Below are 101,055 nucleotides of genomic sequence, written 5' to 3' on the forward strand. Positions count from 1 at the left end.
TGAATCGATGGGCAGAGCCCAGCAGCCTCCCCAAGGTCAGCTTTGGCCTTCACACGCTGGCAGAGGCTGCTGGTGGGTGCTCTCCCTGCCCCAGGGCCTCTCAGAGCATCACTTGGCTTCACTCACCACCTTCTTCACCTCATTTCCATCTTCCTTTTAAAACTCCGGCTACAGGCTCCTGTCTGCAGGGTGATGTAACCTGAGTGACTCCCAGGCTGGCATGCTGCAGGGAAGATTAATGGGCACTGTCTTGTCAATAAATCCATAAAGACCCCGAACGCAGTGATGAACGTGCAGAAGGTAAAGGCAATGGTTAATATCTTCCAAATAGGCCCCAGAGCCTTTGAGTGCAGGCAAAGAGGAAAGCACTGGTGACCCTTGTTAATCTTTTCACTGGCTCCAGCAACTATTGGCACCTTTCGCTGGCCAGAAATTTGCAAGTCTTTGGGGAGCAATGATTCCACAGTCGGGGTCTCTTTGAGAGAGGAAAAAATTCCCTTTGCTCCTAAAATGGGACCATTCTTCCAAATGAAAATTGACATTTTGGTTTGAACTTCATGACCTCCAGTAATCACACTAATGGCCTTAGCTGGCTGGCTGGGAGGGAGCTGGCTGTAGCCAGGACTGATGGGACCTGTATGGATCGTTGGAAATGGGAGATGAGGATGGCAGAGGCTGCTAATGCTGGGCTCTAACTGGCCAAGGCGCTGCAGGGGATTTCTGACCTGCTCTGGAGACTTTGAACTGCAGCAGGTTTGATCTTGGTTATTGACAGGGTGGTCACTGAGTGCTCTGAGCCATCCATCCATCCGCACCCCTGTCCATCCATCCATTCGGAGCTGGCAGAGGGCAGTTCCCGTGCTCTCCACAGCTCCCAGCCTTTCTCAGGCACTGCCCCTGGGGCTCCAGGACCAGCAGCACTGGAGAGGGGCTCCCTGCCAGCCCCTCAGGCCCAGGCTCCCAGTCCAGCTGGGCACAATTGTCCAGGAGCAGCTCCAGGATCCTGGTTCCCAGGGCAGAGCTGGAGTCAGGTTTCCCTTTGCCCCCTCTGCAAACACACAGTGAGCAAAGGTCCCCCCTGTTCCCTCTCTTCCTCACATGAAAATCCCCATTTCCCATTTGTTATCCACCTGCACCTTGGTAGCTGAGGTTGGGAACTGACTGTAACTAAGAATGCAAGAGGCTCCTTCTATTTTATTTTTTTTTTTAATATCTCATTTAGCAGGTTAATATTCCATGTTATTTTAGGCTGTTTGTTCTATACATCTGCCACCCAAGCCTGTACAGATGTTTTAGGATTCTTTAATCCTGACAAAGGACTTAGCGTTAAGGAAAAATGGGTTACATAAAGATCCTTATCTCCTTAAGAAATAAAGCATGTTTTTGGCATATTGTGTACAAAACAAGACTAAAATAGAGACAGAACATTCTGGGGCCACTTACCAGATGTCCAGGTTGGGAGATGTGGGTCTGGTTTGCCTGCAGTTTTCCTGTCTGGCTCCTGAACAAGAGTTACAGCCTGGGATGGGCTCTGGGATCCATCTGGGATGAGAGAAAAGGGGTATGAATTTGTGGGAGACAAAAGTGCCAGCTTGGTGTGGAACAGGGAATTCCTGAGTTATTGTAACTTCCCACTAAAGCAGCCTCCTGGATTAGATGGCAGGAGTTTTGCTTGGGAGAACACTTTTCCCAGGACACCAGCTCAGGCTGATGCTCTGCCCATGGCAGGACCAAGCCAAAAACCTCTCCCAGCTGGAGCTCTTGGAGTTTGCAGGCTCGTGTACAGTATTTCATCCCATAAAATTGACACAGTTCTCACATTTTTGTGACTCTGGTGATTGATCCGGCCCCTGTAAATTACAAAAAGGAGTCGCAATCCTCTAGGGTCTGAAGCAGAATATCAAAAGAGCATGGGCTCACGCTGCCTTAATTAAAACTTCATTTAATTAAAAACCTTCAGAGCTTTATTAGACTCAGTAATTGATTTAATTTTCTTGTGGAATTCTATTACAAAACACTTCCAGCACATTGGCTTTGGGATCTCCAGCACCATCCTCCTCCCTGAGCAGCACCTCTGCCCTCTCCAAGGGACAGATCCCACGTTTCTTGGCCCAGCAGATCTGAGAGTCTCCTGGGACATTCCTGCTCAGAGGGAATGATGTCCTGGCTGGAACAGGCAGCACTCACAGCTCTCCCTTGTCAGAGGAGTTTCTCTGTCCCTCGGCTGGCAGAGCAGCCAAGCTGATCTCTCCTTCCAGAAGGAGTTGAGGGGTAGCTGCATGTGAGATTTGTGCTCTCAAACACAGTCTGATCTCTCTGAGGTGATAGAAAACCCTCTGGCTTCTCCCTAGGGCTGAGCCTTCTTTGGCACCTGGGATTCACCGTGGTTTTTGCAAACAGGGGGAAGGCAGGAAAACCTGGTCCCCATCACAAGAGATTTTGCAGCAATTCCCAAAGGGGAGGGTGCCCTGTGCCACCCTGTGCCACCCACACAGGCTGGCACTGGCCTTCCTGCATTCCTTTTTGCTCCCAGCTCTGCTCTTCACTTGCTGCCTCAGAGCAAAGTGGGTGTCTCTGTGCTAGGAACGAGCTGCCACATTTCCCCCAGCCCAGGCTGCATCTCTGTGCCAGGAAGGATTGGCAGGAGGGAGAGCTCTGGGAATTGCCCCAACACCTCCTCCCCAGCCAGCTGGCAGTGGATACTCTGGAGAGATGATGGGTGTTAAAGCCTTTCTGGTCAGGACACAGGGAATCAAACAGTAAAATAAGAATAATAAAAAGAAAACTCGCCACCACACAATGATTGTCTGATCTATATCTATTTCACAACATCCAGAATTAATACGATACAGGAGTTAAAGCAACCATGGCAACTGAATGCAGAAAGGGCTGTCCTTGTAAATAAATGAATTCATAAATAACTCACAAGTGCTGATATAAAAAGTCATGGGAATCTAATGCAATGCTAATGCAATTCAAGCCTTCCCTTTTTTCCATGCAGAATTAGAATATTGGGTGCGCCTGGCTTTGCTCCGTGCTACAAGTGTCATTCTTAAGATAATAGAACTTGCTAATTGTACCAGGAGCCAGGCTGTGATTGATGAGGGCTTTGGGTTTTTGTCTCCTTCATGTTCTTCCGAGCAAAATGTTGTACCAGTAAGTTACAGGCTGGAAGTGAATTACAGAAAGTTAGGGAGCAAGGAGCAGGATTCATCCTGCCAGAGACACTCCAGCAAAATACATCCCTTGGGTGACCCTCAGTGTGGCATTTTTGGAAGAAATTATGTCAGCTCTTCTCCCTGTGCTTCCTGTGGTTATAATATATTTATATAATATTATTGGTGGAGGGGCAATTTTGCCATGGAGATCCACATAAGGAGAGGGGCAGTGCTGTGATCTACACCAAAATCAGTTTTATTTCCTTGCAATGATTTCCCCCAGTTTGAAAAACGTTCTTGATAAATTTGAAGACAGTTTTGTCTTATAAACACTTTGTTCCTTTTTCTTGGTAATTTTTATTGATGCGGACTTTACTACTGTTTGATGCTAGAAAGGCATTTTCTCCTTTATACTACACAGTCTATGCATAATCAGTGTCAAAAACACTCTGAAAAGCTTTTGAACACCAGAAGTTTCTCTCAAGCTGTCAGCAAAACATTTTTCCAGGCTGCAGCCAAACCCCTCCTCAGACCTCTCAGATTGCCAGTGCCCATTGCCCTGGGAGCACAGTGACAACATCCCACCCAGCAAAAGAGACAAAGGGTGCGGTTTGCTCACAGAAACGTGAGAGTTTGGTTTATCCCCCCAAAAACAGAGGTGGACAAGGCTCAGGGGCCGCAGTGGAGGATGGAGCATCCATCCCAGAGGATGCAGGAGGTTCCCGCTGCTGGTCCTTCCCGCAGGCACCGCTCCATCCCGCAGCTTTGATGTATCAGGGCGAACGGGCACGACAAGAGGGGGACATACCTGCTTCACACCGAGGGAGCCTCGGGGGAGAGGTTTCGCCCTGAATTCGAGCCTTCCGACGTGTCGGAGTTGGTTTTCCCCGCTCCCCGCCGTTCCCTGCCGGCTGCGGCGCGGCAGCCGCAGCATCCCTGGGGCAGGAGCACCGCCACGCGGGATGCGGCCGCAGGCACAGCCCGGCTCGCCCCGCCGCGGGGACCCTCGGGGGCTGCGGGGACCCTCGGGGGCTGCGGGGACCCTCGTGGGCTGCGGGGACCCCGGGGGGCTGCCCACGCCCCGGCCATCGCGGCTGACCCTTGCCCCACGCGGGAGATGCTGCCCGGAGAGTTTGGGGTTCAGGGATGCTCATCTGTTTTCCCTATTGGTTTTGAAAAAATAATAATTTTAAAAAGAGCTCTTAGAGCTCTTAAAATTAGATTATTAGAGATGTATTTAGAGCGCCCCATCAAAAAGCACAGGGTGTTTTGGGTTTCTGGCCCCATGGACCCTCTCGTGCTGACAGCAATTGTGGTTAATCCCAGGCAGTGAGGATTTGACAAAAAACTGATGCTCTGGAACAAAGCCTAAGAAACACTAGAAAATTCAGCTTTCCATTGATCCCACCAAGCTGAATGCTGTCCCTAAATCTGACACTTGGCCAATGCCCAGGGTAGGTGAGTTCATTGATTCAGAGCTTGGGCACAAACCCCTTTGCCAAGCCAAGGTTTGTCTCTGCTCTCTCCTGTCAGCCAGCACTGTGGGTGACACCAGAGGAGGTTGCTATGGCTAAAATCACCCCAGAGCTGACAGATTTCACCCACACTGGTGGATCCTGAAGGGTCTATGCAATGAGTTTAACAGGACCCATCTGCACATGACATGATTGAGATATAGTATTGATGAATGCAAAATCAAGGAACTGAGATTCCCAGAGAAAAGCTGTTCCTTTGACCTGAAGTATCACACTTAGAGAAGCACTTAGCAGAGCCAGAGGGTTTGGGAGGCTTTCTCAGCCATCCCACCAAAGCTCAGCTCCACAAGGTAGGGATGGATTGGGTTTTACTGCCTCCTGCTTAAATTAGACCCAGCCTACAAAGGAACAGAAGGCAATAATGACACTTCTCCTCGAGAGTTTTCTGCATAATAAGCAGTTTCTGACATCAGCCAGATCAGGACACGCCAACATGATGCAGCAACAAGCTTTGGCAGGAATTCTGTGCCTGGCAAAGCATCCGATTCTATTTTCATTTGTTTTAGAGACAGTTACTCACTCACCATATGTGTGCAGCTGCCTCCTGCTCCAGCCCCTGCAGGTCAGCAGGAATCTTTCCATGACTCCAGCATCTTTAAAATAACCACCTTCCCATCTTCCAGAGGTGGAGGGAACAGCCAGCCCAGTGAGGCTCTGTCTTTTGGGGTAAAGTGTCCCTGCTACAGGACAACATAAATTTTTTACGTGCATCCACCTTTTTGTGGGTTCACTGGGACCTCACCCACACTGACACCAAACTTTCCCTCCCTGTCCTGATTTCTGCAGCAGGGAGGGAGCAGTTTGCTGGGGCAGAGGGGAGGCAGGCAGCCCCCAGCCCCAGGAGCATCCTCTGGTTTGTTTTTAGAGCAGCAGAGGCTGGCAGCAGCAGGTTATTCTGCCCAAAATCAGCCTGAGGTGTCACGTAGATGGAACACATCAAACATTACTGTCTCGCCGAGCCTCACACCAATCATTTATTTCTTTAGAAACTGCAGACTGCTCTAGTTTTATATTTCGCAAGTCACCTGTAAAATATACATCCATAAAACTCTTCCAGGAGGAGGATTCCTGCGGGGACACGGCAGCCTGGCCTGGCTGAGCTCCACAGCCTGACCATCTGTGCTGGCTCTGCTGCTCCCCAGCCTGCAGGGAGCTCAGTGCAGACCCTGCTGCTCTGTACATCCCTCACCGCCTCGGGATGCAAAGCCGCCAAACTGTTGGAACTCAAAATGTCCCTCAGACATTTTTAGAGGTTCCAGGCCTTGGTCAGAAGCATTTTAGGCCCTGGCAGGCAGCTGCAAACAGCTGTGATTTTGAGTTTGAGCCATGGAATGAGTTACCAACTTTGGAGGTGGAACAAGCAGTCACAAAGGGTTAGATAGTATAGTAAAAGTAGTTACAAAACAGAGGGTAAATTTTTTTAGTATTGTACAGGGGGATTTTAACACTTGTACTGGGGGGTTTTTACTTTGTACATGGGGGTCAGAAGTTCTAAGATGGAGGGAAGTGGGCTGATCCTGTTCTTCCTCCTTCTTTTTCCTTGCCTCCATGTTCTTGGTGATGTTGGCACTCACAGATTGGTTTAGAGTAGGAAAGCACTTGGTAATATAGGTAGTAGGTATTGGGGGGAAACTATAAACATGTAATACGTAATATATCATATAAAAGACAGCAGCAGCCCTGGGCAGGGGAGGGAAGAAGACAGCAGACAGAGAGGATGTCAGGGTGTGTGTGTGCCTCTGCCTGGGCTCTGAGCAAACCACAGCAGCCCGAGAAGAAAATCTTTTAGATAACTCACAATAAACTGCCTTGAGACCAAACAGCAAGAGCCTGCACAGTTTTTCTTTGGAAGCATGGGTTGGAGGAGGAATTTCTCCACCAAATGGGACCCCAGAATAAGTCTGGGGTTCTCACACCAAACCCCAAATAACACCCCAAAACTCTGCAGCCCTGGGGAGCTGGGAGAGCCAGGAGCTCAGAGCGCTGCTCCAGGGCTGCACCCGGGGCTTGCAGGGCTGAGAACTGGGAATTAGTTCCACTTTCTGCTAAAAATGCCTTTTTATTTGGTTAGTCTAACAGGCTGCATTATTATTTACCACATGTGAATCTCCTCAAACTGATTAGAGCTGGCATTTCCAGCCATGAGATGAGATCTGGAAAAAGGTAATAAGGAAAAATTATTTCACAAGATTTTGCACTTTAGATTTGCAGGGAGGATCAATTAAATTTAAAATTTAAGGGCCAGACTCAACCCTAAATCTCCTTTATGAAAAAGGAAATAGTTAATTCCCTTATTTGTTTTAATTCTTGCTCAGCAAAACCCAAGGAAGTTTAAGATACTGCTGGTTTTGAGTGGTGCTTTTGGATATGACTGGAAGGCAGCAGTGAATGCTTGAAAAACATCCTGTTAACACTTTACTATCTTTAAACCCTGAAGAATTATGGATGTCTACGTGGCTATGGAATTGCTGGGGAAGTAACTGTTTCTGGATCACCCAAGGAAACTTGTTAACTATTTTCCTGGATATTTTCTTGAGTATATGGATTTTTATTTACTGATTTCTGCCAGGGACCAAATGGTGCTGAGTGCCAGACATTTATAAAGCACAATCTCTATTTCAAATAAAAAGTGGCCAAAATGGTCAGTTAGGCTGTGGAAAGCCTATTTTTCAGAGATAGAGAGAAGGAGAGAAGAGGAGAGTCTTGCAATGAGTTCATTCCCCCAGCAGCTAAGTGGACATTGTTATTTTTTGTAAAACGGGTGTGGAAAGGTTAAGGACCAAATATGGATGTGATTTTTTCTGTGGTTCAGGTATTTTATAGGGTTGAATACACCTTAAAGCCTCCTTCACATGAACCTGTAAATGAGAACCTCTCCATAAAACCTTGCTTACGCCTGCAGAAGTGTAATGTTTAGCTCTCCACGAGTAATAGTATTGAAAGCTTTCCTGGGCAGGGGTCAGGCCTATTTTATTGTAAGTGCAGATCCATTCAAAGTGCAAAAGGACTGAGCTAAAGGACATCTCGATATTACAGTGCTGTTCCTCCAGCTCCAGCCTAAACGACCTGAGCAGGGCTGGGGGTCGTTGCCCCAGGGAAAGATCAAACTCACAAAATGACTCAAAAATGGGGAGGGGGCAGCTCTGCAGGTTTGATTCCTCTGCTCATCTCGGGCTGAAATGAGATATTGACTCCATGGGCTAACATTGGAGCCATTCATCCACACGAGACGGGTGTCTGCTGGCAAAAATTCCCCTCCAAATGGGAAGAAAAAGATGTTTCCATTATAAAATGATTGTGACCACTCAGCTGCAGTATTTTGCCCTCAGCCTCAAATGCATTTCTTGCATTCCTGCATCAGCACACCACCTTAGCGGCCCTTCACGTGCAGCACCACAGCAATTCATCATTACCCAGTCTCCAAATTATTCTAGTGTTGATTAAATTAGTAAATGCAATCACAATCTGAAGCAAGTTAATTGAGAGAATTTATTTGGCCCTGACAGTTTTATGCATGTTTGATTAAGTATTATAAGGTTTGTTTTTGATTTTGCATAATTTAACTTTAAATCCTGCACGGGGTGGGGGAGGGAGCATCAACTATTAATGACCAAAATAAACCCTTTTAAGACACATATATTTATGATTTATTTCTAAAGGCAGTATCTTCCAGATTTTTTTTGTTCTGTTGCCAAAGTGACGAATATGTTTAAAGCAATATTTTGAGCCGTCCGCTTCTCGCTATAAATCTTGCGAAATGTGCACAATTCATTAAAAGTTTTGAAAGAAGTACAAGTTAGCATTTATATTGCAACAAGTGACATATAAATGTGTATGTTTGTCTTCAGAGCGGGCCATAAAACATCCGAGGCCTCGCCGGCCGCGCTGACGGGGACTGATGGCCCGCTCTCGGGGCCGATGATGAGTTTCATCACAAATCTTCGATGCTGTCAGCACAAAACTGTTCAATCAACAGGAATATGAGTTGTGTCTTTAGTAAAATTAGCACGGGGAAGAAATACAGCCCTGAGGGCTGTGGGCGGGTTCCCTGCGGGCTCTGCTTGGAGCCTTCCTTTGGGATCTGAGCTCTCTGAATGTCAAAGCTTCCATCGCTGCCTGACCCCGGGGCACCTCCTTCTTTATGGAGCATTTCAGCAGCAGAGAGGTCAGAACGTGCCAGGCAGAAAACTGAACGGGGCTCTGCTGAATTTTGTCACAGAATCAGGGAATGGTTTGGGTTGGAAGGGACTTCAAACCTCATCTCATTCCATCCCTTGCCAGGGGCAGGGATGCCTTCCATGAGATCTTGAGCTGAAGGTCACCTTGACCTAAAAAATGAGAAGGACCAGCCTTGGCAGTGGTGCACACCTGGTTTTGGGTTGTGGGGTCACTCACTGGAACTCCCTGGGGTTTTCTGGAGGGTAGGAAAGACCTTTCCCACCCAGGAGGACGCCAGGAGCCCCCACTGCCACTCTGCCATTCAGCAGCACCCTCGTGATTCCCCGAGGCAAGACTGGAAATGCAAAGTACCTCCATCATTTTATTATTTGAGCTGAAATTCCCATCTCTGGGTTATGGCTCCAGTCCCAAAGAAAGGCAGAGGGAAATAAATGGAATGTGGGTGGTTCTCCTGCTGATCCAAGTCACCAAACAGCTGTTCCCAGTTCCAAGCTACTGGGGAAATTCATCAGCTCTGCACATCCCCTCCTCCCTCCCACAGTGTGAAAAATACCTATTTTAGGATTGGCTTTTTGTAAATATTACAATGAATATTAGATGTGTAATGTTAGAAAGTTTTGCTGTATTAATTATCTTAAGTAGTGTGTTAAATATATTTTTAAGTTATAACACAATGTTAAAATAGAAACTGTGCTATGTAAGCTACTTTTCAACTAGCTCAAGAAAGAGATGAGATAAGCAAGAAACTCGTCACACAGAGATAACAGCAACAGGGCAGATGAAGAGTCACAGCAGAAAAGGAAAACATTCTTCCACCTTCTCTCCATCTTTATGGAGTATTAAGGGGAAGAAGTTGACAAAAACCAGAAAAGTTCTTAATTTGCAAGAATTAATTATTTTTATTATTATTTTTAATTATTAATTTATTATCATTTATGCACCATGTATGATATCTGTGAATATGCAACAGGCTGTTGCTTTTAAGGGTTATTCTTTTGTTCACAAGGCATGCTTTTGGCAGCTCAGTGCCCAAGAACATCCTGATGTCTGTAATTATTTGCTTTTTATTATCTTGTAATTGTCCTAACTCTAGATTTTTATTACTCTAATTGTATTACTATTTTTATAACCATTTTATTAGTATTAAATTTTTAAAAATTCTAAAAACAAGTGATTGGCATTTTTCACACACAGGAGGGGCGTGGAGGACATGGAGATGCCAATTTCCCAGGAGAACTCCCCAGAATTCCCTTAACCAGTGTGAAAAACGCCAATCACTCGGCTTTTAAAATTTTAAAAAATTAATAATAATAAAGACTGTAAACTCTGGGTAACCCCGCTGTAACCCCCAGTGTGACCTCTGTGTAACCCCAGTGTGACCTCCAGTGGAAACCCTGTGTAACCCTGCTGTAACCTTGGCATAACCCCGGTGTGACCTCTGTGTAACCCCGGTGTAACCCCGGTGTGACCTCTGGTGGAACCTCTGTGTAACCCCTGTGTAACCCTGCTGTAACCTCGGCATAACCCTGGTGTAATGGCAGTGTAACGTCTGGGTAATCCCGGTGTGACCCCCGGTGTAACCTCTGTGTAACCCCTGTGTAACCCCGCTGTAACCCTGGTGTGACCCCTGCTGTAACTTCTGTGTAACCCCAGTATAACCCCGCTGTAACCTCTGTATAACCCCGGTGTAACCCCGCTGTGACCAGGCCCCGCCGCTCCCCCGTTGCCAGGGTAACGCGTCCCCCCACTTCCGGCGCGGCGCGATGACGCCATTCCCGCGCGCCGCCGCTCCCCGCCCGCCGCCGCCGCCGGAACCGGAGCAACCGGGGCCGCCCCCGCACATGCGCAGAGCGGGCGCCCGGCGGCCCGGGCCTCGCTCCGCCCGGGCCCGGCGCCGCCATGGGCACCACGGTGAGTGCGGGGCGCGGCCCGGCGCGGCCGTGGGCGCCGCGGGGAGTGCGGGGCTCGGCCCGGCGGCCACGGGGCTCGGGCCTCACCCTGCGGCGGCGGGAGCTCCGCCCCGGGGCGCGGCGGTGCGGCGGCGCTCGGGCACTGCCGCCGGGCCTGGAGATCCCCGTTCCCGGGGCGAGCCGCGGCCGTGCGGGGCCGCCGGGGGAGGCCAGGCCGAGCTCCCTGCCGGGGTCGGGGCGGTGTGGGAGGAGCCGGTGTTCCCGCCCCTCCCGGTGCTCCCCCCGGCTTTAGCCTTTCTTTGGCATCGTCCCGAACGTCGTGCGGCTCCTCCCGGAGCGCTCGGGGCCCGCCGGGGAGTCCCGGCAGCCCCGGCAGGTCCGGGTGGGCGCGGAGGTTTCCGCTCCTCGCTCCCCGCTTTAACGGAGAGGCAGTGAGAACGCGGAACGGGAATTTATTGGAATTTATTGGAATTTATTGGCGTTTGAACGCCCTGGTGCTGGCGGTGCCTCCAGCTGGAATCCTCGCAGCTCTGGGGTGATGCCCCCAAAAGACCCAGTTGGCCTCCAAAATTACAGAGTGGGTTTTGTCCAAACCTGCAAAATACAGATTGGAGGATAATAACAGAATCAAGTTTTGGGGTGGAAGGGATTTAAAAACTCGCCCCATCCCACCCCCTCCATGGGCAGGGACACCTTCCACTGGCCCAGGCTGCTCCAAGCCCTGTCCAGCCTGGATTTGGGCACATCCAGGGCCTATGGAGGATTTGCTATTCCACATTCACTTTGGAAAGTCTGTGCTCCCTGCTTCGTGTTTCATGTAAAATCTGTGGCAGGAGAAGGTGACCAGAAGTTGGTTGGGATTTTCTGTCCTGGCATTGAGTAGCAGCTCCCTGGTTGTTCCCAGCATGGAATCCATACATTGCTGAGTGCTGGCTTCTTTTTAGAGTCGTCATGGGCTTAAAAATTCATGCTTGAGGAGAGGCCTCAATTGTGAGCATTTTAATGCACAAAATGAGCAAATTGGACATTATTGTGTTGTTTTTTTCTTTTAGATCAGCTCCTGTACAGAGAGTTGTGAGTTTATGAAGCACCTCAGCAGTTTCTGTCACTCTTCCTAGAAGGTGGCACGGGAAAACTTCACTCTTTTGTTCCAAGAATTCAGTGGCATCCCAGAACGCCGGCGACCTGCTGAGTTGGATGGCAGCACCCCTAAAATGTAATAATTCAGAGTTTATTTTGTCCTCCCAATGCTCCAGTGTTGATAGTTGAGTTCATCCAAAGAGCATGAACCCACCAAAGGCTGTTTGTTCCCATGGTGGGCGCAGCAACTGTTCAAGGGTTTGCTGGCAAACTTGGTGAAGGAAGTTGCAGGGAGAGGCTGCCTTGCCAGGAATGGAATGCTCTGACTCCCCAGCATGGGATTTTTTGACCTGTCTTGCTTTAGTCCTCCAAAAATATCTCTGGGAGCAAACTCTGCGCAGTTCATGTGGGAGGTGTGTGGGGTCACATGCTCCAGAGCTGGGTTGGGTTTAGGTTCAGTGTCTGAGCAATTCCTGTGCCTTGCAAAAGCCACATTTCTAGCTGGCATTTCCTGGCTCCAGACAGGAAACAGGGCAAGAGGCACCTAAAATTATGAAATTATGAGGGTGTCTGTGATGCTTGAGGAGAACCCTTGGTTTCCTAAATTCCTTAAATCATCATTTAGCCCTTACTCCTTTTTGGTAGTCCCTGATCCATGTAGAGCCAACTCTGCCTCAAATTTCTGTAAGGGCAAAAAGGATTTGGAACATGGAGCTGAGCAAGAGAAATCAGAACTGGAATTTCCATTTCCATGGAATTTGAGGCAGGAAGCAGGCAGAGACTTCCCTACTGATACACATTGAATCAGAGCAGGATTTTGATATCAAAAATCCTTTAGCTTTATCATTTGCTCTGTGGTTAGTTCTGTTAGTAATGAAACTAAAGAATTCTTGAAGTAACTCTTGAATTAATTTTAATTTTCAGAGCAGTCAGATTTTTGGTTCAACAAAGGAAGGATCTGCCTGGATCTGAACACTTGGGTGTGTGAGGGGTCTGGGGAAGTCCCCGTTGTTTTCCAGCTTTATCTGATGAGTGCATTGTCATTTCATAATTCCCGGAATTTGGCACATCAGAAGCCTGGGGTGAAGCAGAGAGCAGCTCAGAGGCTCCTGCTCATCACTCACAGGACAACAATGGGTGTGTGGAAGGATGTTAAGATTATAAATCCTAAACACTGCAGAAGATCAAGATAATGTCACTTATCTCTGCAGGTCCCCAAGGGGAGAAATAAACTGGTGGGTGCCTTTGAAAGGCTGCCTGGCCTTGCCTTGCAGTGACAGTGAGAGCACAAGGCTGGCTGAGCCAGGGGAGGTGCATCCTGTGGAGTGTGAAAAACATGATTGCCTCATTGTTCTTCCAAGACCTTCCATTATTTTCAGTTTGTTTATTTGGTGAAGCTTTGCCAAGTTTGGAAATGAGCACAAATCTGGAATCCACTTGCGAAAGTACTCAGAGAACTTTTTTTTTTGTCTTTTAAAGGAAATGTGACCCCATACAAACACATACATTAATATTCCTGCTCTCACATGAATATTATCGCTCAGGTGGGTGGGCTCTTGAGGGTGGCTGTTAGATTAGGAAAGATTTATGAATTAGCCAGGATAATTTCAGACCAAACCTCTTTGCTGCATTTACACTGGATAAAGTTTATAACAGGCTGTTGCTGGCTGGGGAATTTATTTGGAACCTGGCATGGAAATTAAGTGTATTTATGTGGGGAATAAGAAACAAAGAGGCAAAACAAAGATGTTTTAAGGAAAGAAGTTGATGTTTGGGAGGCAGTTGTAAGGGAGCGCTGATATTGAAATCAGCTGGGATAAGTTGCTGTATTCAGCAGCTTCAGGAGAAGTGAAGTTTTCTATTGTCTGTGATATTTAGAGAAAGTTTCTTGTGTCAGTGTTGTTTCCCAGCACCAAACCCACTGTACCTCCCCACAGGTGTCTCCAGCACAGGGTTAGCCGTGCCAGGCCAGCTGCGTGGTACTGCCATCTGATGTGTGCCCAGTGAGCTGGGGTGGGCCTGTATTCAGCAGCTTCAGGAGAAGTGAAGCTTTCTATTGTCATTTAGAGGAAATTTCTCTTGTTGGTGTTATTTCCCAGCACCAAACCAACCTGCTCACTGTGCTCCCCGCAGGTGTGTCCCTCGGCGGCTGCCCAGCGCTGTGTGGTGCTGCCCTCTGATGTGTGCCCAGTGGCCGGTGGGCTGGGGCGAGCCTGTATTCAGCAGCTTCAGGAGCAGTGAAGCTTTCTATTGCCTGTGATATTTAGAGGAAATTTCTCTTGGTATTATTTCCCAGCACCAAACCAACCTGCTCATGTGCCTCCCCACAGGTGTCTCCAGCACAGGGTTAGCCGTGCCCGGCTGGCTGCGTGGTACTGCCATCTGATATGTGCCCAGTGAGCTGGGGCGGGCCTGTATTCAGCAGCTTCAGGAGAAGTGAAGCTTTCTATTGTCCTTTAGAGGAAATTTCTCTTGTTGGTGTTATTTCCCAGCACCAAACCAACCTGCTCACTGTGCTCCCCGCAGGTGTGTCCGTCGGCAGCCGCCCAGCGCGGGGATAGCTGTGCCCGGCCGGCTGCGTGGCGCTGCCATCTGATATGTGCCCAGTGAGCTGGGGAGGGTCTGTATTCAGCAGCTTCAGAAGAAATTAAGCTTTCTATTGTCTGTGATATTTAGAGGAAATTTCTCTTGTTGGTGTTATTTCCCAGCACCAAACCAACCTGCTCACTGTGCTCCCCGCAGGTGCGTCCGTCGGCGGCCGCCCAGCGCGGGGATAGCCGTGCCCGGCCGGCTGCGTGGCGCTGCCATCTGATATGTGCCCGGCGGCCGGCGGCCTGGGGCGGGCTGCGCGGGGCCGGGCCCGATGCCGGTGATCCCCATTCCCCGGCGGGTGCGCTCGTTCCACGGCCCGCACACCACCTGCCTGCACTCGGCCTGCGGCCCCGTGCGCACCACGCACCTGGTGCGCACCAAGTACAACAACTTCGACATCTATCTCAAATCGCGATGGATGTACGGCTTCATCCGCTTCCTGCTCTACTTCAGCTGCAGCCTCTTCACCTCCATCCTCTGGGTGGCTCTCTCGATCTTGTTTTGCCTTCAGTACCTCGGCATCCGCATCTTCCTGCGCTTCCAGTACAAACTCTCCATCATCCTGCTCTTGCTGGGGCGGAGGCGGGTGGACTTCAGCCTCATGAATGAACTGCTCATCTACGGGATTCATGTGACCATGCTGCTGGTGGGGGGGCTGGGCTGGTGTTTCATGGTCTTTGTGGATATGTAAATAAAACCAAGCGCATGTGGGATCAGGAGGTGATTTTTCTTCTAGCCCTGAAATGTGTCAATATCCTCAATATCCTCTTCTTTTTTTTTTTTTTTAATATAAATTAATTTATTTCTCAGTGGTAATTTTTGTGCATAAATTAACGTGCTTGTCTCTGGAATTTGTATCTGTTTGAAGGTGGAGGTGCCATTTTGATTATCAAAGTGCAATACTTGACTGGGTGTTTTATTCTTTGCACAGTGCAAGTTAGTGTAAGTTTCTTTTAATTAAGAGCTGATTTTGCTGCTGTTCCTGTATTCATGTGGCCATGAAAAAGGCAATGATTTATCTGGAGGACAGAAGCCAAATAATTTTGCACTCCACACTCTTAACTCATCTTCACCATTTTCCTAAAAATGTTCCTTAATGTCTCAGACATGTAATAACTATCTTTCTTGTAGGTTTTTCATATTCCTAGTAAGAATGTGGGCCCAAAAATCAGCAGACTGTAGGGCTTTGGGATTTTTTTCCCCTTTTATTTTTGGATTTATGCAAGACATACATTTGCCCCGCTCTCCTGTTTCATCCACTTTAAGGTGATTATGTAGCTTTGAGTGGCTTTGTCCTTTTCAGACATTTAGTGCTGAGTAATTGAGTCTTTCCCTACCAGCACAAATCCACGGGAGGGATGGGAGCAGGGCTTGCTATCATGTGCTCCTGAAATTCCCAGTCATGGCAAATCTGTTCTCATTTTGCAGTGATTAAGGGGGACCCATTGCAGTGATCCTCAGTGTTGAGATGCTGGCGTTTGGTTCTGCTTTTCCCTGAATTGATTAATTCCAGAGATTCTTCTGTCTCACGGAGCACAACGAGGTGAGACTTACCTAGGAGAGATTGGAAGCAGAGTGCAGTCTGAGCTGGCAATAACTGCTCCCTGAAATGACACAAATTGTTCTACCTCTGCAGCAGGAGAGGGAGGGTCACTGCAGAGTGTTGCCAACAGCTCAAAAAAACAGTTGAATTTTAAGCTCAGTTCCATTGGTCTTGATCTAAGATGTCACTGTGCAGTCAGTTAAGTAACTATTTATGGAGCCCAGAAGCTGGCCTAAAGTTTATTTTTATTCTGCTTTTGTTTGTTTGTTTTGCCTTATGATGGAATATTGCCTTTTCCCCTGCATTCTTTAAGGAACTGTTTGAAAAAAAGTTGGTAAAAATTATGCAGAACCTTTTCCCCTCCCTCCACGAAATCTTTGGGGTCAATCATAGGGTAATAAGCAAGAGTGAAATTATGTAACTGGTTTTTTATCATCTCCTTGGTCAGAGCTATGAGTTCCCAGTTGCACACAGGGAAAGATCCTTCCCATTTCAGCTTGTGAGTGGTGCAGTCTTCTGCTGACATACTTTGATTTGGAGGCTTGTGGATACAAAATAGAGAAACTTCTGTGTGGAGCCCAAAGCTGAAGCACTCCCCAAAATTCTCTCATTATGCAGTGTTACAGATAATACAGCTGAACAGCAGAACTGAATAAATAATGGCCACGGTGGTGTGAACTTTAGATTAGCCCCAAGAGAGGCAAAGACTCTTTCTGCAGCAAAGATGTAGCATCAGCATCTGTCACAAACTGGTGTCTGGAACTTTCCTCCCAGCAGAGAGCTCCCCAGAGCCTTTTCTGGGATTGTTCTGTGGACCCCAGAAGCTGAGTGGCCTGTGGGTGTGAGCTCCAGCTCGCTGTGTGTGCACAGAGCTCCCAGTGATGCCCAGCCCGGTGCAGCTGCCAGCCCGGAGCTCTGCAGGCTGGGGAGGCTCTCAGAGAGGCTGTGCTGCAGAATTCCTGCAGAAAACCTGTCACAGCCCCTGGCAAACAGCCCTGGAGTGGGCTGGGAGAGCAGCTGGCATCCTCCTTGGGTGCTGGGACCTGGTTTCACACTGAACTTCAGCGCTCCTTGGCTAAAAGGGTGATTTGTGGTGAGTTGTGGTCCCCTGCCTGCCTGGTCCTCTGCGATGGACACACTCAACTGCTTGGCCAAACCTGGGCTGGTTTGAGGAGATAAAGGCCTGGGCTGTCGGCAGGTGCTGAACTCCTCTGGTTTCAGGGTGTTCTTTGAAAACCCCCACAGGAACAGGGTGACACGGCCGGCTTTGATGTGTGTGAGCCCGTGAAGCCAGCAGCCATCATGCGATTAACACATGAATAGCAGGTGGTTCTCCCAGCGCTAATTTGGTCAAGGAACAAAGGAGCTTGTGGGTACGAGGAGTCTCACAACCTTTTTCATCACTTGTAATTTGACTGCGAGCCAACTGCTTTATGCCATAAATATGACAGCCCGAGTGAACCTTTTTTGAGCTGTCCCTGCTGAGCAGCTGCTGGGATGGGGGATCTGCCCTGGAGCTGGAGCCTCACAAGGTCACTCCTGGGGGCTGAGAGACCCTTGCCAAGGGCAGATGTGGGTAAGTGAGTGATGCTGAGCAAAACCTCGTGTTCACAGAGCATTAAAATCTCATCTTGGGAGCCTCGGGTCGTTGTCACGTCCTTGGTGAGCAGGAGATTGTGCCTCACTTTTGCACCTTCCTTCAATAAAGGCCGCTCAGATTTCCACTGGCCCTGTGTTCTCAGGAAGAAGGACGTGTCCTCGTTAAATCACAAAAAATAACCTGTGCCAAATGCCCAGATGTTCCTCCAGAGAGGCCCTGGGGCTGAGCTGATTTAGCTCAGTGACTCTCCCAGCATCTTCTCCAAAGGTGGCCAAGTACCTGCGCTGAGAACGCCCTGAGGGTCAGGTCTCCTGTGCAAAGAGTTAGACTATCCCAACATTAAGTGATTGAGGTGCCGTGATGTTCAAAAATCTCTGATTTTTGGTCATTACCAGCACTTGGGCACCTTGGTGGTGTGATCCTACCAGCACGTTGGGGAAGTGAAATCCCTGTGAAGTCACACTGGCAAGGAAGAGGAATTAATTGTCAAATTATTTGTTTTATGATGTAATAATTTAGACAATTTAGCTCTACCTGAGTGGAGCAATATTTGGCACTTTTCCTCTTCAAAGCCTTTTCCAACTGGAGCTAATTAAACCTCACAACATCCCCAGGAGGTTGCAGAGTAAGTAAGATCTTGGGAATGGTTCAGAATGTAAATTCATTTGTTTTAATCTTTTTTAAAAAAAGCTTTCAGGATTATTTTGCCAAAGTATTTCTTTCTTGCAGAATTGAGATTCCAAAACTTTCTTAGAAGCTGAAATGGAGCCAAGCCACAACTGAAGGAGGGAGAAAGAGGCAGACTAAATGTTGTATTAAGTTTATGCAAAGAATAAGTTGAGCTTTTCCCCGCCCTTAATTTCATTGAAAACCTGGCATTATTAATAAAGGGGCACACAAAACATTGTAGAATACAAGTAAGGAAACAGGGCAAGTTGAACTTTTTTCTTTTCAAGGGTGGTTTGTAATGATATTTGCCAGAAATATTTCATGTTGAGCAGCTTCTTGCAAACTGTGCCTCACTGAGGAATTTCATGTTCTTTTGGATATTTCACTCTGTCCAAATTCAGTGCTGGGAGGAATGGATCAGGCTCCAAAATATATTAAGTCTATTAAAGATATAAATGGCTTTAACTCTAAAATTACTGCAATTGCCATTTCATCATTCCTTCATGCAGATCCCATCTTGAACAGCGAGAGCAGATGGTTTGTTTGGATTGTTCCTTTCTTTCCATGTCTGCTCTTTAAACATTGCTATTCTACATCGTGGGTTAAAAACACCCTTAAGACTAATTAGGAAAAATATTAGAAATACTGATTTGGGAGAGTGTGTCCATTGCTGAGCTGTTCCAAACCCTTTGGAGAATGAGTTTAGCTGGCTCCAGAGCTTTGGAAGTGTTTGGGTGCCAGGGGGATCCCCGAGGAGCCGTGCGGTGGCGAAGCCACCCTGGGCCTGTTGTTCAGCCTGGGAATGTTGGAAGGAGACTGAAGTGTTGGAGTTTCACCTCGTTAACTCTTCAGAACATGGCACCAGCTGGTGTTTTGGGTGCCTGTAAGATTCGGTATGAAACATGCCACCTACATTAAACTTGGGTTGTTAACATGTTGGTGGATGGGCTGGAAAGCAAAAGGAAGAATTTCCTCTTCTCGTGGTGGCATGGGTGTGATGTGGGGATGCCCTGGTGGTGGGATGGCAGGGGGGGAGCACAGCTTAGGCTGAAGGTTGGACTTGATCTTGGAGGTCTTTTCCAAAATGAATCACTTTGTGATTCTCCAAAACACGGCAGTGCAGGGTAGAGGGGCCAAGTTTTATCCCAGATTATAGCTGCAAGTCTCAAAAAGTCACTGGGAACAGACTGGAGAAGAAACCAGCCCCTCACCTGCCTGAAGGCTCACTGCAGTTCTTCCCAGGGTTCTCCTACATCACTGGCTTGTTTTCCCTCCCTCCTGGGGAGGTAGGAGACAGTCTTTACTCCCAGTTGTGGAGAACAGCACAGCACATTTCCCTTCAGGAACAGCTTTGGCTGTTCTGGAGCCTCCAGCACACACAGATAGAACGCTGTTCCAGCAAACGCATTGCTGGAAAATATGAAGCCTTGTTATCTTTCTGAGTTTTTATTTAGCCAAACAAGGTTTCCATAGCTCCTGGACAGCCCTGCTGCTGGGGGAAAGAAAAAAAAAATCCACCCTGTCATTTCTTCACCTGCCAACTCTCTGCACTAATTTTGTCTCCCTGCTTCAAAGCACTCGTCGTGCCCAGAAAATGTCAGTTCAAAGAGAAGTTTTGTCCAGTAATGAGCCAGTGAAAATTGTTCAGTGTGAGATCTCCTTGTGCAGCTCTCAGAGCTGTGCTGAGGTGGCAGCAGAGCCGGGCACTGGGGTCTGCTCTGAGCTCTCTGCTCTCGGGGGGCTGCAGTCAGGGCTGGTGTTCCACAGGAGCAGCTTTAAGGTAACAGATGAAAGGAGCATCCCTGCTCTTCCTGCATCTTCCCAAGTGATAAATTCATCTGCTGAGAGGAAAAAAACCCCACCCCATCCTTTGCACAAGGGCTGTAGGAACTGGACACTTCTCCCTGCTGATGCCTGTGGGGCTCTGCAGAGCCTCTTCCCCCGCTGACCTCAGCCCCAAAACGTGGGACGTTGCCTGGGCTGGGGAAGTGTGTGAAAGGGAGCTGCTCCTGCCAGGGCTCAGCCTTGTGACAGGCTGCAAGGGTCACATCTGACCTTGGATGCACAAGACTAGAAAATCAGAGCTTCAAATGCAGCCAAAAGCCAGCCTTCCCTGCAAGGAAAACACTGTATGTAACACCAAGAGACAAATACCAAAGTCCTTAGCTGGTTCTTGAAAGAAAGAAATAAATCTCCCATTGGCCCTGGTGAGAGTTTTGCCTGAGTAAGGACATCCAGATTATGCATGCTAATTAAATGAACGACCCATCCCTTCAGAGTCTGCTCTCTGCTGGGAATTCCCCTCTGAGTAACTTGCTCCCAGTGAGGAAAGGAGTTGCATGAAAAATTTCCCAGATGGTGAATCTGTTAGAGAAAATCACAATCTGTTTGTGCCTTTTTCAAACAAAAAAGAGCACAGGAGACGCTGCAGAATAAATTTGTTGTTGCAAACCATTTGCTCAGTAATGGGGAGAATTTAGATGGGCAAAGAGATTTTTTTTTTTTTTTTGTCTTCCAGAGGAGTCTTATCTGCCTGCCTCGAAAAATGAACCACGGTTCAAAAAAATAAATCCCAGCGATGTATATTTGAAAAGCCCAACGTGGTTACTTTAATGCTGCTGCCTGTTGGTTTGTTCTGACATCAAGGGTGTGTGAAGCTGCCAGGGGACAGCGGCCTCGGCCATGCAAAGCTCCCGGGGAACAATTGCTGCTGTGTGTGACACAAAGGGGCTTTTTCCCAGCGCCGTGTCCCGCCGGGTGCCCTGCCAGCATCCCCGGGCACAGGGACCCACGCAGCCCTGGGCACAGGGACCCACACAGCCCTGGCAGCATCCCCGGGCACAGGGACCCACGCAGCCCTGGCAACATCCCTGGGCACAGGGACCCACTCAGCCCTGGCAACATCCCTGGGCACAGGGACCCACGCAGCCCTGGGCACAGGGACCCACACAGCCCTGCCAGCATCCCTGGGCACAGGGACCCACTCAGCCCTGGGCACAGGGACCCACACAGCCCTGGGCACAGGGACCCACTCAGCCCTGGGCACAGGGACCCACACAGCCCCTCCAGCATCCCTGGGCACAGGGACCCACGCAGCCCCGCTGGCTCTGACCCAAAACCACCCCCGGGCAGTGATGGAGTGATGGGGCAGGGGCAGCTGGGCTGTGGAGCCAGCAGGAGCAGCAGAAGGGAGAGTGTGGGGTGCCAGGCTGTGCCCCAGGGGCTGTGGGTCCCTGCAGCCCCCCTGGAAGGGACAAGGTGCAGGGAAGGGACTGGCACTGGGGAAGGCTCAGCTCTGTCACAGCATCCCTGCCTGCACTCTGCCTCTGCTGCCCCACTGGTGTTGCCTGGCCACGTTTCAGTTCCAATCTGAATTTCATAAAAAGCTCCGAGCCAAGAAAAATCCTTCCAAGTTTGTCTTCTTTTTTTTTTTTTTCTCTTTTTTTTTCTCGTTTAAACTTCAAATGAGCACTGCTTAATAGTTTCTTGGAAAGGCGTTTGCTTGCAGTTCTGTGCAATGTAGGCACTGTTACTTCCTTCTTTTCCATGTGAGGCTGACTGCAAACTGTCTGGTGGCAAACATGAAACCAGCGTTGTGCAACGGGGATGGGGATGAGGGGAGGGAGGCGGGGAGCAGCGCAGGCTGGAATTTTCAATGTGGAGCTTTCCCAGCAAAACTGATGGGGAATTCTTGCGCATACATTGCTTTAATCAGCCCTTTTAATAACAGCAGAAGTGCTGGGAATTACATAACCACGCGCTGTCTGGGTTTTGCTGGGTTGTTGAGAGATTTCTGTGCCTTCAGGACTCGCTGAGCCTCAAGGACTGAGGGTCCAGCACGAGCAGAGTTCTGTGCTCCAGCCTTGCCTTGCAAACCGGGCTGCTAGTGCTGATTTTGCCAACAAATTTCCTATTTACTGTTCACCAGAGCATCAGTTGTGACAAATAGACAGAAGAAGGCAGCATTTCACTGGAAGCATTTTATGTACTGATTAAGACACTGTACAAAGAGCTCCTCTGGGTACACGGGGAGTCTGGGCTGCAAAGTCGCTATTGCAGCGTTTGGGGGGGTCAAAAATCATCCAAATTGATGCATTTCTGGCTGCCCAGAGCCAGGGGAGTGCCCCGACTGCTCTCTGCAAGAGCAGAGGGGTGGCTTCCACAGAGATTGATTGCTCGAGTTGTGCCCCTGCTCACACGTTGTGAATGCCCTCGGAAAGGGCTGGATGCAGAGAAAATGCAGGATAATTCTTCTGATCAGTAACGACATGATAACGATGTGCTACAATAAGGACAGGAAAATTTCATGCTTCAAGGAATGTGGCTGCTTCCAGAGAGGGCAGGAGGGGGCTGGCAGGAAGGGGCAATGAATGGTGGACATGCAGGGAGGGGCTGGAGGATTTTTGGTCTCTTCCTTTAAAGCATCAAGCACCAAAGAAGCAAGAACCAAGACCTGAACCTCTGGTTGTAACTCTGTGTAAATGCCTAATTCTGCTGCAATCAGTGGCAAACTCTCAGTGCTTCCAGCAAGGTCAGGGTTTCACCTTGTTTCCTCTCAAACAAACCTGCTTCTTCTTGGGGAAATAAATAAACCAGCTGAAAGCAAAGCCTGGAAGGTCAAGTTGCAACACTCAAACCTACAGAAGATGTACATTGTTTGTGTCCTGTGTCACACAAGAAATATGAGGCCAGACCCTGAATTCCCTCATTTCAGGTCGCTGCTGGGGGATTTTCCCCAGGCTGACTCTGCTGTAATTCCTGGGTTGTGCTCCTTCCTGCCTGGTGCAAGGGAGGAAGGTGAATTTGAACGGTTGAATTCAGCCCAGGTGTAAAAGCTGCACCTCCCTGGGGGTCCAAAAACCCCCAGCATGATAGGAGAGTGGTTTGGAGAAACACCCCAGCCCTGAAGGCCCTGCTGGGCCAAGGCCCCCAGCACCCACGGCTTGAGCCCCACACGGGGGACAGGGTGCAGTGAGGCCACTGAGGACAGAGATGGGCAGTGAGCAGCTTTGTTCAGGAAGAATTTCTTCACAGAAAGGGTTGGAAGAGGCTGCCCAGGGGGGTGATGGTGTGTGCACCCCTGCAGGTGACCAGGGAAGGGCTGGAGGTGTCCAAGGAAGGGCTGGAGGTGCCCAGGAAGAACTGGAGGTGCCCAGGGAAGGACTGGAGGTGCCCAGGGAGGGACTGGAGGTGCCCAGGGAAGGACTGGAGGTGCCCAGGGAGGGGCTGGAGGTGCCCAGGGAAGGACTGGAGGTGCCCAGGGAGGGGCTGGAGGTGGCACTCAGTGCTCTGGGCTGGGTGACAAGGTGAGGATCAGTCTCAGGTTGGCCTCGGTGGTCTGGGAGGGCTTTCCCAGCCTCAGTGCTCCTGGGATTCTGTCATTCTGTTCACAGCATGGCCATGACCTTGAACATCTTTTCCATCCTTCCAGCGCATGATTCGGGGGAGAAAGCAGGGACGGGGGCGGCGGCACAAGCGTCGAAACGTTTGTTCAGCAATTGCTGCAAAAAGAAAAACTTGCTTCAATCCGCAGAGATGCCAACTGAATTTTTGTTTTGTTTTGGTGCTTTGGAGGCGAGCCAGGAGCGGGATGTTGTGAAGTCTTCGGCAGCTACTGCCTGCTTGTTCCATACCAAGCATAACTCCGGCTGTATTTTTATCGGCAAACTCGGTCCCACGCGCGGGGATGAGCGAACGGAGCCGGGGCTGCTCCCGGGGCACCACCGGGCACAGCGCGGCCCCGCCTGCACCCGCAGATGCCCTGCGAAGGTTTTCCCCCTTCCCTGCCAGATCCAGGAGGAACAGCGGGTTGGGAAGGGGGAGAAAAAGCCACTCTGTTCCTACCATGTCCCCATTCTGTGGTCTCAGCGCCGGTCCCCGCTGCGGCTCCGCTGGCTGGCCGGGAATTTCGGGGATCGCTCTTTGCATCTCAGGCTGGGATTTGTGCTTTGTCAGCAGAGTTGCCCGTCCTCCCCTTGCACAATAGATCGCTGCTGGGTATAAATAGCCCTCGGTGCTGTCACCTCGGCGATGCTCTGATTTATCCCTGCGCCCAGAGGATGCTTCAGGTGCGCGCTGCCCCCGGGACCGAAGCGCGTTTAATAAACGCCTGCTAAAGAGGCTGGAAGCGCTGGCACTCCAAAATCGGGCTTTTAGCGTTTTACAAAGCCGGGATGGCACGAGGGGGAGAGCCGAGGCTGCTGTCGCTGTTTGAGCGCTACAACTGTTGCCTTCACAAAGGATCAGTGCTCAGAACGGGGAGACATCTTAAGAATGTCTGACAAATCTATGTGCGTTCGGGGACCACGGCCTGGCAGCCGTGATCTGCTGAAGGGAATGGAACATGACAGAGCCCCACGGGGGGATTGAGGCGATGCTTTACCTGCCTCCTGCCAGCCCCCGGCATCTCTGGGCTGGCACAGAGGGGCAGGGGGAATGGGGGCTCTCTGCTGTCCCTCTGTCTCTTTGTCCAGCGTCACGTCTCGCTCTCATCGCTGTTCTCCACCTCACAGCCCCAGCATTGCCTGGGATCAGCGAGTGTGATCAAGATATGATTGATCTCAGAGCACTGCAGGATCCCAGCGCCAGTGACAGGAGATCTGTGGGGACATCTGACCAGGTGGCCCAGTCCATCCCTCGGCCCTTTGCCTTGCCTGCGCCCTGGCTGCCCCTTTGTTCCCAAAAAAAGCCCCCGAGGTGACTATGGATGCCTTTTTAAATGCTCATCGTCACATTATCCATCAGATACATATTTACAATCATTCATTAAATTAGGATGTACGTTTCATTCTTCTTTCTTAGAATATTAATGCCTACTCCTGGCTGAAATGCCATATGAATATTCATTAAAAAATCAATCAATTCCTTTGCCAGGAATGATGTCATTTGAGCAATAACTGAAGCAGTAATCGAGCATGCTATGAAAAAACGATGAATGCCATCAGATCTAATGTTTATTGAAGCCCGTGCGGGTAAATCACAGCAGGTTTTTTCCCATGCTTTTGTTGCAGTCACTGGTGCTCCAGCTCCTCCTGCCTGGTGCCAGGAGCCCAGTCCAGCCCCAGCAGGAGTAGGAGCACCTCGGAACAGGTGGGGGACACCCCACAGGGATGGATGGGCCTGGGGGCTGGGCAGGACATCACATCCCTGCCCAGCTCCTCGTGAAGAGCAGCGTAGAAATTTGTCTTATGGGAAACAAAAGCTTCTAAAATAGTTGAGGGAAACCTGGATAATTAACCAGCTGAAGGCTTCTTTCCAGTAGATCTTCGGCTGGCAAAGCTCTGTCCCTCTCTTGGAGTGTTGTCCTGGGTGGGCTGAAGCAGTGGCTTTTCTCGGGGTGCCCTCTCTGCTTTAAAGGTGCAGCTACCAGGGCAAACACAGAATAAAGAGGAACAATACGCTTCAGGGGGGATCATTACTACTCTAAATTTTCTCAGACCAAGACTCTCTCAACAATAGCAAAGGAGCTGTGCCAACGCACAGGCCCTGCTGCAGCTCCTGTGATAAGATCACACTCGAGTTCTCTGGGAAATATGAAGAGATTTGGCTTCACTTCAGCACCGAGTCACTCGATCCCTCACACTAAAAACCCAAACTCTCTTGTGGCCAGCAGCAATATTTCAGGAGACATCTGCGCTGCTCCATGCCCCGCCTGGTCCAGTGGCAGTGGCAGGACAGGAGCCCAGCTGTGCTGGGTTTGCTGTCCTTGTGCTGCCCTGGGCAAGGAGAGCCCTGCCCCTGCGTGTCTGCCCCTTTCAGCGGGGCCAGAGCCGCTCCCTGCCGGGGACACCGGATCCCAGCTCCCGGCAGAGCAGCAGCAGCAGCAGCAGGAGGAGGAGGAGGAGGAGGAGGAGCAGGAGCCAAGGTTACCCGCTCCCACCCCCAGCACTGCAGCACCGACTCGTGAATCAGGCTCTGACAGCGCTGACTTGCTGCATCAGTCACATCACAGACACTTCAACCCAAAATATTCCTCTACAGAAAGGAAGGGGAAACACAGACCGATTATGCCAGTCTCATTTACATGCTTAGCTCAGAAAAATCAAATGCCTGACTCTGTCTCTGGCAGTTTCACGCTCTCATCGAGGGTATCATCAGCAGAGCAGACTCGTGGCCACCTCCTCCCCTTTCCCCCTGGTCAGAGTTACTTGCCCTGCAAGGGTGACCTGAGCATCTTGATTTAAAGGCATCCTGCTTGTGTTCCTGAGCATCTTGATTTAAAGGCATCCTGCTTGTGTTCCTGAGCACCTACATCAGGAACAGTGAGGGCTGTGAGAGGATCTGCAGGGAACCTGAGCACCATTTATTGTCTCAGCAGTCAACTGAGTGGTCAGCTTTAAATGAATTAAAATACGAACCAAGAAAGACTAGGGAAAAGTGATGGTTGATCACTTTCTCTGATCAAAAACGTGATCAGAGAAATGAACCACACTCTGTGAGAAGCCTGAGAGAGTCTGCAGGGAGTTTGGGCTGAGATACATCATGAAGTATTGCTCCACATCCCCAAATTCCCCAGGCTGGGCCCCTCCACATTACAGGGGTGCCCAGGGAGCAGCTTTACCTCCTCTGCCAGACCCAAAAGAGAAGCTCCTTCCCAATTTTCCAAACTCTTTGAAGCAAACCCCGACTCGCTGCAGCAGGAGCGAGTCCCTTGGAGAGAAAGTCTCCCAGGGCTCTTGGATCCGGCAGTAATGGGATGTCTGCTCCCACAGCCAAGTGTCAGATGGTTCATGTGGGGAGCAGAAATCATGGGCAGAGCTCAGGGGGAGAGCAGGCAGCCAGAGCAAGGCTGGTGGTGTCCTGTGAATTGCGCCAGCTCGACTTAAATACCATTTCTGAGCTTTGGAGGCAATTAAACATCAACGCCAATTACCAGACGAGGTTCCATCCGCCAGCACGTCGAGTCTTTAAGATGAAGGCAGACACTTTTAGGGAAATTTATTTTAATGCTGCTCCTGGGAAAACAGTCTGCAGGCTGTGTGCAGGGAGGTCAGAGGCTCCCAGGCCAGCAGCCTCAGCTGGGCCAGGCTGTGAGTACCCGCCACCAATTAACACAGGCAGAAAATGCCCCCCCTGGGCTGGGCTCTCTCTTCTCCCGTTTGCACAGGCACCACAGCATTATGTAATAAATAATTACTAAAGCAGGCCAATGATACATGGTTTTCTCTTGTTGTCCTGGTCACACCTCGGGGACCCAGCTGGAAGCAAGCAGTGCCTTGCGTTTCTGAGCAATTCTCCCGGCAGGATCTGAAGGATTTCTCTATTTACTAACAAGTAAAGCCTTTTTACACACAGCCTTTTGCCAGTTTGGTCAGGACAATGCAGCTGCCTTGGAGACATCTCATTTCTGTTTGTTTTAACTTATTCCTAATCATTTTAATGTAAATCAAATAAGCCTGGCTGGAGTCACAATAATCCACATCTACACCGTGTCAGCTGCGTGGCACAGGGCGGTGCTCGAGCCTTGGGTAGAAGCTTCATGTGAAGAACTCAGAGGTTTATTTATACTATTCATAAAAAATAACAACTTTAATTTCACCCCATCCCTGGAAGTGTCCAGTGCCAGGCTGGAAAGGGCTTGGAGCAGCCTGGGATGGTGGAAGGTGTCACTGCCTTGGATTGGGATGGTCTTTAAGGTCCCTTCCATGCCATTCTGGGATTCTATGAACATCTGATCACATCCCATCACCCCACGAGTGACCCCATTGTGCTGACGTGGCAGAGCCTGCCAGCAGAGCTTCCCTCTCCTGGCTGCCAGCACAGGAGTTGGAGTGGATGGAGGGCTGGGAGAGCTGGAGCCATCACACCCCTTTCAGGGCTGGAAAGGAGAAAACCCCACTGAGAAAAAATGACAGAGCTGAACAGCCACCAAAGACAACAAACAAAAGTCTTTCTTGGGTAAGGAATCATCCCCCCGGGGGCTGTGGCTTTGTCTGGGCAAAGATTTCAGGGGCTTGTCCCAAAATGTGGTGTTAGCACCTCATCCCTCCTCCCGTGTGTGACACTGGAGGCTGTCCCAGCTGCAGTGGCAATGGCTCTTGTCACCAGAGGGCTGCGTGGCAGAGACCTCGCAGGCTCAGGGCCGGGTTCAGAGGGCTCCAACACCATCAAAATGCCAATTCTGAGCCCCAAGCCTCCCAGGGGAGCTCTGAGGGCTGACATGAAAACATTGCCGGGCTGGAATGAGACCCCCTGTGACCCAGGAGAGATTTACTGCAGCAGGGTTAGAGCTTTCCCAGTGAAATGCTCCCTGATGGGAGCAGAGAGAAATCCTGGAGCGGGAGGAGATGGAACCACCACGACACAGGAGGCAGGGCCAGCAGCAGAAGAAGTCCCAGCACACGTTGCCATCAACTCTCAATCTCTGTTTTCCAGGTGTCAGAGCTGCCTTCAGCCCCGATTTGAGCTTTGTGCTGACGGGGGTGGCCTGGGCAGCCGCTGCTCTCCATGGCCAGAGCCTCTGCCCTGCTGGCTGCCACAAATCCCCGAGGAACCGGCTGCCCCCTCACCCACGGGGCTGTCCTTTGGTTTTGGGGATTGTCTGTCTCTGTTCCTGCAGGAGGGAGCACAGCAAGCAGAACTCATCACCTGGCAAAGCTCACAGGGCGAGGAGAAGGCAGCTCCCTCTGGCGTGGCTAAGTAAACACAGAAACGAGGGGTTCTGGTACATTTTGGGTTGTTTGCCACCGTTCTCGGTGTTATGCCAATCCCAGTGAGCCTCGCTGGGCTGTAACAGAGCCGGTGTCCTCTCCTCCCTCCAGGAATACAAATTGTGCTGCAGTGGTGGCTAAGTGGGACATCAGAGAGAAGGTTTTGGAGATTCTCTCCACCTTCCACAAAGCCTTGTGGTTCACAGCCCAGCACAAATATTGGTCACGCCTTGGGCTGGGGAGATAAAACTTATGCTACCTACAAAGCAAACTACAAAAATTCTTCCTAATGTGACACCTTTGCAAAATTCTCTGAAGGATTGCTGCAGGATAAGGGATCTCCTGGCAGACTCCTGAGTTTTTCAGGTCTTCCAGCACCCCTTCCAGCCCTGTGGGTGCTCAGGGTGATCCCCACCACCACGAAGTGCTGGGAACCAGCCAGGGGCATTCCCACCCCAGCACCTCTGGGGACAGGAAGATTAGAAAGATCTTTTTGCTTTCCAAAGTTGGCTGGAAAGTCATGTCCCTGCACAAAATAAATCAGAGATTGGTGCAGAGATTGATGCTTTGCCATGGGCTGCTCCCCAGCCAGGCTGGCTCCCTCACCCAGACATCCAGAAATACACCTGGAAATCAAGCTGCAAAGTGTATTTTAGCCACCTTCAGTGGTCTTAGAGCCCAGAATTTGGAGAAGGAACAAAATCCTTAAAGCTTTGCAGTGAACATCAAAAGTTCAGCTGAAGAGCTGCAGCCAGAAAGGGTTAAAGGGACGTGGGATGCTGCAGGATTGTTTCTTCTGCTTCACTAAACCACTGTTCAGATGGAAAAAAAAAAAAAGTTAGCTGTTCTCCTGCAAGAATGTAAATGTTGGGTATTTTATCAAGTGATTTCTTCAGCCCTCAAGCCATTCTTCAATTTGAAATGCTAGATTGAAAAAAACGCAGGCAAGAGAGAGAGAGAAAGAAAGAAAATATTTCCGCAGCCCAAGAACACTTTGCAGACATTATGGAAAATGTTGCCTGGTTTGTTTCCTCTACTCACTGAACCAATCTTTCGCATTAAAATCAGCAGAGTAGTAAATAAACATGTTTTCTCTAGCCCCGGAGCCATTCCGAGACATCAAATGGTACTTAAGAAATGTTTCTTTCTCCATCACAGAACATTTTTCAAATGTCCATGGCTGAAGGGAGGGAGGATGCTCCCGGACTGGAGCATTAACAGGCTCTGCTTCTCTCAAAGCTGGGGAGGCCCTGGGCCAGCTGGGATCTCCTCTGCTGGTGGAGCACTGCAGGAGGAGCAGGAGTTCTCCAGCTCTGCAGCTGGAACGTGGCTGCAAGTTCTGAGAGGAGGAGCAGGAGTTCTCCAGCTCTGCAGCCGGAATGTGGCTGCAAGTTCTGAGAGGAGGAGCAGGAGTTCTCCAGCTCTGCAGCCGGAATGTGGCTGCAAGTTCTGAGAGGAGGAGCAGGAGTTCTCCAGCTCTGCAGCTGGAATGTGGCTGCAAGTTCTGAGAGGAGGAGCAGGAGTTCTCCAGCTCTGCAGCTGGAATGTGGCTGTAAGTTCTGAGACCCTCAGGGAGGTGCTGGGGGTGTCCAAGCCCCAAATCCCCGCGCTGAGCCAGGGCAGGGAGCAGCTCCGTGCAGCAGCCTGGGGCCACACGAGTGCCCCGAGCTGTGTCCCCACGTCCCCTGTGATACAGGGATGTGCTGATGTGTCCCCACATCCCCTGTGAGACAGGGACACGCTCATGTGTCCCCACATCCCCTGTGAGACAGGGATGTGCAGATGTGTCCCCACGTCCTCTGTGACACAGGGACACGCTGATGTGGCTGTGGTGCTCAGGGAGGGACAGGGGGACAGCGCTGGACATCCCAAAGGGTGTTTGACCCCATGGAGCAATTCTGGGCACCCCGAGGGGTGTTTGCCCCCCTGGGGCAGCTCTGGGCACCCCGAGGGGTGTTTGCCCCCCTGGGGCAGCGCTGTAGCCACAGGAGGTGGTTTTGGGTCATCTCCTGGGCCAGGGAAGTTCTCGCAGGAGATATTTCTCATATTTCACCTCTCCCTGCGCCAGGTGGCTCCAAGCCCTGTCCAACCTGGCCTGGGACACTTCCAGGGATCCAGGGGCATCCCCACCCTCGCAGGGGAGGATTTCTTCCCAAATTCCCACCTAACCCTGCCCCCTCTCAGCTGGAAGCCATCCCCCCTTTGCCCATCTCTCCTTCCAGGTGAGCTGACCTGGAGATGCTTCCATGAGAACGAGGAAGGGGAGTTGGGATCTCACACTGGAAGAGTTCTGCCTCCGAATGCGGCTGGGGACACATTTCTCATGCATCATTTCTAAAAAAAAAAAAACCCGAATTTATCTTGAGCAGAAAAGCAAATGTGTTTGTCCTGACCTGACACTGTTTTTTAAAGTGTCAAGTGCTAATGAAATTCCTCAGCCTTGAGCGGTTCTAGGCATTCAATGCTGATTTTTAAAAAATGGGGATATTTTGCCGCAGCTTTTGAGGCAGCCTGGAAATGATGAATGTTGGGGAGTGTGAGAGCAGAGAAACTTCCAGATCCAAAGAAGTTCTGACAGGATCTCGCATGCAAAGCAGACGGAGAGAGGCTCCTGCTTTAAAGAGGTTTTTTGTTACTCCTTTGAAACTCCTTTAGCAGACGCGGGGCCAACGCTGCGCCCTTTCATCATGCAAATTTGCTGATTTTAATGTTTTGGGCTTAGGGAGGCAACAAAGCAAAGAGATTTTTTAAAAAATTTTTTAAGCTGTAGGGTGAAATTTGGAATGGAAATGTGCCCACAAGGCTGGAGCAGTCCCACGTCAGATTCCTCTGCTTTTTGTGATGCTTTAAAGGCTTTTTCTGCAGAGGAGGGAATGGAAAAGGGGCAGCCCTGGAGCACGGAGCATCTCCCCGTGACATCCAGTCTGAATTCTGAAATACCAGAACTCCCGTGGGTTTTCCTAGGAATGGAAACTCTTTATATAATAATTAAGAAAATCAAGGTAAACATAAATAAACAACAGGAATGTGATTAAATGAAAAATATATTAAATGAAGTGAAAAATAAAAAAGAAAAAAATAAATTTTCAGGTAAAGAAAAAGGGAAATTAATAGGAAATTAAGAAGAAAATAATGAATTAAAAAGAAAAATAAAGTTAGATAAGATATAAACAGACAAAATAAATGGAATTAAGAAACCAAAAGAGCAACCGCAAAAAAGTAATAATATAAAATAAAAGAAAGACTCAAATGAGATTAAATATTAAGCAAAAATAAAATAAAAATAAAAATACAAATAAAAATAAAAATAAAAATAAAAATAAAATAAAAATAAAAATAAAAATAAAAATAAAAATAAAAATTAAAATTAAAATAAAAATTAAAATTAAAATAAAAATAGCCTAAAATAAAAATAAAATAGGGAAAAAATAAGTAAAAATAAAAATAAACCAGAAAATTTTAAAAAATAAAAGAGATTAGAATATAATAAAATGTAAAATAAATAAAATAATATTAAAAGAGAATAGAATGAAATAATACTAGAATAGAATAAAATAAATAATAGAATAAAAATAAAATGAAATTATATTAAAAGAGAAGAGAATAGAATAATATTAGAATAGAATAGAATAGAATAGAATAGAATAGAATAATATTAAAATAGACTAGAATATAATAGAATAAATAGAATAGAATAATATTAGAATAGAATAGAATAATATTAGAATAGAATAATAAAATAAAATAAAATAAAATAAAATAAAATAAAATAAAATAAAATAAAATAAAATAAAATAAAATAAAATAAAATAAAATAAAATAAAATAAAATAAAATAAAGTGAAGGGTAGAGCGCGTTCCGAGGCGCAGGCAGCAGCCGAGCCCCGCGGTTCCGCCCCGCTCGGGCCGTGCCCGCCCCTCCGGGCCCCGGGGCCGGGCGCGGCCGGGGGGTCGCGGTCCGGCGGGTCCCGCCCCCGCGGCTCCTCCCGCGGGTCCCCCGCCGGGGCCGCCCCGCCCGCCCCCGCCCCGCGGGCGGCGCTGGCGGAGCCGCTGCCGGTGCCGGTCCCGCCGGGCCGGTCTGAGCGGCGGCTGCTGGGCGAGGTCAGGGAAAGTCCATGTGAGGAGCGGCTGGAATCACTTCCTGCCGCCGCCCGGCCCCGCCGCGCCAGGCCCAGGGCAGCCTCGGGGGCCGGCGCCCCGCAGGTGAGCGCAGCCCCGGCACGCCGGCCCCGGCCCGGCCCCTCCGCGGCTCCGGCAGCGCCCGGGGCAGCGCCGAGCCCGCGGGGCCCCGGCCGGGCCGGGCCGAGCCGCGCCGGGCCGAGCCGAGCCGCGCCGGGCCGGGGGCACACGCGCATCGCGCCCTCCACCGCGGCCCCGGGGGCTCGGGGGTCCCGGGCGGGGCGGGGAGGGCAGGGGGAGCTGCCGGGGCTCAGCCCCCCGTACCCCGGTGGGAAGCGGGGTTTGGGCTCGGGGGCTCCCGGTGGGAAGCGGGGTTTGGGCTCGGGGGTTCCCGGTGGGAAGGGGGGTTTGGGCTCCGGGGTTCCCGCAGGAAGCGGGGTTTGGGCTCGGGGGTGCCCGGTGGGAAGCGGGGTTTGGGCTCCGGGGCTCCCGGTGGGAAGGGGGGTTTGGGCTCCGGGGTTCCCGCAGGAAGCGGGGTTTGGGCTCCGGGGTTCCCGGTGGGAAGCGGGGTTTGGGCTCGGGGGTTCCCACCGGGAAGCGGGGTTTGGGCTCCGGGGCTCCCGGTGGGAAGCGGGGTTTGGGCTCCGGGGTTCCCGGTGGGAAGCGGGGTTTGGGCTCGGGGGTGCCCGGTGGGAAGCGGGGTTTGGGCTCCGGGGCTCCCGGTGGGAAGCGGGGTTTGGGCTCCGGGGTTCCCGGTGGGAAGCGGGGTTTGGGCTCCGGGGCTCCCGGTGGGAAGCGGGGTTTGGGCTCCGGGGCTCCCGGCGGTGCGGCAGTGCGGGGGTTGGCGGTGCGGGCGGCGGGTCGCGGATCAATGCGGGCGCGGAGTTGGGCTCCGCGGGGAGGGAAAGGCTGCGAAGCGGGAGAGGTTGGAATCCACACCGCGGCCGAACCCCGAGACTGGGGTTTGGGGAGGGACCCCCGAGGCTGGGGCGAGCGGGGTGTGCCCCATCCCGGTGGGACCTCTCTGCCGTGGGGGGCCGGAGCCGCTCCGCTGGTGCGGAAAGTGGGGCCGGGGCTGGGCTGGGGCAGCGCTGCCCTGCCCGCCGCTGTAGTTCAGCGCTCAAGGACTTCTCCCAACATCTTCCCTGCCCTAGCAAAGCCAGCGGTACATCGCGTGCTGCTCCGCCGGCCCGCCCGATGGCGAAGTGCAGGATCACTTCCAGCCAAGTCTCCATTACCCGCCGACTCATTAATTTGAATATTCCCTTTTATTTTTATTTTTTTTTTTCCCCTCTCTCCCCCCTCCTCCTTTCCGGAGGCATTTGCGAGCCTTGTGGGCAGCTTGATGTGCTCGCTGCCTGCCAAGTGTTTGCCTCTCGCCCTGCGTAATTGAGGGGCTGGCGTGCCGGCTCACCTTCTCCAGCTGAAATATTAAACAGCAGGAGAAGCTGGGATCGGTAAACAAGCCGGGATGATTGCTGCTGCTGCTGCTGCTCCGTGGGGACACTGCCACTGGGGTCCTCGGGAGAAGCGGGGCTGCTCCAAAGTGCAGCATCCCAGCACGCCTCCCCCCAAATTTCCTGCCAGATTCACAGCCTGCTCTGAAATTCTGAAAGCTTTTGACTGAAAAGAGCAAAGCCGAGCTGTTCCTTAGGAGCTGACTTGCCGTGGCTTGCCCGGCTGAGGACAGTAAGGTTGTGACCCCAAGGTGAGGATGATGGAGGTGATAATGCTTGGACTTGAAGTAAGTGGCAAGTATAAAAAAATTTAGGGGTCTCATCCTCTCCCTCCTGAGAGTAAATGTCCTTCTGTGGCCGTAACTGCTGTGTTTTGGGGTTTTTCCTCCTCCAGAGGCCTTTTAATTAAGGCTTCACTGGGTAAAAGCTGTCGTATTGGGACAGAGGAGGGTGGGGATGGATTTCTGAAGCTTAAAATTTGTCAAAAAATAAAACTCCCAAGGCGGCTGGAATTACAGAGAGTGGAGTAAAGCTAGGCATCAGGGCAGGAACAGGGGGTCCCACTGGGGCCAGAGGTGTGGTTTGTGTCTTGGTTGGCCTGTGGCTGTTTTTGTATTCCCAAAACCTTGTCCAGAGCTCCCCAAGCTTTTGTCAGAGCCCTCCTTCGTTGTGAGAGATGGGTGCCATTAGCCGGGATGCCTGCGTTGATGCTGGATCACTTTGGAAGTGGTATTTTTGGAGCCCTCTGGCAATATAAAAGCCTTTTAGCTCCCCCAGCCATGACTGTGCTTTCCTGAGGGAGCCTGCTGGAATTGGAGGCAGATTTTGGCTCCTCCTGGCTGGTGCCAGTGGCAGGGCAGCATCCCCACGCTCGAGAGGGGACACGGAGCATCCTCACTGCTTGCAAGTCCAGAAAAGAAAAATCCCTTCTTGAACTTGAGCCTGGCTGGAGCACCCAGGTGAGTCCCTCTGGACTGGGCTTTGGCTCAGATCCCAGCTGGAGGTGTCAGGAGCAGCCAGGCCACTTTGCAGCGTTGCTGGCCAGGGAAGGAGCACCAGCAGGGCTCCTGCCAGAGCCTGATCCACCCGGGGAGCTCTGGGCTGGCTTGGGAGGAAACTCCAGGCTCTGCTTTCCTGGCTGGGGACACAGCCCAGCTCACCTTGGGGTGGAAATATTTATTTCAGGCTGTGTTTTGCACAGCCCGTGGTCCTGGAGGGCTGTGGGGTGGGCAGGGATGGGGACAAACACCATGGAACAACCCAGGAAAGAGTGCTGGGACTCGGCTCCTGCTTTGCTCTGTGTTTAAAAATACTCGAGCCTGACAAAATGGGGTTAGAAGGAGGGTTCAGCCACGGCTTTGAGTCTTTCCAGGTTTTCTGAGCCAGCAGTTTTCAGGTGGGGAAATAGGGTGGGATGTGCTGGGCCAAAGGGAACTGCTCCGAGACAGCTCCAGGGATGCTGAGGAGCAGGGGGGGGCTGCACTTGAGTGGCTTTTTCCCCCCCCCCATCTTTTCTAACCTTTGAGTTTACTTGAATGTAATGAAAGAAACAAAACCCAGGCAGGCAGCTGGAGGAAATTAAAAGGAATTGTGAGTTCCCTGCCATACCTAATGGCCAGAGTGAGCATCGAGCATCGGATCTTGCTGCAATTAGGCTTTAAATCGAGCTGAGCCTGTGTTTGGCATCCACAGAGCAGCTTCCCAGCCCATTTGCTCCTCATCCAGGGAAGTGGCAGTGGATCTGATACCCTCAGCACCCACTGGGATGGGCACACCTACAGGAGGGCGTGTGGGGTTTTTTAAATTTTATTAAATCAAGCCTGTAGAGCAGTTGGGAAATAGGTGAAGCGTGCTTAAAAGAGGGTGAGGCTGTTGGTTTTCTCTACCTGACTTTATTTGCGGAGTGACAGGAATTTTGACAGGCTTTGTGTCTTTTTTAGCAAATCAAGTGTCATGCCAGGTTTGCCTGTGGATGAGATCATTTGCAAAATATGTTTCCCAGCTTGCTTCAGGCATAATTCATTGTGTCAACTGCAATTGCTCATTTGCTAGGAACTGTGATTCATTAGTGGTTTATTTTTTGTTGGGGTTTTGGGGTTTTTTAAGTTCAGCTTGTTTTTAAGCAAATATTTGGAGGCAGAACAGGGATCTGAAAAAAAAAAGAAAACTTAAATCTTACATTCTTTGTAGCCACAAATTCTGCTGTGAAGGGAAAACTTGCTAAAATGCTGTGTTCCCGGGGAGGGAGAGGCAATCCCAGGCGAGCTCCCCGGGCAGGATTGCGCTCGGGTTTGTCATGTGGTTACTCCTAAATGGGGACGGAGGTAATAAAAATCAGACTGCTGGGACAGAGCATGGAGGCAGCGTGTGGAGCTTCCTCCTTCTCCCTGCTGGGAGATTCAGCCCTGTGAAGGATCCCACGGATCCAGGCTGGGCTGGACAGGAGGGATGGGGGATGCTGGTGCTGTTGGGACAGTGGTGATGAGAGGACGGTGACCAAGACCACCTGAAAGCTTGAAAGCTCCTGGCTCAATGGGATAAAATGAGGATAAATAGCCCTTGGCACAGGTTTTGTGCTGTGTGTGTTCCCGGGGCTGTTTGGCCTCAGGCTTTTCAGAGGTCCTCACGTCAGACTTTGCACAGAATTTTGTGTGTCAAGTACATTTCTTGGTGTTTTGTTTCCTATGAAGACAAGTATTTCAGTGCATTTTTTCCCCCCTAGGTGGGTGGATGGGGGGGTGGGGGGCAGGAATTGCAGCCACCAACTACCCTGCACTAGCAAACCAGCCTATGTGGGCTGAATAAATTGATACACTTTTCACCAAAAGATTGATTTTTTTTTTTTCATAAAACATCTAAGTGATTATGAAATGTACATTTAAGCATAAATAACTTGACAGCTTGTTTTTTTTTTTTCACCGTACAACAATTCTCTATAAAGCGCTCTTAAAATGTTTCAGGTTTTTTTTTTTTTTTTTTTCCTTGAGTATTTGCGCATTCTCTCTGGGTTTTCAACTGATAAAAGATTTTTACAAGCCAGAAAAAAATTGGGAAAGGGGGAGAGAGAGCACAGGAACGTGGGGAGTCTGCTGACTTCTGGCGCGCCGGCGCCGTGCCCGGGCCCTGCCAGTTTGCTGCGGAGCCCAGTGCCAGGAGCCAAGGGCAGCAGAGCGTGAGCAGAGGGAGGTGGCTCCATCAGGGTGACCATATATAGTCACTGGGATGAGATTAAACCCTTCACCTCCCCGGTGTCATCCCCACGAAGCCACCGTCAGGATCTGCTCATCATTTGTGAGAGCAGCAGGAGAAAATCCCTCTTTTCCCCCCTGCAGCATCTTGGTGGTGATCAGGGCTCCTCTGGAGGATCAGGGCTCCTCTGGAGGATCTGGATGTGTGGACTGGGGGGACAGCAGCCAGGTGCTGGCTGTTCAGGGGCAGGATTTCAGCAGCACAGCCTGTGCAAGGAGCTGGGGGCTCAGTGGGGCTGAGCTGGAGGTGGAGAAGGGTCCTGGCTGCTCTCCACAGAGCGTTCCTGCCGTGGTATCCACTGGGAAGCATATGGCAGCCTGGGATATATATATACATTTTGTGTGGGGGGACATGTTTTACATGCCAGTTCTCCCTGTCATAGGACAAACATTCACGCTTGGATTTCAGGAAGCATTAGGGAAGCAGGAGAGAGCATCAATGCTTGCAGGGAGGCTGTAGGAGAGGCTGGGCAGTGGTGACAGGGCAGAGGGGTGATAATGTTTTGGCCCTCCTGAGCTTTATGGGGCCGTGCTCCGCAGAGGTTTAACGTGAGACATCAGTGAAGGGTTGGTGTTTTGTGGTGTGCCACGCAGAAGGCAATGGCAAGGTGCCCAAAGGAGATGGGGAGTGGGGATTTATCCATTTGAAGGTGGATAAAAGGATTTGATTTCCAAGGGAAGAGGCAGATGGGGCTTGCTGGGAGACTTCCAGTGGGATGCATGAGCCTGGCTGCCCTGGGGGAGTACAGACCCCTCCTGGCAGAGGCATGGCTGAGTCCTGTGGGGTGAAATTCCCACAAGCAGGAATAACCTCTCTGCATAGGTGCCCCTTCACTGGAAACCTCCCTCAGCACCTCACCAGCTGCAGCAACCTTAAAGGCCTAAACCTGAGTAGGATAATGTGCATTTTGGTTATTCTCTTGTGGCTGGAATCACATCCTCATGGCAAACTTAGGGATTATGATTTCCTAATGGGCATAAGGAGGCTTTGAATCCCTCTGACTGGATCTTCTGCCTTCTAAGAAGTTCTCATGGACAGGGAATGAAAACTTTGTGGTTTTTGCATCACCCTTGCAGCTGCAGCTTGGCCTCAGGGCAGGTGACAGAACCATATCTCTCACTCATTTTACAAACCAAAGTTGTTTAAAACTTCATCTGTCTGCTCCCCAATTATCTGCTCCTTCCGTGCCTCCATTTATCCATGCTAACATCATCAATACATGCCCGTGCTTAATGAAACATTATTGCTTAAGTTTAATTGTCTTCTAATTAAGTAAAATAAAATTTTGCACGGCGGTTGCAACAGCATCTTTCCTGTCTGGGAATTCTGCTGTGTTTAGGTGCCTGAGCCCAAGGAGGGGTGACAGCCACAGTGGTGCCATTCCATGGGGAAGGGGATGGACAACAGCAGCAACCTCCTTCCCTGAACCTGCTGCTCCTTTCTCTCACCCTGGTTAAATTAGATTAATTACCAGCTTTTCTGTTTTGGATAAACCTCTGCATTTGGTAAAGCTGCTGGAGTTGTTGCTTTATGTTTGTTGTTCTTTTTTTCATAAAACTTCTAAGCGATTATGAAACGTACATTTAAGCGTAAGTAACTTGACAGGTTGTTTTTTTTTTCCCCCTGAAAGACACAATGTGGGGTTGTGCTGAGCACCTGGGGAAAGGTGCCACTGTTCAGTGAGGGCATGCAAGTGTAGGGCTGCATTTTTGACTCTTGTCTGAGCACAGTTTCTACTCTTAATGCATCATTAACATGGTTTTCTGCATTTCATTCAGTTCCCATTACAGCACTCAGTTCCTTCTGTTAATTTTGGTATATTGATATTTTTGTTGTCAGCAGTTTTTTTTTTCTTGTTTTTTTTTTTGAAGCATATAAAAACCATTAGTGTGAAAGAAGATTAAAAAGATACATTACAATTAAAATGTTAATGAAATCGGCATCATACAACTTTTGAAACCATTTAGGCATTAATCTTTCTTGGTCTCATGTCCATTAACTCGGGCGATTCTTATTCCACACTGACCCCTGCTGAGAGAGTCGTGCTATAATTGGATTTTAAGAACTGGGGGGAAGAAAAGGAGGGAGAGAGAAAAGCCTTGGAAAAAAGGACAAGTTGGGAAGGTTGCCTTGGCTTTCTGCGTGGTGTTCATGGAAATGAACCCAACAAAACCCAGCCCTGGTTCTCCATCACTCCTCAGGCCGTGTGCTCCCCCAGCCATGCCTGGGAATGTGGGAATGCCGGGGTCAGGGGCTGGGCTGGAGCTCTGGGAAGCTCCAGAAGCTCCAGGCTGGGCTCCTCCTGGGCTCTGGCTGCCACGGTGACCTTGGGCAGGACACGAGCACCAGACTCTGCTTTGGTTGATCCCAGTGTAACGTGAGCAGGGCTGGAGTGGGATGGTGAGAAGCCTTTTTAAGGCCCTGGGAGGAAGGGAATGGGAGAACAGCAAGGAATCGTTTGTCATTATTGCTTCAGCTTTCCCTGGTTCCTCCAAAATAGTATTTCTACATTTTATCTGTTTGGGTCTGGTGTTTTGTTTTGTTTTGTTTTTTTTTAAGAGGCTCTTTTTCAGCTTACACAATATTTGAATTGGGACCAGCCCCCCTCCCCAGGGGAAAGAGGAGGATTGACTAATTCACAGGCTGTGCAGTGAATCCAACATCAGGGCTTCTTGACTCACCACACAGCTCCCAGGATCCGTGCCATGGCTGCATGGGGGCCACGGGCTGTGCTCAGCCACTCCGGCCCATCCAGAACACTCTGTGCTGCTCAGTCCCAGCCTTCTGGACACCTCCAGGGCTGCCCAAGAACCTTCCACCTCCTGTTGGATGTTGGATAGATAGGGAAGGGCAGGTCCTTCAGGGATGAGCATTGTCCCTGCCAGCACGGGAACGGGGTTTGGTGTTTTTGGGAGGGTGGGTGTGCTGCTGTCCAGGCAGTGATGCACCTCAGCACTGGCTGAGCTGGAAGTCAAGGGGATGAGCACATCCCGCCGAGGGAGGAGTGGAAGTACCAGCCCAGCTTGTGTTTATGCTGCAAGCATGAATTTTTATTGAGATATTTTCTTTCAAAAGCAAAAAAAAAAAAGCTGAACAGAACTGTGCACGCCGCAGAGCTCCCAGCCGCTCACGGCCCTGCGAGGCGGGCAGGAGAGGAGGGGTGGCTGCTGCTGGGCTGGCCAGGGAGCCCAGTGGAGCTGAAACATCTGCAGGGCTGGGAGAGCAGGAGAACACTGGGCTGGCAGTGCCCGGGCTGGGCTCATGCCGTGGGCAGCGAGGCGTGAAGCACAGAGCTGCCGCTGGCACCGCATCACAGGGACGGGGCTCCGGGCTGGGAAGTGCTTCCTCGGAGCTCTGGAGTGCCTCTGCACACGCAGCACGGCCTGGGGTTTCATTGTTTTACTCCCTTTTTATGTGGGTTAAAAAAAAAAAAAATTAGGATAATTTATAGTGGTGTTGTTTTGTTGTCGAGGCATCGCGTGAATTTATAACCTGAGAGAATCGGGGATGGGGATCCAAAATTGGGAAATAGTGGCAGGGGTGGGGGAGGCCTTGCCAGAGAGGGATCCGTCCTTGTCCCAGCTCAGCTGCTCAGGTGAACTGGGGCTGTGTTCTGGCACAAGGGGTGGTTTGTGCCTTTTGGGTGAAACCTGCAGCATCTGTGCCAGTCAAGCTAAACATCCTTAGGGGAAGGGAAAATTCTAGGCCCAGGAAGAGGGAGCAAGGAAGAGCAGCCCTGGACATTGCCAGTGAATTTTCTGGCCCAGCACGCAGGTGGGATTTCCAGCAGGGTGAATTTCTGTGCTGCAGGCTGAGTGAGAGGCACACCAGAATCAATATCTCAGTAGTCCAATAAAACCTGTGGGAATTTCATTTCAGCTCATTTCAAGTGATCTAATAACTGGCCTTTGAGATGACTGCTGGGTGTTTGGTTTCTCTGTGTGACTGTAAACATGTAGATGGAGCCCAGGGTAGTGCTCTGGTTGGGCAGTGGGAGCCTCCATCCCGAGGTTTGCTCTGGGCTCAGGCAGTGAGGGCTGGGACTGTGTCACCAGACTGGGGGTTTGGCTCTGGGTGGATTCTAATTCCAGCTTGCAGCACTGATTTAGTGTCCATCACACCTCTGCATTCCCTTGGGAGCCAGTGGGAGCTTCAGCAGAGCAGCTGGAGGTATCCTGAGCCACAGGGTACCTTCATGAATATTTTTGCAATCAAGTTTAGGAAGTTTCCTCATTTACCTTCCCTTTAAATCCCTAACTGGCTGTTGCTTTGTTCATGAGTGCCTTAGGAGAGGTGTATCCTGCAGTAGTTGCTGACTAATCTGCATTTGGCAGGAGAAATGGTGCAGGAGAGAGGATTTAACTCTTTGCAGGGGGACAGGAGGGCAGCACGACTTGGAGGGGGTAGAGAAACCAAGAGAACCTGCAGGCTGTGTGTGTCTGGTCCAGGCTGTCACCCCAGCACAGCTGGGCAGAGCATTGAGTTTCATTTTTTTGCTTGGCCATCATCAAAACACAGAGAACTCTGGTTGCACCTTGGTGATGTCCACAGTGCAAAGTGTTGCAAATAACTTTAAACAAAAATATTCCAGTGGCTTTTACCACTCTTCTGTCAGGTTCTCTAGAGTGACTTTCATGATTCCTTGGTTCTTTTTGACACCTCCCAAGTGGTCTTTTTCCCCCCAAAATCCTGGAAGCACTGTAGATGCAGTTCAATTGCAATGTATTCATGAAGCATCACAGGTGATGCCAAGTGCCAGCCCCAGGGGAGCCGTGCTCCTGCAGCTTCCCCTGGCTGTGCCTGAGGGATTTGTGCTGTTTGGGTGCTTTGGTGTCCACTCCCCGCCCTGCAGCCTGCTCCTGACCTCTCCTGTGTGCCTCAGGAATGTTGTAGGAGACCCAGGGTGCAGCATTAGCCATGGAAATATTTGGTGCAGGCGGTTCCCACACCCTGGTGCCCGCCCTGGCGCACGTGCCAGCGGCTGCCAGTGTGTGCTAGGAGAAGTTTTCCCTCCTGGTGTCCAGGTGATGGCTGTCCAGGTGCCAGGAGGTGGCTTGGGAGCTTAGGAGTTGTGTCTCGGGGGTACCACCCACCAGTGTGGATGGTTGTGTCAGTTTGGGGAGAAAAGGGGGAGATTTGCTGGCAGTTTTTGAAGAAAAAACCAACCTCGCGCTGCTTGCAAACCCATCTGAGGAAGCCTGGGATGAGGTGTAGCAAGGAGCTGCTTGGAACTTGTTTCAGAAGGTATGGAAAAGGGAGATGGGATGGGATGAAGGATTGTTCTCCTGCCCGTTGCTGCATGTAGCTGGACAAACTCTCCAAGTTACCAAGGAATGATCTCATGAGTCTGGGATGGTTTCATACCCAGGGCAGTGCTTGAGCTGCCTCAGCGAGCTCAGACTGACATCCCAGAGGCTCTTTTCTCCTTGCCTGGGCTGCTCAGATCTGGTATTTGAATTTGAGTCTTCACTTTGTAGGTGGGACAAGAACCACCCACCAGGCAGGCTGAATGATGCCCTGTTGTGTGTGTCCCAGGCGTGGGTGGCACTGCACTGTGCGTGCTGCCCACCGTGCTCCTGAGGCTGCCGTGGGCACAGTGGCTCTCTGGGACACACCCTGGTGTTGGCACTGCCCTTGGGAGCACAGCCCACCCCATGGATCCTGCTCCGTGCTTCACCCCAAATCTGAGCCGTGTCATTTGTACGACTGGTCCCAAAGTGTCTCTCTGCTCCTTGTCCCACTCCTGATTCCACCTCCTCCCATCCTGGGAGCCTCCCTCTGTTCCTTGTAGCTCTGGGGAGCTTAGCTCAGGTTTAAACCACTTGCCTGTGGCTGTTAAGCCGTAGTGACATATTAAGTATTTAATATCCAAGTGCATTAACTTCCCACCCACATCCCCCTTTGGAGATGGGCTGAGGGAAATCGCCCACCTGTGACAGGATGCTGCCCAGCAGAGCTGTACAAATGGCTTCCTCCTGGACCTCTGCTTTTCTCTGCTTTTCTCTGTTTTTTTCTGTTTTTCTCTGCTTTTCTCTTTAGTTCCTGCCCCAATCAGCCATCAGCCATGGTGTGAGCGGAGATCCCCTGGATCACCTCATCCCGCAGGGATTTTGGGGAGATCCCTGCCTGCTGTGGGGGGACACCTGGCCTGGTGGGGTTGTCACAGTGCTCCCTCCATCTGTGAGGCAGCTGGGCCAGAGCAGGAACCACCCAGCTGAACCAGTGTCCCCTGCACTGGTGGCAGGCAGGTCGTGCCCTGGCACTGCCACCTGCACCCTCTGCCAGTGTGATTTGGGACAATCTGCCTAAATAGCCACGTCTGCTGCTCTTACAGCTTCATTTCTGAGCCTTTGCTTAACCCCTGCAGCACATCAGAGGCTCTTGTGAAATGTAATGTGCTGGAGCAGCAGCACAGGAAAAAGCTCTGCCTTCTGTGAAGCCAGACTGTTGCAGCGTAATTTGTTTTGTAAGATTTTGAAAGGCGGTGTTGCAATCTGTAACAGTAGAATAGTGGGAAGATGGTCAGGTGGTTCTTGGGACTTCAACAGACAGATTTCATGTCTGTGTGTTTTTGCAACACCTTTCTATAAAGGGAAACATAATTTAAAATATGATTACTTAGTGTTGTAACAGTCTTCTCAAACGTTTTTGCATTATGCAGAGATCATTATCAGAGGCTGATATTAACTTGCAAAGAATATTATGCAAATCATTCTCCTGTTCTTCTAAAAAGAAATTTCCTTCATAATGCAAAGCGTGACAAAAAAAATTGTGCAGAGGCTTTTGGCAAAATTACATTCAGAAGATGTAACAGTTTTTCTGCTTACTAGCACAATCCGTTTCTGCCTTTTGACTGGATTTGCTCAACTCGAGCTGATAAAGGCTGAATTTTAAAAGCAGGGCTGGGGCTGGGGGGGGTGTGTGGTACCTCGTGGGTTCAGGGATGGTCAGGGAGGGTTTTTGTGCTTGGGTTGTTGTCTCAAATCCGCCCTGATGGCGATTACAGCCTCTGATAGTCTCAGCTGAAATGACGTGCTGGTGCCTGGTGTTCGTGGGGTGGGGATGCTCAGCACCACCCCCGGCACGAGCAGCAGCTCCAAGGAGCAGGGCTGGGATGGATTTCACAGGGACAGACTCCCCGGGCGTCCAGGGCCACCAGTTTCAGCCTCTGGGTCACTGGGAGCAGTCAGCCCAACCTGGATGGAGGTTGGACACCGGGGGTGGGAGGGGTGGTCCTGCCCCATGCTGCCTTCACAGGATCACTGAGGCTGGAAAAATCCTCTGGCATCATCGACCTGTGACCCACCCCAACCTTGTCCCCAGCCCAGAGCACCGAGTGCCACGTCCAGGACACCTGCAGGGCATGGGCACTCCCTGGGCAGTGCCTGGCCACCCTTTCCATGGAGAAATTCCTGCAGATCTCCAAGTTGCCCCTTCCCTCTCCTGTCCCTGTTCCCTGGGAGCAGAGCCTGCCCTGGCCTGGCTGCTGCCTCCTGTCAGGAGTTGTAGAGAGCAAAAAAATCTTCCCTGAGCCTCCTTTTCTCCAGCCTTGGCATCTCCCTGGTGTTTCTCCAAGCATCAGCACGTTCCTGGAGGTAATCCTGGCCCAGCTGAAGCCATTGAGGATTTTGCCACTGACTTCATCCCTCCTGTGTGTATTTTTTTTGTGTGTGTTGCAAACTGGTTGTGTCAGTTCAGAGCTGCCCCTTTCTCACACAGAAAGCAGCCCAGGATGGAATTGAGCAGGTTGTTTTTTAGGTATTGGCTGTTCTGCTCTTCTTATGGATTGATTGGCAAAAATAGAGCCTGATAAATATTGTAAATGACTAAAATACTTGCAGGCTGTGCATCACAGTCAGCTTTGGAGAGGCTCATTTGCTCTAGAACCCCGTTTTCCAGGCACTTAACACCATTTTGAGAAAATGAGGTCCTGATTTCTCAATACAAATGGGATTGAGAAAAGTCAGTAATATTCAGACATGTAGATTGAATTACGGCAGCGGGGAGAGTTTTCACCAACACGGGAAATTCTCAGGCTCTCTTTTTGTGTCTGGCTAGAGAACTCGATATTTAAAAATCAACCCAAATTAGATAAATAAGCTGGAAGTCATAGTTAGCATTCGTCGAGCAACTTAGGCTGGATGTTCTGGCACTGCCTGACTCCACCTCTAGCTGCAGGGTTTCCTTGTTATGAACGGGTGAATTCTAATCCTTGTTTATTCCCTGCAGCAGAGCATGGCTTTATCCGGAGTTTTCTGCCCTGAAAAGGAGCCCTGGGTGCAGCAGGGTTGGGGCGGGTGTGATGGGAGTTCCACCCTTCACGCTTCCACCAACACCAAATCCTTCCTTCGGTGACACAGAACTTTTAACACCCCGAAAGTGGCCCCGGGGTGTGGTTGTGACCTGAAAATCAGAGCAGTGAGGGGTTACCTGAGTTGGTTCTGCTTCCCTGGCATCTCCGGGGTCAGGGTGGGAGTGCTGGGGGTCCCTGCTGGACCCCGCTGGGTCAACTGCAGGAAAAAGCTGACTTGTTATTTTTTAAACATTGCAAGGAAGGCTGAATAAAAGTAGGGAGGTGTTTTATTCCGAACAGTGTGGCGGAAAGGAATCTTTTTATCTTCTGGGTTTCTTTGTTTTCGGAATGTTTTGTAGCATGGACTTGTAGCAGAGCGGTGTTAAGCACATTCCTGCAAATCTCTTTCTGGTAGCCTCTGGAAAAGGGTGATGCTGCCAAAATCAAATCAAATATTTAGTTCTAAACTCTTTTTTTTTTTTTTTTTTTTTTTTTTGCTTCAGAGGATGCCTCTTTATGACTTTTTTTTTATTATTATTTTTTAGAAGAGCATTTGCAGTGTTCATTGAGCTCCTTCCAGAGAAACTGTGGGTGCCCCATCCCTGGAAATGTTCAAGGCCAGGCTGGACAGGGTTTAGAGCAGCCTGGGACATGGAAGGTGTCCCTGCCCATGGCAGGGGTGGCACTGGGTGAGCTTTAATGTCCCTTCCAACCAAACTACTCTGGGATTCTGTGACTCCCTTTGTTTTCCCCTTTTTCCCAATTAACCTCATTTTAGGCTGTGAGCATCCACAGTGGTTTTTACCCTCTGCTGCCCTTCTGCAGGTTTCCCATCCCCACCTGCCTCACTCCAGCCGTGCTCTGACCACCAGGCATTAATAAACCCCAAGCAGAGGCCAGCATGATCATCCCTTGCCTGAGTCTGCTGCAGGGAAACTCTTCCCAACAGAGTGAAAATTGCACGTGGTCGTGGAAATTATGGGGCAGGGAAGAAATAGCATTCCAGCCTGGTTTAATTTGTGAGTGCATGTCCTGGAAATAAGGTATAGCAATGCATAGCACAGGTTGTTCTAACGTGGATGTTGGGCTCGCCCTTGTGTGAGCGTGATGCTGCCTCATGATGTGGGAGCAGATATTATAACCTTGAAGAATCTTGTAGGACATAAAAGTTTTAATTAAAAATCCGGCTTGGTTGAGGGTATTTTGGTTTAGTATGAATGTCTTCATTTCTTTTGAAAAAAAAATTAAATGAAACCCTTAGTATTCCTTTTTTTTTTTTCTTTTGATTCCTGCATATTTATTCTTGAAGTTGAAGCATTAGAAAATAATTGAGTAAAACAAAATCCACAAGGCTTCAAATTACCTCTAGCTTAATGTTTTATTTAAAAGGTTTGCTAACTGACATTCTTTATAATGAATTAGGTCACGAGGCTCCGAAGAGTGTTGTCGGTTTTCTTTTTTACATTTAAATTTGAGGCTGCTTCCCTTGAAACTTGGGCTCTGCTGCCAGAGCCGTGCACGGCTGTGACTCCCTGGCTCGGGGAATCTCACTCTAATTATTCTCAATCACACCAGTGCAAATGAATCAAATGAATATATCCATGTTTGGAGGATCGGGGCGGTGTTGTCATGGCAATCTCCGTAAGGTCAGGAGAAACTCATGGATATTGTTCACTGCCTCTCCTGGGAGCCTTCTCCTACCTTTGCAAGACTCTGGGTTTGGGGAGAACTTTGAAGCGTGACCTTGTTGGGGTTTGCTTGGAAGGATTTGCTGTTTCCTGCTCAGGGGAGGGGTGGAGGGCTGGTGGCATCCCAAGTCAGGATGGGACCAGGTTTGTTGTGGAATGTGGGATCCTCCTGAATCCCAGGGGCAGCAGAGGGGTCCTGGGCTTGGTGCTGGTTTGTGGGGCTCAGTGTGCTGGGATGAGCTTGGCTTGGGTTTTGTTGGGAGGGCTTTGCAAAAAAAAAAACAAAACAAAAACCTAAATAATAACAACAACAAAAAAACCCCAAATAATAACAAGAGAAACCAAACAAACTCCAAATAATAACGAAAAAACCCCCAAATAATAGCAACAAAAAAATCCCAAACCCCAAATAATAACAACAAAAAAACCCCAAACCCCAAATAATAACAAGCCCCAAAACAACAACAAAATACTCAACTTTGATTTTCTTTAAGGCCGTGTTGAGTGGTTCAACCTGGTCTAGTGGAAGGTTCCCTGTGCACAGCAGCTCTGATGATTTTACAAATATGTGGTGTGGAAGGACAAAGGAATTCACTAAAATTGGTGTTTTGCAAGTCTTGGTTGAGGCGATCCGTGTAGTTGTGGTTTTATGGTTTTGTATTTCTAAATTCTTTTTGTTTAAAAAAAAAACCAAAAGAAAACATAACCAAAAATAAGTGGTTTTGATAGACAGACATCAAAGCATTTTAATTTGCAACTAAATCCATGTTAAAACTGTAATTATTTTGCTAACCCAAGACATAGATACATATATATAAATATGTGTATACATACACACCCCAATCTCTTTGAGCCTTCAGACAGCTTTAGCACATCCCTGCGCCAGTTTTTTTTCGTGCAGGTTGCTTGGTCTGAAAGATCTGGCATTATTTAATGATTGACACCCAATATTCTACAAAACCACTGAAAACTAAAAGCAAACCTTGCACTTTGGCTGCAGGGGAGCCTGGCTGTGCCCACAGGGCGTCAGGTGAGCCTCTTGCATTAATTGTGTTATCTGCACTTAATTGCTCCTGGTTGCTGAGTCTTTGGAGATGTGGAGCCTCTCTGATCTTGTCCTCTCCCACCCAGCGTGGCAAACAGGTTTCCACAGGGTTTTCCACCTGGCAGCTGTGCCCTGTTGGGCCATCCCTGCCAGGCTTGGCTTGCAGAGCCCTGCCCTGCCCGGGTGTGCCCCTGTCCACGCAGGGCTGGCACCTCTGCCCTGCCACTTGTGTGCCCACCGTGGAGCCGAGTTTTGCTCTAGGACTTGGCACACGGGTTGGATTAGGGGGTTTTAAATTGGAATTTTAGGTTGGCAGGGCTGAAGCCTGGAGATGAGTTGGTGTTGAAACGCTCAACAGAGCACTAAGCAGGTGGAATTTACAATTAAAGACCTATTTGCATTTTAAAATCATTTCGGTTGACCTTCTGGACCACAGGCATTCTCATTGGATGTGGGATATCCATTAACACTTCCAGAGCTCCAGGACTTGCCAAAACCCCTCTGAGCAATTTTACTCTGCTCCATCCTGCCTTGCTGTCCAGAGGGGTGTCAAATTATATTCTAACTTTATCAGTAGTCTTCCTTTTATAGCATTACATATATTTTTGTCTTTTTTTCCCTTTTCCCAGTAAGTTGTATTTCTAACTTAAAGTCTCTCACCAGTTTTGTTTTCAAACCAAAACGCTTGCCCACCCAGCACCTGGAGGAGTGGCCAGTGAGCTGTGAGGGGAAAAACGTGTCTGATAAGGTTAAAAAAGGCACAGGGGAGCCTTTAATGTTGGGAAAACAATTAACTGCAGTTTCTGCAGTATTTAACAGGGTTTCAAACCCCTCTGATTATCCCTGGCGTTGGCTTTTGTCAATCGTTTGGTTGACTAACATGTCCCTTTCAGCTTTGGTGACAATAAAATGTGAGTAAGCAGAAAACTCAAATTTCTGAACGATGGCTCATGGCAATTTCCTAATTTCCTGAGTGAGCACAGGCTTCTTGGCGTTTCATTCCTGTGCCAGAAAGACTATTTGCTCATACAAAGTTCTTCATTGTAATAGGAAAAAATCAATTTGATTACTTTCATGTCAGCATGCATGTCTAATGGCTTAGAAGTTATTGCAGCCATAAAATATACAGTATCATTTCTCTCTCACTCTGAAATTTGACAGGATTAATATAGTCAGCATGAAATCTTAGTCATAAAGTCGACCATAAGTGATGGTAAAATTAGCTGCTGAAATCGTCTGCTTATGGAAAACATCTTCTGTTTTTCCTTCAGGGAAAAAATATCAAGGGGCCGGCGTGTGGATGGGAAGGAAGGGTTTGCTCTGATGGGAAGATGTCCATTTTATTTTATTTTATTTCATTTTATTTCATCTTCATGCAGCTGTGATGTCCCTGGCAGCCCCGAGCGTGGCTTCACCACCCGTTCATCTCTGCTGGTGCTGCTGGTGGGGCTGGGCTTCGTGGAGCTCCCTGCAGGGCCTGGGAAGCATCATCCCCTGCAGGGGCAGGATTTTGGGCTGGAAATCGGGGTTTGAGGTGTGTCCATTGACGCTCTGTGTCCCAGGGCAGGTGTGGAGTGTGCTGTTCTCATGCCTGGAATGGAGTGGGTGCTCTTCCTCCTGGTGCTGCCCGCTGCCCCCTTTTTGGGCACCCGCTGTCCTCCTGGCAGGGTGCCCTTGGGGAGTGGCTGAGCACCTTCAGGGGGGCACAGAGGGAAGCTCTGAGCTGGGATTGAGAAAGCTCTGCCTGAAGTTGAGTTTCCTTCTGCGTGGCTGCCCTGGGAGGCTCAGCAGCCTCACCTTCCTGCTCACCAAACCTGCCCTTGGAAGTGGAGAGCAAGTGCTGGCTTAGGCACATGTGTGATCCTGCACCAACCCAGCCTCTGAACGCCTTATAAATGGTTTTGTTTCATGATGTCTCATTTCAGCTGCATTGGGTAAGGTGCCCATGCTGCTTTTTCTGCTTGTGAAGCTGATTACAGAAAGAATTAAGGAGCTTGCTATCTTTAATAGCAATGAGCTGCTATCTTTAATATCAACTTTAAAATTAAGCCAAGGGAAGGCATCATCTTGCTTATGGACATTAATTACCCATTCCAGAAGGTCCCAGAGCTGGGTTTTATTGCCAGCCCTTGGCCTGCCTGGCTTTGCAAGGGGAAATTTCTCCTGTTCCTTGAGCAAAGACACAAAGTTTTACTCCTCGGGGGGAATCAGGGGTCCCTCACGCTGCATCCGGGTGTTTCAGCTTGGCTGGAAGCTGTGTCCTGCTGGTTTCACAAGTCCTGCCTGCTTTGGCAGCCCCTGGTGAAAAGTTAATATCTGGTCATTGGTTTTTGGCTGCATCTCCAAGGCAACTTCATTCATAGGCAGCTGGGGGTTGATAGCACCCGGACATGCCTGGGTGAGTAACTCCAGCTCCTGTTACATCCCAGAGGAGCTGTTAACTCCTTCAGCCCAGGTGGGAGTGCAGCAGGCAGTGGGCACAGAGCAGGTGGATGCCATAAACGCCCAACATCTGACCTGCTCTGTTTGGTTTCTTTCCCAGTGCCTTTTTCAGTGTAGAGAGAGCGAAAAGCTCGTCGCTGTTTAAGGTTCTTCTCTGTGCAGAAAGGTCTCAGACTAAGTTTGTTTCTCCTGGAATTATTATGCTTCATTATCCTCTGGTTTGGGCAGAACGTTGCCTTTGGGATCTGCACTTACTGCAGAATTTCATTGGGGGAAAAGGAGCTTGGCTACTCACTGCAACACACTCTGAAATGCAGGAAAAATGTAATTTTGCATTTCATGCAGAACCAAGGGAGGATTTTCCTCCGAGGGGCAGGTGATGAGGTGAGACCAGCACGTTCCCAGGTGTGTTCAGGATCCACGAGCCTGTGGGATGGAGGTGTGCAGGTTGAACATGGAGATGCCCTGGTCCCTCACTGGTGTGCCTATTTCTGTGTGAGTTCTCCAGATCCAGATTTACAGCCTCCAGACACTGCTTCGATTCTCACCAGAAGATGTAGGAAGGAGGAAAATGAGCCAAATTCTGGGCTTTTTGCTGTTTGTTTCTCTCACAGCAATGCAGAGAGGTGCTGTTCCAGGAGATGATGACTTGTCCTTAAAATCCACAGCGCTGGCTGGGATGGATCCTGAAGCAGCAGTCCCCAGGAAAGCATCCATCTCCAGGGAGGAATGGGGCTGGGAGAGGGGCAGAACCTGCTCAAACCAGCACCAAGCAAGGCTTGGCTTGAACTTGCTGAGCATTATAAAATCATGGAATGGTTTGGTTTGGAAGAGACCTTAAAGCCTGTCTTGTTCCAACCCTGTTCCAAGGGCAGGGAACCTTGCACTGGACCAGGATTTTGAGTCCATGCTCCCACCCTGGATGTCTGGTGCTCTTTGGAGGCCCTGGTGGGGCATCTCAGCAGGGATGGAGGGTCAGGCTGGCTCTGGGGATAGCTGAGACACACAAAGCTGGCACAAAGCTGGCACCCTGTTGATTTTTTAGTGCATTTTGGGAGATGAGTTATGCTCAGGCACAGAGTGAGCACATGGAGGTGGTGCAGTGGGACAGGGTGCTATGCTACCTGTGGAAGAGGTCATTAGACATGGCACAGATTATCCCAAATACCTGAGGTGCAGTTGGGTCCCCTAAAACCTGGCTGGCCACCCTCCCTGCTCCAGGTGCTGCTCTCCCTTCCTAAGGAAGAAAACCTGCTCTTGGACTCGTATGGAATTGCTATAACTCTCAAATTTTAATAATAGATTACCATTAGTATCAGCCTTATATAATGCACAACTCATTATTGCTTACTCAGAATAATTTTGCAGCCTCCTTATAGAACCTTGGAACTTTATTTGCTGAGTATAAAATATGCAGAAATGCATGAATAGTTTTAAGACTTGGTACCCTAAACTAATACAGTGTGCTGCTTTTTTTTTTTTCCTGCACCATGATTGAAGTCAAATTAACATATTTACCTTCAGTGCTCCCAGGAGTAGCATTAAAAAATTCAAGAGGTGATTCGGAATAGTCTCTGATTTACTGTGTTTAAAGCTGGATTTCATTTCTTAGTAAAACCATGCAAACACTTGACTCCCTTTCAGCTTTCCAGCCTCTTTGCTCCCCGTGCAGGTCCTCGGACTTATCAACAGATGGGAGCAATATTATTACCACTGTGTTCCCAAAAGGAAGCTTTTTATTTTATTTTATTGGTTTTTCAGGTTGGTGGAGAAAGCAGGGGCAGAGAGTCAGGGAGGAAATGATTTCTAACAAATGCACAGAAGTGTAGCTGCTGTTTCAATCTGGAGTAAGAAGGATGCAGTGTGGTTTCTGTCTTTCCTAGGGCAAATCATGGAGCCTGATTTTGGCTCTATGTTCCCATTTTCTCAGGAAAAAAAAAGTTGTATAAAGGCCAGGGTAGGAAGCTGTTGCTTTATTGCCCAGTAATTTGTTTATTCTTACAAATGACACCTGTGCCATCCTGCTGGGCTTTGATTTATCCCTGCAGCTGTAGGGTGCAGCTCCTACAGCTCCAAGGATTTCAGACCCCACAACAAGTCAGGTTCTGGGATGCAAATCCTGCTCCAGGCTGCTCCATCATCATCTCTGTCTTTAAAACATGGAAGTGCTGCAGGAAAACCTTTGACCTTAACCCTTTTCCTGCCCTAGGGAATAAATATTGCAGGGAGAGGGTCTGTGAGAGGAGACTGGCTCCGGTCAGTACCCTCTGAGCAGGACAAATCTGCCTGCTAATTCTCTTTACCATGCACTAGAGATAGTGCAGTGGGTTTTTTCCATGCCTGCTGCTAGATTAGGAAGTTGTTTCAGCAGATGTTGTTTCCTAAGAAAATGGGTTAATGCTTGGTGGTTAGAACGGTGTGGCAAAAAAGCTTATTTGTGTGAGGTTTTGGCTAATTGCCTGGCAAGAGTTACAGAGTGTTGCAGCAAATTTCCTGGATGTCGCAATTGCCATGGCTCTGGTTTAACTGGCCAGAAAGATTTGCAAAATTATACAAATAAATCGAAATATAGAGGCAAAAATCACTGGCTAGTTTGCTGCAAAAAGCTGGAGGGACTTGTGGAGAGGTCTCCAGGTCTGAGCAAGTGGCTGAGGCTTGGGACTGAGTGGATCTTGGGGATTAATAGAATTCCAGAATGATTTTTATTGGAAGGGACTTTAAAGCTCATCCCATTCCATCCCCTGCCATGGCCAGGGACTCTTTCCACTGTCCCAGGCTGCTCCAAGCCCTGTCCAGCCTGGCCTTGAACACTCCCAGGGATGGGGCAGGACTGCTGCCCACTGCTGCCTCAGCTATGGGACTGGTTCCAGCACACTGGTGGAGCTGGGAGCTGCTCTGAGCTGGGATCACAGGCAGGATTTCCATCTGAAGGCAGGGATTTGGTAAATTGGGCCAGGAAGATGCACATCAAGTGTTGCTGTTTCTAAGGGTATCACCACAAAAAGACTTTTACTGCATCAAAGAGCACCACGGTGGTGAACTGGTGGGGCTGGGAGGGACCTGGGGGAATCTCCTGGGAGCTTTGGGATGCTGCAGGGAAGGGTGGCCACTCCTGCCATCCTGTGCCAGGGATAAAACCCCTGTCTGGGCCAGAATTCCCAGAGCCACCCAGGCTGGGGGCTCAGACGTGGGCCAGCGCTGCATCCCCCAGTGCTGCTTAAATCACTGATTCAGTTCTGTCTGAGCAGCAGCCTAAATCAGGAATAAATGGACTTGGCTCCATAAACTTAGCACTTAAATATTTTCCCAGGCAGGAGGAAAAAAAAACCCACCAACATTTGCTTTCCATGCAAAACATATAAATCTTGGAAAAGTTCCCAAAGTTGTGTGTTTAGCTGTTCATATCTATGTGCTTGTAGGAGAGAAGTGGTTATTCCCCAGCATAATTATTTTCCTTTTTTAAAAGGAAGCTGGAATGTTTTATGAGGAAGGCATTTTAAGCCCGTGGTGGGGATGAAGGAGAGTGAGGGGAGAGTGAGGTTGGATGAGGAAAGGAAGCACCTTCCCCTCACTCCCTCCCTGCCAGGACTAACCACAAATGCTGCTTGCTGTGTTTTGGGGCTGTTTCTGCTTGTCTGATGAGTTTTAGTGAAACACGGATCTGGTTGTTGGTTTCTTTTTAACCCTGCCCCAGTACAAGAGCTGTCAGTGGAGTTTATTTAAAGTTAAAATTGTGGATGCTGTCTAAAACTCAGCTCTTCCCTCCTTCCCAAAGCCCTGCAGCAGGTGGATGCTCCTTTATTTCCTGCTCACCCCATGAGAGACCCCTCTGTAATTATTCAGACAGAGATGCAGAGGTAGATTTATTTTGGTATCAAATGACTGTTTCTCAGAAAATCCCCGAGGAGATGCTGAGGAGGCCCTTCCCTGGGGCTGGGATGCTGCACAGCTCCCATTGGCACCTCCCTGGCACTGCGATGGGCACTGGGGATGGAGGAGAGGCTCTGTGCTGACTGTCCTGCCTGCAGCAGGCCAGGTTGGAGATTTTCCAGCACACTGACCCTCCATGAGCACTGTGAACACACGGTGGATAGAAGCTGGGAGATAAACCCACCCAAATCTCCTCCGTGGAGGGAAAAATCCCAATAACCACCCTGCAGCTTCTCCCCACTGCACTCTGGGCCTTGCTGTCACTGCAGTCCCCATTCCAGAGCTGGAAATATTGAATTTATTTGTGTTCTAACACCTCTCTGTTTCATAACAGGAATCACTCCTGGGTTTGGCCGGGAGGCAGCGGAGCTGCTGCGCTCCCTGTAATCCAGGAGTGAATCAAAGCAACTTTTTACAAAACAAGATTCTCTCTCTCTGTTGCAAAAGAGCTTTGGGGAAATCTGGTTTTTGTGGTTAAGGATCTTACTCTTGATGCACAAGGAAAATTATGTGTAGCTTTTATTTGGCCCAAAGGATTCTTACAACATTATCCGTATTTCCTTTAATTTGTGGGATTTCTAGTAAATGGGCTTAAAAATAGGTCTGGGCAAGATGCCAGGGTGCATAAGGAGAGCAGAAAAGCTTTGCAGGCTGTGAGCTGCTCGCTTTCACTTCTCCCTGGGTGCAGGCTGGGGCACGGGGCAGTTGCTCACCTTTTGGGGTTAAATTTAATGATGTCTCTGGAATTCTTTGGAAGTCAATATGGCCGGGAAAAAAAACCTTTTAACTCTTTCTTAGAGCTGATGCAGTGTAATTTCTGAGAAAGGGGCAGGATGGGCTGCAGCACCAGAGGAGGGCAAGAATTGGGGAACTCTGGACTCATTCCCTGATGGGATTCAGGGACTCTGGAAAACCAGTGTACAAGCAGGAGCAGAATACGGCAGTGATAATATGGGATATTTTTTTTCCTTCTTTCCACTTTTCACTTCTTTCAGCCTTTTCTTAAATGGGAGAAATCTCAGGAGGGAGAGGTGCCCAGCTCACTATGGTGGTATTTAACTGATTCCTTCAAAATGAGTCTGTGTTCAATTGGTTTTTAAGTTCAAGTGACTTTAAAATGCCTTTTTCCCTGGGGACAGCCTTCCATTCAGGTGTGGTGGGTTCATGCAGCTGGAGCCCCAGTGGGAAAGTGAAGATAAGTGGGAAAAAATCCCAGTGGCATCCAGCCTTCCTCACTCCAGGGTCCTCTGCCAGGCCAGGGCACCTCATGCCTTCCCAAAGAGTGGGATTTTTGTCCTGCTTTTGTAAAATTCAGTTCATTTTATTTTAATTCCGTCTTTGGGCATACATCTGTAAAACTTTTGAGTCTTGTGGTTGCTGTCTCTGTTGTGAGTAGTTTCTTAGGAGGTGAAGAGGAGGAGAGGAGAGATGGATGAAGATCAGGAAGGTTTTGAGCTTCCTGGGAGGAGCAGCAGTTTGTTGGATCAGTGTGGTGGGCAAGGAGCAGGGTTGGGTTGAGGTTGCAGTGCTCTTGAACTAAAAATGTGCATTTTCACATGGTGTTGGTGATGGGCTTTTGTAAAATGAAGAGGATTTCCATTTACACTTTCCATAAAATCAAGAGAATTTTACAGTGCCTGATGCAGAAGCATCAGGGAAATTATTTGAGCCACTGTCAGGAATGTGCTAATAACACTTTTTATCCAAAGATATTGAGGTGATTTGCAGATACAAAGTCTTCTGGTGCCTCTGTGAGCTGGGGGAGCTGGGGTCAGTTCATCTGTGCAGGTAAAAACACCTCAAGGTGTTTGTTTGCCCCAAGGATGCAGCCTCAGCTGATGCCACGCTTTTCCCTAAAAGCTGATAAATTGAGTATGGTTGTGGACCAATCCTGGTCCCTAAAACTGATAAATTGAGTGTTGTTGTGGAGCAATCCTGGTCCCTAAAAGCTGATAAATTGAGTGTTGTTGTGGAGCAATCCTGGTCCCTAAAAGCTGATAAATTGAGTGTGGTTGTAGACCAATCCTCCAGGATTGTGGTGGCTGGGGACTGAAGTCTGCCAGCACCAGAGAGTCCCCCAGGATCCTTCCTGGGGGAGGCAGGTGAATTTGCTGCAGCTGCCATAGCAAGGGCTGATATTTGGGATGTGTCTGCAGAGAGCTCAGGGCACACTGATGGCAGAGCATCAGCAGGGGTGGAATGGGGTCTTGAGCCTTTTCCACAGGACTGGTGCCCCACCGAGGGGCAGCTCCTGCCTCTGAGGGCACTTCCATGTTCCAGGAGAAAACACAGCAGAGAAGAACACCCTGTGCATGCTTTTGGGACGTTGTGAGCAGGAATTGTGTGTTTCCTTCTGGACACGGAGCTGCTGAGTGCCAGCACCCCAAAACCTCCTCATTAAACCTTGGGATTGAGCAGCTCCCAGCCCCAGGGCCTTTCTCCTTCCCTCTCCCAAATCTAAAGCCCCGACCTCCAGCCAGCCCAATTAGCACAAGTTCAGATTTGAGCTGATGTTTCCAATTTACCTCCTTTGCCTGAGATCAGCTTTCCCAGGCATCCCAGAGCAAAAGGCTCCTGATGTTCCTGCAAAGACCAAGGTTAAATGGGCAGCTGCAGCCCAGCCCCATGGGAAGGGCACATTTTTAGGGATGGTTTTGGGGAGATGGGCTGGCCCTGAGAGGTCACAGAATGCTGCTGGATCCCTCACCAGGGCTGGGGCTGGGATGTGTCAGCTCCTCTTTAAAAACAGACAGCGTGAGCCCCTTTGATTTTTCTTTTTAATTGGGTTTGTGAGCACGATTTGGGGGGGAAGTATGTTTAAAGGTTTTTTAACTGAGAGCCAGCACATTTATTATTTTCTGTGTCTTGGCTGTGTTGTGATTTACATTTGATTTTAGGCGTAATTAGAAATGCAAGTGGAGCGCTTTGTGTTTTACCTCTGCTCCAACTATTTATGGCATGATATGCAAATGAAGCAAGCTATGAATATTAAAGATTAGAGTGTGTTACAAAGTATCACTGTCTTTAATGAGTTGGGTAATGGGCACAGGCTTTGGAATCCGTGGAATATGGAGGTGTTGGCTGTGGCGCTGCGCAGCTCCGGCTCTGCTGGCATCCCAGGAGAGCAGGGCTGGGATTTAAAGCCTCTCCAGCCCCTGCTCAGCTGCAGTAGGTAGGTGAGATTCCCCAGCGTTCCCATGACAAAGGCTGCTGCAGCTGAGGGCTGCTGATGGATTATTTCACGGAGCCTTGGTGCAGTTCTTGTCTAGGTCAATCCCTCTCGTCTGCGGCGGCGGCGGCGGAGATGGATCGGGGAATGTGAAAGCGCTCGCCGACCTTTCAAGGTGCTTTGCAGAGCTGGGAGGGAATCTTAAACACGCTCCTGCCAAAATGGAGCTGCTGCTCCCCCGGCACAGCCACCCCAAGAAATTCCCCCAGCTGCTCCTCCGGGATTAGGCTCGGTGGCAGGGAATTATTTGGGGGGGTTATTGAGTGTCTGAAGGAACATCTTACCCACTGGAGAGCAGAGGGGTGGGAGTGGGGCTCCTTGGATGAACCCCTTCTCGGGGCAGGAGGCAGGACAGCCTGCTTGGAGCTCGGAATCACTGCCTGCCTTTAGCTTCAAATCAGGTTTTAATTCTAAATCAGCAACTGGTTTTAGCTTTAAATTGGTCACTGGTTTTAACTCTAAATCACTAACTGGTTTTAGCCCTAAATCAGTCACTGGTTTTAGCTTTAAATTGGTCACTGGTTTTAGCCCTAAATCAGTCACTGGTTTTAACCCTAAATCAGTCACTGGTTTTAACTCTAAATCACTAACTGGTTTTAGCCCTAAATCAGTAACTAGTTTTGGCCCTAAATCAGTAACTAGTTTGGCCCTAAATCAGTCACTGGTTTTAGCTCTAAGTCAGTGGTTTTAGCCCTAAATCAGTAACTAGATTTAGCCCTAAATCCCTAACTGGTTTTGGCCCTAAATCACTAACTGGTTTTAGCTTTCAATCAGTTACTGGTTTTGGCCTAAATCACTAACTGGTTTTAGCTTTCAATCAGTTACTGGTTTTGGCCTAAATCACTTAACTGGTTTTAGCTTTCAATCAGTTACTAGTTTTGGCCCTAAATCACTAATTGGACTTCGCTCTAAATCAGTGATTTTATCTCCGAACCAGTGGCTGATCTTATCTTTAAACCAGTGACTGGTTTCATCTCCAAGCCAGCCTCAGGAGCTGTAGAAGAGGAAGGGGGCTGTGTTTTGGGGTGCACACAGGGGCTCCATCCAGGGCTGCCCTGCAGAGCCAGCTCTGCTGGGATCCCTGCGGGATGCAGTGGATGCTGGGGGGCTGCAGCAGGAGGGGAAAACCCCGCCAGATAGGGAAAGCAACGGATTTTATTCCAAATGGGGCTTGGGGAGGGTGGGTGGTGGGGAGGGAGAATGAAGCATGCCCCAGGGAGCGTGCTTTTCAGATTTGAGGTATTTAAATTACAAATTTTGATGAGGAAGATTGTCAGCAGTATTCAAAACAGTGCTTAAATTCTTTTGAAACACTGTCGAGCTGTGCTGTGGCAGTTGAAAAGTTTGGCACACAAGAACTTGGCCCAGAAGTTGCTGCTTGGGTTTTTTCCTTTAAAACTCAATTCATCTGTATTCAAGTATCCCACATGCTTAAGGAAGAATAACCCCACCAGGCTCATACTGGTTTGAGACAGACCCTTGCCTGCAGGAGAGGCTGCAGAAGGGATTGATCTCTAATATTAGAGGGTTCTGTGATGGTTAATCAGCATTAATAAGTATTTATACTTGGAAAGAAGAAAGGGTTTTGCAGTGTTTGTGCCTACTCATGCAAACAACCAGCAAACTAAACTGGGGTTTGGCATTTCTTGTGATCCACTGCATTATGAGTCCATATGAAGTAGATAGACGTATTTATATTTTTGGGGGCTTGGTCAGTGTTTGTTGGTGTGGGACCAGCTCAGGTTGGTGGAGACTTTCTCACTCCAAACTCTGACATCTCTCTACTGCAGAGATTTAAAAAAAACCCCAGATTTTAGGGGGCTCTCCCAGCAGCTCAGAACTTGTCAGATGTTGGTGGACATAATTTAGCTTATGATTTATATTAAAAAAAACAATATATTGATCATACATCATCTATATTATTGTATTTCATATAGATAATCACCAGCAGTGTATATATAATACAGTCTTCTGTGCTGCAGTGTTGTCTGGGGGTGTTTTTGGGTGTGATACAGAAATAGTCACATTCTGAAGCTTTGGGCACAGTTTGTTGCCCCCAGTGAGGGGTTTTGTTGCAGGAGGGGAGGAGGCAGAAGTGAAAAGTCAGTGCTGAGGCTCTGTGCTCGATGCTCCTGGGAGCAGGGATCAGTCTGGAGGGGTTTTCCCCCAGGGAAAGGGGAGACAGGGAATTCTTTGCTGGAGTACAAGCAGTAAATGCAATATATTAAAAACAAGGTTTTCAGCTTTGCCTGGGCAAAGTGGGTGTCAGGCTGGGGTGGCCACCTCATGTCACCAATTTTGGATTTCTCAGGGTTTGTGCTGGATGGCCAAGCCCCTCATTTTTGTAGCAGCTCCTGTGCAGTCTCGTATTTGCCTGTCTGAACCCAGAAGCACAGAGTTAAATTTCTGCAGTCTTTAACTTCCCTTGTCTGCAAGCTTCTATTTCCATTAGGGATCAAGCTCAGATGCAATTGTAGCTTTGCTTTATTGAGTATTAAAAGTTTAATGTATAAATGTCTCCCTTCACCAGAACTTTTTGGCAGCCCTGAAATTCCTACAAAAAACACAAAGATCCCAATTGCTTCACGGGCTCAGCTGCCCTTGAAGGGTTAATTATACTATGTATTTTTTTTTTTTTTAAGCAGGGAGAATAAGCTCTAGCCAAAAGTAAAAGTCATTAATTTTAAGACAGAGATGTAAGCAAAGTTTCCTTCCCCTCTGCAGGTTGGTCAGGGTAGGCTATGCAGTAATTGAAAAGTAAAGGCAATTGAATTACAGGCTCCTGTCCAAACCGAGTGCGATTTCTTCTTCTTCTTCTTCTTTTTTTTTTTTTTTACAACCTCCATTGCATCAGAACTAGGCAGTATTCCTGATGTTCTCATGTGTGTTAATGCTGACTCACAGACTAACTTGCACAAGAAAAAAAAACACACAGGCAGCTCCACCATACTAGGTAATGAGCTCTAGCGAGAAGCAGCGTCTGATGTTTTGTAAGCTTTTTTTAATTGACCTTTTAAGATATTTACTTTATTTTAAAGCTTTCTGTTCCGTAGTGGCACGGTGCTAGGACTGAGTCATGCATGTTATATATTGCTAGCTCTGCTGTTGTGTACTAGGAGTGAGGAGAATAGGATTCAGCATGGCACTTGTCTTTTTTGATGTGTTACGGATGGGAATTAGTGCTTGTGATGGGATGCTGCAGGCAGGGTGATGGGGTGCTCTGTGCTTTCCTGTGGCCGTAACTTACTCGGGGTCTTGACTTTTTATTAGATGGCAAAATGCTCCGTTCTGCAGAATAATTGTATTTTCTAGCCATGTCTCTCCCTTCCCCTTGCAGCAATCTGAGAGGGAAAAAAAAAAATTAAAATGTTGCATTTTCTATTTTTGCTTCTCTTTGCTTTGAGAGCTCTTAAGATCAGTGTTAGGGAAGGGGGAGAGAAAGAAGAAGAAGAAGAAAAAAAAAAAGCCTAATTAAATAATAATGGCAAAACCACGCTTTGCCTTGGCTGAATGACGGCACTTTTTGGAGCTGCCGGGTGGGTGACCTCGAGGAGCTGGTGACAGTGACTCACCTTGCAGCAGGACACAGCCCGGGCTGGGCTGGCACCGGGGGGACACGGGGCTGGGGTCCCTGCAGAGAGACCCCCGGGGCTGTGCCAGGGACAGGGGAGAGATCCTCGGGAATGTGCCAGGGACTGGGGTGAGACCCCTCAGGACTGTGCCAGGGACTTGGGAGAGACCCTCGGGAATGTGCCAGGGACTGGGGAGAGACCCTCGGGAATGTGCCAGGGACTGGGGAGAGACCCTCAGGAATGTGCCAGGGACTTGGGAGAGACCCTCGGGAATGTGCCAGGGACTGGGGAGAGACCCTCGGGAATGTGTCAGGGATGGGGGTGAGACCCCTCAGGACTGTGCCAGGGACTTGGGAGAGACCCTCGGGAATGTGCCAGGGACTGGGGAGAGACCCTCGGGAATGTGTCAGGGATGGGGTGAGACCCTTGGGAGAGAGACCCTCGGGAATGTGCCAGGGACTGGGGTGAGACCCTTGGGAATGTGCCAGGGATGGGGGTGAGATCCTCAGGAATGTGCCAGGGACTGGGGAGAGACCCTCGGGAATGCATCAGGGATTGGGGGTGAGACCCTCGGGACTGTGCCAGGGATTGGGGTGAGACCCTCGGGATTGTGCCAGGGACTGGGGTGAGACCCTTGGGAATGTGCCAGGGACTGGGGAGAGACCCTCGGGAATGTGCCAGGGACTGGGGAGAGACCCCAGGGCTGTGCCAGGGATTGGAGAGAGATCCTTGGAATTGTGCCAGGGGATTGGGGTGAGACCCCTCAGGACTTTGCCAGGGACTTGGGAGAGACCCTCGGGGCTGTGCCAGGGATTGGGGAGAAACCCTTGGGAATGTGCCAGGGTCCTTGGGACTGTGCTGGGGTCCCCACAAAGAGACCCCTTGGAGCTGTGCAGAACGACCAGGAGAGACCCTGGGGGCTGTGCCAGGCACCAGGGAGGGACCCTGGGGCTGTTCTGGGGTCTCCACAAGAGAGACCCCTCGGGACTGTGCCGGGGGATTGGGGTGGGACCCTCGGGGCTGTGCTGGGGTCTCTGGGACTGTGCCAGGGTCCCCAGGAAGAGCCCCCAGGACTGCCCCAGGGTCCCCAAGGAGAGACCCCTCGGGGCTGTGCCGGGGTCCCCATGGAGAGATGCTTGGGGCTGTGCAAGGGTCCCTGGGCAGAGACCCCGGGGTTGTGCCGGGGTCACCAAAAAGCGATGCCAGTCCTGTGCCGGGGTCCCTGTGCAGAGACCCCTCAGGGCTGTCTGGCATCCCTGTGGCTGTGCCAGGCTCTTCAGAGAGACCCCTCAGGACTGTGCCAGGTCCCCCAGAAGAGATGTTTGGAGCTTGGTCCCCAGGGAGAGCCCCCAGGGCCCTGCCAGGCTCCCAGACCGAGCACCCAGTACCCATCCCCTGGCAGTGGGGCTGCCCACACCTCCCGAGCTGCACCATCAGCAGGATTTTAATTCTCTTTTCCATCTTTCCCTCCCATTCCCTGCCCAGGCTCCGGGGCTGTGCTTTCCTTAGGAACTTTGAGGGTTCTGGAGCCGTGGTGGCTCCGTGCTGCATGTCTGCTGCGTGTGGGCTGCCCGTGTCTTACTGAGTAATATTTGCAAATTCACTTTCTGCTCTTAATAAGGCAGAAATAATCTTCTTTCACCCATTGCCACTGGCTGCTACACTAAAAATAGGGTCCGTCCGCGCCGCTTGCCACTTGCAGCATTTCAAAAATAAATACTTTGGAGCTGCAGATACCAGTGCTGCAGGAGAGGAGGCTCATTGCCATTTGATTACTGAACTTAACCTTGTTTTCTCCCCCCTGCCACACACTGTGCAGGAATCCAAACCTCTGCCCCGATCCCTCTCCTTTTCCCTCCTGGGTTTTCTCACCTGGAAGAGGGGATGCTCGGTTGTTGGGGTGGGGGTGCAAAGACTTTGCATTTTGGCTCCTCGGCTCCCTGGCACAGCCTGTGATGCAGGGGTGGGGGGAACATACTCAGCCTAGACCTGAAGTGCATTTTATTAGGCTTTATTTAGCTATTTATTTTATTTAACTCTTTGGTTTGCTGAAGTCTATTTTATTTAACTCTTTATTTTATTTGAGGCATTACAGCATCTCCGGGCTCAGGGAATGACACTTGGCCACTGAGTTTGCAGTGAGCTGTTGCATATTTTCCCTTGGGTTTTTACATTTCCTTTGTATTAAAAAATGGAGAAATAACCCCCAAACCCTGCAGTGAGAGCAGGGCAGGTGCCACCCCTCTGCCTGGGGGGATTGGGTGGCTTTGGGGACCCCCTGCCCTGATGGGTGACATCCCTCTGCCAGCCTCATCCAAGGGTGGGATTTTCCCCCCTCTCTCCTCATTTACAGAAGAAAGGGGAGTTTCCTTTGACCCTTTGGGGCCTTCAAGGGCAGGACTTTTCAGCTCTTTTCTTTCCCGGGGCTGTGGCTGGGGGGGTGAAAGCCTTTGGCTGCTTTGTGTCCCACCCCCCGGAGGGTCCCTGTCCCTTTGTCCCTGTCCCAGCTGCTGCCCAGCTCACCTTCCTGGGGAGCTGCAGGACTTGGGGCATATCTGGGGGGTTTTGGGGGAATCATTCTCCACCGAGCCTCTCTGTTGTTTGGCTAAGAAAAAGGACAATTTAAATACATTATCTAATTATTTCTGATTACTCCTGGGGGAGCTCTGATGGCAGCATCTTATTCTAGGTCGATGCTTTTTTCCTTTGTTGCTGTCGCCTCGCCCTGACCTTTCAGGCCTCGGAGCAGGGAATTAAGTTTGGAAAAGAGCAAACCTGCTTTTTTCTTTTCCCCCAAAGCAGATGAATGCAGAAACTGAGAATTCCCAAACTCTCCTGGAAGTTGTCTCAAATAACAGCTGCATTTTTTATGAACATCTTGTGACAAAGGCTATGACTTTACAAAAATCAGGCAGAGATGTACAAATTATCCTCCTGTATCCACAAGCTGGAGAAAGAGGCTGCCATCAGAAAACAAAATTATGTTTTTCTTGAATGGTCACATATGTAAAATGATGAAGGTGGGGGATGTTTGTCTGGTTTTAATCCAGTTTTATCCAAGTTTTCCCATTTGGATATATCCTATTGATGATCTGTCACCTGTAGGATGCTCCAGCCCAACAGGGACTGGATTTTTTGGGGTGATGGTCGTGCTGGGGGCTCCTCCTGCACCTTGGGACACCTCTCAGCTTGGGAGATGAGATTGGAAAAATACAGTTTACATCTGGAATTGCAAAGGTCATTTCACCTGCAGCACAGCTCTTCCTGTGTCAGATGGGCTGAAGCCATTTCAAACCCTTTAAAAGTCACTTGGTGCTCTATTTAAAAGAAAAATTATCATGTTTAAGAGAGGAATTTTAAAGTTAGAAATTATCAAGCTTTATTGCATTTGCTGTCTAATCACAGTAGCTTTTTGTTGCTGTCGTTTTTAGGGAATGTGAGGTTTGGTGGTGAGCAGGTTCTCCTGGGTTTTCAAGACTGTTTTATTTTCTTTCTTCATGATTTGGGGTTGTTGGTGGTTTTGGATTGGGTTTTTGGAGGCTTTTTTATACATTCTGGTCATAAAAAGGAAGGGGCAGAGGGAGGAGGAAGGAGAAATTCCAGCAGTCCTGGCTGATGGTTGATTGGGGTGGTTTGGATTCTTGCAGCTTCCTTGTGTGGCTTTGCTGGTGTTCCTTGATGCTGTTTCTAAACCAAACACTGTTGCTTCCCCCCCATTTCCCTGAGAGCTGCATTTTGGGAGGGACCAGTTGTGTGCAGCATCTTGGTTCAGACTCTCCTGGGAGGTTTTATCTGAGATTTGCCAAAGATTTGGGATGCTGGGGCACTTTGTGGCTTCTCTCTGCCTTAAACATACCCTAAACCAGCCCAGTGTGGTGTTTTTAGGGAGAGACAGAGGTTACTCCTGACAAGCCTGTTTGTTTATAGAGCAAAATCTAAGTAATATTAATAATTGATATTTATTTTAAGTTTGGCTTGTTCTGTGCTACCAAGCTGTCCTTGGCTGGTCCCACACATCCTCCCCTGCTGGGTCCAAGGAGGTCCATCCAAAACCTCCCTGGTATCTTCTCCAGCTCTGAGGGAGCCCTTCCTGGAAGAGAAGAGGAGGAAATCCTTCTCCACCATGTTCTTCCCACCACCATGGATGAGGCTTCCTTAGGTGCCTGTGCAGTGATGGTTTTTTCTGCAACTCAGTTTTTTCTCAGTAATTTTCACAGATCCAGAGCGGATCTTTGTTTGCCAGGGCAGATTCCATCCTTTCTCCAGCAGAGGTGGGTGGTGTCATGGCTGGGAGAGGTTTTGGGCTCTCAGGCTTGGTCGCTGTGGTGTCACCTCTGATCTCCTCACAGGATGTCACCTGGGTCCCCTCTCAGCAGCACTGGCAGGACCCTGGTGACCCCCTGAGGGGTTGGGTGAGTGGTTTGAGCACCCCGAGGCAGGGAGCCCTGGTGAGGCTCTGCAGGTCCTGTGGGATTTGGGGTGTCACAGGAGTTTGCTGGGAGCACAGCACTTCCCTGCCCTGGGCTCGAACTCGGTGCACCAAACATCCCTTTGGATGTGGAAGTGGAGCTGTGAGCAGGATCAGGAGGGAAGGGTCAGGCTGGAGCATCACCAGCCCTGTGCTCTTGCACTTATCCTGCTCTGGGCATGGCCTCACCTCTCATCCCTGGAATTTTAACTGTGTGTGACCATCAGAGCGCAGCAATTGAACCAAATCCGAGGCTGTGGCACAAGGGAAAACGCTCTGGGCAAGGGAGAAATAAGCAAAGGGAGGCCCCACCCTCTTTCCCAGAAAAAAGCACCAAACATGCTCAATAAATGCGAAGGTAATTTAAAATCTGAATCCAGGAGACAATGTGACTGGGATTTCATTACTTAAGCAAATGGATTTGCTTTTAGTGGATTCAGCCACAGACTGAAAGAAGCTTTCCCCAAGGGGTAAACATTTTTCCTGCATTTGAAAGGCTTTCTTGTACTGGGGGGGGGGATATGGGGGGGCAGGAAGCAGGACTGTGGCTGGCCAAGGAGCACCTTTATTTTGGGCAGATTTGGATGTTCCCAAAGCTGTGCTTTTGGGGGGGCTCTTGGGGTGGGATGCTGGGCCAGGTAAGAGGATGCTGGATCAGGCAGGAGGATGCAGGGGGTGTTGAGGGGATGCAGGAGGATGCTGGGGGCATGTGGGGGTAGTGCAGGAAAATGTTGAGGCTATGCAGGGGTGATGCAGGAAGATGCTGGGGGGATGCTCAGGATGCAGGGGGATGCTCAGGGATGCAGGAGGATGCTCGGGGATGCTCAGGGATGCAGGAGGACGCTGGGGGGATGCTGGGGGTGCAGGGGATGCTCAGCACCCCTGCTCCATGCCTTCCCCTGGCCGCAGGAGTTAACCAGCAGCAGTGCCAGCTCTGCAGACTGTTTGGAATAGTTTAAATGCTTTGACACTCTGGATGTACTAGATGGCAGGGGAGGCAGTTTACAGCGTAATTCATATGCAAAACTGCACTATAAATTTAAAACCTGTCTCAGTTGCCGTGGCACCACTAAGCATTTCATCAGCATACAGTACAGTATTTCTGCCATCTTTGTTTGCATTGCAGTGACTCATCAAAAGTCTGTCTTGTACCAACACTGAGAGCATTCCTCTGGCACTGATATTTCTCTGTTTTTAAAGCTTCGGTTTGAAACTGGCATTTACTTCAGGTCCCTAATCAAAGGGCTCTATTCATTGCAGAGAGCAGCCTGAATGTTAATCTGCATCCGGCCTATTCATTTAGATGCTGTGCGCTGCCGGGGAGATTTGACTTGGTAAAAGCTTGAGCTCCAGCAGATACAAACCTAGCTCTTGATACTATATTTTATTTTCCCCCTCCCCCGAGCAGCCGGTCGGGGACAGGAGCCCCTCGGCAGCGGCCGCGCCGGGGACGCTGCTCAAGGTACGTTCGCTCCCGGCCAGGCGAAGGCACCGCGAACTTCCTCGCTTGGAAGAATTTTTTTTTTTTTTTTTAACCATGCAGATACAATTAAATTGGCTCTGAGTGTGTTCCCTTTTCTTCCTGTTACCCCGTGGCCTTGCAGATAGGACTTTTTTTTTTTTTTTTTTCTCCCCTCGGCAATGGGAACAGAGCAGTTCTTTGTGGGTTATTATTTTCTTCCCAGAGATTTTTTTTTTTTAAATCTTTCTCAGATAAACTTCTAATTTTTTTTCCCTTTTTTTTAAAAAAACAAAAAATCATTCTTCTGAGCTTTCAGTATTAGTTCGATGTAGTTTTTCTTCAGTGGTATTACAGGCAGGATTTGAAATCTCCTGGACTCTTTGGGGAGGGAGCACGGGGGGGTCTGGTGCATCCGCAGTGATTTGCTCCGCTGGAGTTTCAGCGCCCAGGCTGCACCAGCGCTACCTGCTCCGGCTTTGCGCACCGGCTCCCTTCCAGCGCCAGCCTCTTGTTTTGGGAGGTGGAAGCAGGAATTCTGCCCGTGGCCACAAGGTACAGCCGGCCCCGAGGAGCGGCCGTGGTTGGGATGCGCAGCCGGAGCCGCCGCCTCCATCCCGGGCTCGCTCCGCGCGTCCCCGCCGCCGGTACCGGGGACACCGGGCTGGGGGCTCTGCCTGCCCCCGGGGCTGGGCTGGGGCTCCCCCTGCCCCGCTCGGGGTTTGGGGGAGGAAAATAAGGAGACAACTTGGTAGGCGGCTCGCTGCGGCAGGCAGGCACGTTGGTTTGTTTTATTGGGGCTCAAATATCTGGCTTAATTTGGAGCTAAGCCTCGTTTTGTTGGAGGATGAATCTGTTGAGAAGGGGTTTAACTGTTGAAATGCTCCCTCTTTCTGGTGCAAATGGGAAGATTGCTTTTCAAAGTGCTTTTTCCTGGGAGCTCTCGCTCCGGCAGAATCCTGTATTTATTTCGGGCAGAATGGCACATTGTTTTATAAATATCTTTTCTGTAGTTTCAACATAGCTGCTGGTTGTTGTGTTTCTTATATAATGCTACCGAGATCTGTCTGAATGCCTTTCGTTTGCTTTACTGTTCTCTCCCATTATCGTTCAGATTTTCCTGCATAAAGTAAAAACCCCCAGGGGAATAAATCAGTGGTGCTTATTTAAGCAGACCACAACTTGAAGGAAATACTTGCTTTTTTGGAATATCCTTTGCCATCCACCAATGGCATTCCCAACGCCGCTCGAAACCATCGATAAGTAAATTTTGTAAGCGACTGCTTGTCCAGATTGGCTCTCGGAGCTCGGCGTGGAGCCTTTGATGTCGGGTGAGGTGGGTTCCTGTGCTCCTGCCTGCTTTGGTGAACTGTCTAAAAGCCTTCTTCCTTTCTTCCCTGCCTTCTCCCTTTTTCAGATGTGCCCTACTTTGGATATTCCTGCATTGAATGTCTGAGGAGCTCCGGCCGATCCTGAGCCATGTCGCAGATGTTGCACATAGAGATTCCCAACTTTGGGAACACCGTTCTGGGCTGCCTGAACGAGCAGCGGCTGCTGGGGCTGTACTGCGATGTCTCCATCGTGGTGAAGGGCCAAGCCTTCAAGGCTCACCGGGCGGTGCTGGCCGCCAGCAGCCTCTACTTCCGAGACTTGTTCAGTGGGAACAGCAAAAACGCCTTTGAGCTGCCGGGCACCGTCCCCCCGGCTTGCTTCCAGCAGATCCTGTCCTTCTGCTACACCGGCAAGCTGACCATGGCGGCCAGCGAGCAGCTGGTGGTGATGTACACGGCGGGCTTCCTGCAGATCCAGCACATCGTGGAGAAAGGGACGGACTTGATGTTCAAGGTCAGCTCTCCCCACTGTGACTCTCAGACCACCATGATCGAAGACCCCAGCTCGGAGCCGCAGAGCCCTTGCAACCAGCTGCAGTCGGCCTCGGCGCCCTACGTCATGTCCCCCTCCATGCCCATCCCGCTCCTCACGCGCGTCAAGCACGAGAACCTGGAGCTGCAGGCTCTGCCCGGCCTGCCCGGCAAGCGGCCGCTCGAGCCCGGCGCCCGGGACGGGCCCGGCGGCGCCGGCGGCGCCAGCGCGGGGCCGCTGAAGCTGTCGCGCGTCTCCTACTACGGCGTGCCCAGCCTGGCCACGCTGATCCCCAACGTGCAGCAGGTGCAGTACTCGCAGGGGGAGCGCACCAGCCCCGGCGCCAGCAGCATCCCCACCACCGACAGCCCCACCTCCTACCACAACGAGGAGGACGAGGAGGACGACGAGGCCTACGACACCATGGTGGAGGAGCAGTACGGGCAGATGTACATCAAGTCCTCGGGAGGTTACTCTGGTAATGGATGTCTCTCTCCTCAGGGTTGTGGGATTTGGGTTGTTCGACAGGATTTTGTCTTTGGGGGTTTCGCTGGTTGGGTTTTTGCCCCACGGAGGTGGGTTTGGTGCTGATGTCCGGGTGTGGCGTGGGCAGGTCCCACCCTGTGCCGTCGCTCCCCAGCTGTGTGACTCTTAGATGAGAGGCTGCATCATCCACCAGGGTCACTTCAGCCTTTGCTTTTTGGCTGAGGCTGCCAGCGAGGAGCCTGGTGGTTGCACGAGCTCTGTGGTGGTGACATCCATCCCGAGGTGGTGGCTGAGCTCACCTGCCCTGGGTCATCCAGCCCTTTTGGCCCAGGGCGAGGTGGTCACTCTGGGAGCTGTCTTCTGTCCTGGCTTTTTAGAAGAAGAGTTTCCAAAAAAGTGATGAACATGGGATGTTTGGAGGAAGGGAGAACATCAACTAGATAATTTTTATTGAAGTTAACTAGGAATATCTGCAAAAGGAAGGAAAGATGGACTTTTCTCCCCACTGCCTGAAGTGCCCCTCTCTCCTTTGCCAGCCTTGTCCCACACATCACTGTCAGAAAGGGAAAAGCATTTTTGGGGCTTGATGTTCTTTTATTTCCCCATTACAAACATAATGCCCAGAACTAAATAAAATCCCTCTGCTGCCCTTCCAGAATCTGGGATTAAGGGATGGGTGCGAATCCCTCGATGGGCCTCAGACAGAGGAGGCAGCTTCCCTTTGGTGCTGCTTGTCTGGGAGCTGCTGCTCAGCCCCAAGGTGGGCACAGGGACACGAGAGGTCCTTTCCCTCCCACTTCCTTGGGCACACAGCCCCTTCCCCTGGCACCTTGCAGGGCTCAGACCCTCCTGAGGAGCCAGGACAGGTGGGGTGCAGGTCCAGGGGCTCAGTTCCAGGGGGAGATGCCCACTGGGTGCTGTCCTGTGCGCATCCCACATGGAGGCAGCTCTCACAGATGGAGCTGGCAGTGTCCCACATGGAAGCTCAGCCTCGCAGTGGCCTCCTGGTGGGAGCTGCAGGTGTTTGTGGCAGCAGCTTTGATCCTCTGGAGCTCCCCAGGGAGGGACATCTTTCCACAGGCTCCGGCTGCTCACAGCATCTCCTCGCCTGGAGCTGCTTCCCTGGCCTGGCTGCTGAGATTGCTGCACTAATGTTGCAAATATTTGAACTCTGGTTCATTGATGGGCTTTCCTCAAAGCCATTTGATTTTAGTCTTCACCAAGGAACAAGATTTGGCAAGTAGGACAATTTTTGTTACATAAAACAGATAGGCTTCCTTAGTACTGAGAATGGTCTCACCCCCACACACTGTCCCATCCCATCCATCCCATCCCAGCCAGACAGCAAGCAGACAAGCAGTATTTTCCAAGGTGTTTTTTTCACTAAGCCATATGAAAAAGGGGGAAAACATAGCAAATTTGCTATTTGAATATTAGAAATATTTGTTAGGAGAAGTGGACAAGCAGTTGTAGGAAATGAGCCTCAAAAGCCTGAGTGTTCTCCCTGTCCTGCTTCAGGTCCCAGTGGTTGGGATGGGGCAGGAGAGGAGTGGGATCAGGGGTGGGACAAGGTCAGGGTCTCCTCCACGGCTGCTGCTGGAGGCAGGCTGAACAGGAATTGTGCTGTTGCCCACTTGTTTTGGGTTTATTTTGCTTTTCCCCCACTGTAGAGCCTGTGGTGAGTAATGTGGGTTTGCCTCCTTGGAGCAGGGGGGTTATGCCCTTGGACTGTGTTTTCCATCCCTGTCACGGGGCCAGTTCCTGCAGGAACAGAACAAAACCAATTCAGAAGGCAAGGACAGGAGCAGCCTGGGGATGGTGCAGGCAGCAGCTCTGAGGCTGTCCCTCATCCATGTCGGGCAGGAATCATCCCAGCTGGAAAAGTGAAAATCCCAGCAGCTTTCTCAGGTGCCACTGGGAGATGCTGCAGCCCTTGTGCCAGAGCTGGGCATCCCACAGCCAAGTTTTCCTGCTTGTTTTCTGTAGGGAGAACCAGGTGGTGATGCCAGGGGCCATGCAGGGAGGAGGCAGGTTGTAAGGCTCTAAATATCCCACATTTCTGCTGAAATTCCTCTTCTGCTCCTGCTCCTTTCGGGGGAGTTTCCTGTTTGAAATAAGGCAGCTATAGGTATCAGGCTTCCTGGAAAAGAGGGCACGCAAAAAAGAGATGACAAAAAGTAAAAACTAAGCTGTTCCTTTATGGTTTGGACTTGTAGGACTAACTGTGTTTTAATTACTCGGGATAAACTGTACCCTCTCAAAAGGTGCAGAATAATGAAAGCATAAGATGGAAGAGAGAAGGCAGCTAATCCTGCTCCTGGCATGGAGATCCCGACAGCCTCACAAAGGCCTGGGGGAGGGGGAGCCCTTTAAAAGAGGGATTGCCAAGGTTTCCAAGAGCCCTGTTTGTGAAAACAAAAACAAAGCCAAAGAGGAGCAGAGCAGACGAAGCTCTGAATTTCAGAGAGGGTTGCTGGATTTTTCTTTTCCTTCTTTTTCTCTGCATTTTATTTCCCCATCTGAAGTGTTGGTGCTGGTGAGGGTTGGTGGGACACTAGTGACAATCTTCACCTGCCTTCAGCTCCACCCACCACCCTTGGAAGGGTCACCAATCCTCTTCTTGCCCCAAGGCTGGGGGTTTTTAATTTATTCTCTTCACCCCTTTTTGTAGTCAGAGCCATTCTGAATTTCCAAAGCTGGATCAGATCCCTCCAAATCACGGGATCATTAAGGTTGGAAAAGGCCTCCAAGATCAAACTTTGACCAAAGAGCACTGAGTGCCATGTCCAGTGGGCACCTCCAGGGATGGGAACTCCCAACACCTCCCTGGGCATGCCTGAACACCTTTTCCATCAAGAAATTCCTCCTGATGTCCAACTTGAACCTTCTCTGGCACAGCTTGAGGCCGTTTTCCTCTTCTGGGAGAAGAGGCTGGTGCCACCTGCAGTGGTGGCACTGGTGTGAGGGACCAGGACAAGTGTTGGACCTGCAAAAGGAACAGCAGGATGAGGCCAGGATTAAACACAGGAGGGTGATGCTTAGGTGGGTGGCAGCTGTAGGAAGAGCTGCCTCAGTTTCCCCCCAGGCTCTGGCCACGTTTGGTGGCCGCGGCGGCGCGCCAGGCTGGGAGCACTGCGGTAAAATGGCTCCTCGCTCCATAACTAGGTCTGGTTGTGGAGAACATGTGGGCCTCGAGGACACGAGCGAGACTTAATGAGGTTTCCAGCATCTGATCTGAGGAACGCGCAACTCCAGAAAATATTAAACAAAAGCAAAAGTATTTTTATCCCTGTTAATTACAGCGTCGTGGGCCTGAGCTGAAGTGGGTTTCAGCAGGACTTGCAGATGCTCGGCGCTTTTCTGCACCGAGCCGCGTTCTTGTCAGTCAGCTCTGCTGAGCAGATGCAGTTAATTTAATTTTGACAGGCACCAGCAAAGTTGTGTGAGGGTCCGTCCTCCTCCCCTGCTCCTGCTGCACCGGTTTGCAGGGAAAAGGGAAAATCTTTATGCAGCAAATGGCTGGAATGTAAAGGCTGGACTTGAAAGTTATGAAATCCTGAACTGACAAGAGCACGCTTCATTAAAAATTCATCTAAAATAGCCATTACAGAATAGTTGTGGTAATTAGCTGAGAGAATAGTTTTCTCTCCTGGCCTCTGATTCCTGACAGCAAGGAAAGAGGGCAAGGAAGAAGCCAGAATCCCAAATGATGCAGCCCGTGCAGCATCCCGAGCGGAGCCGGGCACGGCGCGCCGCAGCGACGTAAATCACGGCAGCGACGCCGGGAATTGCAGCGGGATGGAGCAGCTGGCTGCCACTGCAGGGACAGCCACCTGATCCTGCCAGGCCCCTCCGGTCCCTGGGGTGGCCAGGCTGTCACAGGGAGGATGCTCAGCAGCAGAGAGCTCGTGGATTTGTTTTAGGAAATGAAGCGGCCAAGGGCTGCGCCGGTTATTCACCAGAGCGCTTTGGCTTTTTGCAGAGGGAGTCAAAGTGCTGAAAGCCAGGCTGTGTGTCTTATTGTGACAAAGTGGGGACTGGTCACAGATTGGACTTGGTGGTCTTGGAGGTCTTTTCCAGCTTGAGTGGCTGTGTGGTGGCACTGCCCCACCCCAACCCCGGCACGGTCGGAGCCGAGCAGGGGAAGGCTGAGCCCCACGCTGGGGGCACTCAGCCTCTGGCCTTTTTTGGCATTAAACTTCCAGCCCCATTTTCCTCCCTCTGAAACCACAGATGTTTAATTTTAGGCTGGCAGATGTTTCACTCCTGGCTGAGATCTGAGGCGAAGGCAAGATAGGGGTATTTATAAAGCGGTAATATTTTTCCTATACTAATTCCAGATTACCTCCCTGTATAAATAGGTCACAAATCAAAGGGCTGCATTTCAGCACGTTGGTATAAATGTACTATTTGGGAAATGTAAACTCTCCCCGTTGGGACTCTGTGATGGATCTATCCCGTGGTGCTTGCGTGTGTCCTCTGCTACAGGTTTACATCTGCAGCAGATGCTGGTGATGCTGAGGCTGAGGAGGGAAGATATTTTTGAGGTGGTCCCACTGCCAGTGGAAAATGGGCTGATGGGAGAGAAATGTTAAAATATTGCTGTTTGAAAAGAGACTTCTGGCCGTGTAGGGAACAGGGGAGGATCATCCACGTGTTTGCATCCGTGGTGGAGCAGGTGGAGATGGATTCTCCAGTCTTTTCTTCAGGGCTTGAGTATGTGGTTACATGTTGGGACTCTGTAAACATCAGTTTTTGGGTGAGGCTCCATCAGTGATATTTCTGTATCTCCAAACCCCATTCCTAAACCAGAAACAGTTGTTTCTTACCCACAGGAGCACCTTGATGTTCGTGCGCAGTTTGGAGAACCCAAACTGGTAGGAATTGGTCTTCATGACTCATTTTGAAGCCCTGCTGTTTGGATTGTCAGGAACTAAGGAGATAAGTGAGTGCTGGGGCCAGGTGTGTGTCCAGCAATTCCCAGGCACTCACCTGAGCAAATCCAGCCCAAAACACCTCAGGTGGGACATGCAGAAGTCCCAGTGTCACCAAACCATCCTGGGCTCAGCACTGAGGTGCTGTGAGGGATCTCTGGAGTGTGTTTTAGGGATAAGGAGGACACCTGCCCCAGCATCATGCAGAGCCTGGAGCCATGGAGCATGGACCCCTGAGTTAGTTTGAGGCTGTTTCTTCTGCCAAAAAAATCCAGGAAAACTGATATTTCCCATTCTGCACCACCTGTTGCAGCTGCAGCATCCAGCTAAGTTTGGGATAAAAGCATATATCCAAATAAATAAAACATTCCAGTGTTTGGCTGGCAGCTCTCGTGGCTTCCTCTGTAATGATTTCCTGCCCCTCTCTGCTGGCTGGGAGCTCCTTTCTTGTCCAGGAACAAAACTGTATTTAACAATACTTCCCATTGTTTGCCCTTTCATTCAAAGGGAAGGAGCCGCTGCCCTCTGAAGATACAAATTAATTAGAAGCAAATACTCTCCTGTTCTCCGGAGCAGAAAGGCCAAACAGAGTGGCTTTCTGTGCAAACATGGGACCAAAGTGGCTCTTGTGTCCTGCTCCTTTACATAACTGATTGCTATCTGCTCAACTGAGGTGCCACTGAAAGCCCCAAATCTCTTTTTGGTTTGGTATCGTTGATTTTGTGCTAATGTTTGGATGGAAGCAAACTCCCCCAGAATGATTCACGGCCGTGTTTAATAAGAGATTTATAGACAGCGAGCCAGCAGGACAGAGGCAACCAAAATCCAGCAGTGGGTCGAGTTGCACTTGGTCTTTTTAGCTGAATTTTAATTTGGTTTTTGAAGTATGGTGCTGATGGATATTGGGGGTGCTTTTGATCTGAATCATTGGTTAAAGTAAAAATTAAGTATTAAAAATTCAATTTTAATAACCTGGGCAGAGTCCTCTGCTGGGATGGGATTGTGTAGCTCACATATGCAGCTCCTAGGGGTTGTGTATTTAATTTTACCTCTGGGAGATGACTGAGGTGTCCCTTCCTCCCCTCAAGCTGCCCTGGTGGCCCTGCCTTGCCAGGGAAGGACAGCAGAGCAGGATTGGTTCCTCCATACCCTTTACTTCTGGTTTCTTTAAGCTGGAAAATATCAGTATTTAAGGGGATATGGTTTGCTTATCACTCTTTAAAAGCCTCAAAATAGAGCTGGTCTTTGGGATTCTCCCTCGGTGGGAGCTGACCCCCATCTCCAGTGGGATCTTGGGTCTGGGATGCTGGGAATATTGCAGCTGGGAACGGCACAGGTTTCACTCTGATAATGGGGCTGTGATGGCACAAAGGGTTCAAAAACACCCTGTGGGTTGTTCTGCTGCTGCTGGCTGCTGTCCCCCTGAGCAAGGACCATCCTCCTGCTATTCCAGAATCCCTCCTGGCTGCTCCTGGGGGACAGAGGGAGCCCTGAGGGTGGGGATGCTCCCGAGCCTGCGATAGGATGCCACAAGCCAGCACGGCACCGCGGGCATGTCCTACTTAGAACACTGCTCCCTTTGTCCCCCGGCCATCGCCCTGGGTTACTGCAGCAACAAGTCTGCAGAACTTGTTATTTTATCTGCAGAGAGGAAAAGTGGCCCCCAGAACTCGGGGAGAATGGCAGGAAAAGACACCTCTGGAGGAGGGCAGGTTTTGAGTTCAGAAACGCTCGTTGCTGGGGTTTCTGCTTCTCTCAGTGCTCACAGATATTCGAGCACAGAGCTGGGTTTGGGTTTGTACGTGGCTCCTGCCACGTTATCAAAGAGTTTTGGGGAGAAAAAGGTGGATCATGGCAGAGCTGGGCTGCAGTTCAGCCCTGAAATTGTTCCCACCGTGTCCTGAAGTTGATGGGTCAGCCCTCGTTGCTGTCAAAATTGTCATTTTAAGCAATCCAGTGGTCTTGGACTGTAAATGTGCTTCAGAAACCAATCCTCTGTGTGCCCACAATACCCAGATTTGGAGGGGCTGGCAGGACAGCCCAGTATTCCCAGCTTTTCCATGGTACTGGTTGTTCCTGGACAGTGGTGGGATCTGGAGATGGTACATCAAAGCGAGTTGGGAAAATCTGGTATTTTGGTTTTGAAGCTACATCTTAATAACATTTTTTGCCTTGTTGATGGGGGCTTCTTTTGTTACTGTGAGGAAAAGTTGGCCTGCAGAAGGCAGAGGAAGAGAAGGTGGGCTGGAGGTGGCCGGTGGGCGCATCTCAGGAGAGGCTCTGCTGACCTTTCTCAGAACAGAGGCACCTACAGGGTCTGGATTTTAACTTCAGCAGGAAAAACCATCCAGAGAAGTAAGGATGAAACTGCTGCGGATGTTCATCGAACTGGGGCAAGTTACTGCCTGTTTAGAACCCCCAGGTGGAATTCCTGCCCCCCTCCTGGGGTGTTTGGGGCAGCAACTCCGTGTGCTGCGCTTGCTGAGCGATGCCAGCTGGGCAGAGCTGTCCATTTTCACAAATGATTAACTCAGGAGAAGTTAAAGCATAATTAGATTCTAAGAATCCCTTCTGCAGAACCTGAGGCTGCCGTGGAGGGGGAGACCAGGGGATTTTTCCAAGCTTTCAGGTGACACCTGCCCCGTGGTTGGACATCTGGAGTGGGGAATATTTCCAAGCGCCGCGTGAAGAAGTCAAATCTGACCTTCTGTCAGCTTGGTGACAGGTTATTTTAACGTTTTTCCCTTTTCATTTTGAAGTTGCCCAAGAGAAGCCGGAGCAGATCCCGCTGGAGAACCGCTCCTGCGTCCTGATCCGCCGGGATCTGGTGGCTCTCCCTGCCAGCCTCATCAGCCAGATCGGGTACCGCTGCCACCCAAAGCTCTACTCCGAGGGAGACCCTGGGGAAAAACTCGAGCTGGTTGCAGGTAGCTTTTCTGCAGAATGCCTTTGGGTTGCTGCTGTTGTCCTTCTGGAATTGTGCTCTCCATCTTGCTGGAGTTGTGTGCCCTTGCTGTGTCTTTCTGGATTATTCGTCACCGATCGTCTTTTGAAAAGTTCCGAGTTTCCTTTAATTTGCTGACGGAGAAATGTGTCATTAACAGGATTTATTCAATTGAATTAATTTAGCATTTTAATTGAATTCTGCAGCTTGTGTTCTTCCTGCTCGGTGTGGCTGCAGCGAGTCTGTTTTCATTTAGAATCACGGGTCTAAAAACCCAACAAACTCCCCTCAAAAATGACCACATTATAAGATGTACAATGCAAAGGAGATAAAATTTGTGTCAGTGAACAAGCTTTGGAAAACCTGTAAAATTTTCTTTATCAATTTACTAAGTGGTCAAATGCTGCAGCAGGAGGAGAAGGAATTGCGTTTGGTCTTTTCTTCTGTCTTTATTTTCATTTTGGGGGAAATTTACAATATTGGGAGAATTTATTCCTCTATGAAAGATTTCTGGCCAGTGTAAGGTGGAAGATGGTGCTGTTAAGAGTGTAGAGCTGGAGGAGTGAAACCAGGTGGCTGTGCCAGCCCAGGCACACCCAGCACTGCACAGAAAGTGGAAATAATTCCAGTGGAAATAATCATAATCTGCTTTTAGAACTTACCCCCAGCTTTGCTTTGCAGTTACCTGGCTGTGGGGTTTTCCCTTGGATGTAGCTGTGTGGGGATGGCTGGGCAGGACATCCCAGACCTGCCCCCAGGTGGGGAGGTTTGATTAATCCCTGCAAAGTCCTTGGTCCAAAAAGGACATGTGGCAGCACAGTCCATCCAAATCAGTTCTTCTTCCCTTCCCTTTCTCCCTTGGTGAGTAGCATGATTTCATTTTCATTCCGGAGAAACAGTCAGGATTTCAGGGCATGCCCACGAAGGTCTGCAGCTGATGGAGGACTGGACTTTGATGGAAGGCAAAGCACAGAGTACAGCCACAAGTATTTATTTTGTATCTGGAATATTCATTTTGTACCTATTTCCATTTAATGTGAGACTTCTTAAAACCATCAAGTGGTGCAGGTTATTTTCACAGTCAGAGCTGGAAATTGGTTTGAGGCAACTCTGCTTGATTTACATTTTTCAATCTGGGAAAAAAAAGTAGATTAATATCACTAACTGATAGTGGCTGCCTGGTTATTTTTCATTTATTCAAGTGAAGTTCCCCTTGCTGGTGGCTGGTGTTCACTCTGATGCCTTATCTCTCAAAATACAAAATAAACTCCCCTAATTCCTGTCTCAGACTTGGAGGGGGGGCTTGATCCTGCTGTGAAAGTTTTCCTCAACTCCTCCAAGTGGGAGTGTTTTCCTTTTGTTTCTGTTTTTTCATTACTACAATTGATTCAGCAGACTTGAGCAGCCCTCTCTGAAAAAGGGTCTTTAACAAGGCTTGCAGTCTCCACAGCACACTCGAGGGAGGGACTGAGACTGTTACTTAAAAAGAACCAAAAAACTCATTAGGTGGAAGAGAATACAAGGAAAATTCCTGGTGAGATGTGGCATGGCTCAGAGATCCAGAGGGATGCTGGATCCTGGGCAGGGTGAGTGTCCTGGGGTGCCTCTGGTGCCAGGGGAGGTGCAGAGGGGCAGCTCCATCCAGGAGGCCAGGGACAATCATCTTCCCTGGAAATCCAGGAGGAGATGTTCCTTCTCCAGCAGATGCTTTTATATCTCAAGAACAGAAGTGTGTTCTGGATCCAGCTATGACCCATTATTTAATCTTAATTAAAAGCAAAGACCAAAACCCTCTCATGTAACAGAATGCTTGAAAAATGGGATAACCTCTCCCTGGAAGCGATGCCGAGGCAGGAGCAGGTTGGTCTGTGAGCAGAGTGAAAAGGTTTGATATAAAACCTGCTGCAAAGTACTGCCAGACCTCTGGACGTGTCCAGCTGCTTTGCACAGGGCTCCTTTTTCTTCCAGAAAACATCCTTAAAGGCAGCAGGTTCAAAGGCAGCAGTTGCTGTGCATTAGAAGGAAAATTCCCTGCTCACCAGAGGTATCAAGAGGTGATGGGCTGGGGTTTTGGAAGCAGTTAGATCTGTAACCAAGTACCTCCTTGTGTGCTAGATGGGCTTTTTCTTTCCTTTCCAGCTCTGTGTTCTACAGTCCTGCACTAAAAAAAAAAAAAAAAAAAAAAAAAGAAAAGGCCAAATGGATTGGGGTTTTCTCACTTCAGAAAGAATAAATAATGTGATCTGTACATATCAAATCACAGTGTAAACCTTGCACTGTGTGCATTGGTGAGAAAATAAGAATCCTTTCATTTGATTCCCGTAGACTTCCTGCCTGTACAGATAAAATTAGGAGTTGTTATTGCCTGGGACTTGCCAAGGCCCCAAGGATTTGCCAGGATTTTCCAGAAATCCCCATCTCCTTGTAGCAGCAGGTGAAGAAGAGGTTCCCAGCAGCGAGGAGGAGCTGGGGGTGGCTCGGGGGTGGCTCTGTGGCTGTGCCAGGGGTTCATTTTGGGTTGTCCCTCTGCACCTTTGCAGGCTCAGGCGTTTACATCACCCGGGGGCAGCTGATGAATTGCCATTTATGTGCTGGTGTCAAACACAAGGTCCTGCTGCGACGTCTCCTGGCCACCTTCTTCGATCGGTAGGTCCCGTCCTGCTGCTCCTCCTGCTCTCCCAGGGGGTTCTTTGCCTTCACCTCCCAGGGGTTTAACCCCGTGTCACAAGTGCTGCATCCTCTGCACTCAGCCCTGTGCATTTGCTTCGTGATGCTTGAGAGCTTTATTCCCTTTCCATGCACATTTCCAATTCATTCCTCACCTTAAAATCCAGGTGATGCCTGCAGCAGGAGCTGAAGGGAGGAGGGCAGGGCAGTGGCTGTCCCCTGTCCCCTCTCCCAGGATGTCCCTTTGCCTCCCCCACAGGAACACACTTGCCAACAGCTGCGGAACTGGAATCAGATCCTCCACGAGCGATCCCAGCAGGAAGCCCTTGGACAGCAGGGTCCTTAATGCAGTCAAATGTAAGGAGAGGGGTGTTCTGCTGCTGGGGTGGAACAGCATGGCCCAGCCCTGGCCAGGGAAGGTCACTCTGTTGTGTGATAACGGTGGAATTGGGTTGTAGAAAAATCCATTTACTTTTTAGTTTGCATCGTTTTTTGATTGCCCAGAGAAGCTGTGGGTGGGATCTGCTCTCCATCAACCACTTCCCCCTCAGTCACCTGTGGATACCTGGAGTGTTTGGGACAGGAGGTGCTGGAGAGGGAGGAGCTGGAGGAAACCCTGAGGGGTGCAGGAAAATCTGTTCACCATGGGCTTCATATGCAGTGGAAATCACTGTGTTCTCTCACCTTGGCTGAATTCTGGGGAGTAAATCTATGTGTAAATATTACTGTGCTGGAAAACAAAACTCTTAAGCAATTTTTAAAATGTAGTTTTTCAGATCTGGAAGAGAAATCTTTCCCCTCCCTAATTGTGAAGTCCAGGGGCCTTCCAGCTGCCCTGGGAGATCTGTGACATCTGGTGAAAAGGGATAAGGGGGCAGATGTTCAGCAATGGTTGAACATGGTGGAGTCAGCTCCCTGTTAGCAGTTTTATCCTAGAGTGTCCCGACTCTGGACTTTCCAGCCATGGTCCTTCCTGAGGGGAGCTGGAAGGGCATTGCTGTTGTGTGCCAGGACATGAGATGGGTTCCTACTGCCTGGATTTGTCCCTGTGCTGACAGTTATTCACCGTGGCAGTTCCTTGGATGCTGCTCCATAACATCAGGTGCTTGGCTCCCGCAGAGGAGCAGGGCACGAGGGATTGCAGGGCCCCTGCAGCTCCCATCCTGCTGGATGTGCCAGCAGAGGGATGCTGGAGCAGCCAGGCTGCCGGGCCACGCAGGGGTGGCGTGAGGAGAGGGACAGGCAGAGGACAATCCCCTGGGCAGCCCCTCAGCTCTGACATTCCCTGCAGCGCTGTGGGTTTAGGAGCCGTTAATGGAGCTGCTGCTGGGGAGTTTGTGGGATCTTTCTCTTGTCCACCTCTGGTTTGTGGCTGTGGGGCTCCCCACGGAGTGAGGGGCCCTTCTGCATCCCCCTCCCTCTGCCAGCCGTGGTGTTCATAGCTTCAGCTCTTCTCCCTTCGCGGTTGTCTCCGGCTGAGGAGCTCCGTGTCCGTGGAGAGCTCAGGTCCGTGGGTGAAGCTCCGCTGGCACCTGGGAGCCCGGGCTCACCTTTGTGCCGCTCCCCGCCGCAGCCTGAGCCCCGTGTCTCCCTGTCTTTGCAGTGTATTGTCAGAATTTTGCCCCGAGCTTTAAGGAGAGCGAGATGAACGTGATCGCGGCCGACATGTGCACCAACGCGCGGCGCGTGCGCAAGCGCTGGCTGCCCAAGATCAAATCCATGCTGCCCGAGGGGATGGAGATGTACCGCACCGTCATGGGCTCCTCCACAAACACTGTCCCCCTGGAGCCCGACTTCCAGCCCAACGCTGCTCAGGCCTTCGAGCAGCGCATCTATGCAGAGAGGAGGAGCGAGGCGGGGACTATAGTAGCCTTGAGAACTAACACAGTGAATGTAGAGCTCAGCAATGGATCCAACCAGTCCTTCGAGCAGGGCGAGGACGCCGAGGGCGCCGGCTCCGTGATCCAGGAGGCAGCTGCCACGGATGCCATGGCGTCGGAAACCCAAAGCACTCCGCAACCTTTCGAACAAGCTTCGGGCTCCTCCAGCCGGCCCGAAACCCCCGTGAGAAGACAAGATGGTACTTATGGAGGGACTTTATAGAGAGAGCAAACATTTCATGACCTATAAGGGATCTGTAATACTAAAGCTGCTTGCATGCATTACTAATACAAAACAAAAAAATGTGATCAAGCCACTTACCTACTGAACTGCTACTGTTGCCTGAAAAAAATGTGATTTTTATTCTGCTTGTATTTAAAATTTATGAAGGAAATAATCGCATTCGTTATACTGTAAATGACTAGGTCTGTGGCGACCTACTTAAAAAAATATTGGGCTCCTTTTTTGATATTCCTGAGGTTAGTCTATAAGATTGTAGCTTTTTCTTTTTTTTTTTCCTTTCCTTTCCTTTTTTTTTTTTTGGTTTTTTTTTTTGTTTGTTTATTTTTTGTTTGTTTAAGAAGGGGAGGAGAAAAGCTAGCCACCCCCCACCCACCACCACCCTGTCATCACCCCATCCATCACTCAGCTCAGAAGTAAAGCCATCGTTAACCTTGTCCTCTAAGGAGAGTTTTGTCACTGAACAGGAAAGCGAGGCGTGTTCGGGTGCAGGTGCTGTGACTGGCCGCGTTTGTCTCGGGAAGGGCTCGAGCCAAGTGGGATGGGCTGGGGGAAATCGTGGCAGTGATGGTGGCCAGACCCCTCTGGAGGCAGGGGGAGCCTGGCCGTGGCTGCTGTTGTCCCGGGGAGGTTCCTGCGGCTCCCTGGAGCGGGGATGGCTCCGCGGGAGTTCAGGCTGGCGCGTGTCGGGAGGACTGCGTGGGATGCAGGTGGAGAGCCTGGCTGCCCTTGTGCTTGTGGTCTGGTTTTTGCCCAATACAGCTGGCTTTGGGTTTGGTTTCTCTCTCCCTTCCTCCCTCCCAGCCACTCCTTTTCCTTCGCTTCTCCGTGGTTGCACCTTCACGTCCCCGCTCCTGGGCTCTGTCACCCCTCTGCACCCCAGGGCGTGCAGGTCCTGGGGCACCCACTGCGAGGGGAGGAGTCCCCCCTCAGCCTGTGAAGGGATTTAGGGAGGAATCTGAGCGTGGAGAGCGTGCTGTTCTTGCTGCAAAGGGCACGGAGTCGGGAGCTCGTGGCGTTGGCTCCTGGCAGCATCCGCACCGGAGGCAGAGCTCAGTGCGTGCAGAGCTCACCCTCTGCCCCCTCCCTCCTCTCCAGGCCAACCAAATTTTAATCATTTGGAGTGTACTGGATGCAAAAATTAAAAAGAAAAAATGAGCTTTGATCCCTTTTGTGAAGAGGTTTTGGGGAGGAGGAAGTGCTTTGCCTCCTGCTCGCCCTCCCGCATCCCCTTCTGGGAAAAACCCAATGTGGAGTTATTTGTCTTTATTTTTGTTGTTGCAGGCTGATGTCCCCAGGCTGTGGTGACTGTGGTGGCCTCGGGATGGGACTTGTGGGTGTCCCTGGAGCCTGATGGGCAGCAGGTACCTGCTCTGTCCCTCACCTTTACAAAGAAGTGAGCAGAGTCTGTCCCACAGAGCAGGACCCTGCAGCTTCCCCCGAGGGCTGGGGCCAGGCTGGGGGTCCCACGGGGGATGGGGACAGTGACATTAAAGCCAAGTTTGGCTTTTTCCTTTTTTTCCTTTCCTTTTTTAATGATGGTTATTTTTACTGTGACTTAACGACCTGCTTTAATGACACTTGCAGCTTGTTCTCTAACACGTTGGGGACTAGGAACAAGGTGCACAAAGAGTCACTTTTTGGCTGCTGTGGCTGTGCTCCTCTTTTCTTTCCTGCTTTGATTCCCTAATCCAGACAGCGCTTTGCTCAGGGTTTTCTTCCTTCTTTGTATTTCCATTGGGAAAGGGGGAGCGGGGAGAGGATAACCCAAATTTTGGCCATTTGTTTTGTTTTCTTTGATACTTGAAGCAGTTTTTTTTGCATCGTAACTAACGAGGCTGCCCAGCCTGTGCCACTGCTCCTGACACAACAAATCAGTAATGAGGGCAGTCCTGCCCCACGTTGGGTTTTGGCACGGCTTTTTTGGGGGGGCTGTGATGCCCCAGACCAGGTTTTGGGGGCTGGTGCAGGTGCAGAGGTGTGGGATGCTTCGGAGAAGTGGGAATGGGCTCGGCTCTATTTGCACTTTACCCACGTCACTAAACAAACCCAGGGACCACGGGCTGAGCTCGGGGGGCTTTGTCCCCAGCCATCCCTGGGGACACGGAGCAATTCCTTGGGTTGTCCCCATGCCCTGGGGACAGCTGCTGGAGGGCAGCTCAGCCAGCCTGGCGGGGCTCAGGTTTGGCTGAGGACCCTCCCGATCCCCAAATCTTTGAGTTTGCCAAAAATTTAAGGCAAAGCTGGGAGCGGCTCCGGGTGCCGGAGATCAAAAGTCGTCCCTTGTGTGTGTGTCTGTGTGCATATATATAAATATAAATATAGAGAGAAAAGGTATTGCAGATGATTCTTCCTCCTCCTCCTCCTTTTTGGCACTTGCTGGGGGTGGGGAGCAGGCTGAGCCCCCCGGCTGGGGGCTGCACTTGGCTGGAGGGATTTATTTGGACCAAACCTGTTCCCAGACAGCCGGAGGGGCCACCGGGGGGGCAGCAGCAAAGTACTTGAATGGCTTAGGACAGAGAGTCTGGAGAGAGTCAAGTTGCACAGTGAAAATATATATTTTTATACCTAGCACAACTTCCTGTATATTTTGGGGTTTTTTTTCTTTTTTTTTTTTTTTCATTTCATTTCATTTTTTTTTTTTCTTTTTCCTGATTTGGGTTTGTTTTATTAATTATTATTATTATTATTATTATTATTATTAGGAAGGCAAACTTCTAAAATGTGAAGGGCGTTGGGTTTTTCCTTATCTGGTAGATGAGGGCAAGCATTTTGCACTAATGTTTCCTGTGTGTGGAGGATTAATGATATGTTTGAAAATGTTATATGGCAATGATTGTATTCTTCCGAGAAAAAAAAAAAAAAAAAACAACAAAAAGGCAAAAAAAAAAGAATAACCCCTTAAAACTGAATGTAAGGTGAGAACAGAGCAGTCCATCGATTGTATGCGGCTTTCCTGAGTGCCTTAGAATTTTTTGATCATTTTTTTTCCAAGGAAAACAGATTAAGAAGATCAGATCATAACCGACTCCTTCCTCCTCTTTGTTTACGACACTATTTTAAATTCTAGAATTTTGGGGCTGCTTTATAATGTGAATAGGAACCTGCATTCATCTAGGTCTGACAGTGTAAAATCAGAGCATCAGTATTTATGGTATGTCTGCACCTTTATTCTTATGCTTGACTATTAGCAATATTACCTGTATATTCTATATCTAAAGTTATACCAAGCACCTTTAACGAGCGCAGAGTTAAAGCACCCGAGTTCCCCGCAGCTGCCCTGGCGTAGGACCAGCTCCTCTCCTCCTCGTTAGCGCTAATTAAACACCGCTTTGCCGAGGGGCTGCGTGACCCTCTGCCAGCCCCGCTGCCGGGGACACGGGGACATTCCCGGCCTCTCCGGAGCTGGGAGCGGCTCCTGCTCGGATCCCCGGAGCCACGATTCCCTCCGCAGCTTCCCCGGGGGCTCCGAGCCCACGCAGCGCCCCGAAACTGGAACTGCCCGCGGGGTTTGGGGAGCAGAGCCCCTCCTTGGTGTCCCTAAGGGCTGTCCCCAGCCCTTGTCCTGCAGAATTCGGGGAGCAGAGCCCCTCCTTGGTGTCCCCAGGAGCTTTGTCCCCCTTGTCCTGCAGGATTTGGGGTGCAGAGCCCCTCCTTGGTGTCCCCAGCCCTTGTCCCCCTTGTCCTGCAGAATTTGGGGTGCAGAGCCCCTCCGTGTGTCCCCAGGGGCTTTGTCCCCCTTGTCCTGCAGAATTTGGGGTGCAAAGCACCTTCTTGGTGTCCCCAGCCCTTGTCCCCCTTGTCCTGCAGAATTTGGGGAGCAGAGCCCCTCCTTGGTGTCCCCAGGGCTTTGTCCCCCTTGTCCCGCAGTATTTGGGGAGCGGAGCCCCTCCTTGGTGTCCCCAGGGGCTTTGTCCCCCTTGTCCTGCAGGATTTGGGGAGCAGAGCCCCTCCTTGGTGTCCCCAGGGCTTTGTCCCCTTTCTCCTGCAGTGTTTGGGGTGCAGAGTCCCTCTCTGTGTCCCCAAGGACTGTCCCCAGGGACTTTGTCCCCCTTGTCCCGCGGTTTTTGGGGAGCAGAGCCCCTCCGTGTGTCCCCAGGGCTTTGTCCCCCTTGTCCTGCAGGATTTAGGGAGCAGAGCCCCTCCTTGGTGTCCCCAAGGGCTGTCCCCAGCCCTGTCCCCGGGGCTGGGCTCACATCCCTGGTTTTTCTGGAAATCGCTGCTGCGAATGGAGAAGGAGCTGTGGGAAGCCGGGCTGAGCCCCGGAGTGTCCCCTGGGTGTCCCGGGGTGTCCCCGGGGTGTCCCGGGAGTGTCCTCGGGGTGTCCCGGGAGTGTCCCCAGCTCTCTCCGGAGTGTCCCCAGCTGTCTCTGGAGGGTCCCCAGATGTCCCCGGGGTGTCCCCAGCTGTCCCCGGAGTGTCCCCAGAGTGTCCCCAGCTGTCCCTGGAGTGTCCCCAGCTGTCTCCGGAGGGTCCCCAGCTGTCCCCGGGGTGTCCCCAGCTGTCCCCAGCTGTCTCCGGAGTGTCCCCAGCTGTCCCCGGGGTGTCCCCAGCTGTCCCCAGCTGTCCCCAGCTGTCCCCGCAGCCCCAAGGCCAGTCCGCAGCCATCCCGGGATTCAACTGCTGTTCCAAGTGTTCCTGCTCCAAACCCTGCTGGGAGCGAGCGAGGGGACGAGTGGGGCACACCCGCCTTGGAAACCCCTCCACTCCTCCTCCAGTTTCTTCCACTGTTTAAAAGCGTTTTGCACACACACAAAAAAATAAATAAATAAATAAAAAATTTAAAAAAAATAAAAAAATCGTGATTTTTATGTCAAGGTTATTAAAAAAAAAAAAAAAAAAAAGCCAAAACTTGCAATACTATTTTTAGCAGACGAGAATAAAGAAAAAAAAAAGAAGTAAATAAAATAATTAATAAATAATAAAAAACAACTGAGTATAAATGTATAAATATTTTTGACTTGAACATTTGGATGGCACTTGATTCAAATAGAACATTAATCCTTTGGACAGAATGTTTGGGGAAAAAAAAGGACTTAAAGTACAAGGTTGTTTTTAAAGCGTCTTCATAGGGTATTAAGTAGTACTGTAATTCATGACTGTTAAAAATACTTTCTGTGCTGTAAGGAAATCTCACAGTACCACTGAATTATGTTCCTCAACTGTCTCAGCCACGAACGATGCTAGCTTCTTTTTTTTTTTTTTAATTTTATTTTATTTTTTATCGTGCATTATTCACTAGTATTTATGTGCTCTTACTCTGTATAGTTCAGACTGTTATTTTGTAGCCATGGCTGACACGATATATCAGTAACTAAAAAAAAAAGAGAGAGAAAACATGAAACCCCCCCTGCCCCGAGCTGGAACTGTGCTCATAGCTGTTTTCATATGATGAAAAAAAATTAAATCCATTAAAAAAAAAAAAACAAAAAGCAAAAAAAACCAACCCAATGTGATCATTAATTGTAAAACGCTTTGTAAAATTCACATTTACAAAATAATAAAGTAAATTACAATTAAAAGGTTTCCTTTGCTCTGTTTTCTGTCTGTCTGGGTGGTGGCCAGTGTTAAGCAGGGGGTTGTTAATAGATGCTGAAGGGGCTCTGGTGGCTCAGGCTCCACTCCAAGGTATGAAACAACCCCCACATTTGGCCAGTTGAAGGATTTTGCCCAAATTTTGGGATTTTGGAGTTCCCTGCACTGCCCTGGGCTCTCCCCCCACTTCACCTGATGTGAATTTTGGGCATTTTTGGGCTTTTTTACCTGGACACATCACACCCTCCCTCCCTCCCTCCACTTATAAACACTAATATTTGTTGTTATTATTACCATGGTTTAAAATTGAATTTGCAGCACTCCAGACTGTGGGGTTGTTGTTGTTTTTAGCATGAGGACAGGAGAAAGGCTGAGCTGGAGCAGGGTCCCACGCAGGGCTGGCGGTGTTGGTAATTCTCTGTGATGGTGCTAATTCTCCTCTCTCTAATTTTTACCCTTTTTTTTTTTTTCCCAACCCAATTGGCCATAAAATTGCTGAGAAGCTGCATTTCCTCAGCTTAGCAAAATAGAAAGTGCCCAAAACCACTTGCATTTGGGGTTTCATTTAATCTCATCTCACTGAAAAGGGAAAACACAGAAACTTGGATGCTTCGCGTACGGCGCATTCCGCCGCGTTACATAAACCATTTCAAACTGATTTATTCTAAATGAGTTGTTATAATCAGAATTTTCCTTATGAGCAGCTTTCTTGCAAACGTCAGTATTTCATGGGGGGAAAAAAAAAAATCATAAAAAAACCCAACCCAAGCCCATCGTACGCCCGCTCCAATATTTCAAACTGATTACTTCTAAACACCAGCGCTAAAATTAGGTCTTTGGTGTGCGGTATTGTCAGAGTGGGTGTATTATGATCTGCAGGGAGTATAAAAAGATAAATGAGTTATTTAACCAAGTAAACGACGTTGCTGTAGAAATGTGCTGAGGGAAAATGCGCAGGGGGGGGTTGGCCCACAGCGGCCGGGCCCTGGGATTGCGGCAGCGACGCGAGGGGAGCCGCTGGAGCGGGCGTGGGGGGACGAAAGGGATCTTTCTTTGCATGAATGTTACTGGTTTTATTGTTATTGCTGTTAAATAGGTGTTTTCCCCCCTGCCTGCGGTGGGGCTGGGATTTTGGCAGCGCCAAAATGAGAGGGAGGTGGCTGAGAAAAGCGATGGGGCACCCATGGGTGCAGCCCTCCCCAGGGCATTATTGGTGTGTTCTTAGGACTTAACCTGCCTTAATGTCCTTGGGATGTGCTCCAGAGGGAGAGATGTTGGAGCACTGCACCTGCTGAGCTCTTTGGGTCTGGCTCTTTATTCACACCCTCCCAGCTGGGTGCTGCAGGTGCAGATTGTCCCATCGTGGAACTCCAGGGACAACACTGGAGGGATATGGGATCAGGGATCACCAGCCCAGGGACAGGAGAGTCTGGGATTGCAGGGGCTGGTCACTGCAGAAGGTGTTGGCCATTGCAGGTGTTGGTATTTTCATATATTGGCCATTGTAGGTGTTGGTATTTTCAGCTGGCATTGGCCATGGCAGAAATTGTTGGCCGTTGCTGAAGGTGTTGGTCATTGCAGACATTGGCCATTGCAGGGGGCTCTGGTCATTGCAGGAGGTGGTTATTGCAGGTATTGGGCATTTCAGGAGTTGGCTATTGCAGGTGTTGGCCATTTCAAGAGTTGGTTATTTCAGAATTTGGCCCTTTTTTAGAGTTGGCCACTTCAGGAGCTGGCCATTTCAGGTGTTGGGCATTTCAGGAGCTGGCCATTTCAGGTGTTGGGCATTTCAGGAGCTGGCTATTTCAGAAGTCGGCCATTTCAGGAGCTGGCCATTTCAGGTGTTGGCCATTTCAAGAATTGGTTATTTCAGGATCTGGCCATTGCAGGGCTTGTGGTTGCCACTGGCCACTGCAGGAGCTGCCTCTCCCTGCTCCTGCAGCGGGGACACCAGCAAAGGGAACAAGACCCAAACCCCATGCAGGGCTGGCTCCATCCCCCTCATCCCCTTCCCCAGGGCTGCTGCCCCGCGGGGTGCGAGCCCGGGGGGCTCTGGGGGTGCCCCCTGCCCCTCTGGGTGAGGAGGTGGGACAGGGATGCCAGCCTGGCCCGGGTCCGGGTGAGGAGGTGGGACAGGGATGCCAGCCTGGCCCAGGTCCAGGTGAGGAGGTGGAGGTGGATGCCAGCCTGGCCCGGGAGCTGCCATAAATCGCTGCCCGCTCGGGGCTGCTCCTGTTTCTGTGCATCTCCTGCACTGAGCCTTTTAGAATCGACTGAGGAGAGACACTCATGCAGGACACGGCTCGGCTGGATCGTGCAGGACACAAAATACAAATCGAGGGTGAGCTCTGCTCCTGCCTGGGGTGGGATGCTGGCAGCATCCATCAACCACAGGCAGGGCTGCGGGGAGAACCTCCCGTGGCATTGGAGGGTGGCTTTGGGGTGATAATGATAGGAATTATCATTATTATTATAATTATCATTCTGTTATCATTCCGGGATGAAGGGAGGTGTTGGAGGTCCTTGCGGTGGGGACAGCGGTGGCACGGTGACAATGCAGAAAGCTGGTGTGGGGGTAATGAGGCTCAGGTGAGGCAGGAATTTGATTTTTGGCCGCCTCTGCTGGGGTTGGGATGAGGCAGGGTTGATGTTTTGGTACCCAAATCCCTCCTGCTGGGTCTGGTTTGGGCAGGGTCCTGTGGGACCAAAGCTCATCCCTCTGGGAGAGGAATTAGGGCAAAAAGAGAGGGGGGAAAAAAGGCAGAAATGCCAAGCCACAAACCAAGGCAGATAAATCCAGGAGGGCAGTGTAATCTCACTCACCAGGCCTCACCAGAAGTTAGAATACATAAATTATTGCACCTAAAAGCATCTCTAATTTCACTTGTGAGTGATTCACCAGGACGCAGCAGGCTGCCCTCTGCATCTCCCCATTTGATTAGACATTTGTACCAAGACAGAGCTCACGCTTAAAATAACATTACTGGAATGGAGACGGACAAGAGAATTCATTTGAATGGAAATCAATTTGATTAGAAAAGTAAATTACCCGCTGTCTATGAGCAGCACATTGTGGCTCAGAATAATAATAATAAAAATAATAATAAAAAAATAAATTGGTGGCAGCAAAGCATCTTAAATGATTTTTACGGACCTGGCAGTGACTGAGCTGTGATCCAGCTGTTTCCCATGTGGAAACAGGGCTGGATCCCCCACTCCTGGTGCTGGGACACTGCCAGGCTGAGCTGTCCCATGTCCCCGGGGGCCCTGTGCCACCAGGAGCCCCAAAGTGCCAGGGAGGGCAGGAGCTGGGCATGGTGTCACCACTGAGGTGGCAAAGAGCCAGGGAGGCCATGGGTGCTGGCAGCACCCCTGGGTGCTCCCTCCAGGTCCCTCCCTTGTGCCAGCTGCACACTTTGCTGAGCTGTGGTACCTCCTAAATAATCAATTGGTATTTAATTCCCATGTGATAACTGTCTTATTAAATCTAAATTTAATGTGTATTTGGGAAACCCTAATTTAAAGTGTTACTGCATGCACCATCTGGTGCGCTCTCTAAATACAAATGCAATAACATAATTCAGAATTACATCATAAAAGTAAGTTATAAGAGATTAAAATGCACAACTCTGTTCTTCAGTCAAGGCAGCTTTTATGCTTTTGCTCCTGACTTAGACACAAATCACAGCCAAAACATCCCTACCCTGATTAAGTGATTTTTTTCTGCTGGGATTTTGGGTTTAATGGGGAGCAGGAGTGCACAGGAGGGAGGCTGGGTGATCAGGAGCTCTGGAGAGGTGGAAATGTTGCCCAGAGCAGCTGTGGCTGCCCCAGGAAGGGTCCCAGGCCAGGCTGGACGGGGTTTGGAGCACCTGGGACATGGAAGGTGTCCCTGCCATGGCAGGGTGGCATTGGGTGAACTTTAAGGTCCCTTCCACCCAAACCATTCTGGGTTTCCATTAAATTCTCTTCTCCCTCCTGCCAGGGAGGTTCAGGGCTGGGCACAGGGACCCACTGAGCTGCCTTTTGTTGAAAAATCAGTCAAAAACATCCATGAGTTGGGTGCATCAATGATCTTTTATAGTGGCAGTAAATCTAATATCTTTGCAAAACCCCCTATTTTCTCTCTACGTTGAATGAAACATGAGATCCCTTAATAGAGAGGGAAATTAAAATCTAGCTTTATTGCAGTTCCTGTAACTGGTATCTAAGCTATTAATAATCAATCCATTCTTGCTTAAAAGCCAACATTTATCACCCCAGCTGAGCTGCCGGGCACTGGGGGGAAAGCACAATTGACTGCAATTACACTTTGAAAAATGTTATCTGTGCCACTGACCACTGGGGATGAGTGATGAATTCCTGCTCTTCCTCCCCTCTGCAGGTTCATTCCCCCAACTTTTATTATTGGGTGGTTTTGATTATTCTCCTTCGGCCTGCCTTGAGGGAGGATCTGCGGGGAGGGATCCGTGCTGTCCCAAATTCGGGAGGATCCTCCTCTGCCGAGGCCAGAGGGACCCCAAACCCTTCCAGATGCAGCAGAGCGACTCCAAATCTCTTTTCACCACCCCCCACACACACAGGTTTATTGGCTTTACTCCTGCCCTTTCCAAGGGGGAGGAAGAGGCTGGTGCAGGAATTGATTTCCTGGAGCTCCTGGTATTAATGAAGCTCTGACCGCAGCTCTCCCACAGCAACATCCCGCTCCCACCAGAATTCTCCAGACTCCAAACTTTTCAAATGAGGTTTGGGGTTTTTTTTTTGTTTTTTTTTTTTTTTGCAATTTAAAATTAATAATTGTTCTGTCTAGAACAAGGATAATTAAATGCCTGTTCATCCTCATTATTGTCAGCCGTGTGATTTGTTGTTTTCTCCCTAATAAAATTAACCGGTTTAACTAATGGGTGCCAAAACTTGATAATTAAAGCTGAGCAAATAATTTGGAGCAAATAATTTGCAACAAATAATTTGCCCAGTGGGTTTGGCAGGGCCCAGGGTGGGTCTGGGGCTGATGGTGAGGGGCTGGGAGCCACTGGAGATGCTCAAACCCCCACAGGGCACTCCAGGGAACCTTCTTTTCCTCACAGTGGTCATTTTTTAATGAAAATTATTTGGGTTTTTTTTTAATTTCTAAGGAAAAAGGTTCCCTCCACGGACTTTTGCTCACACCTGCAGCACGAGGCAGGTGTAGTGCTCACCTGTGGATGAAATCCCAGAGGAAAGAGCAGCTGCTCTCAGGTAAATCCCAGTGAGGATGTGGAGGTGGCCAAAAAATGGCAATTCCTGGGGAGGAGAGGAATCAAAATAACGAACCAACAAAAGGAGCTTGCTCAGACACCATCTCCCAAGAAGAATGGACTTTGAAATGATGCTTATCAGCCAGGTTTCATTCCGGCAGCAGTTAAAGAAGCTTTCAGAGGTATCGCAATTAATTTGTGAGTTTATATTACACATTACAACGTGAGGGGCCATTAACGAGGCGGTGACATTAAATTTAATGTACTCGGTGAGTTTGTCTCTCCCTCCTGGGTGTATTCCCTGGATGTTTGGGGCCTGGCACTGCCGGATTTCCCCATGGGAGCTGCTGGAGAGGCTGGGGAGGAGCTGCCAGCGCCGGGGGTGGCACTGAGGTGGCACTGGGGGACACTGGGGGACCCAGAGCTTTGCCCCCCAGCTCCGTGGCACAGCCAGCAGGGCTCACAAGGAGAATATGGAGTGTCTCATACCTATAACTTTAAATTAAAAAAGCAATGTGCTGTTTATTGGCGCTGCCGAGTGTCTCCGGAGCGGGAGGCTCATAAAGATCATATTACAGTACAAGCCATTATGCAAAGAGTTTACTATATATACATTTCTAAATGCTTCAGCAAACAGCAGCCTCCTTATGAGCAGAGCAGGATAACTGGTTCGTTTGGGGTAACAAATGATCCTTGATTTGATTTTAAATGCAATGACAGCAAAATTTATTTCTTATTTAATCACTTGCCAGAGCTGTTGAGGACGGGATGGTATTAAACTGCACAATGCAGCATATGACTACTGAATCAGTTGAAATAGGCATAAGAATATATTATGTTTATAGGATAGAAAAAGATTGTACAGCAATGCATATAACTAGAATGGGTATTTTTGTCATTTATACAGTAGCTTATATCATTATTCCTCCCCGCTTCCAATTTTTCAGTAATAAAAATACAGGGGATGTGATTCTCTTTGCATAAACCAACTTGATTCTTTATTAAATATTTTTATTAATCTGAAGTACTACAAAGCATTTGAGCAGATAAATCAGGCTCCGAATAGTCATTTCCTCTCTGCTATGGCTCTATAAAGTGGATTCATTTATGAGCGTGCACTACCCGAAAAGAAGGTTTCCATATTCATTACCATGCTCCCTCATGGTCCTGGTTTTTCATCCCACTGGACCAGGCAGAAGGGTCTCCAAAAGAAGCAGGTTTTGGAAATCTGCCTGGACTTTTAGTGAGGAATCCCACTCGGGCATCTCCGGATGCTCAGGGTCTCTCCAGCTTTGCCTCCCCTCACACCCAGTTTATGGACATCAGCACTTTTGGGGTGATTTGGGGATGGACCCAGCCCCAGAATTGTCCCACATCACCCCAGGACGTGGGGATCCCATTATGCCCAGGGGGGATGGATGGAGCAGCCCCTCCTGCAAGGACCCCCCACACCACGGGATCCCCTGGAGGTTTTTTTACCCTCTGAAGCATCCCTGGCCTCCTGCTGCCCCTCCTCTCCGTGACCCCGCATCCTCTCACCCCGCAGAACGCAGAATTTGGCTGCAGCACTGCCCTTTTCACCCCAAAAAATGTGCCCAGGCAGCTGCTGGCTGGGGAATTAAACCTCTTTAAAACCCAACTTCATCCTCTCGCAGCATCCCGCGGATGGGGGATCGGGAAGGCTCCGGAAAGGTCAGGGAGGCCACGGGGATGTTCGGGGCTCCTTGGGAGAGGTGACAATTCCCTCTTTTGGGATTCTGCGGAGCTGCTGCCTTCAGCCAGCCGAGCCCAGGGCTGCAATTCCAGCAGCATCAGCCTCATCCTGCCCTCCTCCTCCTCCTCCTCCCCTGCTGCAGCCCAGGGCCCGGCTGTGATTGCAGGTTTTGCTGCAGCAGCTCCCTAACGTTTGTTTGCTGCTTGGGGACGGGAATTGTGGAACTCCACGAAAAGCAGGGACCCCCCAGAGCTGCAGCCTGGCATCCCCAAATATTCCTGCCATCTCCGGGGGGATTTAGCCATCCATCTGCTGCTTGTGCCAGCCCTGGAGCTTCGCAGCAGGGCTGGGGATGCAGCACTCGGGAATGAACGCACTAAAAGCACCAGGACACGGATTTGCCTTCCCTGCCTCGCTCCCCCATCCCAAAACCGAGCTGGAACACGCTGGAGCAGGGATCTGTCCGCACAGGAACAGGCTGGAAATTCCTGTTTCCATGGGGTGTTTTCCTTGCTGGGGCTGCCCATAAATCCGCCCTCAGCAGCGACCGTGTCACGGATGTCCCAGGACGGGAATTTTTTCTCCGGTTTTAGTGCTGGTGTAAAGCTAAATTATGGTCGGTGTCAGCATTAGCAAAACCTGTGTCCCCATCCTGCCTGCAAAGCACAGCCTGGGGCTGGCAGGGAGGGAGGAGAGCTGGGGCAGATCCTGTGTGCTGGGAATTGCTGCGTTTGTGGAGCTGGGAGTGGGAATTGCTGGGTGTGTGGAGCTGGGAATTGCAGGGTTTGTGGAGCTGGAACTGGGAATTGCAGGGTTTGTGGAGCTGGGAATTGCAGGGGTTTGTGGAACTGGGACTGGGAATTCCAGGGGTTTTGTGGAGCTGGAACTGGGAATTCCAGGGGTTTTGTGGAACTGGGACTGGGAATTCCAGGGGTTTTGTGGAGCTGGAACTGGGAATTGCAGGATTTGTGGAGCTGGGAATTGCAGGGGTTTGTGGAGCTGGGAATTGCAGGGGTTTTGTGGAACTGGGACTGGGAATTCCAGGGGTTTTGTGGAGCTGGAACTGGGAATTCCAGGGGTTTTGTGGAACTGGGACTGGGAATTCCAGGGGTTTTGTGGAGCTGGAACTGGGAATTGCAGGATTTGTGGAACTGGGAATTGCAGGGGTTTTGTGGAGCTGGAACTGGGAATTGCAGGATTTGTGGAACTGGGAATTGCAGGGATTTGTGGAACTGGGACTGGGAATTGCAGGATTTGTGGAACTGGGAATTGCAGGGGTTTTGTGGAGCTAAGGCTGGGAATTGCAGGGATTTGTGGAGCTGGGAATTGCAGGGATTTGTGGAGCTGGAACTGGGAATTGCAGGATTTGTGGAGCTGGGAATTTCAGGGATTTGTGGAGCTGGCACTGCACTGGTGATTTTGCCACCAGCATGATGGCAGCAGTGGCAGTGCCAGCACCTCGGCCACCCGTGGCTCTTTCCCATCCCTCCAGCTCCCTCTGGAACGTGGGCTGCCCACTCAGGACCCTCGGAGAGGAGGGGGGAGGCATGTTTGAGCTCCACACAACCCAAAAACTCCTGGCGCTGCCCACGGACACTTTGGGAAGCACCAGCAGCTGAGTGGGCGCTCCCAGGACGCTCTGGCACCGCTGGGCACCGAGCCCAGAGGCAGGAAAGTCTCACCCCTGGCAAAAGCCCCTCGGAGGGGGACACGAGCAGCCAGCGCTGTAATTGAGATGGATGGAAGGGCAGCTGCCTCCCCCCAGAGCGTCCCAGGCACCAGACTTGAGAGGAATATGAAGTGCTGCTGCTCTCCAAAGATCGCCACGCTGCCGCTGAATTATTAATGAGCGGGAATGAGCTCATATTTAATCTAAAGACTATTAATTACACTGCAGAAGAGCAACACGCCATCCTGAGAGCCCCTCTTGCCAACTGAATAATTTAGTGGTGCCCCATATTTTACCTCAATGTCAGGGTGGGTGGGGAGACTCCTTCTGCCCGAGCACACAGCGGTGGCCCAAGGGGTGGTGTTGAGGGCTCACCCTAAATTCTAAACCCCCCCCGCGGGCATAGAGGGATTGTTTGGGGTCCCTCGGGGCTGGAGCAGTGCTGTCCCTCTGTCCCAGCCTCTCTCGGAGCCCAGCAGCTGTGGGAGCACTGAAGACAGATGTTTATTTGTCCGGGATTATTCGCTGATCGCTGTTGGAGTGATCCAGGATGATCATTAAAAAGGGAAATGGGCTGTTTAATAAGGATGCTGGGAGCACGCAGTGTGCCTCGCATTACGAGGCTGTTTAAGCATGAGCCCAATTAAGTCCCTCGCATCCCTCCAGGATTCCCCCAGTTGTGCAAACTATTAGGCAAACTCCAGGCTCCTCGTACTCCCAGGCAACCCTGGAGCCTGGCACTCTGCTAGAGACCCATTTCTGTCCTGAAGCTAAATTAAAATCCTATTGTGCCAGTGCCGCTAATATTTCCTGCTCTTGTTTCCAACAATTAAGTTGTGACATTCTGCCAAACATACGAGGAAAGGAGAAAATGCTCTCGATCAGCTGGGAGGAAAAGGCAAATCCTCCCAGCTGCCACCCCGTGCCACGGGGACAGCCACAGGTCAAGCAGCCCCTGATGGATGAGGCAGGGGCTGGTGGAGGTGGGGATTCGTCCTTCTCTGGTGGGGATTTTGGGACTCCAGATATGAAGGTGAGAAGTTTTACTTCTTGGTCCAGAGGGTGGGGGGAATTTGGGAACTGGATGCACGCAGTGCCAAAAAGGAGAAGGCTGCTGGACTGGGTTTGTGTGGTAAGGGTTTGCGGGTGGAGGGTTGCGAGGGTGGCGGTGCTGGAGCAGCTTTGGTGGCACCTGGAGCCCAGCTGGGGCCACCCCACCACAGCTGCTGCTGAGGAAGGGCCTGAGGGACAATTGCCAGCCCTGCTGTGTCCCCAGCACCACCGGCAGCCTGATCCTGCCACCCTTCTCACACAGGTTCTGCACATCCTTTCAAACATTCTCCCGAGCTCTAATCCTCTTCTCCCCCAGCTCTGCTCCCCCTCGGGAGGGCACAGCTGCCTCCCTGCCCCACACCCCCTGCAGACGCCCAAAGTGAGCCCAAAATGCCCTCAGAGTGATGTCCCCCTGCTTGGGGTGGGCTGTGGCTGCTCTTGGGCAGGAAAGAGCCACTGGGGACCCCGAGGGTGTTGGGGACACTCCAGTGGGACAAGGAAGGACTGGCAATCTGCAGAGCTGTGGTGAGATCACATTAACTGGCAGAGGGGAAAAAAAAAATAAAAGCTGTTTAAGAAAGGAATGACTGTTTGGTCATGGCTTACAAGTTGGTACTTAGAAATTCCATGAATTTTAAAATAAAGAAATGGTGAGATTTGAACTTTCTTTTGAATACTCTCAAACTGCAGTGCCTAATACCTTCCCTGGCCATTAAGGAGCTGTGCTGGGAAGCAGAGAGAGCTAAGTACTACACTGATAGAGCAGTTAAACACTGTAATGGAATTGTGTTTGGAGAGGCTGCAAAGCCAGGTAGAGAGCCCATACATAAACAAGGCCATTACCAGCCAGGGTAAGTGGTGATAGAATTTCATGAATATCCCCACAAAAAGCTTTGTATATTTATAACAACCTGCAGAGTCGTTTTGAACACAGTCAGGGGCCTTTCAGAGTGACTCTGGAGTTAAATTGTACGACAGATCTGTGTCCCTGCGTGGGGAAAGCAGCTCCAGGCAAAGCTGGATGGGCAGAGGGACCCCTGACCCTGACTGGGCTCCCTCCTGGGGTGTGGGGGTCCTGAAGCAGGGCTGACAATTTGGTGGTTGCTGCCCACAAACTCCTTCAGTTTCCAGCTTAAAAAACCCTTTTAGGAACGGTTTTCGAGATGATTTTCTGTTTGCAGGGCAAGGGAAGCAGAAGGGCTCTGCTTCCCAGCCAGGATGGAAAAGGGAGCAGGAGGAGTGGCTGCTGCTCTGCTGGCCGACTGGAGAAGACAGCAAAGGGCAAGAGATGGAAGTTTCCAGGTCTCAGGAAAAGGAGAAATAAATCTGGGAGCCATCAGACCCAGAAGATCAGGACGGGGCTCTGCAAGAGCTGCACAGAGAAGACTCAGAGCCCAGTGGGGAGCAGGGGCAGAGCTCCGACCCCAAACTGGGGCTGTGGGGCACAGACTGGTCCTGCTGCTCCCCAGGGCTGCTTTGCTGGTGATCCTACACCAATCCCACAGCATCCCTGGGACAGCCTGTCCAACACCAGCAGAACACGTGTGTGCTGCCAGAGCCCCAAAACCTCCCCATGAGAAACCCACCCTCTGCAGCTGGAGAGCAGCAAAGCCAACCCCTGAGCGTGCTTATCACTTTAATTTAAATTAAATAGCTGCTTGAAACTTAGGAAAACTTCACTCTGCAGCTCTTGCAAAACCCGAACCCAATGATAGGCACAGCTCGGGCACGAGCCGTAATAAAATGCTAATTGCAATTCATAAATTACGTCGGGATGCCTGGGAATGTTGAAGCTCCTGGATGAAGTGTAGCATTCAATTTATCCTGTGCATGCTGCCGACAGTGCTGCCAGCCTCCTTCTTGTCCCCCTGTGTTGTTTTGTCATCTCTGTACTATCACCAATTCATCACAAAGGCAACTGAACTCGCCGATGTCCACCCACCGGGTGACTTTGTCTTCACTACTCTATGACTTCTAAATTAAATTGTCAAAACATATTACTGAGAAAAATATCGCGAAGGGGAAGTTCTTCACCCTTTTCTCCCGGCTGGAGAGAGAAGGGGTTTGATTTGGAGAAAACATGTCTGCTTCATTATCCCACCCGTTATCATATTTCTTCCCTCAGTTGCGGCGGGAGAAGAGTGGATACACAAGTCCTGGATGACATGATGGAGCATCCCACAGGAGTTGTCTCGATAAATTCTGAGATTGCCCAGGAAAAGCTGGGGGGGTGGTGGGGGGAAGGTGTGTAATTTTCAGTCTCTTTTATTCCTCCCACTCTCAGACAATTTAAAAGAGATTACGGGGTTTGCTGGTGTGGATTCCCCCGAGCTGGATGTTCCCACTCTGCCAGCACTGCCTGCTTTGGAATCAGCTCCTTGGAGTCCTTGCAAGAGAAGAAACGAGCCCAGGAATGGGACTGGGGAGGGCTCTGAGGTCCTGCTCCCACACCTCTGCTCCTTGGGTAGGGAGGTGTCAGAATCTGAGGTATTGATGATTCCAAAATTGCAAAAAGTCTCTGTCTGTCAGCCCCGCTGCCAAAGCAGAAGCCATAATTGGTCTGTGCTGGTTTCCAGGTTGTTTATTCTGTTTATCTCTCACATGTTCTGCTGCCCTGCCCAGCTCTGTCCTGCAGGGCAGCGTGTGGGGCTCTGCCCTCAGTGGGATGTGACAAACATTAAATACCAGAAACTCCCTGGGCTGCATTTACAAGAACGTGCCAATATCTGTCACCTACGTTGGACGGTGTGTCCCCAGCCTGAACCAACAGAAAAATGCCAACACCACAGTGACACATGGAGGGCATGAAGAAGGAGAAAAAGGACAAGGCACACCCAATTTCCTCCAGCTTGTCCCCTTTGGACCCCTCATCTAGAATCCTAAAATTTTACTTTTTCACCCGTGCCACACTTAATTATCACTTCTATAAAACACTCAGAGCTGCTAATTTATGCTGTAAGATTGAAAA

At 50.1% G+C, this 101,055-nt stretch overlaps 2 protein-coding genes and 1 long non-coding RNA gene across 9 annotated transcripts in view; 2 read left to right on the forward strand and 1 right to left on the reverse strand.

Moving 5' to 3' along the window:
• Positions 1 to 4,249, reverse strand: part of LOC110477732 (uncharacterized) — a 14,896-nt gene extending 10,647 nt beyond the window's left edge. Inside the window, exons 1-3 of the long non-coding RNA XR_002466627.4 lie at positions 3,967 to 4,249; positions 1,444 to 1,542; positions 127 to 223 (exon numbers count right to left, since the gene is read on the reverse strand). This is a non-coding gene — a long non-coding RNA (uncharacterized LOC110477732). The remainder of the gene's footprint in view (positions 1 to 126; positions 224 to 1,443; positions 1,543 to 3,966) is intronic.
• Positions 4,250 to 10,713: 6,464 nt separating this feature from the next.
• Positions 10,714 to 15,167, forward strand: TMEM250 (transmembrane protein 250). Of its 4 annotated transcripts, none has more exons than XM_085556275.1 (3): positions 10,714 to 10,783; positions 11,835 to 11,998; positions 13,800 to 15,167. In XM_085556275.1, the coding sequence occupies exon 3, from the start codon at positions 14,726 to 14,728 to the stop codon at positions 15,143 to 15,145; it is 420 nt and encodes a 139-aa protein (XP_085412401.1). In that variant the 5' UTR covers positions 10,714 to 10,783; positions 11,835 to 11,998; positions 13,800 to 14,725; the 3' UTR covers positions 15,146 to 15,167. The 4 variants fall into 4 exon arrangements, with proteins under 4 accessions (XP_085412401.1, XP_085412402.1, XP_077644040.1 ...); XM_085556276.1 differs by having other exon boundaries at positions 13,996 to 15,167; XM_077787914.2 differs by having other exon boundaries at positions 14,605 to 15,167.
• A 17,793-nt stretch (positions 15,168 to 32,960) lies between these two features.
• On the forward strand, positions 32,961 to 88,404 carry NACC2 (NACC family member 2). Of its 4 annotated transcripts, none has more exons than XM_021543611.4 (7): positions 32,961 to 33,117; positions 69,283 to 70,206; positions 77,908 to 78,075; positions 80,633 to 80,738; positions 81,019 to 81,116; positions 82,363 to 87,370; positions 87,433 to 88,404. In XM_021543611.4, exons 2-6 carry the CDS (start codon positions 69,345 to 69,347, stop codon positions 82,860 to 82,862), a joined length of 1,734 nt encoding a protein of 577 aa, XP_021399286.1. In that variant the 5' UTR covers positions 32,961 to 33,117; positions 69,283 to 69,344; the 3' UTR covers positions 82,863 to 87,370; positions 87,433 to 88,404. The 4 variants fall into 4 exon arrangements, with proteins under 4 accessions (XP_021399286.1, XP_021399291.1, XP_021399287.1 ...); XM_021543616.4 differs by lacking the exon at positions 32,961 to 33,117 and adding an exon at positions 59,547 to 61,356; XM_021543612.4 differs by lacking the exon at positions 32,961 to 33,117 and adding an exon at positions 67,900 to 68,420.
• The last annotated feature ends 12,651 nt before the right edge of the window (positions 88,405 to 101,055 follow it).

Source organism: Lonchura striata, chromosome 17 (assembly GCF_050655825.1).
Source record: "Lonchura striata isolate lonStrDom1 chromosome 17, ASM5065582v1, whole genome shotgun sequence".
NCBI lineage: Eukaryota > Metazoa > Chordata > Aves > Passeriformes > Estrildidae > Lonchura > Lonchura striata.

Excerpts from the sequence above, each read along its gene's own strand:
- NACC2 (XM_021543611.4), top strand. The coding sequence starts at position 69,345 with ATGTCGCAGATGTTGCACATAGAGATTCCCAACTTTGGGAACACCGTT. Across the intron at positions 78,076-80,632 it reads AAAACTCGAGCTGGTTGCAG|GCTCAGGCGTTTACATCACC; the intron begins GTAGCTTTTCTG and ends GCACCTTTGCAG. Across the intron at positions 80,739-81,018 it reads CTGGCCACCTTCTTCGATCG|GAACACACTTGCCAACAGCT; the intron begins GTAGGTCCCGTC and ends CCTCCCCCACAG.
- TMEM250 (XM_085556275.1), top strand. The coding sequence starts at position 14,726 with ATGCCGGTGATCCCCATTCCCCGGCGGGTGCGCTCGTTCCACGGCCCG.